Here is a 144179-nt window from a genome sequence, read left to right on the forward strand (position 1 = left end):
TGTTCCTCTACACTTCTCAATGTCCTACCACTTATTGTGTATTCCCTTGCCTTGTTAGCCCTCTCCAAATGCATTACCTCATACTTCTCCAGATTGAATTCCATTTGCCACTGTTCTGCCCACCTGACCAGTCCATTGATATCTTCCTGCAGTCTACAGCTTTCTTCTTCATTATCAACCACATGGCCAATTTTTGTATCATCTGCAAACTTCTTAATCATACCCTCTACATTAAAGTCTAAATCATTGATATATACCACAAAAAGCAAGGGATCTAGTACTGAGCCCTGTGGAACCCCACTGGAAACAGCCTTCCACTCACAAAAACACCATTGACCATTACCCTTTGCTTCCTGCCTCTGAACCAATTTTGGATCCAACTTGCCACTTCGCCCTGGATTTCATGGGCTTTTACTTTCGTAACCTGTCTGCCATGTGAGACCTTATCAACAGCCTTACTAAAATCCAAATACACTCCATCAAATGCACTACCCGCATCAACCCTCCTTGATTCTCCTCAAAAGATTCAATGTTGTTAGTCAGACATGACCTTCATTAAAAAATCCATGCTGACTGTCCTGATTAATCTGTGTCTTTCGAAATGAAGATTTATCCTGTCCCTCAGAATTTTTCCCAATAATTTTCCCACCACCGAGGTTAAGCTGACTGGCCTATAATTACTCAGTCTATCCCTTTTTCTCTTTTTAAACAATGGTACAACATTAGTAGTCCTCCATCACCACACCTGTAGCCAGAGAGGATTGGAAAATGATGGTCAGAGCCTCTGCTATTTCTTCTCTCGCTTCTCTTAGCAGCCTGGGATATATTTCATCCGGGCCTGGGGATTTATCCACTTTCAAAGATGCTAAACTCTTTAATACTTCCTCTCTCACTATGGTTATTTCATCTAATATTTCTCACTCCTCCCTGATTGCAATGTCTGCAACGTCCCTCGCTTTTGTGAAAACAGATGCAAAGTATTCATTAACAACCATACCCAGGTCTTCCACCTGCACACATACATTTATGGTCCCTAATAGACCATACTCTTTCTTTAGTTATCCTCTTGCTCTTAATGTATTTATATCTTTGGAGTTTCCTTGATTTTACTTGCCAATATTTTTTCATGCCATCTCTTTGCTTTCCTAATTTCCTTTTTAATTTCACCCTTGCATTCTCTATACTCCTCTAGGGTTTCTGCAGTATTGAGCCCTCGGATTCTATCATGAGCAACCCTTTTTTTGCTTATCCTACCCTGTATGCCTTTTGACATTCAGGGGGCTTTAGATTTGTTAGTCCCACCCATTTTCTTTAAGGGAACATACTTGCTCTGAACGCTCCAGATCTCCTCCTTGATTGCCTCCCACTGTGCTGACACTTCACCTTCCAGTAGCTGTTTCCAGTCCACTTTGGCTAAATCACAACTCAGCTTAGTAAAATTAGGATTTCTCCAAGTGAGAACTTTTATTCCAGGTCTATCTTTGTCCTCTCTCATAACGATCTTAAATCTAACTGAATTATGATCACTATTGCCAAAATGCTCTCCTACTGATATCCCTTCCACCTGCCCAGCTTCATTCCCTAAAACTAAGTCCAGGACCACCCCCTCTCTTGTTAGGCTTGCTACGTACTGGCTTAAAAAGTTCTCCTGAATGAATTTTAAGAATTATGTTCCCTCTATACCTTTCACACTAATTCTGTCCCAGTAATGTTAGGATAGTTGAAATCCCCTACTATTACTGTCCTATTGTTTTTGCACTTCTCAGAAATGTGCCTACATATTTGCTCTTCTATCTCCCTCTGAATGTTTGGGGGTCTATAATATTTTGAATGTTTGGAGGATGCTATGAGGCTGCAGAGTGACTTGGATAGGTTAGTTGAGTGGGCAAATGCATGGCAGATGAAGTATAATGTGGATAAATGAGGTTATCCACTTTGGTGGTAAAAATAGAGAGACAGACTATTATCTGAATGGTGACAGATTAGGAAAAGGGGAGGTGCAACAAGACTTGGGTGTCATGGTACATCAGTCATTGAAGGTTGGCATGCAGGTACAGCAGGCGGTTAAGAAGCAAATGGCATGTTGGCCTTCATAGCGAGGGGATTTGAGTACAGGGGCAGGGAGGTATTGCTACAGTTGTACAGGCCCTTGGCGAGGCCACACCTGGAGTATTGTGTACAGTTTTGGTCTCCTAACTTGAGGAAGGACATTCTTGCTATTGAGGGAGTGCAGCGAAGGTTCACTAGACTGATTCCCGGGAGTGCGGGACTGACATATCAAGAAAGACTGGATCAACTGGGCTTGTATTCACTGGAGTTCAGAAGAATGAGAGGGGATCTCATAGAAACGTATAAAATTCTGACGGGTTTAGACAGGTTAGATGCAGGAAGAATGTTCCCAATGTTGGGGAAGTCTAGAACCAGGGGTCACAGTCTAAGGATAAGGGGTAAGCCATTTAGGACTGAGATGAGGAGAAACTTCTTCACCCAGAGAGTGGTGAACCTGTGGAATTCTCTACCACAGAAAGTTGTTGAGGCCAATTCACTAAATATATTCAAAAAGGAGTTAGATATAGTCCTTACTACTAGGGGGATCAAGAGGTATGGCGAGAAAGCAGGAATGGGGTACTGAGGTTGCATGTTCAGACATGAACTCATTGAATGGCGGTGCAGGCTCGAAGGGCCGAATGGCCTACTCCTGCACCTATTTTCTATGTTTCTATGTTTCTAATACACTCCCAGCAGTGTGATTGCCCCATTTTTTGTTCTACTGTTCAACCCATATGGTCTCATTTGATGATTCTTCTAACATATCATCCCTTCTCACAGCTGTAATTGCTTCTTTAAGGAGGATGGAAGGAGGCTCATGTGGAGCATGGACCTTCTGGGCAGAATGGCCTGTTTCTATGATGTAAATACGATGTAATATTATGTACTATGTAACTAAATGTCAAAATACAGAATATTTGACTAAAAAGTAATTATAACATAGAGCAAAGTAAAAAAACACAAGCTGACAACTTTAATACAAAATAATGGTGGGGCCTCTCGAGGGCCTCACACAAGTAACGTGTGTAAGCTTTCTAACCCACCCACAATCCCTCCACTCTATCCAATGGATGCCCTATTTCCAATCTTCTCTTTCTCTTCAATTTTCTGGAATGTATCATTCCTCACATCTACATCTCCCATTACTCCTTATTTAACCCCCTTTAATCTGGTTTCCCCTCCACCTACAGCACTGCCACAAAGTCACTAGCATCCTGTGTGACTGCAACCATTGTTTCATTTCTCTCCCCATCCTGCTCAACTTCTCTGCTGCCTTTGATACCATTGAACATGCCATCTTTCTTCAATCTCTCTCTTCTACAGTCCACCTGCATGATACTGCTATTTCCTGGTTATGTTCATACCTGTCACAATGCAAGACTATATCACCTTCAATTGCATTATCATCTTCCCACAAGGTCACTTCTGGTGTCCTCCAGCAATCTATCCTTGGCCCTTTCCTCCTCGTTATCTACATGCTACACCTTGGTGACATCATTCAGAAATAGAGAGTCAGTTTCCACACATGTCCTAACAATGCTCAGCTCTACTTCTCTTCCTCATCCATTGCTACACTCTTCAACTGCCTATCTGACATTATTGTTCCTTCATCGTCACTGGGTCAAAATCCTGTCGCTCACTCCCTAACTGCATTGTGGGAGTACTTTCACCTCACAGTGGTTAAAGGCGGTGGATCACCACCACCTTCTCAAGGGCAATAAATGCTGGCCTTGCTAGCAATGCCCACATCCCATGAGCAAATAAAAACAAACATTGATGAGTTCAAATTCCCTCCAGCTTAATATTGAAAAAACTGAAGCCATCCTTTTTGGCTTTCATAGCAGTTCTCTGGCTTCAACTTCATCAACCTTTCTTGCCACCTCAGGCTAAGTCAGGAGGTCAGGAACCTTGGCATGACGTTGAACTCAGCTTTGTTATCCACATCTGCTCCATTACCAAGACTGCTTTCTTCCTCTGCCCCTCCTTCTCCTCTTCTGTTATCAAAATCCTAGTCCAAGCCTTCACTTGATTTCACTAATGTTCTTCTAGCTGGGCTCTGTGCCATAATCCTCCACAAACTTCAACTCCTCCAAATGGTCACAACCTGCCTCCTCACCTTCAATCAATTCTGCACTCGTTCACCTCCCCCCACCCCACCCCCATCTTATCCAAGCTCTACTGGCCCCACGTACCACAGCGAGTTGCCTTCAACATTTTTGACATTGCTTTAAATCACAGCTAGGTGTAAATTTAGCCTACCTTAGTGATTGTGGTAGCATGAAAAAGGAGACAAACATATTGTACTCCTTCAATGTTAAGGCTTCTCCTGTCCTCCAGCCCTTCCATTTCATCACTATTTACCACTTATTCAGCAACAATACTCTTAACCTCTGGAATATCCTCACCAGTTCTCTTTGCTTTGCCATTTCCCTTCCTTTCAAAAACCTCCCAAAACCTCTCGTCAACTCTGCTTATGGTCCTCCATCCTAAATTTTCCCATTTTCCTCTTTGCTTCTCTTGATCTGCTGAATACATGATTCAATGAGTTTTAGAATTGCAGTGTTTTAAAGACCACTGCTAAGATCAGTAAGAAACTGTAGAATCCCTGGAGGCATCTATGGTGCATCTCACAAAGGATAGTTCCAGGAACAAATAGGAACATAGGAACAGGAATAGGCCATTCAGCCTCTCGAGCCTGCTCCGCCTTCAATGAGATCATGGCTGATCTGTATCCTAACTCCATTCATAGGAACATAGAAAATAGGTGCAGCAGTAGGCCATTCGGCCCTTTGCGTCTGCACCACCATTCAAATAAGATCATGGCTGGCTGATCATTTCCTCAGTACCCCTTTCCTGCTTTCTCTCCATACCCCTTGATCTCCTTAGCCGCAAGGGCCATATCTAACTCCCTCTTGAATATATCCAATGAAGTGGCATCAACCACTCTCTGCGGCAGGGAATTCCACAGGTTAGCAACTCTCTGAGTGAAGAAGTTTCTCCTCATCTCAGTCCTAAATGGCCTGCCCCTTATCCTAAGACTGTGTCCCCTGGTTCTGGACTTCCCCAACATCGGGAACAATCTACCCGCATCTAACCTGTCCAGTCCCGTCAGAATCTTATATGTTTCTATGAGATCCCCTCTCATCTTCTAAACTCCAATGTATAAAGGCCCAGTTAATCCAGTCTCTCCTCATATGTCCTGCCATCCCAGGAATCAGTCTGGTGAACCTTTGCTGCACTCCCTCAATAGCAAGAACATCCTTCCTCAGATTAGGAGACCAAAACGGAACACAATATTCCAGGTGAGGCCTCACCAAGGCCCTGTACAACTGCAGTAAGACCTCCCTGCTCCTATACTCAAATCCTCTATGAAGGCCAACATACCATTTGCCTTCTTTACCGCCTGCTGTACCTGTATGCCAACTTTCAATGATTGATGAACCATGCAGGCTCGAAGGGCCAAATGGCCTACTGCTGCACCTATTTTCTATGGCACCCAGGACTCATTGCACCTCCCCTTTTCCTAATCTGCCACCATTCAGATAATATTCTGTCTTTGCGTTTTTGCCCCCAAAGTGGATAACCTCACATTTATCCACATTATACTGCATGTGTCATGCATTTGCCCACTCACCTAAGCTGTCTAAGTCACCCTGCAGCCACTTAGTGTCCCCTAAATGACTTTCGTTACTCACACGTCTTAGCTCCATATCCCTTAATATTCTTGGCTAGCAAAGAATCTATCAATCTCAGATTTAAAATTAGTAATTGAACTAGAATCTACTGCTTTTTGTGGGAGAGTTCCACACTTCTACCGGCCTTCGTATGAAGAAGTGTTTCATAACTTTTCTCCCTTTGTCCTAGACTCTCGCACCAGCAGAAAAAGTTTCTTTCTTTTTCCCCCATCAATTCTTTTCAAAATCCTAAAATCCGCAATCAAACCACCCCTTAATATTCTATATTCCAGGGAATACCAGCTTATGTAATCTCTCCTCATAATCAAACCTTCGGAGCCCTGGCAACATTACGGTGAATCTGCGCTACACTCCTTTCAAGGCCAATATAGCCTTTCAAAGTGTGGTGCCTAGACTGTACACAGTATTCCAGATGTGGTCCAACCAGCAGTTTGCATAGCTGCAGCAAAATTTCTTTCCATTCATATTCTAGCCCTCGAGTTATAAAGGCTAACATTTCATTAGCCTTTTTGATTATTTTTTTGTACCTGACTACAACATTTTAGTGATCTCTGTACATGCACCCCTAAATCTCTTCCATTTTTCACCATTTAAATAATACTTGCATCTATCCTTTCTTGGTTCAAAATGGATGACCTCGCACTTACCTGTGTTGAAATCTATCTGGCACAGTTTTGCCCACTCACTTAATCTATCAATTTCTCTTTGTAATTTTATGCTCCTGTCTACACTACTTACAAAGCAATCTTTGTGTCATCGGCAAACTTGGATATACGGCTCTCTATTGTGTTATCGAAGTCATTAATAAATATAGAAACATAGAAACATAGAAAATAGGTGCAGGAGGCGGCCATTCAGCCCTTTGCGTCTGCACCACCATTCAATAAGATCATGGCTGATCATTCACCTCAGTACTCCTTTCCTGCTTTCGCTCCATACCCCTTGATCCCCTTAGCCGTAAGGGCCATATCTAACTCCCTCTTGAATATATCCAATGAACTGGCATCAACCACTCTCTGCGGTAGGGAATTCCACAGGTTAACAACTCCCTGAGTGAAGAAGTTTCTCCTCATCTCAGTCCTAAATGGTCTACCCCTTATCCTAAGACTATGTCCCCTGGTTCTGGACCTCCCCAACATCAGGAACATTCTTCCCGCCATCTAACCTGTTCAGTCCCGTCAGAATCTTATAGGTTTCTATGAGATCCCTTCTCATCCTTCTAAACTCCAGTGAATCAAGGTCCAGTTGATCCAGTCTCTCCTCATAAGACAGTCCAGCCATCCCTGGAATCAGTCTGGTGAACCTTCGCTGCACTCCCTCAATAGCAAGAACATCCTTCCTCAGATTAGACCACCAAAACTGAACATAATATTCCAGGTGAGGCCTCACCAAGGCCCTGTACAACTGCAGTAAGATCTCCCTGCTCCTATACTCAAATCCCCTAGCTATGAAGGCCAACATACCATTTGCTTCTTCACCATCTGCTGTACCTGCATGCCAACTTTCAATGACTGATGAACCATGACACCCAGGTCTCGTTGCACCTCCCCTTTTCCTAATCTGCTGCCATTCAGATAATATTCTGCCATCGTGTTTTTACCCCCAAAATTATCCACATTATACTGCTTCTGCCATGCATTTGCCCACTCACCTAACCTGTCCAAGACACCCTGCAGCCTCTAAGCGTCTTCCCCACAGCTCACACCGCCACCCAGTTTAGTGTTGTCTGCAAACTTGGAGATATTACACTCAATTCCTTCATCTAAATCATTAATGTATATTGTAAATAGCTGGGGTCCCAGCACTGAGCCCTGCGGCACTCCATTAGTCACTGCCTGCCATTCTGAAACGGACCCGTTTATCCCGACTCTTTGCTTCCTGTCTGCCAACCAGTTCTCTATCTAGTGAATAGTTGAAGCCCCAGCACCAGTCCTTGTGGAAAACCACTAGTCACTTCCTTCTAATTTGAGTACATATCCATTATCCCTATTCTGTCTTCGACCACCTAACTAATCTCCTAACCAGGTCAATAATTTGCCTTCAATTCCATGAGCTTTAATTTTAGCTAACAGTCTCTTATGTGTAACTGAGGTATGGAAAATGGTCCAAGTTGTCCAAGGCCTCGTCATGGATTTTGGTAATCAGGTGAGGGCAGGTTGGTAGAGGACCGGTTGGTAAAGGACCTTTGTCTTATGGATGTTTAATGTAAGGCCCATACTCTCGCATGCTTTGGTGAAGGTGTTGACGATAGTTTGGAGTTTGACCTCCAAGTTTGTGCAAATGCAAGCATCTTCTGCATACCGTAATGCAATGACAGAGGATGGGACGACCTTAGATCGGAACTGGAGGCGACGGAGGTTGAAACCTTTTCAACTGCCTTCTGGAAGTCCATATAAACTACATCCATCGACATTGCCTTGTCTGCTACTTTAGTTATTTCCTCAAAAAATTCAATTAAATCGGTTAGACATGATCTAGCCGTTACAAATCCATGTTGTCTCTCTCTAATCAGCTTAAATTTCTCTAAGTGATCAGTCACTCTGTCCTTGATTATAGATTCCAATAACATTCCCACAACAGATGCTAGACTAAATGGTCTATAATTTCCTGGATTCTCTCTCTCACCTTTTTTAAATACATTTGCAAATAAAATGGAAAGAGAGAACACTTTTGGGTATGAGTCATTTAGAGACCAAGTGTGAAATTATATTCATATTTAAGTGGAACAATTTGCAATAGAAAAAAACATTTACAGTGGAGGAAAAGACTCTTATTGTTCTTCTCCCCTGAATACAAGCAACACAGAGTGAGGCATTTTTAGCGAAGGACACGATCCTGGAAATTTATAAAATTACAGATGCATTCCAATTGGATTCTTTTCACTGTAAGGACTGTAATCTATTGTATACTTTGGTTTGCAGATTGGATTTAAAAAGCACGCTGTGATCCACTGAAAGTGGATAATTATCCACAGACAGGAGCAGGTCCTCGTTTGCTCGCACTTTTGCAGCACCGCAGCGACGGCTATGTTGCTCTACACTTACAGCGGGTTCAGATAAGGAAACTACTGGAATATGCACAGACCCAGCTCTGTGTTCCCAATTCAAGTACATGAAGAAAACTAACATATTGACGACCATTGAATATAAACGGATCCCAGCTAACTTGCGATCGATTCCACAACAAATCATTCTGTAAATATAAAATATCTATTTTAATTTTAAAGGTAATACTTTGATTCCAGTCTTAAATTTGCATTGCATCCAGAGCAGGGTATTTATTGCACTAAAACTTTTGCCTTGAAGATACATAGGTACTGTAATTGAATTATAAAATTCTGTGCTTATGGTTAAAAGTATACATTTTCCATTAACACATTTATTGCATTCTGGATGAAGAACTATATTCATATGCAATTTGATCATTTTACTGCAATATTGTTAACTTTAGCTAGTACATACAGCAGATATGAACTTTGTTTAATAATTCAACTATAATCTAGAAATGCCCTTATAGGGATACAAGCATTACAATCGTTAAACTAGCTCCATCTGGTGGGCATTTGAATACATTATACAAGGTATTTATCTTCTTTCTTTTAACCACACAGATCACACTAATTCTATTTTACACATTAAACTGTTTTTAGTGTTGTACGCTCATATTAGTCATGTTTCTTACCTTTTAAAAATCTATATTGAAGCTGATTTTTAAAAAAATGAAAAGCTCCTCTAATTCTGGCCTCTTGCACATTCCCGATTTTAATCGCTCCACCATTGGCGGTGGTGCCTTCAACTGCCAAGGCCCTAAGCTCCGGAATTTCCTCCCTAAACCTCGCCGCCTCTCTTTCCTCCTTTAAGATGTTCTCTTTGACCAAGCTTTTGTTCATCTGTCCTAATATCTCCTTCTGTGGCATGGTGTCAAATTTTGATCCTGTGAAGTGCTTTGGTATGTTTTACTACGATAAAGGTATTATACAAATACCTTGTTATTGTTGTTGAAATGCTACTTAACCGAGAGCTAGAGAATGACCTGTAGCAAGGGTGTCAGCAAATTGTACAAAATACAGTCACAAAGAACACTGCTGATACCCATCCTTCTTGTTTGTCAAAATCTATTTTCACCTCTGTGAAATTTGTTTATGTATCAAATGCTTGACCTATAAATTTTTTCCCTCCTTCAAGCTTTGTTTGTCATTCCTACAACGGGATTTCTGCAGTCTGGCAGTATCAGATGAAGGATTCCAACTGAAAGGTTAACTTATCTTTAGTCCTTCAGAAGTTAATAGACCGGTCCATTTCCACTATTTTCTGTTTTTGTTTCAGTTTTTCTTTTTATTTCATGTGGTTTAAAGAATATTGCTCTTGGACCAAGTGCAGCATGTCAGCTGGACATGGACTATACTGTCTGAGTATTTGGTGCTACCTCCAATGACAAGAGAGAAAGAAATGTGCTGTCCAGGATAACCTTTTGCTCTAATATGTCAATGGCTTAAACTAGTTATTTTGTCCAATGCTCTCAATCAGTTTTTGTTGTGTTTTCTCATATATCAAGCCACATTTAGTTAATTCTCCTTTGATTCTGCTGTACCCTGAATCAATGCTTCTTTGCCAGTTCTATATTACTAAGATGTCAGCTTTAGCACACTCGCCTGAGGCAGAAGGTTGTGGGTTCGAGCCCCGCTCGAGATTTGAGCGCACAATCTAGGTTGAGACTTCAGCGCAGTACTGCGGGAGTGCTGCACTGTCAGTGGTCTCATCTTTCAGATGAGATGTTAAACCGAGGCCCGTCTGCTCCTTCAGGTGGACGTAAATGATCCCATGGCAATAATCAAAGAGCAGTGGCATTCTCCTGGTATCCTAATCATCATTCATCATTCAACCAAAACCACTACCTTTGTAACAGATTATGCGGTTATTTATCTCATTGTTGTTTGTGGGTCTTTGCTGTGTGCAAATTGGCTGCCGTATTTGCCTATATTACAACAGTAACTACACTTCAAAAGTATTTCATTGGATGTGAAGCGCTCTGGGAGCCCCACAGATATTAAAGACACTATTTAAAGGCAATATCTTTCTTTCTCTGCTGATGCAGTTCTAATTGAAATAGAGAGGAGTACACCTGTCAGGTTGAAGTGTGGAAAATAAAGCCAGAAAGGTGTGCTACATATGTTTATTGTATCAGAGGTGTTAGATTCTATATTTTTCTGTTCGGTTACTCCCAAAGCCTCAGACTGTTCTCCGTTCTGTGCTAATCCACTCAAGCTGAGCACTGGAAGTACATGGCAGGGCTACAGGTTGACTTCACTCTTTGATTTTCTTTCCCAGCCTGTGGGGAAGCATTTGAACCTTCAATTCTGCATCTGGCAGAGATTGGAAACAAACCCTTGTTGTACCAGTCTTAAGCACCCTTGCACCTTCTCCAAATGCCCATCACCACTGTCCTCACCAATTTCTGTTGGCTCCCTGTTGCCACAATGCACCAAATTCTAAGTCCATGGTCTCACCCTCTCTACATCAGCAAGCCGACAGCCCAGTCTGTATCCTTCAGTCCTGTGGCTGTCTCCAGTATTCCCTCCCTCTCCCCGCAATTGGCGGCAGAACCTTCAACTATCTCGTTCCACTTACTGCAACTCCTTCTGTAAATACCTCTATCTCTCTATTTCTCTTTCTGCTTTTAAAGAATTTGCCAGAATCTATCTTTTCAAGTATGGTCACTTCTCCTAGCTCTTCTATCACTGCTCTGAATCTGTTCCTCCTTTGTGAATATTTTAGTGTTGAAGGTGTTATATGAATGCATGTATATTTGATTGGTTTTGTAGTTTAAACTGTATTGCTTCAATACACTACAGTGGAATTCAGTTCTAATGATTGACTTGAGGAGCCCTCAGTTTGATTGTTACTCTGGTTGATCGCTATACGCAGTTCCATGGCTCATTAATCGGACAGTCAAGGAACAAATTTTATCCATTTAATTTACTGAGAGGCAGCAGTGCAGTGATACAAGTCTTGTTACAATCTACTGGTTGTAGTGTGCTGACGTGGATTGAGAACTGGTTGTCAGACAGGAAGCAAAGAGTAGGAGTAAATGGGTACTTTTCGGAATGGCAGGCAGTGACTAGTGGGGTACCGCAGGGTTCTGTGCTGGGGCCCCAGCTGTTTACATTGTACATTAATGATTTAGACGAGGGGATTAAATGTAGTATCTCCAAATTTGCGGATGACACTAAGTTGGGTGGCAGTGTGAGCTGCGAGGAGGATGCTATGAGGCTACAGAGTGACTTGGATAGGTTAGGTGAGTGGGCAAATGCATGGCAGATGAAGTATAATGTGGATAAATGTGAGGTTATCCACTTTGGTGGTAAAAACAGAGAGACAGACTATTATCTGAATGGTGACAGATTAGGAAAAGGGAAGGTGCAACGAGACCTGGGTATCATGGTACATCAGTCATTGAAGGTTGGCATGCAGGTACAGCAGGCGGTTAAGAAAGCAAATGGCATGTTGCCCTTCATAGCGAGGGGATTTGAGTACAGGGGCAGGGAGGTGTTGCTACAGTTGTACAGGGCCTTGGTGAGACCACACCTGGAGTATTGTGTACAGTTTTGGTCTCCTAACTTGAGGAAGGACATTCTTGCTATTGAGAGAGTGCAGCGAAGATTCACCAGACTGATTCCCGGGATGGTGGGACTGACCTATCAAGAAAGACTGGATCAACTGGGCTTGTATTCACTGGAGTTCAGAAGAGTGAGAGGGGACCTCATAGAAACGTTTAAAATTCTGACGGGTTTGGACAGGTTGGATGCAGGAAGAATGTTCCCGATGTTGGGGAAGTCCAGAACCAGGGGTCACAGTCTAAGGATAAGGGGTAAGCCATTTAGGACCGAGATAAGGAGAAACTTCTTCACCCAGAGAGTGGTGAACCTGTGGAATTCTCTGCCACAGGAAGTAGTTGAGGCCAATTCACTAAATATATTCAAAAGGGAGTTAGATGAAGTCCTTACTACTCTGGGGATCAAGGGGTATGGCGTGAAAGCAGGAAGTGGGTACTGAAGTTTCATGTTCAGCCATGAACTCATTGAATGGCGGTGCAGGCTAGAAGGGCTGAATGGCCTGCTCCTGCACCTATTTTCTATGTTTCTATGTTTCTATGTTGTAACTAGCATTGTAACTAGACTTCAGATGAAAACATTCATCTAAAAAGTACTACAGTTTCTCATTGTTATTCCCATTGCTCTATTGTCCTCTGAGTCCACAAACTTGCTGCAGGTTTACCAGCATTCACTGAGTGTCATTTCTGGTGGTGATGGCTGTCATTATCCACTAGAGATATAGAAGCACTGTTTGCATCAAATGCTCAGTCAGTCTTGGCTATAAACAACATTTACAGAAACAGCTTGGAATGTATATATAAGGTATTGTTCGTCCAAACAGTAATGGTCACATACTCTGCAGCCAACTGATTAATGCGAGCTGTTAAATTATTTCTTGCCATTAAAGGACATCACTTCTAATCTGATCCTTACAGCCAAATGCCTGTTAATTGCAAACACGCTAATAATAATAGGAAATGGACTTGGAAAGTAAGATTTGATCTATGCAGTTGAATGAACACTTCAAGTAATGATCAATAAAATTGAATTCCACTGTGTGCCCAAAAAGAGAAGTATTGATTTATTCCTAATCGCCAAGTTTGAAGAATGGTTTGTTTCACTGTTGATAATTATAGGGTCCTTCTATTTATAAACATATCAATACTGTATCTAATCATAAAATCCTGGCCCAGTGTTCATTAAACAACTCACTACACTCAGCCTTATCAGAGAAGTTACAAAATAAACCCTAGCTCAAAGCGTCCAGCTTACTATGAAAGTTCATGGATACTGCAGGTCGTGGCAGCACTCCAAGTGATCATAAACGGAGCTCACCAATCTCATCTCATGATCTTCTTGTATGGGTTCCACGGGGCTCCAATGGCAGAGGAACATGCATATAAAATATCTCTGATACATTCTTATTGAATGAATTTCCATGTCAACAGCTAACACTATAAAACAAACTTCAATTTTAAAAGAGTAAAAGAAAGACTTGCATTTATATAGCGCCTTTAACGACTTCGGGGCATTCCAAAGTGCTTACAGCAAATGAAGTATTTTTGAAGTGTAATCATTGTTGTAATGTAGGAAACATGGCAGCCAAGTTGCACACAACAATCTCTCACAAACAGTGCTGTGATAATGCCCAGATAATGGGCCAAAAATTGCGGTCGGAGACTTTCCGCAGATGCAAGCCTCTAACCACCGAATACGATGTGCACCTGCTTGCAGTCCCTGCGCACATGGAGAATTCAGTTTTGAACTGGCTGAGTCCTGGACAGCGCATGACGTCACGCTGCCCAGAAATGCTGCGTGCGTGCGCGACGCCTGTAGCTTAGTTCGGAAAATAGTACCGCCCACAAGGCCTGTTTTATGGTCTCATCTGATATTGAGTCACTTCATAAATGAAAGCACTAGAGTGTCAACTTAGATAGTACTACTCACTGTACTTGCAACACATAATCCATCACTAAGACAGTTTATAATAGCCACTTGACACTTATCCTACACCAAAGATTAGACAAAATTCAAGCACCGCAAATTTATCTGAAAATGCAAACCTCTGCTCCCTTCAGGCTCTGAATACAAATTTTCACTTTAACAATTCACAGAATACGCAACTTTTTATTTGTATAGTGAATGGAATAAAGTGCATTAAATGGAATTAAAGAAACATCCTGGTTCATGTAACAGTGTAAAATAATTGGGCTGGAACCATTTAATTATAGGACTACTCGAACATACATATGGCATTATATCACATGCTGTATACAGAAATCTATATCCCTGATTATTTAGGCAAGTTGGACTTTGTTTTTGCATCTTTTGTTTCTTATATTTTTCACAGCTGACGCAATTTATTGCCAATTACTTATCTGTATCTAGTCAACGCACCACCACAAAAAAACAATAATGTGAGGGCACTTTTTAAAAAAACTTCAAAGGAACTTCTATACATATTATAAAATACTTGGACAGTGGATGAACAACCAGAGCATATTCAGAGAGGGTGAGGCCCTCGTGAATTTGGTGGTTCGACATTTACTCATGATTTTGTAGGTCACCTACTGACCTCTGGCACAAACTTCAATTTCAGTTCTGCACACACCTTTTTAATGCACCTTCGAACACATTATGCTATATATACACTGTATAAAAGGACTGATCCTCTGTAAGATCCCCTCTTCCTGTTGGATGATCCCATTATTAATCCTACAACATCATTATATAAAATGTCTTCCCATCGTGTCATAGCAGCGCAAACAAACTGAACAACTATAAGGGTGACAGTTTCAGAAAGATACAAACATAGACGGTAAATGTTTACATAAGTAAAGAAAACTATATGCATGCTTCAGGAAAGCAATGCAAGAAAACACCTGCCCTTTTACCTCGTCCTTTCCCACCATCTGGGGCCTCAAACACTCCTTCCAGGTGAAACAGCGATTTACTTGTATTTCTTTCAATTTAGTATACTGTATTCGCTGCTCATAATGCAGTCTTCTGTACATTGGGGAGACCAAACACAGATTGGGTGACCGCTTTGCGGAACACCTTCGCTCAGTCCGCAAGCGTAACCCCGAGCTTCCAGTTGTCTATAATTTTAATTCTCCGCCCCATCATCATCATAGGCAGTCCTTCGAAATCGAGGAAGACTTGCATCCACTTTATAAGTGAGTTCTCAGGTGACTGTACAGTCCAATACAAGAATTACAGTCTCGATCACAGATGGGACAGACAGTGGTTAAAGGAAAGGGTGGGTGGTAGTCTGGTTTTTCCGCATGCTCCTTCCGCAGTCTGCGTTTGGTTTCTGCATTCTCTTGGCGTTGAGACTCAAGGTGCTCGGCCCCCTCCCGGCTGCTCTTCCTCCACTTAGGGTGGTCTTGGGCCAGGGATTCCAGGTGCCGGTGGGGATGTTGCACTTTATCAAGGAGGCTTTGAGGTGCCCTTGAAATGTTTCCTCTGCCCACCTTGGGCTCGCTTGCCATGTAGGATTTCCGAGTAGAGCGCTTGCTTTGGGAGTCTCGTGTTGGGCATGCGGACGATGTGGCCAACCTGACCCCGTCTCACAGCACTGCCCCCTGGTCATTAAAATCCACGGCGTGGCCTTGGACAACGTGGACCATTGTCCATACCTCGGGAGCCTAATATCAGCAAGCGCAGACATTGATAAGGTCCAACACCGCCTCCAGTGCACCAGTGCAGCCTTCAGTCGCCTGAGACAGAGTGTTTGAAGACCAGCACCTCACATCTGGCACCAAGCTTATGGTCTACAGGGCAGTAGTGATACCCGCCCTCCTATATGGCTCAGAGACATGGACCATATACAGTAGATAGCTCTCCACCCCACTCCGACCCCAGCTGTTCTAATGAAACTCAACGCAAGCTCGAGGAACAACACCTCATCTTTCGATTAGGCACTTTACAGCCTACCGGACTCAACGCTGAGTTCCACAGAGTTCAACAATTTCAGATCATAACCTATGCCCCCATTTTTCTAACAGCAGCTGTTGGTAATGTTTTTGCTATTTCCATTTACACCTCCTCTAGAGCAATCTTTTGTTTCTTTACTTGTCCCATTACCATCCCTTTTGTTATTTATTGGCGTGGAAATTCCGATGTCCCGGGAACGTACGAAGTTTCTACGGACCCGGGAAGGCATCGGAAAAGCCGGTTTTCAGCGTGCAATGTGCATGCGCCAATAACCGGCTTTTCCAATCTGTCAAGCTGGAGCTCGACAGATGATCCGCAGATCGGGAGCGAGGACATTTGTACGGGCAAGGTTGCGGGATTTACCCATATCTTGCCCGGCAAATGTCCTTAAAACTCTTGCGCCTGATAAAAGTAGGCTATGCATCTGCTTCTACAGGCGTAAGAGTTTAAAAACATATCAAAAACATGATTAAAATAAAATTTAAAAAAAATATTTGTTAAAACCCTGTCCACTCATGTAATGTTATTTTAAACCTTAACTTATTTTTAAAAAATCGACAATTTTTTTTCTTTAAAAACATTTATAACAACTTTAATTTCTATTAGTGTATTATGTGGTGTTTTTTTAAATGTTTTATTTAGTGTTTGTGCGTTTTGGGGTTTTTCTCATTCATAGTAATAGGAGATTCGTAACTTACGAATGAATCTCCTATTACTATGAATGTGAAAATACTTACCTGTGATGGGGTGTCCAGGCCGACATGACTCCTGCGGACATCCCAAAGTGAAGGTGCAGCGATGCACAGTCACGAGAGGCCTCCGGATCGGGTTCTCAAGCGGGCGCAGCAGCTTAAGGTATATGCGCATATTATTTTTATTCTACGGTGCTTTGCCCGAGGGAAGTCCTCGAGAGGAATTTCTGGGCCAATGTCTCCTGCCTTCCATAGAAACATAGAAAATAGGCGCAGGACTAGGCCATTTGGCCCTTCGAGCCTGCACCACCATTCGATAAGTTCATGGCTGATCATTCCCTCACAGTACCCCTTTCCTGCTTTCTCTCCATACCCCTTGATCCCTTTAGCCGTAAGGGCCATATCTAACTCCCTCTTGAATATATCCAATGAACTGACATCAACAACTCTCTGCAGCAGAGAATTCCACAGGTTAACCGCTCTCTGAGTGAAGAAGTTTCTCCTCATCTCAGTCCTAAATGGCCTACCCCTTATCCTAAGACTGTGTCCCCTGGTTCTGGACTTCCCCAACATCGGGAACAATTTACCCGCATCTAACCTGTCCAGTCCCGTCAGAATCTTGAATGTTTCTATGAGATCCCCGCTCATCCTTCTAAACTCCAATGTATAAAGGCCCAGTTGATCCAGTCTCTCCTCATATGTCAGTCCGGCCATCCCAGGAATCAGTCTGGTGAACCTTCGCTGCACTCCCTCAATAGCAAGAACGTCCTGCCTCAGATTAGGAGACCAAAATTGAACACAATATTCCAGGTGAGGTCGCACCAAGGCCCTGTACAACTGCAGTAAGACCGCCCTGCTCCTATACTCAAATTCCCTAGCTATGAAGGTCAACATACCATTTGCCTTCTTTACTGCCTGCTGTACCTGTATGCCAACTTTCAATGACTGATGAACCATGACAGCCAGGTCTCATTGCACCTCCCCTTTTCCTAATCTGCCACCATTCAGATAATATTTTGTCTTCGTGTTTTTGCTCCCAAATTGGATAACCTCACATTTATCCACATTATACTGCATCTGCCATCTCACCTAACCTGTCCAAGTCACCCTGCAGCCTCTTTTTAGTGTCCCCCTCACAGCTCACATCGCCACCCAGTTTAGTGTCATCTGCAACCATCACAATCACAAACCTTCCCTGTTGTTCTTTCCTTCCCTCCCCTCCTCCCTTTCCCTGTACTTGCTTAAAATCTGTTACATCTCTAACCTTTTCCAGTCCTGATGAAAGGTCATTGATCTGCAATGTTAATTCTGTTTCTCTCCCCACAGATGCTGCCTGACCCGCTGAATATTTTTTGTATTGTTTTTATTGCAGTAATGTACAGTTCCTTGATGCCTGCAGTTCAGTCCAGTACATTTTGCACCAATATAAGGTATCTTTAATTTAGTTCAACTGTCCTTGCATTATAAATCAAGAACGGTTTCAAACCAGTCAGCTCTTAGCATTTAATTTTGGATTTGTAGAGCACACTTAACATCCGTACTGTGCCATCATGTATGCCACAATCAGTAATGCTGCTGATTTTGCAGCCATTGACAAGCTCCAGGAAGGGAGAGCTTCAAACTAATGCCAACAGTGTAACTAGTCAGCAGAAAACCATCCTACATTACACTACACACCAATGTTAATAGAACCAAAGGATTAATTTTGCAATGGAGACAGCAGCATACTAGGTGGATCACATTCTGACAAAGGGAGAAAGAGCGATTTTACTATTTTTTGTTCATGAGGAACAATCAACAATTTAGCTGGCCCTATTCTGTGGTCTGGCAACTTTATTGCTAATAATTCATTAACTGATGTGACAGAAGAACTGATGTTTTGTCCACTTGTTCAACCATCTTAATTACTCATTTTAGTAATCTGACTATGAGGAACATGAGATCTAGTACAGGGTAGAGTCCCCAATCTTTCTGTAAGTACAAAGTACCTGACATCAAAACCAGTTTTCTCTCAATTGGAATAAAGCACCTCTGCATCATCATTGATACCAGTAATTTGTCCATCTTGGCTAATAATGTTGCAACAATAAGATCAATAGATAGTTTGATCTGACCACCCCACCAATTTAGCTATGCATTCCAGAAGACAGCCCCCTTCTGTGACTCATATGTGAGGGGAATATCCAATGAGTCAGTGACTTGGAGCCCAAGGCAATCTGGATCCACAGCTGGATCCCTCCTTAAAAGAACGCACTTGTTTGTACTGTGAAAATGGCTGCCCTGGTCCGCCCTTTGTCAATGATTTGTCCCCTTGGAGGCTAAGTTACACCCTGAAGTTTCTCTGGAATGTGTAACTGGAACTGCCCATCCCAAGGTCTCACTGACTTTGCAAATTGCAACTCGATCCATTTTGACTTCCAGAAGCCAGAGAATAGATCTTCCCAGAAGACACCAAGGGCCAGCCAAAGTGCCTTACCCCAGTCTAAGTGTATGCCTCCCCCAGCCGAAGTGCTTTACCTCAGTCCAAGTGCATGCCTCCCCTAGCTGAAGTGTCTTACCTCAGCACAAGTTCATCCTTCCCCCAGCCAAAGTGCTTTACCCCAGCGCAAGTACATGCCTCCCCTGGTTGAAGTGCCTCCCCCAGCCGAAGTGCCTTACCTCAGTGCAAGTGCATCCCTCCCCCACCCAACTCCCCCACCATAGATGAGGCATTGTGTATGGATTATTAACAGATTTATTGGGTATGAAGTGATTAGTGACAGTGTCGTGACTTCAACAATATCCCTTGTAGGGGGTTGGAAAAACATGATCTATCTTCCGAGTTCCCTCTCTCCCCTCACATTCCCCCCACCTGTATGTCTCTCTCTCTCTCCCTCTCTCCCCTCCCCCCCCACCCGTGTCTCTATCTCTCTCCCACCCCCCCCCCCCCCCCAAGCCTCTCTCTCCCTTCCACCCCCTCCCTTGGCCTCCTGCCACTGCTCTCGGCCATCCGTGGGCCCTCTCGGCGCCCCCCCCCCCCCCCACCGCCACTCTCGGCTGTGTGGAATGAGAGCAGGGCCACACTTCCGGTTCGAGCGGGAGGCATCGGGGGCAGAGCTTGACAGACGCATGCGCAGAAAAAAACGCAGTACAAAGTGTTACTCACATGTTAAAAAATGGAGGTACTCCAGGATATGACAACTCTGGAGAGTGCCATAAAAAGACAATGCCTGGGGTGGGTTTTTAAAGAGCAAAGGACTCTTAAAAGGGCATCTGCTTTTCTTAACCATCCTGATTATTACATACATGTTCTGCCGGTTTTCCTTGAAAGATTCCCAGTCTTCCAAGTACTCCTATTCCCCATTAGTAATAACTGCTGTAGTAGATTCTAAGAGAGTGATTCTAAATGCAGCGATACCAGTTTGCATTGCAGTGCACCAAAAGCCTCAGTTCTGGTCGCCAAGTTTAGGCATGGACACTGGTTCCTGGTGCCGTGCAAGAGTCATCATCTGGTCCTAATCAGGGATGGCATTTAACTTTGAAAAATACACATTGGAGTTCTTTGGTGAACAACTCTGCCCAATGGACTTACTGGCACATCATCCTAACCTGACTAGACAGGTGCTGGTTCAGTATGTTCAACAACTGTTCAACATTTAGCTGTGTGTTGGTTGAAGCTTGAGGTTCCTATCCTGTGCGGTGGATTTGAGATACCCAGAAGAATCTGAAAGCTGTGCTCAGCGTACTACCCAAGAGCTTCGATGACTCTTGGTGAAATTTACATACTTTATCAATGTTTGCATCAGATGGTAACACTCCTGTAATGCAGCCTAGAATCTTATGACTTTGATTGCACCTCTATGGACCAAAAGGAGTTCCGTGTAAATTTCCTGATATGATCTATGTAGGATGCAGTGAAAAGACTCCACTTGAGGATCAGGAACCTCTGGTTTCAGCATATTAAAGCATTGGCTGACTCTCAGGTTGAACGTTTCTCTTGCATTCTTATCCTAATGGACAACTTCATATATATTCCAGAGGTCCACTGTCTAATGTTGACACCTTAAACTACTAGAAAAAGTAAACAAAAAAATCCAGATAGGATAAACCGAATGTTTGGTAGTGTTTTGGCACATGTAACTTCTTGCTGCGACTTTGTTCACATGGTATCTGACATGAACAGCAATACACATTTAGCTGCAGAAAAACAAATTGGTGCAGTAGGACAGGATCTGGGGCTTTATGCAACACAAGAGTGGACCACCACGTAAAGCATCACCTGCTCGCAATGCATGTGCTCAACACATGGTTTCCTGAGACATTATAAGCCTAGGCTTTGTTCTTTTGGCATGTGGCGAATGAAGAATTTATCTTAAGGATAGTACAGTAATACCCCATTAACTTTTCCCAACTCAGGCTGGTTGGAAGCAGAAACTTCCAGGATAATAGATAGAAGTAGGTAGGGAACAGTGTGATAGTGGTTATGTTACTAGACTAACAATCCAGAGGCCTGGACTAATGATCCGGAGACGCGAGTTCAAATCTCACCATGGAGTTGGGGGAATTTAAATTGTTAATGAAATAAATAGTGAATAAAAAGCTAGCATCAGTAGTAGTGACCATGTAATTACTGGATTGTCGTAAAAACCCATCTGATTCACTAATGTCTTTTAGGGAAGGAAATCTGCCGTCCTTACCCAGTCTGGCCTATCATCGTCATAATCTATATGTGACTCCACATCCATAAGAACATAAGAATTAGGAACAGGAGTAGGCCATCTAGCCCCTCGAGCCTGCTTTGCCATTCAATAAGATCATGGCTGATCTGGCCGTGGACTCAGCTCCACTTACCCGCCCTCTCCCCGTAACCCTTAATTCCCTTATTGGTTAAAAATACCCACAGCAATATGGTTGACTCTTAACTGCCCTTAAATGGCCTAGCAAGCCACTCAGTTATACCAAACTGCTACAACAGACTGCAGTGGTTCAAGATGGTGGCTGTTAGTGATGGGCAATAAATGCTGGCCTTTTCAGCAACGCCATGCATGAATTTAAAAAATAACTCAAAATGCATATGAGACTGCCGGTGCTGGAAAAAATAGGAGTGCAGCATCTGTGGAGAGAAACAGTTCACTTTTCAAGTCAACAACCTTTTGTCAGAACTGGCAAAAGTTGGAAATGCAACAGGTTTTTAAGTACAAAGGCAGAGAAAGGAGAGGGAGGAAAGAAAAAAAAGGGAAGGTCTGTGATAGGGTCGAAGTGAAGAGTGATTAAATGGCCAAAAGTGATTATGGTGCGAGCAAAAGGGGGTGGAAATGGGACAAGTAAACAAACAAAGGAGCTGTAAATGGAAACAGTAAAATCATTGCCAGCACCTGCTATTCGAAAAAATGCGAGCAGTGATTATGATCTGAAATTGTTGAACTCAATGTTGAGCCCGGAAGGCTGTAAAAGTGCCCAATCAAAAGGTGAGGTGCTGTTCCTTGAGCATCATTGAAACAGTGCACGAGGCCGAGGACAGAGGTCAGAGTGGGAGTGGGACGGAGAATTAAAATGATAATAACCGGAAGCTCAGGATCATGCTTGCGGACTGAACGGAGGTGTTCAGCAAAGTGATCACCCAATCGGTGTTTCGTCTCCCCAATGTAGAGACCACATTGTGAGCAGTGAATACAGTATACTAAATGGAAAGTAGTACAAGTAAATCGCTGTTTCACCTTGAAATCCACAAAAATCTATCCGAGCAAGGAACCAAAGGTGGAAGAATATTGGAGGGGGGAAAATAATTTAGCACGAACCTCGTGTTACTCAGCAGAGACTACTATACATCCCTTACACTACTGTTTAATTGTATAATCTGTAGTATACTAAACCTGAAGATTGCAAATCAATGAATTTTTAAAATGCAGTTTGGACAGAATTTACTGATCTCGGACTCACTGTAACTCAAGGATCAAAGTAAAAGTAACCTCTAACACAACATGAATGTTTTATAGCGACCACCTAAATCAATGTCTCAAGTTCAATTTTCAGACTATTCAAACAGATCATTAACAATGTATGTTGCAAACATATCCTTCTCACATTCCAGGGAATTCAAATTACTTAGCTTTCCACAAGGGCTCATACAGTGCTAAATCATACAATAAATTTTAAAAATATGTATTTCCAGAATTTCTGACTTACTAGAATTATACAAATGCCTTTCACAAAACAGCTTACAAATTATTTATCACAAATCATTCAGTTAAAATTAATGATATTTATATTATTGAAAGACAGATGTAAATGTAGATACTGCAGATTTATAAAAAAGGTAATGGTGGCATTGAGACAGAATGGTTAAATGCGCATTGCGGGGCAGGACAATATAATTAGTCCAAAATCCTTAACCATGGTTAAAACCACTTAAAAAAAAATAAAAATTGATTGTGCAAGTGCACAAAACGTTAGAGAAAAAACTTTCTCTTTTAAAAAAAAAAAAAATACAATTAGGATACCTTCCTTTTACTACCAAGCAGGATTGGGAACAAAATGTGAGTGCATGATCAGGTTTATACCATTCCGACTTAGTTGTTTTAGGTTGTCTTGCAAGCTGGTATACTTGCTTTTTGAAGTTAAACATTAAAAAAAATACAATGAATGTGCATGTGTGACAAGAAAAAAAATAAGAAGGTATTCAGATAAAACATAAGATGTCAGTTGTGGTTCAGTGGGTAGCACTCTCACCTCAGTCAGAAGGTTGTGGGTTCAAGTCCCACTCCAGAGACTTGAGCACAAAATTCTAGGCTGACACTCCAGTGCAGTACTGAGGGAATACCGCACTATTGGAGGTGCCGTCTTTCAGATGTAATGCTGAACCGAGGCTCTGTCTGCCCTCTCAGTTGGATGTAAAAGATCCCACGGCACTATTTCGAAGAGCAGGGGAGTTCTCCCGGGTGTCCTAGCCAATATTTATTCCTCAATTAACATCTCTACAACAGATTATCTGGTCATTATCACATTGCTGGTCGTAGGAGCTTGTTGTCTGTAAATTGACTTCCACGTTTTGTACATTACAATAGTGAATACATTTCAAAAGGTACTTCATTGTCTATAAAAGACTTTGGGATATAGCAAGGTCATGAAAGATGCTGTATAAATGCAAGTTTCTTCTTTCTTTCTACAAGTCAATGCAGTTTATTGCCATATGAACAAGGAGATTTCTCTTCTAACCACTCAAACCAACAGTTTAATTTAATGCATGAAAATAACATTGTAATATATAAAGTTAATTCGGACCAGTTAACAGGTAAGCAATTTTTGTTTTTGCAAGTATTACGGCTCACATCAACAACCACGATCCACTGTTCAGATGATCGGTGAAATTCTCAATGCACAATTATTGCAATTTAATTTACAATTAATCACTGGGATGCAAATTCAATATATTGTATTTTGTTGCAAGAGGAACTTATTTAAAAAAATACAAATTCATAAAATTGTACTTTTTATCCAGATGTAACAACATTGAACTTAAATAAAACCTACACTAGAATCAGCTCTAAGAATTAAACCAGAGGGATGGGAGACTGTTTACAATTGTAGTATTTCTTTCAACCTTGAATTGAGCTTCCAACCCCATATCCTCTCTATCACAAAGATCCCCTACTTCCACCTCTAACATTGCTCACCTTCACTTCTACTTTAGCCCATCTGTTGCTGAAACCCTTATCCACACTCTGGTCACCACTAGACTTCACTATTCCAATGCTCTAATGGCTGGCCTCTCATCCTCTAAACTGCAGCTCATCCAAAGCTTTGCTGTGCATATTTTGTCTCACAGCAAGTCCCGATCGCCAGTCACCCATTCTTGCTGACCTACATTTGCTCCCAGGCCAACACCTCAAATTTAAAATTCTCATTATGTACCTTCATGGCCACACCCTTCCCCATATCTGTAACCTTCTCCAGCCCTACAACCACACATTACCCTCACCACCCACCCACCCCCGCCATCTCAAACTCTTCATTCACAACTTTGGCCTCGTGCATTCCTCCCTTCGTCCCACCATTGGTGGCTATGCTTTCAGTTGCTCAGACCATTCACTTGAAATTCCTTTCCTAAACTCCTCTTTCACCTACTTCTCCTCTAAAGATACTTTGCAAAACCCACCACTGACCAATCTTTTGCTCACCCCTCTTAATATCTCCTTTGGTTCGGCATCCTTTTTTTCCTTTTATGCCTCCATGAAGTTATACAAAATTGTTATTGTTGAAGGAGAAGGCTTAAACCAGAAAAAAACTCTGGGGTGGGTGAAATAAAAGAATTACCAAAAAATGGTTTTCTTCATATAAGGCGATCTACCCAAACCAACTGGGAAATTATGCTCTTGAAAACTCTCATTGGATAACAAGGGAAGGATCATTGTTTAACAATGACGTCCAACTTCAATTCTATTAACAACAAAGGGACACTTTGCATAAGGTTTAGCCAAAATAAAGCTAATAATAATGGAGGATATATTGAGAAGGTCCAAAAGCAGCTCCAGGATTGAGGATAGGAACTACAGTCTACTCAATTCAAATGATCTGATATGTTCATATTTGTAAGCACTGAATTACCACTTTGCTGGATTATTCAAGTTACTTAATTCAAATTACTGATAATTCAAATTTTTACATACAAAAACAACTTTGAATTATCAGGAGTGGACTGCATTCTACACACAGTGCATCATTTTTGAATTACTACTGTACCTAAAAAGGTAGATCCAATTTTGTTCTTCATTTGTTATACTGGACATACCATAGAGAAACTGTCAAAATAGTGTGCAACTATGAGAGGACCAGTATGATAAGCATATGAGAAATATCAGCAATGATCCGTCAAACTACAAATAAGCAGTTTCAGACAGCTGTGCCTGATTGGCAGAGATTCTGCAAAGTCCAAGTTGTGATCATTGTTCTAACAGGATGTCTCCAATTTTGAGGGGAAAAAATGATTCCGTTCTACTTGGCAGTAAATATGCATTCCCAAAATAGGAAATCTAAAATCAATCTTGTGGGTATAAAAATAACTTGAGGGGATTTTTCAGAATCCTCAGCTGGTCAACATACAAGCAGGATTCTTTTTACATCCACAGTGAAACATTTTCTCTCAGATTTGAGGGTCTGTTAACCAAATGTGAGAGCTAGATGGTTTTTCAAAATCACCTGGCTCAGGGATTTGGGTTTGATCAAAGGATGGCCTATTGCATGTTAAATAAGGAATTCAGATGCTAAGGTGTGAAGCTTTGGGTAGAATAATCTGGCATAATTATAATTGTAATCTGTTGTTGTAATAAGAAGCCCACTTTGGCCAAGGATGTACTATCTTTAAATCTTTTTCAAGCAATAGCTTGATGGGAGAATTGATGGACCAAGCTCCTTCTCTGATGAGTAACAGTTGTACGAGAGTTTAACCACTGCCCTTTGACATTCAGCCTGGGGGGGTCACCATTGACTAGAAACTTAACTGGCCAGCCATATAAATACTGTGGCTACAAGAGCAGGTCAGAGGCTGGGTATTCTGCGGTGAGTGTCTCACCTCCTGACTCCCCAAAGTCTTTCCACCATCTATAAAGACACAAGTCAGGAGTGTGATGGAATACTCTCCACTTGCCTGGATGAGTGCAGCTCCAACAACACAAGAAGCTTGACACCATCTAGGACAAAGCAGCGCGCTTGATTGGCACCCTATCCACCACCTTAAACATTCACTTCCTTCACCACTAGCGGACCATGGCTGCAGTGTGTACCAGTTACAAGGTGCATTGCAGCAACTTGCCAAGGCTTCTTCAGCAGCACCCCTCAAACTCTACCACCTTGAAAGGCAACGGCAGCAGGTGCATGGCAACACCATCACTTGCAAGTTCCCCTCCAAGTTCCACCATCCTGACTTGGAAATATATCGACGTCCATTCATTGTCACTGGATCAAAATCGTCGAACTCTCTCCCTAACAGCACTGTGGGAGTACTTTCATCACAAAGACTGCAGTAGTTCAAGAAGGCGGCTCATTATCCCCTTAAGAGCAATTGGGCATGGGCAATAAATGCTGGCCATATCAGCAACGCCCACATCCCAGGAATGAATTAAAAAAACTCCTACCGCTCAGCTTATGGGTTAGCAAATGCGGTCCTTATGCCCACAATGCAAAAAATATTTTACACAACTAAAGCAGAACATTCACCCTCTTTGGGTCTATTGCAAGACTTGCAAGATAAAAAACTGAAACCAATTCAATCTGGGTGTATATAAACCTCGTTCAGATTAATTAAAAAAAGATCCACACAGAATACCAGCAGCAAAGCTACAAGCATTGCTTCAGGCTGCAGAACTTTCAAGGAAACATTGTTGCTTGAAATTCTGCTTCTTCAGTGTAGAAGTTTAAATAGAGATATAAATGGGTATTTGCTTTCTCAAGCACATTAATGGCATTTAAATACATGGCTCTCCATGCACAATTAAAAGGCTATTAACTATAATTTGTCAGTAGACCGTTTTCACTGCTTCCATTAAGATAGAAAATGGAATAGGAAGCAGGTACACATGGTAAAGCAGGTACAAGAATGCAGCAACTGGAAATCCTACAGGCACTCTAAAAGACACCCAGTTCTTAAAAACCATCACAAGTTTTCAAAAAAGTTTTGAATTACCATTTCCAAAAATTTAAATCCACAACTCCAGTAAATGCAGTACAAATATTTCTCTCAACAGCCAACATCTAATCATAAATCTCGAGGAAAATTATACGACTACTACGTGGATCAATAATCATTTATACGAAATACACTATATCTAAATGCACAAAGCATTCACAACAAAATAGATGAATTAATAGCAGATAAAAATGGGTTTGATCAAATAGCCATTACGGAGACGAGGTTGCAGAGTGACCAAGGTTGAAAACTCAATATTCCAGGATATGACTTTTAGAAGAGATAGAAAAAAATGGGGTGGGGCGTGGCGGATAGCCATGGTAATAAAGGATGCGATGAAGACAGGAGAGGAAAAGGATCTTTGCTCCAACCCAACTGATTCTACATCTTGATTTTCTGAACTAAGAAACAAAAGGCAGAAAACACTGGTGGAAGTAGTTTATAGGCCTCCTAACAGTAGTTGTAGTGTCGGGCATAGTATAAGAAATTAGAGATACTTCTAACTAGGGTAATACAGTGATCATGTGGGACTTTAGTCTTCATATAGATTGGAATAACCAAATTTGCAGTAATAGTATGAAGGATGAGTTCATGGAACGTATTCAAGATAGTTTTCTCGATCAGTATGTCGAGGAACCAACTATTGAACAGGCTATTTTAGATCTAGTATTGTGCAATGAGAAATGGTTAATTAATAGCCTTGTAGCAAAGGAGTCTCTGGGGAAAAGTGATCATAATATGATAGAATTTTATATCGCGTTTGAGCGTGATTTAATTAAGTTTGAAACTTGGGGCTTAACTGTGAACCAAGCAAACTACATAGTTATGAGGGGCGAGTTAGCTCATATAGATTGGGAAACTAGATTAAAGGTTAAGACAGTAGATAAGCAATGGCAAACATTTAAAGAATTAATCCATAATTCATAACAAATATACATTCCCCTAAGGAATAAAAACCCCACAGAAAAAGTGGTCCAACTGTGGCTAACAGCTGAAGTTAAAGCTAGTATTAGATTAAAGGCTTATAATATTGTCAACATAGTAAGCCTGAGCATTGCAAGGATTTTAGAATTCAGCAAAGGATGACCAATAAATTGAGAATGAGCAAACTAGCAAGAGACAAAAATAGATTGTAAAAGCTTCTATAGATATATAAAAAGGAAGAGATTAACAAAAGTAAACGTGGGTCTCTTAGAGGCTGAGACAGGATCAGTTATAATGGGGAATGAGGAAATGGCAGACATTATACAAATACTTTGCATCTGTTTTCATGGTAGAAGACACAAATAACATTCCAGAAATTGTTGGTAACCAGGGGTCTAGCGAGAATGAAGAACTTAAAAGAAATTAGTATTAAAGAATTAGTACTAGTGAAAATAACGTGACTAAAAGTCGACAAATTCCCTGGACCTGAAGGTCTATATTCTAGGCTTTTAAAAGAGGTGGCTAGAGATAGTGACTGCATTGGTTTTGATCTTCCAGAATTTCCTAGATTCTAGAATGGAATGGTAGATTGGAAGGTAGCAAGTGTAACCTCACTATTCATGAAAGGAGGGATGGGGAAGAGAGAAAACAGGGAACTATAGGCCAGTTAGCCTGATATTAGCAGTAGGGAAAATGCTAGCATCTATTATCAGGGATGTTGCAAGCAGGGCATTTAGAAAATCATAATATATGATTGGTCAGAGTCAACATGGATTTATAAAAGGGAAATCGTGTTTTAAGAATCTTTTAAGAGCTGTTTGTGGTTGTAACTAGCAGGGCAGACAAGAGTGGATGTACTGTATTTGGATTTTCAAAAAGCATTTGATAAGTTGCCACCCAAGAGGTTATTACACAAAATTAGGGCTCATGGGATTATGGATAATATTATCAGCATGCACTGAAGACTGGTTAACGGACAGAAAACAGATAGTAGGAATTAACGGGTCATTTTTAAGTTGGCAGGCTGTAACTAGTAGCTTACCACAAGGATCAATGTTTGGATGGCAGCTATTTACGATCTATATTAATGTATTACAGGAGTGGACCAAGTGTAATGTATCGAAGTTTGCTGATTATACAAAGTTAGATGGGAAACTAAACTGTGAGGACACAAAGAGGCTGCAATGCGATATAGACAGGTTAAGTGAGTGGACAAGAACAAGGCATATGGGATATAATGTGGAGAAGTTATCCACTTTGGTAGTGAAAATGGAAAAGCAAATATTTTAAAAATGAGAGACTGGGAAATGTTGGTATTCAGATGGACCTGGATACCCTTGTACACAAATCACCAAAGTTTAACATGCAGATACAGCAAGCAATGAGGAAAGCAAATCATACGTTAGCCTTTATAACTATAATTATGTAGATTTGGTCTGGTTATCTAATGATGGATATACTTGCCTTAGAGGGAGTGCAACAAAGGTTGACTAGACTGATTCTTGGGATGAGGGTGTTGTCCTATTAGGAGAGATTAGTAGACTAGGTCTATATTCCCTAGAGTTTAGATGAATGAGAGGTGATCTCATTGAAACATAAAATTCTCAAGGGGCTTCACAGGGGAGATGCTGAGAGGATGTTTCACCAGGCTAGGGTGTCTAGAACTAGTGGTCACAATCTCAAAATAAAGGGGTCGGCCATTTAGGACTGAGAAGGAGGAGAAATTTCTTCACTCAAAGGGACGTGAATCATTGGAATTCTCTATCCCAGAGAGCTGTGGTGCTCAGTCGTTGAGTATATTCAAGACAGAGATTGGATACCAAGACCCTCAAGGTTGATAATGCAGGAAGCTAGAGGCGAAGATGATGATCAGCTGTGATCTTATTGAATGGCAGAGCAGCCTTGAAGGGCCAAATGACCTACTCCCGCTCCTATTTCTTATGTACTTATGTAGAGAATTAATATATGGCACTATAGACAAACCACATATTAATTAAAGGCTTCTTTAAATGTTAAAGCTACTTTATTGAAGATTTACTTCATTGATTCTAAATAAGTAAAATTCAGAATAAAAAATTAAGTATTTGCATTTAAAATGGAAATCCTAACATGCTCAGTTGTCACCAATTTTGTTTTTGTTCAGAGTAAGACTTTCTCAAAGATATTTTCTGATTCAATCCTTTTTAAGTCTCTTCATATCAACTTCAACAATTGAATTGGAATGATGATAATTGGCTGCAGGTTACCACGTAGCGAAAAAATTATGAACGGCTGGCAGCGGAGTAATGCTGCTTAGAAGTTGGTGAGCCATTTCATTATGCAGCTTGCTAAAGCTCAAATGCAACCCACCCTTTGATAATTGATGACCAAAATGGTCCATCCACAATAGGAGGCTGTATCTTGGTGCTGCTGGAGCACTCATATGCATGGTGTCGTAGAACCCAGAATGTTCATGGTGTTTCTCCATATCTTCAGAGAACAAAACCTGATATGCAACACAATTGAATGTTTTTCTTGCCATTGGGATATGAACCCCGGGCCCACTGTATCTGTCCAATATCTGGCTATGTAAAATAGAATGTGATGGATAGCAGTACTGGTAAAGCATGTCCACCCAAACTTCACACAGCAGTTGAAGATTTGAGGCATTGGTTGGAGACTTATGATTTATTAAAAAAATGTAATTTCTACTTATAATTTGCAAAATGATTAGGCTGCAAACAAACATAGGAGATGGTTAAATAGAAAAAGACTACTTAACATTAGTCTGTAGAATTTACCAATATCTCGCAAAGATTCCAGGTACCTTTCCTCTACAGAGGAGAATAATCCCTTTCTGGGCTTTTTAATGAGTTTAAAGGGGCAGACGAAGCCTGCGGGGGATAAAAGGGGATGCATTCATAGAGACCCCCCCCCCCCCCCCCCCCCCCCACAGTGTTTGGACTTATAGGAAAGGGAATTCAAAATGGACCTAAATTACAGAAGCTTGAGATCCCCTAAACATCTATGGGAAGGAGCATATCAATTTTAAGATTCTACAACATTTTGGCTGCGAAAAAGAGTTACCAAATTCAGGAGGTGGGGCCAACCTCAAACAAATTCGTGTATTAAGGACCCCAGGCTATTCACCCCCTAAGAGATAATCGAATTACCCAATCAAGCACAATGGTAATCATGGTCAGAAACACTGGACAATCCTAAAACAATGCAAAACCAGTGATAGCACATTCTCACACCCTAATCGAGTTACTGCTGACAAAGGAGACATTTGAAAATCAATGGACAGAACAGTTTAAACAGAGCCCAAGAGATTTGATGGGAGATAAAGGAGCCTTTTTTGGGGGGATATATCTATCACCCAGTTTTACAAGGAAAAACTAGCAGAACACAGACTGTAACTCGCACAGACTCTAGCAGAACACAGGAGGAAGCAGAACACAGACTTGAACAAGGAACAGACTGGAACACAGACACAGACAGCCGGAGCTGGGGTGTGAAGAAATGGAGTAGTGAAGGAAACTACAAGAAATCGTCAAGGACCGACCGAGCACGAGGCCCACGAAACGGAAGGTTGTCAGCAACCAAACTGATAAACCCGGGCCACCACAACCAGCAAAACGACCAACCAAAACCAACTCAGCAAAAACCAAAGAATCGACCTTTAGTTCCACTCTACAATCTACTTCTGAATGACCCAACGGATGAGAAATGACCAAAAGGGACTAGCTAAAACTATTCCTAACCAAAGAAAGTGGGTACTTACCCCAAACATCCAAAACGCAACTTAGCGCATCAACGGACGCACCCCAACCGAAGACTACGCAGTCCGAAGTCCTCTCCTCCGTCCGGGATGCGGCTCGCCTAGAAGGCCAAGTGCAGCAAACCCCGAAACCACGATTCACCGGCAACTGTCTAAAGGGATTGGTGAGCATAGCCCCTGAACCCTCAGAGCTATAACTTAGTTAGTTAGGGGAATTGGGAGGGGGGAGGCTGGGATAACTTGTGTAAATGTATCTGCATTCTCCTCTTTACCCCATTTAGAGTTTAAGCTGTATTCTTTTCCCCACAGGCTGTAATTTGACATTTTATTCAATGTGTTGTATCCTTCAGTGTGTATTGGTCTGTGTGTGTTATTAAAGGTGTACCTTTTACTTCTTTTTTTTTAAAAACACAATAAAGCCATACCTGCTTCCTACCTTGAAACCGATTGTCTGTCCAAGTCTGTCACAGTCCCTTCATAATTCCAGTGTCGAGAACCAAGGGTGTGGGAGCGATTCGGAACCGCTCATATAAGGTCAGAAGGGAAAGCTGACCCCCTGAAAACCACACCTTACAGTCTCTTTATTAATTTAATGATTTAGACTTGCATTTATTTGATCATTACTTGCCTGCGAGGAACTGGAGGACAAGTAGTCAGAATCGGCTGCTTTTGCCACAATATTTTTTTGGTTCATATTCTCACCTTCACGCATTTTTCTGATGACATGCCTTTTTTTCAGCAGAACAAATGTAACATTGATACGCTCAAAAATAAACAAACACAGTCTTGATGAAACTTTTCAGTAGCAGATACTAAAATTCATCTTGTACCGTCTGTTTATGGAAGTCATGAATAGATTAAAAAGCTCCCTCCTTTGTACAGATGCAAACACCCCCATCCACACCAATTTTTTGGCAATGACTGTAAACAGCAACAGAAATTTCTTAAAATTGACCATCATAATATCTAATCGTGTTAAAATGTGGAAGTAAGGGATTTATTGCCCTTCAATAGCAAAAGATTTGCTATTGAAAAATGGCAAGATACTTTATAGTACATTAACATACTGCACAGTACAACAGTAAAAACAGTAGAGAGGCAAACTCTGAAACAGTAAGACCTCCATTTTGCTGTCTTGGAAACTTTAGAATTTAAGTTGTAATTAGGTACAATATAATTAAGGACATTTAGATATGGTTGATTGTAGTAGTTCTATATGGGGGGGGGGGGGGATTTTTATATGGCTTTCAATAAACCATAAACAGATATGGTACGAACTATTGTACCTTATAACTTTATAGTAAGAGGCTACTATATTCTGAACTACACTCAAATACCTCTGCTGTATTAAAAGCAACCTGATAATATTCCACATAAAAATTTACTCTCTGGGCACATTTGGAAAATGTCACATTCCCAAAAGATGTCATTTTATTACAATAAAACCTAAATTGTATTTGTAAAATATAATTCAGTCTGGGATTTTGCACTCATTTTAAGTTCTCCTCTGAAAATGCTGATGGAATAAAACAGGAAATCTCCTGAGATGGTGCATTCTAACTTGTGAAATAACACTGCATGACTTGACAAACTATCAAAAATGTTAAAACTTTTTTTTTTTAAAACCACAAAATTTCAGACTCTTAAAACCACTTTTCACTTTATTTTACTGCATCTTACAGAGTTATCTTACAAACATTGCAATTTCCATTTAACCCTTTCCTGTAGTTTTTATCCTGCTCATTTGGAGAGAAGTAGCAGGGACACCAGTGAAATTCAGTAACATTGACTGACTAAACAGAAGTCCAATCATTCAACAAAGAATTAAATCATTGATATTGAACAGTTGCCCAATCTCATTTACTACCCTCAACTCCAGTAAAACTGCATGGCAAAGAAATCAAGTTGGTTTACATAAACCTAAGGATTCATTCCATAAAGTGTGCTCTGCTCCCAATCTCCATCTGATGTTTTGTACTTGTAAACTGATGAAAGTGTCAAATCCAATGTTCAGTGGCCATCTACCCTTCCAGAAAATAAGGCAGATTAAGGGACTTTTGAACCATGTAAAGCAGTATAGTTCCAAGTAGCTCATGAACTCGAGGGTGAAAACAATCATTAGCTCCAAAGAAAAGAAGAGCTCAGCTGCAGAAGGCATACAGATATTGAACTGAAATTGGGTAATATGCACTTTGAATTTATTAATGTCCTTTAGAAATGGCTAATTTATGCACCTGGTGGGCGAGGATCCTGCAGCTAATCTGCTTGCATACTTAAATGGACAATAAAATGTGTCCCAATCACTTTAAAAATTCTACCTTTCACAGCTTCCAAGAATCTGAATAGATTCTTGGTTAAAATCATATATAAACGTACAATCTGTTATTTAAAAATTTCTTCTATTTAAACCAAGAAAGGTGCATTATATAGAACCAGCAAAATGTAGCTGTATACAAGGGGGTTTAGGAACAGCAGCTACTGCACATTTTCCAAAATTAAAAAAAAAGGATCCCCTTTCTCTTAAAACAACAATTGCCAGATATCTCCCAAAACAATAACAGCTATGCTTTTGTTTTTGAGGGAGAAAATAAATCCTAATCATAAAAAAATGGGAGTCACTCACCACCAAAACCATTGTTCAAATAAAAGCAAAAGCTTTGTTGCAAGATTGTCTGAAAAAAAGCATGCACTCAAACTAGAAATGAGACATATATGCATATCTATACAGGCACTGGCAGACGCAATGTTATTTTGTTGTTACGCTCACACACATACACACAACTCCTAACACGTGCTTTCTTCATTCACTGATCACTGAGGTACCAAGAATTAGTAAATGGAAAATTTAATATGAAAAATAAAATCTGAAACACAGAATCAACACCCTTTGAGGAGTTCAGTATTTAATCTGGCAAATTTCTGTATGAAATGTTGGTGCAGTCCATGGAGAAATCTCAACATACAAGCTTTCTGGAAGCCACAAAACATTTTCCACCAACAGGTCATTTGAGATGCCGTCTACTGCAAATGACAGGCAACTTTGTTTCTTTTCTCAGACTTCACTGAAATGACGCATCTCAGAACAACTGCTCCATCTTTCTGGTACCACAATTCATCCATGAATATTTTGACAATTTTTAAAGAAAAAAATTTCCTTTTTTATTTAGCACAATTGCGCCATGCCATAGTGCAACAAATGTATGTGACACTCAATGAGACACAGACAGATAAGAGCTGCATGGAAATCAAGAATCCTGTTGCAAAGCAATTCTTAAAAATTGCAGTGCATGCAAAAAAGGACTCATTTTGAACTTGTTCTTTCTAGTTCTCTAACGTAGCCACAGTTTAAGACGCAGTGCATCAACTCCATTTAAGTAATATCTGAACAGCCTTTTGTCTCTCACAAATCCAAGATTTTCATAGAGTTTCAGGGCAGATTTGTTTGTAATCTCAGTTTCCAGGACAACCTATATGTAAAAAAAAAAGAAAAAAAATCAATTAGCATACTTAGTGTTAATTTTTAATTACTTATATTTTATAAAATTTACAAACATCAAACAATAAAAATGTGCAAGAAAGCATTTTATTAATTGCTGGATATTGTATTTTATCCTATACAAATGCCAATTAAACGAAAGACTTCTTAAAGTGACACGGTTTAGACATTGTGCAATTATTCAGATTTCCTCTTGCATTAAAAGACTTATGAACTCAAAAAAAAAAATCATTTGAATATATAAACAGAGGTGGGCCATTCAGTCCTCAAGCCTATCACACATTCTAATAGATCATGGCTGGCCTGTACCTTATCTCCATTTGCCCGCCTTTGCTCCATATCCCTTGATACATTTACCTAACAAAAATCTATTAATCTTCGTCTTGAAAGTTTCAATTGACCCAGGATTCACAGTCTTTTTCAGTGGGGGGCGGGGGGGGGGGGGGGGGGAAAGAGAAAGAGAGAGAAGAGAGTTCCAGATTTCTACAACCTTTTGTGCGAAGAAACACTTCCTGATTGGTCCCACTCTAATTTTAAGATTATGCCCCTTTGTTGTGGAATCCAACCCCGAAGAAATAGTTTCTCTCTTTCTACCCTGCTGATTCATTTTATCACTTTAAACACCTCAATTACATCATCCAATCTTCTATACTCAAAGGAATACAAATAAATGTTATGCAGACATCCTCATAATGGGCCCAAGTTTCCACATGATTTGCGCCTGATTTTTAGGAGCAACTGGTGGAGAACGGACTATCTTAGAAATCGCAATTCTCCACAGTTTTTTTTCTGCAGTTCTAGTCAGGTAGAACAGTTCTACTTTGGAACAGAATTTTTTCTTCAAAAGGGGGCGTGTCCGGCCACTGACGCCTGATTTCAAAGTTTCCACAGTGAAAACGTACTCCAAACTAACTTAGAATGGAGCAAGTGAAGATTTTTGTAGAACTGAAAAAACCTGTTCTACACATTAAAAAAATCAGGCGCAGGTTACAAATTAGGCGTCCAGAACGAGGTGGGGGGGGGGGGGGGGGGGAAGGGAAGTCATTAAATTGTAAAATAAATCCTTATTTATACTTCTACAAATATTATACAAATAAATCCAACCTGAATAAACATTTATAAGCAAAGAAAAGATTAAATAAACCATCTTCCTACCTGTGTGAAAGTGCTTCAGGCATGGAGAATGCTGCAGTCAGCCTGAGGTGCCCGTTCTTCCCACTGGGGGGGGGGGGGAAGAAAGGAGGCGCCCGTTCTTTCCCGCGGGGGGGGGGGGGGGGGGGAGGAGGAGGCGCCCGTTCTTCCCGCGGGGGGTGGGGGGGAGGAGGCACCCGTTCTTCCCGCGGGGGGTGGGGGGGAGGTGCCCGTTTTTCCCGCGGGGGGGGGGGGGGAGGAGGCGCCCGTTCTTCCCGCAGGGGGGGGGGGGGGGGGGAGGAGGCAGTGAGAAGGCTGCAAGTGCTGATGTGCTGATGGCAATGTGCTTTTATTAAAAAATGTTCAAAAATTAAACAGCTACAAAGAACTACAAAAATGGCTGAGTGCCAATGTTTCCTTCACACTGCGCGTGCGCGAACGCTCCAACGCGCACGCGCAGCGTTGCCGGCAGGAAAAAAACTAATTTAAATAGTACCCACCCCCTCCCACTTACAAAATCGGCGCGAGTGTAGGCTCCGCCCCCCGGGCGCCGCGCCAAACAGACAAGGAGCTGCAGAACGCTCCAGAATTGCGAGTTTTTTTTCCAGGCCGTTTTAGGCGCGAAAAATGGGCGCCCAGCTCAGAGGGGCGCCCGTTTTTTATTGTGTGGAAACTTGGGCCCAATATAACTCTACTAGCCTCGGTATCATTCTGGTGAACCTGCGCTGCATCCCATCAAATCTCATGTATCCTTCCTGAGATGCAGTGTTCAGAATTGATTGTAGTATTCCAGATGGGGTCTGACCAAGACTCTCTACAACTGAAGCATAACTTCCTCCCATTTGTATTCCAGTCTCCTTGAGATAACGGCCAACATTCCATTAGCCTATTTGATTGCTTTTTGTACCTGTCCCCCAGCTTTGAGTGACCTGTGTACATGGACACCCAAATTTATTTGCTCTTCCACAGTTCCTAGTTTCTGACCATTTAGAAAATACTCTGATTTGTCTTTCTTGGATCCAAAGTGGATGACCTCACATTTCCCCCACATTGAGCTCCATTTGCCACAGTTTTGACCAGTCACTTAATCTATCTATGTCCTTGTATAACTTCTGGCTCACATCTGTACTGCTACTGTGCCTCCCAACTTTGATTATACAACTCTCTATTCCTTCATCCAGGTCATTGCTAAATATATTGAAGAGCTGAAGCCCCAGTACAGATCCCTGGGGAAGACCACTTGTCTCAGTATGTACCCTTTATCCCTTTGTCTCCTACCTCTCAATCAATTTCAAACCTGTGTCGCAAGATTACCTCAAATTTTGTTTGTTTTAATTTTTGCTAATAATCTATTGTGCAAACCTTATCAAATGCTTTCTGGAAGTCTATATAATCCCTTATCTACCATGTTAATGACCTCCTAAAAAAATTCAACTAAATTAGTCAGACATGACATCACAGGAAAGATGTGATTGCACTAGAGAAGGTACAGAGGAAATTTACGAGGATGTTGCCTGGACCGGAGAACTTTAGCTATGAGGAAAGATAGGTTGGGGTTGTTTTCTTTGGAACAGAAGAGGTTGAGGGGAGACCTTATGAGGGGCCTAGATAGAGTGGATAGGAAGGAACTATTTCCCTTAGCAGAGGGGTCAACAACCAGTGGGCATAGATTTTAAAGTAATTGGTAGGACGTTTAGAGGGGATTTGAGGGGAAATGTTTTCACCCAGAGTGGTGGGGGTCTGGAACTAACTGCCTGAAAGGGTGGCAGAGGCAGAAACCCTCACCACATTTAAAAAGTATGTGGATGTGCACCTGAAGTGCCGTAACCTACAGGGCTATGGACCAAGAGCTGGAAAGTGGGATTAGACTGGATAGCTCTTTGTCGGCTGGCGCGGATACGATGGGCCGAAACGGTCTCCTTCCATGCTGTAAATTTCTATGATTCTATTCTCTGAATTTCCTCTCACAAATCCATGATAACTCTCTGATCAACTCAAATTTGTCCAACTGCTCAGTCACTTTGTCTCTAATGACAAATTCTCTTAACTTCCCTACAACTGACAGGTCTGTAGTTACCTGGTTTCTCTCCCCCATTCTTCTTAAATAATGGGGAGCCAATTTGCAATTTTCCAATCCAGTGACATAATTCCCGAACCAAAGCTTTGGAAGATTATTAATGCATCTGCAATTTCCTCACCTACTTCTTAATATCCTGGGTGGAAACAATTTGGCCCTGGAGATTTTATTCACTTTAAGTCTCATTATTTTCTCCACTATCATTTTTCTATGATTAAAGCCAATAGGTTTTTCCTCATGGTTTATTTTTAGTTTTACTTGTGCTTCTGGTATTAATTCTCTTACTTGACTGTGAAGAAATTTAATCATGAGGAATACAAATGGTTGAGGGCTTCGGCAGCGGATGAGCTGAAGCAAGGGCGGAGACGGGTGATGCTATGGCGATGGAAATAGGCGGTCTTAAGTTGTGCTGCAGATATGTGGTCGAAAGCTCATTTCAGGGTCAAATATGACACCAAGGTTGCGAACAAACCAACTTAATGCGATCTGTCCTTATAATTTTGCTCCTTTTTGATTATCTTTTAAGATAGCATTAACAAGTTTGCCATTTTCTTCTTGTTGATTACAGTATCACCAGCATCGCTCTTTAATTGGCCCATATTTTTCTCAGCCCCTTTTTCTTAATATACTTATAAAAACCTTTACATTTAGCTTTGCTTTCCCTTGCAGGATGATTGTGGCTAACAAGGTAATTCTATTTCTTATTTTAAAAGCTTATTTTTTAATCATTTAAACCCATTTTAAAGGATATAGGTAGATTACAATTTTGTAGTACTTCTGTGATAGACTGGCACTTTATGCATAAATACTTCAATGGAGCCAGCATACACAATACATTCCTGATTGGACAGGCAGTAGAAGGGATACAGGCTTGACACTAAAGCAGAGCAACTTAAATGTACTGAATGGCTTTTTCCTGTTTTCCCATCTTGTGTTCAAAAGTATTAAAAAGGAACATTGTTACTCATGTAAATTGAATAGGAAATCATTCAATACTGATGCAGTCTGATATAATTTGCAATCCTTATATTTGAAACTGCCATACATGGCTCTTCCTGGACTTGCCTCACACTCTGATAGGTGACTATTTCACTTCAATAGAAAGTCATGAAGAAATTGCTCGTACAATGCAAACGGTTGAAGTACCCCCTCCCAAAGAACAATTAATGCATGATTATGGATATGTAGATGTAGATTTTGTTGTTCCTGGGTGCAGTGAATACAGGAAAATTAGACAGAGGAATGCACACCCCCAACGAAGGCCACTCCCAATTTTAATGAACAGAAGAATTGGGTGGGCTCCCTATCAATGTTTTTATGTATTCACTGCACTCAGGTGATCCAATAGATCCAGGAGAATCTTCCCCAAGATATTTTGGTATCTCAAATGGTTTTCAGTGACAAAAATATAAGGGGAAATGCATTTAATGAACAGTCAGATGATCCTAAAAGTTACAAAGGGCTACTTTATGGCCCTAGTTAACTTTTTTATGTCTTGAAACTGGTTAGAGTCAGAATTTTTTTTTGGAGCACTACGTTTTACATAACTTCAAGTCTTATTCCAGTGACACTCAATGTGAAGCATCAACAGGCCACAACCAGTTATAAGATTAGAGTGGAATTTCATGTTACATCATCAAAGGTCTATTCAAGATGTTGTCATAGGCTACCACCAATTAGCAGCTTTAAAGCATAAAATATAGAAACAAAAGCTGAATCAGGCAAACTAGGAAGTGTACCAATACTACCTTAATAACATTCACTTTTTACTGGTATTTGACCAAAGAAAGGTATATTCCACTGAAGAACCAATATATCAATAATGGACTTCCAGACACCTATTTTCAAACTTAATTCTATAAGGTAACTTACTACTGCAACATGTACATCGATAATACCAAATGTACATCTATAATACCGATGATACCAAACTTGGAGGTGTGGCAAACAGTGAGGATGATACCAATCGACTACAACAGGACATAGATAGGCCAGCAGAATGGGCGGACAAGTGGCAGATGCAATTTAATACAAAGAAGTGTGAAATGATGCACTTTGGCAGAGGGAATACAGAGGGGCAATATAGACTTAATGGCACAGTTCTAAAGACTGTGCAGGGACAGAGGGACCTGGGGGTTCATGTGCATAGAACTTTGAAGGTGGCAGGACATATTGAGAGAATAGTTTGCAATGCATATGGGATCTTAGGCTTCATAAATAGAAGTATAAAGTACAAAAGCAGGGAAGTTATGCTGAACCTTTATAAAGCTCTGGCTAGGCCACAACTAGAGTATTGCGTCCAGTTCTGGCCACCACACTTCAGGAAGGATGTGAAGTCCTCGCGAGGGTGCAGAGGAGTTTTACCAGAATGTTTCCAGGATGAGGAATTTTAGCTACAAGGTTAGGTTGGAGAAGCTGGGGTTGTTCTCCTTGGAGCAAAGGAGTTTGAGGGGAGATTTGATAGAGGTGTATAAGATTATGCCGGCTTTGGATAAGGTAGACAGATTCGGGCTGGATAGATCGGGGGGGGGGGGGGGGGGTGGTGGGAAGAGAGAGATGGAGGGGTGAAGATCGCGGAGGGCTCATAAAGGTCGTGGGGTGGGGTCCTATTGCTGGGGAGGTTTACAGGTTAGCTTGGGGGGGGGGGGGTGGCACTCCTGTTCTTCATGCCACAGTAGCAGCGCTGGAAAAGCACTTAACTCTTCCATGCAGCAGTCGTTTCCCTTTAGCTGCCTGGTTTTCCGAGGTCTGGGAAACCAGCCAACGTTAAAGCTAGAAGAGAGAAACATTCTGAGGCATGCAACCTCATTAAAATATTTAAATGGGGGACCTGCCTCCTTGGAGTGGGTTGGTAGCATACCCCCCCCTCCCCTGACCCTCCCCAACCCCCTTCCCCATCTCCTGCCTCCACTAAAACCGGAAATGGGCTGGTTAAGTTGAGATTTTTTACATTTTTACTTCCCACACGACCCAAACTCCCCTATTTTACGAGGTTAAAATTACCCCCAATGCCTCTGGAGAATTTTGGTTATGCTAATAAGTTGTTAACACTTTGTGCCAAAAGTAGGAATAATCTTATAAAATTGCAGAGTCACTAAGTATGAGGTTTAATACACTAGATATATTTAATTTATTTTTTAAGTATTGAGATTAGTTGAAGATCTGTCAGATATGCTATTTTTTTATTTAACTTGCTTTTCTTTCTAGTAGATTTGTAAAGGAATTTTTCTTCAAATCAATGCAAAAGTCAAAAGTGAAACAGTACATTCGTGCATTCACCCAAGTTACATTTCCCAATTCTGCAATCATATTTTGAATGCTTCTTGCACATTTCTTTAAAATTGCATTGAGTTTGTAAGGCATACAATACAGCAACTTTTGTTAAATGACTGACTAGTGTCAATAGTTAGCTCAGTGAGCACATCCTTCAGAATGTTTGGACTGCACACATTCAATGCCCCCTTAACTTCAATGGCCTTCCATTTGATGTTTTGATTTGAATGCTCTACTGTAATTTAACTTGACTCACCTTCAATTAAAGTGATAATTACCACACTAAACTAATTGGGCACGTGATTTATTCTGATTTAATTTTATTAGCTCTTGGCTAACAGAGCAACTCATAATAGTGAGCCACTTCTACCTCAGGAAAAAAGAAGCAAAATCCCAATGATGCAAGTCCACCCCCTGCTGAGGGGGGGGGGGGGGGGGGGAGTGGAGATTTTGAGTTAGGTACCCTCAGCTGAAGAAGGGAGCAGGGGAGCAGTGAATATCCATGGAGAGGGGAACATCAATGCAACGCAAGACTAATATAATAAAAGTATGGTGAAACTGAACAAAGAAATCCAAATATAGCTAAGCGGATGATGCAACATTCTGTACCTCATCACAGTCGCCTTCTACCATGGCATAAATTGCTTTCTTCACCAGATTTGTACCTGGAAAACAAGGTAGCATAAAGGGTACAGTCACTTCATAGGTACACATGAAGCGCAACTCAGATTATTAACCAACCTAAATTTCCAAAATGAAATATTAACTGCAAAGTCAGAATGCACAAGATACAGAACCAATAAATGATGCTGTAAAGACACCATTCATGCAAGTAATTTTACACAGTTCTTAATGGCTGTCATGTAGCTATAGAGAAACACCAAGAGGAGGCCATACACTTTTCCTCAGGGAGGGAGTGTGACGTAGAGGGTGTTTCAACACTTCTTAGCAGCTGGTTTCAGAGTGGATTAGCAGAAGCCAAGAAACATGTCGTCCACCTATCTAGCTGCAGATGTGGCTGGTGTGGACAAAAATACTAAATTGCAATGCACCACATTATTAATTAATGGCAAGCTAATAGAGCCAAGGATCTAAAAAGTAGATCAATGGTTAGATTAATAGCAAGTAAAAATTTACAGTATCAAATTCAATAAATAGGCTGAGCACTGATAACACTGTTAAGGATAGCATTAGTAATATTAGTAATAGCAAAGTGCACTGAAGGACATGCACTCAGCAAATCAAATTCTGCTGCAAGAAAAACAAATCACAATTCACAAATGGCAGTATTTTGGGGACAGGAATGACTTGTTTAATCAACTGGAAATTATTTAATTACCAAATATTATGTAGACAAGAGAACAGAAAGGACATATGGAAGAGGCCTAGAAAATAAGAGAAAATACAAAAGCAGCCTTGGGCATTTGTCTGACAGGCAAGCTCCTCAGAGACTGCTCCTTTTGTAGATTGCTCCCTTCTGGTCAAACAGCCAGATTCAGTGAAAACGACCTACACCAATCCTCTGGTATAAAATTATTTAATCTACTCTCGACTGTACAGACCACAGTAAACAGAGGCAGAATGTCGCTAAGAGAGGTGGAGGGTGAAACTCAATATTAACCTTGTTCAGTATTACTCCACTTTAACAGAATTATACGGCATTAATCTCAAACTGTATCTGTCCTCATAATTATCAACAGTGATAGTTGTTACCCAGTTAAACCAGGGTAACTCTGGAGCCAATGGTGGGTAAATATAAATCCTTGTGTTCTAAGCAAGGAGCTTCAGCAGCAGCTCTGCATCTCTACAACCCAATCAAGATAGGCACCAGACCCTGGATATAGTGTGTATGTTCACATACTCAAGTATACAGGCAACACCTTCCAACAGTGCTGCCCCAGGCCTCAGAGTTTCCTCGCCAGCTATATGACCATCAGTTTCCTGCATATGAACACACAGGAGGGAAACGGACCAGATAGGTCTTAAAATTTGCAAAATCTAGGTAGCATTTTACTAAGATTACTGCTAGTTAATCATTAAAGTCCCAGTTTTGAGACCGATATACACCCATATACACATATTTTCAGACCTATTACTATGACAGATTTGTCATCAATTTACACTGCCAAGCTATCATTTTTCAACCTCTTAGTGGTAACAAATCCACAAAGCACTCACTTTCCACGATTATTTTCCTGCTCCACATTTACCACTCAGATTCTCCAATTAGGTGCGCCCAATTTACAGATGTAAACCTGGCAAACTGGATGGAGATCCACTACGCTGAATCACTGCCAACTGTGCAGTGCATTTATTTCCACGAGTGTGGAAAAAGAGGAACAGGATGTGCCCACCTGGAACAGATGACTATTTAATTTAAATATTAATTTTAAAACGTCACCTTGGGTCAGTTGGTAACATGCTTGCCTGAGTCAGAGTTGTGGTACAAGCCCCACTAAAAATTTCAGCACATAATCTCAGCTGACACTTCAGTACAGTACTGTGCGAGGACTGTATTGTAAGAGGTGCTGTGTTTCAGAGGAGACACTAAACTGTGATCCCACATATCTGCTAAGGTAGATGCAAAAAAATCTCTTGCCACGATTTGAAAAACAGTAGGGACTTCCACTCGGTATCCTGGCCAACATTCCTCCCTCAAGCAAAGCAACCGAAAATAAACTATACTATCATTCATTTGCTATTTGTGAACCTTACTGTGCATAAATTCACTGCCATGCTTGCCCACATAACAATTACATTTCAAAAGGTAATCCATGTATGTAAAGCACTTTGGAACTTCCTAAAGACACAAAAAGTGCAATTTATATCCAAGTTCTTTCTTTAATTTGGAAGTGACAATGTCTTTCACGCCATGTAACAATGTTCTTCCATGAAAGACATCCACTCTTAATTACATTTACGTGAACAGAATGGCCTGGGTTGCTGGCAGTAGTATTTGGAAGTTCATTTAAAGGACATCGTAATGTTAAGATAATTTTATTTTAGCTGTTTCTGCAGTTATTCACTTTTCATTTATTTTCCTGCCAGCGTTCAGGTTTTCACAAGCCTTGTGTGTCAATTGTGTTTTTTTTTTAATTTGTTTCCAGCACCATTACTTCCATGAAAGGTGGATTTCCATTAGGAAAATTGGACATATTTGGAAGTGTGGTCCAATGGATGGCTTATAAGGCATGTCAGACTGCAGGAGAGATGCTCTCTGCCCATCTACCAGTACTGACATACCTGTGCACATATTCCACGGGCAGATTATTGGCATACTCCACTTCAAAACACAACTAGTGCAAGCAGAGGCTTCAACTACAATGGAAGCTGGGAAATCAACACTAAACTGTAAATACCATGGTTCAGTGGTAGCACCCTCGCTCGAGTCAGAAGGTCGTGGGTTAAAGTCCCTCACCAGAGACTTGAGCACATAATCTCGGCTGATACTTTATTGTGGTACTGTGGAAGTGTTGCATTGTTGGAGGTATAGTCTTTCAGATGACACCTTAAAGTAAGGCTCCATCTGCAGTCTCACGTGAACATGAAAGATCCCATGACACTATTCAAGGAAGAGCAGTGGCGTTCTCCTGGTGTCCTGGCCAACATTTATTCCTCAACGACCACCAAAACAGATTTTGTGGTCATTTACCTCATCGCTGTTTGTTGGGTCTTGGTGTGAGCCATATAAGAACATAAGAAATAGGAGCAGGCCATTTGGCCGCTCGAGCCTGCTCCGCCATTCATTAAGATCATGGCTGATCTGATCATGGACTCAGCTCCACTTCCCTGCCCCCTCCCCATAACCCTTTACTCCCTTAATCGCTCAAAAATCTGTCTATCTCCACCTTAAATATATTCAATGACCCAGCCTCCACAGCACAGAATTCCATAGATTTACAATGCTCTCAGAAGAAATTCCTCTTCATCTCCATTTTAAATGGGCAGCCCCTTATTCTAAGGCTATGTCTCCCAGTATTAGTTTCCCCTGAGTGGAAATATGCTCTCTGCATCCACCTCATCGAGTCCTCTCATTATCTTATAAGTTTCGATAAGATCACCTCTCATTCTTCTGAACTCCAATGATATAGGCCCAACCTACCCTCATAAGTCAACCGCCTCATCTCCGGAATCAACCTAGTGAACCTTCTCTGAACTGTACGCAGTTTCTCCAGGTGTGGCCTCACCAATACCCTGTACAGTTGTAGCAGGACTTCCCTGCTTTTATACTCTATCCCCCTTGCAATAAAGGCCAACATTCCATTTGCCTTCCTGATTACTTGCTGTACCTGCATGCTAACTTTTTGTGTTTCATGCTCAAGGACCTCCAGGTTTCTCTGTACTGCAGCACTTTGCTTTTCTATTATTTCTGCCAAAGTGGATTTTCCCACATTATACTCCATCTGACAAATTTTTGCCCACTCACTTAGCCTGTCTATATCCTTTTGCAGATTTTGTGTGTCCTCCTCAAAATTTACTTTCCCACCCATCTTTGTATCATCAGCAAACTTGGCTACATTACACTCGGTCCCATCATCCAAGTCATTAATATAGATTGTAAATAGTTGAGGCCCCAGCACCGATCCCTGCGGCATCCCACTAGTCACTGTTTGCCAACCAGAAAATAACCCATTTATCCCGCCTCTCTGTTTTCTGTTAGTTAGCCAATCCTCTATCCATGTTAATATATTACCCCAACCCCATGAGCTTTTATCCTGTGCAGTAACTTTTTACGTGGCACCTTATCGAATGCCTTCTGGAAATCCAAATACACCAGATCCACTGGTTCCCCCTTATCCACCCTGCTCGTTGCATCCTCAAAGAACTCCAGCAAATTTGTCAAACATGATTTCCCTTTCATAAAACCATGTTGACTCTGCTTGATTTTTCCAAATGTCCTGCTGCTGCTTCCTTAATAATGGACTCCAGCATTTTCCCAATGACAGATGTTAGGCTAACTAGTCTGTAGTTTCCTGGTTTTTGTCTGCCTCCTTTTTAAATAGGGGCGTTAAATTTGCGGTTTTCCAATCCGCACACATTACAGCAGTGACCTACTACAACACTTCAGAAGTACTTCATGAGCTGCAAAGTGCTTTGGGATGTCACAAGGTTGTGAAAGGCACAGCACAAATGCAAGTTCTTTCTTTCTTAACCAACTACAATGTTTAGGTTTCCTTGGAAGTACTCTGACCACAAGTGGTCATTCTTTCAATCGCACTATGCAAAAGGCATGCTATTGTGAACAGTCAGTTATTCTGGCTGCACACAAGATATTACCAAGCATATTTGCAGGCCCCAGCAATGATTGTGGGAACTATATTTATAGTGTGTGGATCATTAGTTAAGCCAGTTGCAAAGTTGTGACATCTGCTGCGAAGACATTTGCAAGCATCATGTAGCATAAAGCCAATACAGCCAGTGAAAGCAACAGCTAGCTGCGGCCTGAAATTTGGCTTCACCTTCCACGCATCATGAAACACTAACTTATGGGGATGGTGCTATGGAATGGCACACAGACCATTCTCCTTAAATGCCCTCATGTAGCTATCGAGCTGAGGGTTGGGTGCTGAGCTGCTCAGTCAGTTGATTGCAGACACATGCTTGCACCTCAAGTTTCCTTCTGCTTCATTTTTTTTGCTGGTCATAAGAACATAAGAAATAGGAGGAGGAGGCCATTTGGCCCCTTGAACCTACACCGCCATTCAATAAGATCATAGCTGATCTGATCTTGGCCTCAACTCCACTTCCTTGCCCATTCCCCATAACCCTTCACTCCCCTATCATTCAAAAATCTGTTTATCTCCACCTTAACTGTATTCAATGACCCAGCCGCCACAGCTCTCTGGGGTAGAGAATTCCAAAGATTTCCAACCCTCAGAAGAAATTCCTCCTCATTTTCATTTTAAATGGGCGATCCCTTATTCTGAATATATGCCCCCTAGTTCTGGACTCCCACATGAGGGGAAACATCAGCTCAGCATCTACCCTGTCAAGCCCCCTCAGAATCTTATATGTTTCAATAAGATTACCTCTCATTCTTCTGAACTTAAGTGAGTATAGTCCCAACCTGCCCAACCTTCCTTCATAAGACAACCCCTTCATCTCAGGAATCAACCCCGTGAATCTTCTTTGAACTGCCTCCAATGCAAGTATATCCCTCCTTCAATAAGGAGACCAAAACTGCACGTAGTACTCCAGGTGTGGTCTCACCTTTGTCACAGTTGTAGCAGGACTTCCCTACTTTTATACTCCATCCCCCTTGCAATAAAGGCCAACATTCCATTTGCTTTTCATGTACAAGGACCCCCAGATCCCTCTGTACCTCAGCATTTTGAAATCTCTCCCCATTTAAATAATAATTTGCTTTTTTATTTTTCCTATCAAAGTGGATAATCTCACATTATACTCCATCTGCTAAATTTTTGCCCACTCACTTTGCCTATCTATATCCCTTTGCAGATTCATTGCGTCCTCCACACAACTTGCTTTCCCAACTATCTTTCTATCATCAGCAAATCTGGCTACATTATACTCGGTCCCATCATCCAAGTCATTAATATAGATTGTAAATAGTTGAGGCCCCAGCACTGATCCCTGTGGCACCCCATTAGTTACAGTTGGCCAACTTGAAAATGACCCACTTATCCCAACTCTCTGTTTTCTGTTAGTTAGCCAATCCTCGATCCATGCCAATACATTACCCCAAACCCTGTGTGCTCTTATCTTGTGCAGTAACATTTTATGTGGCATCTTATCCATTGCCTCTGGAAATCCAAATACATGACATCTACTGGTTCCCCTTTACCCACCCTGTTCGTTACATCCTCAAAGAACTCCAGCAAATTTGTCAAACATGATTTCCCTTTCATAAAACCATGCTGACTCGACTTGACTGTTATGATTTCCTAAATGTCCTGCTACTACTTCCTTAATAATTCCTAGGTTGATTCCAGAGATGAAGGGATTGACTTACGAGGAAAGGTTGAGGAGGTTGGGCCTCTACTCATTGGAATTCAGAAGAATGAGAGGTGATCTTATCAAAATGTTTAAGATTATGAGGGGGCTTGACAAGGTGGATGCAGAGAGGATGTTTCCATTGATAGGGGAGACTAGAAATAGGGGGGCATAATCTTAGAATAAGGGGCCACCCACTTAAAACTGAGATGAGGAGGAATTTCTTTTCTCAGAGGGTTGTAAATCTGTGAGATTTGGTGCCTCAGAGAGCTGTGGAAGCCAGGACATTGAAAAAATTTAAGACAGAGATAGACAGTTTGTTAACCGATAAGGGATTAAGGGGTTATGGGGAGCGGGCAGGGAAGTGGACCCGAGTCCATGATCGGATCAGCTATGATCGTATTAAATGGCGGAGCAGGCTCGAGGGGTCGTATGGCCTACTCCTGCTCCTCTTTCTTATGTTCTTATTATTGGACTCCAGCATTTTCCCTTTGACAGATGTTAGGCTAACTGGTTTATAGTTTCCTGCTTTCTGTCTCCCTCTTCTTAAATAGGGGCGTTACATTTGCGGTTTTCCAATCTGCTGGGACCTCTCCAGAATTCAGGGAATTTTGGTAGATTACAACCAATGCATCCACTATCTCTGCAGCCACTTCTTTTAAGACCCTAGGATGCAGGCCATCAAGTCCAGGGGACTTGTCTGCCTTGAATCCCATTAGTTTGCCTAGTAGTTTTTCTCTAGTGATAGGTTTTAAGTTCCCCCTTCCAATAAGTCCACTGATTATTAACTATTGGGATGCTTTTAGTGTCTTCTCCATGAAGACCGATACAAAAACTTTGGTCATCTTGGTCCTCTCTCGTTTTTCTTTTATTCGTTCATGGGATGTGGGCATCGTTGGCAAGTCCAGCATTTATTGCCCATTCCCAATTGCCCTCGAGGAGGTAGTGGTGAGCCTCCTTTTTAAAACGCTGCAGTCCTTGTGGTGGAGGTACTCCCACAGTGCTGTTAGGGAGGGAGTTCCAAGATTTTGACTCAGCGACGATGAAGGAATGCAATATATTTCCAAGTCAGGACGGTGTGTAACTTGGAGGGGAACTTGCAGGGGTGAATTTTTCTTGCACCTGCTACCCATGTTCTTCTAGGTGGTGAGCTCACGGGTTTGAGATGTGCTGCCGAAGAACCCTTGGCGAGTTGCTGCAGTACATCTTGTAGATGGTACACACTGCAGCCACGGTGTGCCGATGGTGCAAGAAGTGAATGTTTTTGGTGTTTACAGCCTTAAAAAGGCTACTGATAAGAGTTTTTGTCCCCCTATTCAACACTTGAATTGTCTCAACCCTTTAAAATTCACTTCTAAGGAATTTTGCATTCTCACTACTGGTGTGTTTCTGCACCTCACAATAACAGGGTGCCAATGGCGCACTTCCATTCCTGAAAATGCAAAATTAGTTTCTAACCATTTGCTATAAACTGCATAGATACCAGAAAATCTAGGCTAGTGTATTTGATATATTTTAGCTATTAAAAATGCTCTTCACCTTCCATTTATCTATAATTGAATAATCACCTATGCAGAAATTAAATCTTCAAATCCTTCTGGATAATATTCATATCAGTAATTTTTTTTACAATGCCAAACAATTGCACACTAGTGAATTTGAAAAATCCTATTCTTAATCCCTATCATTACTTATTATAAGCAGCAGATGTCTAAGCACTGTTGGATCCAATCACTGTTCAATTAAAAAATCAGCTTTGAAAGCCCGTCATCTAACTCATTATCTACTTCTCTTCCACCTCATTTTCTCTCCACCTTTTCTAATCTTACTAAAATGGTTGACTTTTCGTTTTCAAATCGGATGATGGGTACATCTCGGCAACATTAAGCTGTGTTTTCTCTTGACAGATGTTGGCTGATCAGACATGCATTTCCAACATTTTCTGCTTTTATTTCAGGAATGTAATTTTTTTCCCGTTTAAGGAGTTTATTTCTACCTGTGGCCTAGTTGAGCTTAAAAGTCTGAACTCTAACTGACCATCTATGTCCCACTTTCCTTTTTATTAAACTAATTTAATAGTATTAGATTAAGGGAAGAAGTTTTATGGGCCCAAGTTTCCACACGATAGAAAATGGGCGCCCCTCCGAGCTGGGCGCCCGTTTTTCGCGCCTAAAAAAAAATCGTGATTCTGGAGCGTTCTGCAGCTCCTTGTCTGCCTGGCGCGGCGCCCAGGGGAGTGGAGCCTACACTCGCGCCGATTTTGTAAGTGGGAGGGGGCGGGTACTATTTAAATTAGTTTTTTTCCTGCCGGCAACGCTGCGCGTGCGCGTTGGAGCGTTCGCGCATGCTCAGTGTGAAAAAAATATTGGCACTCGGTAGTTCTTTGTAGCTGTTTAATTTTTGAACATTTTTTTTAATAAAAGCACATTGCCATCAGCACTTGCAGCCTTCTCACTGTCTCCTCCTCCTCCCTCCCCCCCCCCCCCCCCCCCGCAGGAAGAACGGGCGCCTCCTCTCCCCCCCAGCGGGAAGAACGGGCGCCTTCTCTCCCCTCTCACCACCCCCCCGCGGAAAGAACGGGCGCCTCCTACCCCCCCGCAGGAAGAACTGCCGCCTCCTCTCCCCCCCCCCCCCCACCCCCGCGGGAAGAACGGGCGACTCCTCTCCCCTCCCCCCGCGGGAAGAACGGCGCCTGCCCCCACCCTCACGGGAAAGAACGGGCGCCTCCTCTCCCTTCCCGTCCCCCCGCGGGCAGAACGGGTGCCTCCCCCCCCCCCCCGCGGGAAAGAACGGGCGCCTCAGGCTGACTGCAGAATTCTCCGTGCCTGAAGCACTTTCACACAGGTAGGAAGATGGTTTATTTAATCTTTTCTTTGCTTATAAATGTTTATTCAGGTTGGATTTATTTGTATAATATTTGTAGAAGTATAAATAAGGATTTATTGTACAATTTAATGACTTCCCTTCCCACCCCCCACCTCGTTCTGGACGCCTAATTTGTAACCTGCGCCTGATTTTTTAATGTGTAGAACAGGTTTTTTCAGTTCTACAAAAATCTTCACTTGCTCCATTCTACTTTAGTTTGGAGTACGTTTTCACTGTGGAAACTTTGAAATCAGGCGTCAGTGGCCGGACACGCCCCCTTTTGAAGAAAAAATTCTGTTCCAAAGTAGAACTGTTCTACCTGACTAGAACTGCAGAAAAAAAAATGTGGAGAATTGCGATTTCTAAGATAGTCCGTTCTCCACCAGTTGCTCCTAAAAATCAGGCGCAAATCATGTGGAAACTTGGGCCCATAATGTTACCAAAAATAGTAAGGCTGAGAATTGGGAAGATTACAGAATTCAGCAAAGGATGATCAAGAAATTGATAAAGAAAAAAAAAGAGAATACGAGAGTAAACGAGAGAGACATATAAACAGATTGCAAAAGCTTCTATAGGTATGTAAAAAGGATGAGATTAGCAAAAGTAATTATGGCTCCCTTAGAGGCAAAGTCAGGAGAAATTATAATGGGGAATAAGGAAATGGCTGAAACATTAAACGAATGCTTTGTATCTGTCTTCGTAGAAGACGACACAAATAACATTCCGGAAATAGTTGTTAATTAAGGGTCTAATGAGAATGAGGAACTTAAAGAAATTAGTAGTAGTAAGGAAATAGTACTTGAGAAATTAAATGGGGCTAAAAGTTGACAAATCCCCTGGATCTGATAGCCTACATCCTCGGGCTTTAAAAGAGGTGGCTACAGAGATAATGGATGTTTTGGCTTGATCTTCCAGGATTCCCATGATCCTAGAACAGCCCGGTGGATTGGAAGGTAACAAACGTAAGAAAGTGCGAGAGAGAAAACAAGGAACTGTAGACATAGAAACATAGAAAATAGGTGCAGGAGTAGGCCATTCGGACCTTCGTGCCTGCATCACCATTCAATATGATCATGGCTGATCATGCAACTTTAGTACCCCACTCCTGCTTTCTCTCCATACCCTTTGATCCCTTTAGCCGTAAGGGCCACATCTAACTCCCTTTTGAATATTTTTAATGAACTGGCCTCAACAACTTTCTGTGGTAGAGAATTCCACAGGTTCACAATTCACTGAGTGAAGAAGTTTCTCTTCATCTCGGTCTTAAATGGCTTACCGCTTCTCCTTAGACTGTGACCCTTGGTTCTGGACTTCCCAAACATCAGGAACATTCTTCCTGCATCTAACCTGTCCAATCCCATCAGGATTTTAGATGTTTCTATGAGATCCCTTCTCATTCTTCTAAATTCCAGTGAATGCAAGCCAAGTCAATTCAGTTTTTCTCCATATGTCAGTCCTGCCATCCCAGGAATCAGTCTGGTGAACCTTTGCTGCACTCCCTCAATAGCAAGAATGTCCTGACAAGTTAGCCTGACATAAGTAGTAGGGAAAATGCTCAAATCTATTATTAGGGACGTGGTAACAGGGTACTTAGAAAACACTAATTTATGAAAGGGGAATCGTGTTTGCAGAATCTGCTCAGAATGTTTTGATGTTATGTTGTAACTAGCAGGGTAGATAATGGGGAACCAATGGATGTAGTGTATTTGGATTTTCAAAAAGCATTCAATAAGGTGCCACACAAGAGGTTATTATACAAAATTAGGCTTAATGGGATTGGGGGTAATATATTAGCATGGATTGAGGATTGGTTAATAGTCAGAAAACAGTTGGAATTATTCGAGTCATTTTCGGGTTAGCAGGCTGTAACCAGTGGGGTACTGCAAGGATCAGTGCTTGAGCCTAAGCTATAACTATCTATTTCAATTACTTAGATGAGGACGCAGAGTGTAATCTATTCAAGTTTGCTGCTGATACAAAGTTAGGTGGGAAAGTAAGCTGTGAGGAGAACGCAAAGAGGCTACAAAGGGATATAGACAGGTTAAGTGAGCGGGAAAGAACATGGCAGATGGAATATAATGTGGAGAAGTGTGAAGTTAACCACTTTGGTAGGAAAAATAGAAAAGCATAACATTTTTTAAATGTTGAGAGACTTGGAAATGTTGTTACTCAGAGGGACCTGGGTGTCCTTGTAAACAAATCGCAGGTCAGAGAGACTGAGTAGATTGGTCTATATTCACTAGAGTTTAGAAGAATGAAAGATGATCTGATTGAAACATATAACATTCTTAAGGGGCTTGACAGGGTCGCTGCTGAGATGATGTTTCCCCTGGTTGGGTAGTCTAGAACTTGGGGTCAGTCTCAGAAGAAGAGATCAGCCATTTAGAACTGAGATCAGGAGAAATTTCTTCACTCAAAGGGTGGTGAATCTTTGTAATTCTCTACCCCAGAGAGTTGTGGATGCTTAGTCGTTGAGTATATTCAAGACAGGATACTAAGGGAATTGGGTGGGAAGGTGGAGTTGAGGTAAAAGTTCAGCAATGATCTTATTAAATGGCGGAGTAAGCTCGAAGGGCCAAATGGTCTACTCTTGCTGCTATTTCTTATGTTCTTAATACATATTAACCCCCAGATAAAATCTGCTCCTTTTTGGAAAATTCAAAATTTGGCACAATTATTCTTTATAATTTGTTCCATTTATAGCACAACTCCAATAAATCAAGAATTTCTTGGAATAATTTGGCATTAGATATCCCATGATCATAAAAATGATCACTATGACTCACAGTCGCAGCCCAAACTTCTATTGATAATTTAACACTCAAATAACGAACAGTGGGAATAGAAATCCCAATATTTAATTAAAATATAATTTTTCAGTGTTTTACAAATTTGAGCAAACTGAAGAAGTTGTGAAAAGTGCCAATCAAGCTAATTGCTTTGAAATGCATTTTTTCCCCACATGTGAATTTTCTTTAATTGATGTTTTTTTAGCGAATTGTAAGTTTCTTTTTAAAATAATGCACAACCTGCTGCTAACCAATCGGGACTGGCTAAATTAATTCAAATAAATTAAAGCAGATGTGAAAATAGCTTGGACTGCTATTTGTATTCAAACTAAGCACCATAACTGGCTACTGATTTAAGAAAAAGTGTATTTCTAGCAAGCTGTGAGTTAAAGGAGGTTTAAGACGATCTAAAGATATTCAGCTACCTCATTAAATACAAACTGCTGAGAGGTGGGAGAGGGAGAAGGAGAAGGCAAGCAACAGAAATTTGCATTATGTAGCACTTTCAGCACAGAAAAACATCCCAAGGCACTTCATAGAAGTGCTAGGAAAAATGGACACCGAGCCGAAGGAGGATAGAGTAGGAAGGGTACCCAAGAGCTCGGTCAAAGAGGTGTGTTATATTGAGGATCTGAAAAAAAAAAGGACATGGAGAAGGAAAGGGGTTTAGGGTGGGAAATCCAAAACATCGAACCTAGATAGCTGAAGATACGGTTGTTAACAGTGGGACCTAGAAATAGGGGTTGCAAGGAAGGAAAATAGGGGGTCAGAAGAACAGCCTGTTTGAGGAATGGCTATAAGATTGGTAGAGGTTACAGAAAGAGAGGAGGAAAAAGTCATGGAGGGATTTAAACATAAGGATAAACATTTTAAATTTCAGGCACCAGGAGCCAATGTAGGTCAGTGAGAACAGGGGTGATACGTGAGTGGGATAAGATACAGGCAGAGTTTTGAATGAGCTAATGTTTATAAAAAAGGTTGGAGACTTACAAGGTGAAGTGTAGATAGGAAGAGAAGCCACAGCTAGAGATGCTAAAGATGTGAAAAATACTCCATTTCAATCTTGAACCAAACACCATCCCTTAACTACATTAACGTCATATTAAAGACTCCCATCATGGGCATTCACAGGAATTAAGAATGTTACATATATATTTTTAATAAAATTTATAGCCAATTTGAAAATATAAATCTCACCAATGCATTTTCTTCTGTATTTGGAATCCACTGCTAACATAGCTATGTACCCTCTCCTGAACATCTTCTTGTGCATGTCCAACTTGCAGACAATGGCACCCACACACTCATCTCCAACCACAGCCTAAAGAAAAATCACAAGATTGTTTAACTATATACAGAATATAGTATATATATCTAATATATAAATATATTACATACACATAATATATGCTAGCTAAGTAGATATTCAATTTATTCCTGTAGAGACAACTAAAAGGATTAAAAATTAATTGATGCATTGTGATATAAACACTAACTTGAACCTTTAAATTCAATAGTTCTCAGTACCAGATAAGATTAGTCACATCAATAAATAATGCAGAATAGAACTTAGAGAGTGGAAAAATGAAATTTGTGCATAACTGGAAGACAACTGCAACACGCCAGTATAAAGTCTCACCGCTGCTATTTGACACGCAGACACTTTCTCCATCACAAGTTAATCAATCTTTATTGGTACTTTCTTTCTTTCTAGTGGTTTTATAAAACATACCAATTGCAGATACTTGTACCAGCAACTACTTGTACAGTTCCTTTTAAAAGCAAGTTTGCATTCGAAAGACATAAACAAACATTAAGTGAGCTTTAAAATCTGTATTCCCACAGAGAAGAAAGCTTTAACAATGGATTGCACAGCACAAAGGGTGGGGGGAATGTTTTAGACCAAACTTTCTGCAGCATTGAATCACTTCGACAAGAAGATGAGAAAGGGAATAGTTGGGAGAATGAGACTGGGAGCGTGTGAAGAGAGCCAGAAGGTGCAGTCAGGAGATACACAATCAAGGTGGGAGCTCACCAGGACTGAAATTAGCCAACGCCGCCTTCTAACTCCAGTGTGAGGAGTTGGTTCAGGATCAATAGCTAGAGGCTGTTTCTGAGAAATAGGAGAGTTCATGGATACTATTCACGGTCTGTGAACAAAGTACTACCAGGGGAGAGGGCTAGTTGAGGGAGACATGACAATTGGGCTGGTGGGAGGGGGGGAAAAGAGAGAGGAGAGAGATAGACAGACAAGTATGTACATGGGCATCCCAGAACCTCCCTAATACCAGGATAAAGGACAAGGAGTGCGCGGACTTTTGGAAAAATTGGGCTGGCAGGCAGAAGTCATAATCCATGTGGGCTTGAAAAGAACTGAAGGAGGTGTCTTGTACAGTGAATGTGAGCTGGGAAGAAAGCTAAAAATCAAGACCTTACCCTGTGCCACTCACTAAACCAGATAGCCAAAGAAAGATTAGGCAGTTGAAAGTGTGGTTGGAAGAATGGTAAAGGAAGGAAGCTTTCAAGATTATGTGGCATTGGGCCCAGCTTTTGAAAAGAAAGTGATTGTAAATGAGGGATTGAAGCAGCTGACATGAACTAGCATCAAAAATAAACTAGTGAGTTCAAAGGGCTTGGGTGGAGAAGTTTACCTCACAGCATATGGGAGGGCTTTAAAAGTAAGTATAGTGAAGGGGCAAACCAATCAAAATAGTAAGCTCAAAGGGGGTATAGACACAAACCTTAGGTAGACAGGAAAAAGGTTGAAAAGGCTAGTGAAAGAACAAAAAATGGCCAGGGTACCAAGAAGTATGAAGTGTCAGGGTTGCAATTTTCATTTGCAAAGCATTAAAATAAAAAGTCAAGCAATTGAAGGCATTATAAAGAATCTAGGAACACGATCCTATTGCCTCAACTTGGCTTCAAGTGGAGAAGTCGGAGAAGCCAATATTTCTGGCTATTAAAATTTTCAAGAGTTATCAAGAACAAAAATGGGAGCAGGGCATTATTAATTAGTATTGTGCTCAAATGAAGTATATTTGAGTTGAACTAAAATAAGGTATCCGTTACCATACTTGGGGGTACATTACATACCATTAAACAGTGGGAAAGAAAATTGAACAGGAGATGCGTGTGCAGGCAGTTTAGAAGAATTTGCAACAATAACAATTGTAACAATTGAGACTTGGATAAGACATCATTGTGGTCAAAATGGGGAAGGGTGTATCCAGCACAGCTCAGTATGTTTCTTGACCAACAAAAGGATACAATGCTCGAGCTAGGACAAGCAACTTTATTGTATAGCACTAGGGAAATAGTGACCATATTATAACCAGGTTCACATTAAAAACAGAAGAAGAAAATTAGAACTTGAAGATAAAAAGGTGTTGGGACTGCAAATCAGCTAAATTAAATGAAATTAAAAAAGCCCAGATTAATTGGTTGGAAAATGACAGATCAATATAGCAAATCATCAATGGGACATATTTAAACAAGTCTCAGACAGGCATCATACTGTTAGGGTGGAATGTCTAAGGGGAGTATAAGACTAGAGGGCATAGTCTAAAAATTAGAGTCAGGCCTTTCAGGAGTGAAGTTAGGAAATACTTCTACACGCAAAGGGTGGTAGAAATTTGGAGCTCTCTTCCACAAATGGCAATTGATGCTAGGTCAATTGTTAATTTTAAGTCTGAGATCAATAGATTTTTGTTAACCAAAGATATTAAGGCATATGGGACAATGGCGGGTATATGGAGTTAGGTCACAGAGCAGCCATGATCTCATCACATGGCAGAACAGGCTCAAGGGGCTGAATGGCCTACTCCTTTCCTATGTTCTGTGCAATGTACCCTTAATTTTTTGGGGCGTGTGCAGTCCCTTTAAGACCTATTTAAAATCTGGTGAGCCGGCTGCGCAGGAGCTGCAGAGCGCTGCATGACTGCACAGCTTAAAGGGAACATTGGTTCTGTGCTGTAATTTATATGATTCCATTAACTGAATGGGGTACTGAAGTTGCATGTTCAGCCATGAACTCATTGAATGGCGGTGCAGGCTAGAAGGGCCGAATGGCCTACTCCGGCACCTATTTTCTATGTTTCTATGTTTCTATGAATAGGCCAGGCAAGGATATCCTACCTACACAGAACCTTCTACTTCCTCACAACAGCAGAAACATGAAGACTCGGAAGAATCTGAACAATTAAGGTGGTAGTCTATTTTTTTTAAAAAGAGCTGCTTTACAACTGTTACTTTTTAAATCAAGAATTAACTGGGGCTTCCTTCCAATTGTAGCTAGTTAACAGTTTGGGATGATCTACCTCCGGAATTAAACACACAAGCTTCAATGTCATAAAATTCTTTCTCACACTGCTGTTTCTCCCCCCCGCCGTCATCAACTGTATAATTTATCCATGATGTTTTAAGGTTAAAATTGTAGAACACAGCTTTATTTAATGTACAGAACTTATCTTTCTGGTTTTCTCAATTTTATGGCTGACAAATTATTTCATCAGCTAAACCAAAGAAGTGTGGTGATGGTCAAAGTCATTTATTTCTCCGAAAGGTCAGTATCAGTCAGATCAGGAAGCAATAAAAGTGCTTAGAGCAGGACCATTCATTATACTTTTAATTTATGTTGGAGAAATGCATTCTAAGCTTTCAAAAAAAACTGAATTTTCACATTAGCAATACTATTATCACAACATGATCACTGGCTGAAGTGGAGTTGTAGTGAGGAATCGTTTAATGAGGTTATCAGAATAGAAAATCTCACTATACTAGAACTCTGTAATCATACCAATTTCAGCGCTAAAGCTACCTTTGTGCCTGGGCTAGTACTAACTCCACATTAGAGTGTTGACTCTAATCCCAATTCATAGAATCTTACAGCACAGGAGGCCGCCATTCGGCCCATCATGCCTGTGCCGGCTCTTTGAAAGAGATTTCCCATTTGTTACACTCCTCAGCTCTTTCCACATAGCCCTGCAATGTTTTCCTATTCAAGTATTGATCCAACTCCCCTTTTAACATTATTACTGAATTTTGTTCCAGATTGTAACATCTCGCTGCGTTAAAAAAACTCTCATCTCCCCTCTGGTTCATTTGCCAATTACCTTAAATCTGTGTCCTCTGATTACCGATCTTCCCATCAGTAGAAACAGTTTCTCCCTATTTATTGTAGCAAAATTCCTCATAATTTTGAACACTTCTATTAAATCTCCCCTTAACCTTCTCTGCTGTAAGGAGAACAATCCCAGCTTTTCTACTTTCCCCACATAACTGAAGTCCCTCATCCCTGGTACCATTCTAGTAAATCTCTGTACCCTTTCCAAGGCCTTGACATGGTGCCCAGAATGGGACACAATACTCCAGGTGAGACCAGTGATTTATAATTCTCTGCACTTTTACATACCATTTCAAAAATGTTTCCTCTTCAAGTGTTTATCCAATTCCTTCTTACATGATGGATTGAATTAGCTTTAGTAGCAACTTGGTGTTTGTTCCATGCACTAATAACCTTTTGCATGAACTAACCTTCTCTATGTTTTTATTACTAATCCTAAATTTATGCCTTCTCATTACAAAACCAACAAGTAGAAATAACTTACTTACCTTCACAACTTGTGCAAAGTTTTGAATATTTCTGTTATATTCACCTTGAATGTTCTCTGTTCTGATAAATTGCGGTCGGAGGCGTACCTATGGACCAGGTAATTATGAACCTACCTGTTGGCGGCGAGGCTGCGAAAACTTGTGGTCTCAGGTCTCGAAGCGGAGGGCAGTGTAATGGCCCATGGATCCCAGGCGGTGCGGAACCATACCTGGGATCACGTGGGTCTGGTCCTCCAATCGCAAAGCAGAATTCCACTTTAATCATTTACGACGGGAATCTCATAATAAGATGTAATGGAATGCCAAAATCTAATAATTATACAATTTACACAATTGGAATTTTATTCATAATTACCTTCATCCACCAACCACACTAAAAATTAAATTTATTGATAATTTTATACATCATTAAAATTGCAATCCGGGCCAATATTTCAATATACTAATTTCACAGTGCATATGCATAATTCACGATATGAAAATGTTTAATGGCTTAGATATCCCATATGCTGATGCAAACAAGCCCTGCGCCTGCTTGCAGCAACCCTAAGACTTCCGTGTGCAATTGCTGGCCAGTCGGTGGGCAAATAGCCCAAATCTGCGCCTGCGATTGTTTTCTTGTGGCCCACAAGGATGGCCTGTCACCGTGTACGTTGACAGGATGCAAGTTACGGATTTCGCCCATGCGCAAGTGCGTGCAGAAATCCCAAACTTGCAGTAGATTTCAAAGGGAATACGATGGTACACACCCCAACTTCAGTGCCATTATTTATTAGTCACACATGATCCTGACCTGGATATATTTCACGATTCCTTCATGGACACTGGGTCAAAAATCATGCAATTTCCTACCTAACAGCATTGTGGGAGTACCTTCACCACACTGACTGCAGCAATTCAAGTAGGATCATCACCACCTTCTCAAGTGCAACTAGGGATTGGCAATAGATACTGGCCTTGCCAGCGATGCCCACATTCTGGGAATGAAGAAAGAAAATATAGTCTGAGTTTTTCCAAGTCTTATTTTCCTTTCATTCGCCAGGTCTGGCTGGACCACAAAGAATTATCGGGTCCTACTCTTGACTGCTAAAATTGTTCACTACTTCAAGATCACTCTGGAATGCAAAGATAACCCCCAGCTACAATTCTCTGCTGCTGTCTTTTTAAACCCCTCTCGCCTATCTCCACCACACATCTCCAACATGTGCGAGGAGCTGCCTCTGCCATTTCCCTTTCTTCCCCTAGCCCACTGAGCCAAACTTCCTCCGACGATCCCCCTGCCCTGAACTTGCATCTTTCTTCAGTTTCTCTCTGATCTCCCCTCTTGACCACTCCACGCTCCCATGATCCTATTTCCATCATCATCATAGGCAATCCCTCGGAGTCAAGGATAACTTGCTTCCACACTAAAAATGAGTTCTCAGGTGACTGTCCAATGCGGGACTTACAGTCTGTCACAGGTGGGGCAGACGGTGGTTGAAGGAACGGGTGGGTGGGGTGTGCCTGGGTTAGAAACATAGAAAATAGGTGGAGTGGGCCATTCGGCCCTTCGAGACTGCACCGCCATTCAACAAGATCATGGCTGATCACTCACCCCAGCATCCCTCCCACTCCCTCCCAACCGACCCCCTCCCAGCCGCAAGGACACATCCAACTCCCTCCAGAACACTTCCAATGAACTGGCATCAACAACTCTCCACGGCAGGGAACCCAACAACTCCCTGAGTGAAGAAGTCTCTTCCCATCCCAGCCCCAAACAGCCCACCCACCATCCCAAGATCATGCCCACCGCCCCCCCACCACCCCCAGACCCACCCAACACCGGGAACACTCCCCCCGCACCCAACCCGCCTCGTCCCGTCAGAATCCTTCCCAAATGCCGAACACCCCCGGATGTCGAGCCCCCAGCCCGGCCACCCCGGAGCCACACCCCCGCGACGCTAACCACATCACATCCACCAACCGCCATCTGCGCAGTCAACCCATCCACCCCACTCCGAACACTCCCCACACTGAGGGACAGAGCCCCCAGGCCCGCCCCTCCAACACACTTCGCCCCCCCCCCCCCCAGACCTCCGCTGCAATGTGGCCCCTCCCGTCCCCCGCCCTGCGGTTCTCCGCCCCCCCACCTCCACCACTCTACCCTCCATCCCCCGCCCCCGTCTCCCCTCCACTTCCCTCTGCCTCCCCGCACAGGCTCCCAGCTTGGGGGCGGTAACCTTCCGGGGCCAGTAATTTTAGCCCCCAGCGTGGAAGTCCTGCTCCCGCCGCAGAATTGGCTTATCACCCCTCAATGGAAGTGGAGTGCAATTTCCCACACTCCACTTCCTTTGGGGGCAGTTACCGGGGTATGACTGGATGCTCCTGTGACAGTTGGAACTGGTGCTCTCCACTCTCCCGTCCTGTGACAGTTGGAACTGGTGCTCTCCACTCTCCCGTCCTCTTTACGCTATTGATGCTTGGCTTCAGCTCGCTCTCGGCGAAGAGACTAGAGGTGTTCAGCGCCTTACCGGATGCTTTTCCTCCACTTTGGGTGGTCAGGGGCCAGGATTCCCAGGTGTCGGTGGGGATGTTACATTATTTCAAGGAGGTTTTTGAGGGTGTCCTTGAAGCGTTTCCTCTGTCCCCCCTGGGGCTCGCTTGCCGTGTCGGAGTTCCGAGTAGAGCGCTTTTTTTGGGAGCCTCGTATTAGGCATGCGGACGATGTGGCCCATCCAGCAGAGCTGATTGAGTGTGGTCAGTGCTTCGATGCTGGGGATGTTGGCCTGAGCGAGGACAGTGATGCTGGTGCGCCTATCCTGCCAATGTTTTGAGGTGCCTGCTATACATAGTCTATGTCTCAGCCATATAGAAGGGCGGGTATCACCACTGCTCTGTAGACCATGAGCTTGGTGCCGGGTTTGAGGTCCTGGTCTTCAAACACTCTCTTCCTCAAGCAACCGAAGGCTGTACTGACACACTGAAGGTGGTGTTCGACCTCACTATCGATGTTTGCCTCTGTTTACAATAGGCTCTTGAGGTAAGGAAAATGGTCCACGTTGTCCAAGGCCTCGTCGTGGATTTTGATAACCGGGGGGCAGTGCTGTATGGTGGGGGCAGGTTGATAGAGGACCTTTGTCTTACAGATGTTTAATGTAAGGCCCATGCTCTCGTACGCCTCAGTGAAGGTGTTGACGATGGCTTGGCGTTCGGCCGCCGTGTGCGCGCCGACGAAGGCGTCATCTGCGTACTGCAATTCGATGACGGAGGATGGGATGACATTGGATCTGGACTGGAGGTGGCGGAGGTTGAACAGATTCCTGTCTGTCCTGTAATTTAGCTCCACTCCAGCGGGGAGCTTGCTGAGGGGGAGATGGGAGCATTGCAGCAAGGACGATTGAGAAGAGCGTTGGTGCGATGACACAGCCTTGCTTAACCCCGGTCCGAACGTGGAATGGGTCTGTGGTGGATCCGCTGGTCAGGATCACAGCTTGCATGTCATCATGGCACAGGCGGAGGATGGCGACAAACTTTTGAGGGCAGCCGAATCGGAGGAGGACGCGCCATAATCCCTCACAGTTGACAGCGTCGAAGGCTATTGTGAGGTCAAAGGCAGCCATGGACAAGGATTGGTCCAATTCCCTGCATTTCTCTTGTATCTGCCACATGGTGAAGACCAGATTCCCACTAAACTGCTGACCATCCAACTTCCTTTTCTGGCCCCCATGTTAGCTGACATTGCTAATGGTTCCCTCTCCTCAGGTACTGTCCCCCTCTCCTTCAAATTTGCCGTCATCACCCCTCTCAAAAAACCAACCATTGGCCCCACTGTGCTTGCAAGCTACCGTCCTATCTCCAACTTCCCTTTCCTCTCCAACGTCCTTGAACATGTTGTCGTCTCCCAAATCTGTGCCCATCTTTCCAGAACTCCATGTTTGAATCCCTTCAATCTGGTTTCTGGTCCTGGCACAGTACCAAGACTGCTCTCATCAAAGTCATAAATGACATCCTTTGTGACTGTGACAAAGGTAAACTATCCCTCCTCATCCTTCTCGACCTTTCTGCAACCTTTGACACGGTTGACCACTCCAACGTCTCTCCATCATCGTCTAGCTGGGTGAGACTGCACTCGCCTGGTTCCATTTTATCTATCTAATCATAGCCAAAGAATCACCTACAATGTCTTCTCTTCCCAGTCCCGCATTGTTACCTCTGGAGTCCCCCAAGGATCTATCCTTGGCCCCCTCCTATTGCTCATCTATAATTGCTGCCCCTGGGCGACATCATCTGAAAACATGGCGTCAGTTTCCACATGTACGCTGACGACACCAAACTCTACCTCACCATCACTTCTCTCGACCCCTCCATGGTCTCCAAATTGTCGGACTGCTTGAATGACATCCAGTACTGAATGAGCAGAAATTTTCTCCAATATTGGGAAGACCAAAGTCATTGTCTTTGGTCCCTGCCACAAACTGCGTTCCCTAACTACTGACTCCATCCCTCTCCCTAGCATTTGTCTGAGGGTGACCCCGACTCTTCACAACGTAGGTGTCATATTTGACCTTGAAATGAGCTTGTGGTCACATATCCATGGCATAACTAAAACCGCATATTACCACCACCGTAACATCGCCGGTCTCCGCCCCTGCCTCAGCTCATCTGCTGCTGAAACCCTCATCCATGCCTTTGTTACCTCGAGACTTGACTACTCCAATGCACTCCTGGCTGGCCTCCCACATTCTACCCTATGCATACCTGAGGTCATCCAAAACTCAGCAGCCCGTGTCTTAACCCGCACCAAGTTCACCCATCACCTTTGTGCTCGCTGACTTACATTGGCTCCCGGTTAAGCAAAGCCTCGATTTCAAAATTCTCATCCTGGTTTACAAATCCTTCTTTACAAATCCTTCTATGGCCTCAGCCCTCCCTAGCTCAAATCTCCTTCAGCCTTACAACCTCTTCTCTTTCCTCTCTCTTCCCCACCCCCCACAGAGATATTTACACTCAAATTCTGCCCTCTTGAGCATCCCTGATAATAACTGCTCAACCATTGGTGTCCATGCCTTCAGCTGCCTGGGCCCTTAGCTCTGGAACACCCTCCCTAAACCTCTCTGCCTCTCTACCTGTCTTTCCTCCTTTAAGACGCTCCTTAAAACCTACCTTTTTGACCAAGCTTTCGTGCATCTGCCATAATTTCTTATGTGGCTCGCTTTTTTTTTGTCTTGTAAATCTCCCGTGAGCGACTTGGGACGTTTCACTACGCTAAAGGCGCTATTATAAATACAAGTTGTTGTTTATATTATCCTTGTAAATCTACACTGCTTCTTTCCCATGACTCCCAGAAACATGTCATAATCATGTAGCCAAAATCATTCTAACCTGTCTACATTCTCCCGTATTCTCTCATTTTGCATGTTCCCTAAGTTGGTGTTATCAGCAAAATTTGATATTGGTTCTTCTATGACTATGCCCAAATCATTTACGTATACAAGTTGATCTCCTGTGACATTGCATGCAGGGAGTCAATAACAAGAGTAGGATCTAAGTGAAGTGGGGACAATTAAATCAGATGTAATTCAGCCCCCATTTTAAAGTCATACCTTGTCCTTATATTTGTATACTTCGATTTGATGTTATCTATAGTTAAGTAGAAAAATGTATGGCAATTTGGGAAACAGAGAAATAAAACTGGTTGTAGAATAGGAGTTTCTCTGTAGTACAAGCCGAGGAGCTGGAGGTCATGTAACTGAGACACTATAGTGCTACTAATGTAGTGAGGGGTTAGAAATTACAACATGACAAGTGTTAGCTTCTATTATAAATCTGAATATAGGAATTTATAAATAGAAGATGACATAAGAACATAAGAAATAGGAGCAGGAGTAGGCCGCCCGGCCCCTCGAGTCTGCTTCGCCATTTAAAGATCATGACTGATCTGATCATGGACTCAGCTCCACTTCCCTGCCCACTCCCCAAAATCCTTTATTCCCCTATTGCTCAAAAGTCTATCTCTGCCTTAAATATATTCAATGACACAGCCTCCACAGCTCTCTGAGGCAGAGAATTCCATAGATTTACAACCCTCTGACAACAAGATATGCATACAGGTGCAAGATCAATATATTTAATAGATGGAGAACAAGTGCGGTCCCAATTCAGATCGCTGGGGCATTCCACAGGCTACATTTTGCCAATCCAAAAACATCCATTTATCCTCACTCTCTATTTGTCAGCCATGCCTCTATCCATAGCACCACTTTACTTTCAATACTAAGGGCCGGATTTTTGGCTTTTGGGTTTTTTCAGCAAAAACGGTAGCGATACATGAAACTTACCGTTTTTGCTGCGCTACCGTTTTTAGCCCGAACTTTCGGCCTTTACATCATTGGTAAGGGAGGCATTGCACAAGCATTCGCGGCGCAAACCGCGAGTTTCACCTTAGTCTGGGACCGGAAGGGCTGCGAAAGAGGCCTTGGCAGGGGGGGGGGGGGGGGGGGGTGGAAAAAAGAAAAAAAAAATTCCAAAAAACATTTCAAAAACCTTTACAAGATCCTTAATTATCTAATCGCTGCAATAAAATTCATAAGAACTTTAACTCACCATTCATACTTACTGTTGCTGTCAGGGCTACACCGACAGGTTTGATCTGTCGCTATTCTGGGCACGACGTATGGGCTGGGAGGGTGCCAAAACTCAGACGCAAACGTAATTGGAGTTGTTGCACATTGGCGCAGCGGTACTTGAAAGCGCCACCGCAAACAGGTACCTGAAAATCCCGCCCAGGCTTAACAAACAGGTTTTCGCCGCGGAGGGTCAAATCGCGCCAAAAACCCAGTTACAAACCTGTCGAAAAAAACAGCCCATGCATGGGTCTCAATCTTTGTCACACAAGAGACTTGTTGTGATCAAATGAGTTTTGAATGTTGAAATATACCACACCCATTCCATTCTGCTTGTCTATAGAGTCAGTAATTGCCGCTAAAAATTTGATAAAGTTGACCTGCCTGTTACAACTTAATTAGTGATAACTAACCCCGATTAGCCCACACTTTTCTAAGTGTTCTTTTCTTACCTTTATTATGATCTATAACAATCCCCCCTATCAACTTGAGGCTAACTGGTGCATAATTATCTAGCTTATCTATTCCTGAACTGTGATACAACATCCTCCATTCCTTTGGTACAATTCCCATTTCCCCCGGTACAATTCCCATTTCCCCCAAAAAGCCACAAGATTATGGTTAGTGCCTCTGTTATTTAATCACTAAACCCCTTCAGTATTCTAGAGTATAGACCATCTTGGACTGTATATATAAGATTCCTTTTTCTCTACTGTAAGATTGCATTTTTTCACCATCATATTGCATTTGATATGTAATAAATGATTTGCTACTACCTTTATGTTGACTAGCAGTCTTTATATCCCTTAAACCCTTTAGTTTCTCTTCTATGATTTTAATAACAATGAAGTTGTCATGTTTACATTCTATTTATCCTACAAAGCTTACTAGACAAAGGGGAATAAATTTATCAAGCAATTTTTAGAAGGCTTGTGTAGCACATTGAACTTGAAACAATTTCTATTCCACCTCAGTAATTTGGGTTTCAATCCAAGCCAGATACATGGGCCCCCAAGTTTCGGCCCGCGGCAAAAACGGCACACCTCCGAGCTGGGCGCCTGTTTTTCGCACTGAAAACTGCGCTTAAAAAAAACTCCGATATTCTCGAGCTTGGAGCTTGATGTCTGCTTGGCGTGGTGCGCTCTTCGTAGCAGGGGGCGGAGCCTAACACTCGCGCCGATTTTCTAAGTAGCAGGGGGCGGGTACAATTTTAATTAGCCTTCGTGGTGCCGGCAACCCTGCGCATGCGCGTTGGAGCGTGCGCGCATGCGCAGTCTCAAACAAACATTGGCACTTGGCCATTTTTAAAAGGACTGCAGAAAAAGTGAAGATTTGTTTCTTGGACCCCTGCAAAGGCTTGTAATTTAATTTTTTTGATATTTGTGTGTGTGAGGGAGTGCTTTTAGCAGCACTGCTGAATAAATCATCTGCTGAAATCAGTGAGTTCAGCTTTTCACTGCTAAACTTGCAGAACCTGTGCTGCATTGGTGCATGCAAATTAAGGACTGTGTGTTTGGAGAAATAAGAGCGCCTGGTTCGATATTGTCGACGTGGGTAAGGTCTCCTGCCCATCAACCTACGGGCTACAATGTTCCTGGTGCGGTGAGCTCTAATGAATTCTCTCCTATGCAGTGAATGATGGCAAACCATTGCATAATACGTGGTGTTGACAATGCAGCACCCATTCTGCAAATTTAAATATAAAACTGTCGATGTGGCTGCCTCTCCCTGTCCAAATGGCCTCAGTCCCCCTCACAGCTCGAAGGCTGTTGCTGTATCTTTGGCTGCCGTCGAGCCACTGATGCCGCCCCTAAAGCGTGGCCGAATGGCCTCAAGCACCATAAAGAGCTGTGTGTGTCATGTGTTGATTCTTCGGCTGCCGGCCAGCCACTGACGCCGCTGATATCCTATGGCCGAATGGCCTCACGTCCGTCCGTTGCTGATTCTTCGGCTGGCTGCCGGCCAGCCACTGACGCCGCTGCTATCCCATGGCCGAATGGCCTCAAGTCCGTCCGGGTGTTGCTACTTCGCAGCCAGCCACGAAGGGAATGAAGGCCTGCCTCAAGCACCGCAGCTCAGCTCGCAGCTTGCTGCCGCTGCCGTCGAGACACTGACGCCACACCCCTGCCTGTCTCCAACATGAAAGGCCTGCCTGAAGCACAGCAGCTCAAAGGCTGCTGCTATTTCACACAGGTAGGAACATGGTTTATTTAATCTTTTCTTTGCTTATAAATTTTTATTCAGGTTGGATTTATTTGTATAATATTTGTATAAGTATAACTAAGGATTGATTGTAGAATTTAATGACTTCTCTTCCCCCCCCGCCCTCGTTCCCTACGCCTAATTTGTAACCTACGCCTGATTTTCTGAAGTGTAGACAAGGTTTTTTCGAGCGTACAAAAATTTTCACTTACTCCATTCTAAATTAGTTTGGAGTAAGTTTTCACTGACGAAACTTTGAAAACAGGCGTAAGTGGCTGGACATGCCCCCTTTTGAAAAAAAAATTCTGTTCCAAAGTGAAACTGTTCTAACTGACTAGAACTGGAGCAAACTAAATGGCGAGAATTCCGATTTCTAAGATACTCCGTTCTACACCAGTTGCTCCTAAAAATCAGGAGCCAATCATGGCGAAACTTGGGGCCATGGGATCAAAGTCTCCTCTAAAACACCAACAACCCTCCTATTAAGCACAATTACACAACTTGGCATAAGGAAGACATCAGAAGCCTATACTATCCACCAAATCTAGCTCGGGTGGGTGGAGGACTGTGGAAGGCATACGGAAGGCATCAGAAGGAGAGTTCATTACTCTTATAGGGCTCAATTTTCCTCAGTGATTTGCAACGTTTTTTTGGTGCATGCTGCTTTTTTCAGCGTAAGTTTAAAAAATTTAAAGTTTCCCCAAGGAATGAGCACCATCGTAACTGAGTTAGTTACGATTTTTTTTAGGTTCGTTCTTGTGTGTCATGGGGGCGTAACCTGATGTCTGCAGCAGTTTTTGTCAATTATGTAAGTTTCCCCCCACAAAAATTCTCCTTGGTCAGTAATGTGACCACTCCCGAAAAACCTTCTGGCGAGTTAAGAAAAAGCAGCACACATTGAAAAGTTGGCACGGAAAGACGACATTGTTTTTCAATGAAATTTTGAACGGAGTCAAGTACACTTAAATATGCATAATAAAGGTTAATTTTTTTAAATCTTATAACGCAGCAAATGGCAGTTTGATGGAATTCTGTTCGTTTTCATTTTATTTCAACCAACATGCCACACCGAACGTCTGCAAACAGGGCTCGAGGGTTGGAGAATCGGCTGGCAAAAATCGGTCCTGCGCCCGGACACGGGCTCGGCTGCAAACGAAGCCCGGGGAGGGGGAGGGGAGAAAGAGGGGTGGTGAGCTGTGGAATGCATACGGAAGGCATCAGAAGCCTGCACGATACATCAAATCAAGCCCGGGTGGGGGCTGAGAAATGCACACGGAAGGCGTCAGAAGTCAACACTACCCATCAAATCAAGCCTGGGTGGATGGAGTGCTGTGGAAGGCATACGGAAGGCCTCAGAAGCCTGCACTACGCATCAAATGTAGCCCGGGCGGGGGGGGGGGGGGTTCCCGATCACTGCGCCTGCTCAGACCTGGGTGAGGTCCATACAGACCTTGTGGGGAGAGAGAACAAAGAACCTTGTCCTGCCTGTCTGCCATTTTGAGCTTCTTGCAAAGGTAAAATTTAAGCATGGGGGTAATACTGACAATGCCATACCTTGTGCAAGCCTTTTGCATGATGGTGCTATGGAAGAGACAATTAATTAGACGTCATCGCACTCAGAGCCTGTAGGGTGATGGGCAGGAGGCCTTACACACGTCAGATATATCTAGACAGACGTTCGTACCTGCACCCGAGTGATGCAGACTGTGAGAAGGCTGCATTTCTGCAAAGAATTTGTAACTGAGATCTGAGAGTTAGTAAAAGCTGACCTGCAACCTAGAAGCATCAGGAGGACTGCTTTGTCAGTTGAAGTGAAGGTTATAGCTGCACTTTCATTCTATGCATCTTGATCGTTCCAAGCTACAACTGGGGATGTGTGCACCATTTCTCAACATGCAACACATGTTCTGCATTTGGCAGATGACTGCTGCAATATTTGCCCGGAGGAATGACAACATAAAGTTCCCCATGACCGCCCAGGCAATGCGTGACAGGGCTGTGGGCTTCTCCAGGATTGCTGGATTCCCAAAGGTACAGGGCTGCATTAATTGTACTCACATCGCCTTGCGAGCAGCTTTGGAGGATTTCAAGACATACAGGAACAGAAAAGGCTTCCACTTCATTAATGTGCAGCTCGTATGTGACGACATGCATCGCATCATGTCAGTTGATGCAAGATACCCTGGGTTCATCCTATGCGAGAGCGTTATATCTGCCATGTTTCAGCAGCAGCCAGAAGGGCAGAGCTGGCTACTGGGAGACAAAGGGTACAATGGGTACGGCCCCACCACCCGGCTCATGACGCCCCTACGCGTAATCCGGACGGAAGCGGACCGGGAATACAACATGTCGCACATTGGCATCTTGAAACAGCGTTTCCGATGCTTTGCAATACGCCCGAGATTGTCGGTCAGTTCATTGTTGTGTGCTGCATAGTGCATAACTTAGCCATCATGAGGCAGCAGCAGCTGGTAGTAGAAGACCCACCTGAGGTGAGAGTGGCTGATGATAATGATGAGAAAGATGCAGATGACGAGGAGGACGAGGACGAGGTCGAGGAAGACATGCAACTACCTGAACCTGGAGCATGACGGCGGAAGAGGGAGGCGGGCCATCATGCCCCTTTAACGATTGCTTGAGTCTTGCGCCAGCAGCTCATCCGTGAACGCTTTGCTGCCTGAAGGCTCAGTGGCAACTATTCCACATGGACCATGTTTATTGTTTGGACTTGTTCCGTAATGTTGTGTTGTGTATGGAACAACTGATGGAAATGATTCTCATTTACTTCAAAAAGTTGTGTCAATAATCGAACAAATAATGTAAATGATTCAGTTATAATTTAAGACATATTTTATTCAAAGCTTAACAAACATTTGTTTGTGCTTTACTTTAACATATTCTTGTATCAAACTTTAAAGGTTACACTTACAAACTTTAAGATCACTTAAACTTTTAAACTTGTAAATTTACATAACTTACAAAAAAACTATTAATTTGAGAACAGTTACAACAGTGACAACAATAATAACAGCAGCAAAGAAAGGCTGCACCTAGCTCTCCTCCACCTAGCTCTCCTCCACCTAATTCCAAGACCACCTGTTGCGCTTAGTCTTGGTAACTCCACCACTTCCCACAGGCAGTGGCGCAGCATTTCTCGGGTTGGTACAAGCTTATTCTTTTGAACATCTCGGGTAATGCGCACTTCTTGATGGGGGGGGGGGGGGCAGCCGATAATGTGGAAGGCTCGGCTTGGGCCTCTTCAGAGGCTAGTCTGTGGATTGGAGTGGGAGTGGCAGCTGATTCGGTCAATGGGAGAGGGGTCTGGGCGTGTTCCCTTATTGCAGCAGCTAACTCCAAATTGCCGTCCCTCATGCACCCTGACAGTGTCTCAATGACCTGCAACATTACCTCCCTAATGTTTGCCGACAGTGTCTCACCTACCTGTGACATGCCCTCCCTCACGTTGAGCAAAAGTGTGTCAACTCTCTGCAACATTACCTCCCTCATGTTCACTGACAGCGCATCAGCGACCTGCGACATTCCCTCCCTCATGCGCACCGACATTGTTTCTGCTGACTGAGATATTCCCCCTCATGTTCCCGGACAGCGTGGGCCCAGCTTGTGCAATACTGATTGTTTTTCCCCAGGCAGGACCCATCAAAGCGGCGACCTGCTCTTCCAAGGGTGTCAGTGGGTGTAGATTTGCTGGGCTTCCTCCTGTTCAGAGTCTTTCTCGTTTATTGTGTGTCATTTTCCTCTGCAAAGATAAAATTATAACTTTTTAGAGAGGGTGTCTTTCTGCTGGGTGGGACATATACAGATGGGTCACATTTACAATTGCATTGAATAAATGAAAATATTACTTACACTAACTACTTGACAAAGGTCCTGCCACTTGTTTGTCTCCAGACCTCAGGGTGGTCACCACTGCACAGTAGACTTGTGCAAGTTGGTTCCAGCATTTTTTCATTTCTTTGGGTGGAGCTTTTGTGTTACCTCTGCTGGTGTTCAGCTCCTGCCATCTGCCCTCAAATCACAGTAACTAGTGGCTCCACTTCATCCTGTAAGAAATTCTTTGTCCTTGCGCTGGGTTGCATCTTGTGTTGCAGCTCCTATTTTTCCAATGATAATTAAAGTTCTCACACACACAACTGGTTCTTTAAACCCGGAGCTGTACTGCGCATGCACGCCCACAGGAATCAAGTCAAAAACGTCCTTTTTTTTGCGCGTGTGCAGAAGGGGCAGCATGGTTTTTTTCGGTGCAGACATTACCCCCCCACCCCACCCCCTGAGCTACAGGACAGGCTGTGGGGCGCCAATTTTAAAAAATAGAGCGGGGAAACTTGCTACATTTATTTTTGGAGCAGTTGTGGCATAGAAAAACAGGCATAACTCTGGCAATACAAAAAACTGCTTTGGGCAAAATTGAATCCGTTATGCTAGGTTCAAAGCATGTTAGAGAAGAAAAGAGTGATTCTTTTAATCCTTCACCTCAACAAAAAGAAAGCCACAAAAGCCCATTACTATTGTCAGAATGGTAAATAATGCTCGTTCTCTACCTACTGGCTTTATAATTCTGGGAGCAATGAAACACGGCCCCAGGGTGAAGTAGTAGTCTGCTTTTGATCAATCTTTCTAGTGTCCAAACAAAAGGTGGTAAAAGCATGCCAACTAGTGTACCAAGTGAAGTTTAAGATCCATCAAAATCATGCCAACTTCAAACCAGTACTTAGTCAGCCTCATCATCATCATAGGCGGTCCCTCGTAGCGAGGGTGACTTGCTTCCACGCCAAAAAGGGATGAGTTCACAGGTGTTTCAATTAAGGACTCAAAGAACACCTCTCAAATGATTTGCCCACTGAGTAAGGAATCAGCAAACACTATATGAAAGGTCACATCCAGATCATAGCCATGTTGCATCTCCACATTCCCTCTACCTGCCAATGTGTAAAGGATGTACACAACTAACAATCATCTCCTTTTCTTAAATTAAAAACTGCCACTATATAAATACAATCTAAATTGAGAGTCTGGGTCTCAGCAAAAACATTCTATGAATCAGTATCCTACCATCAATGATCCTATTTACTCCAAGTTTTATTTCTTTGTCCCTTTTTACATAGTATCTGGTGTTCATACTACACACAAGCCTCCACACTCTAATTACCTCTTCCCACCCTGTATCCCTCTGTTCCTTCCACCCTCAAGCAGGGATCAAGCCCCTTAAATTAATCAATGTTATCGGTTTCAGCCAATCCATGTGGCAGTGCGTTCCATATTCGCACCACTCGATGTAAAGAAATTTCTCCTAAATTTTTTATTTGATCGGTTAGTGGCCATCTTATTTTTATGCCCCCTTGTTCTGGGCTTATCCACAAGAGGAAACAGTTGCTCCACATCTACCCTATCGAATCCCTTCATAATTTTAAATGTCTCTATCTGGTGGTCTCTTCGTCTTCCCTTTTCCAAAGCAGAGTTCCAAGCCTACTCAATCTTTCCCGATAGTTGCATCCTCTTAATTCTGTTAACAATCTTGTAAATGTCTTCTGCATTTTCTCCAGTGCTTCCATATCCTTTTTGTTGGATGGAGACCAGAACTGTACACATACTGCAAGTGTGATCTAATCAAGATTTTATATAAATTTAATGTGTGCAGGAAACACACATTAACACAAAATTTTAAATACAGGATGCGCTTATTTGTACTGCAAAAATGGCTGCATAGTCTCTGATTGGTTCTCCATTATCACATGACCTATTGCTGATTAGTCTCCTGAAGTTTCTCTGGAATGTGTAACTAGAACTGCCTAGCCCAAGTTCTGACTGACTTTGCAAAAAGTGTAATTCGATCCATTCTAACTTCAGAAGCCAGAGAGGATAGATCTCCACCAATCCAGCAAAAGCCTCCCAAGTTCCAGCCGAAGTCCCTTACAAATGCAAACCTCCGCCAGCTGAAGTCCCTTACCCCTGCGCAAGTGCTGCCTCCCCCAGCCGAACACCCTTACACCATCGCATAGATGGGGTATTGTGTGGGTGTCATGGATTGTTAACAGGTTTATTGGGTATGAAGTGAATAGCGACACTGTTGTGACTTCTGGATTTCATCCATTCCTTGTAACACATACACCGAGCTTTCCAAGAAATCGGGCGTGTGTGTAAAGGGGGTTGGAAGAATGTGACAGTCTTCCCTCTCTCCCCTCAACCCCCCTCCCCCACCGGTTTCTTCTCTCTCCCTGGCTCTCTTTCTTTCCCTCCCCTGGGCTCTCTCTTCTCTCTCTTCCCTCCCACCTCCCCGGGGCACACTCTCTCTCCACTACCTCCGACGCTTTCTCTCCCACAGAAGGCTGTGGCAAAAAATGTTTCAGTAGCGATGAGCTCCACGTGGGCTCGTGGGCTCCATTTCCGACTTCCTCGAATGTCGCACTGCGCAACTGAATCAAAGGGCCCATGCTCAAAAAGGGGGCGGGGTCTAATGCATATATGCGCAGAAGGACACAGAACAGTACAAATAATAACCGTTCAATATATTGCATTATAGATAGATGGTAGATTATACTTTGCCGCTCACTGCAAGTTGGAGTACACACTGTTTTGCAAGAACTGGGATGTTATGCTTTGTAACCACATAACTGAGTCACTGATTTTCAGTGGCTGAACAAGTCATATTCTTTTTTTATTACTTCATCTGGGATTTTTACTAATGCTTTGGAGATCCAATTCTGCAGCTGTCCATTTCTGCAGGAAAATTGTAAATGAATGTTATTCCTTTATCTATATATTTAATTTGCAGCAGATTGTTGGTAGGTACATAAAGTTTAGCCATACTGGGGATGGGCTCTGGAACACTTGGGGTGGTCCTGCAGTATGATAGTGCTGTGGAGGGCAAGCCTGTAGTTAGCAATACTTAAGGGATGTATGAAATGTGAATTGTGGCCGTAATGAGAAAGTACTAGAGAGGGTGGCATCCTGGAGTCTGGGAGCATTGGAGGAAATACTGGGGCACTGGCAACCTGGAGTGGGAAAAGGAAGGGAGGGGGAGAGGAAGAGGAGAAAAGAGATAATGGTACTATAAAAGGATACCAAGTCTGGTGGAACTGTGAGTCACATCGATATGGATGCACTGGAACAAGTTAAGTTGAAGTTTGTGAATGTGAAGTTGAATGCATGATGGAGAGGGGAAAGGTTGGGAAATGGTTTGAATAATGGGAAAGAATAACATGTTAGATGGAGGAAGGCCACAGAGTGGGAAAGTGACTGATAGTGGTGAGTGGACGGTAAAGTGGGAACTTGTGTTGAGTGAAGGTGTGTTATAAAAGACTAGGGGATGAAAGAGAGAAATTAATGGTTGTAGAGGTTGGTGGAAGTGAGAGTGAAGGAGAGTGGTGGGATAAGGTATTAGTAGGAGGGAAAGCATTATCATTTTGAAAGAAAAAGGAGGAGATCGAAAAAATGGAGGAATTTTTTATTTTTTTTTTTACACACACACACACACATGCACTGAGATGGGGAGTATTAAGAAGAAGGAATTTCAGGCTGGACAAGAACTCGAGAGGATGGTTTATAATTGTGGGAGAAGTGGGGAAGGTGATTCTTAGCTATGGGAGAGTTGCATGGGGGTTTGTGGGATAGGAAAGTGATGGTTTGGGTGATGAAACAGGATTTTGGTAGTTGGCAGGGCAATAGGGAAAAGTTATGGTGTGGCTGAGGGAGGAAGGTGGTGTAGAGATGTAGAAGAAGTGATAGTGACATTTTGGGGATAGTGGAGGTGGTTTCATCACGAGTACAGTACTGGGTAGTTAAATGTGGCTGTATCGAGAGGGGGGGGGGGAAGGGAAGAGAAAGAAGGAGGCAAGTACTGGGGATGATAGTGTAATGGGAGAAATGTATGGGGCTGTCCTAAGGTATAGGAGATATGAAGGACTGTGTCAGTATTAAGGAGGAACTGTCTGGTTGTATTGGGGTAGATGTGGGTCAAGGAGAATGTAGGCTGAACTTCAGTGCTAAAAACTGTGCTGATACAACAAGGTTTGCTGCCAACAGGTTCAACAGTCTACCAAACTCCATTTTCCCAATTATGAGCAAGGAACTGTAAGTCATTAAAATCTATCTTCGGCCATTAGACAAACCTGTCCCCAGGTTGCCAGCCATAAGCTTGGACAGTGCAAAGTTTTAAAATCCAGTCTTCAGCCATCAACTGGACCTTCACTGATGAAACGCTTAAGACAGGGAACCTGATAGGAGATGGATGACAGCTGAAGAATAGATTATAACATTTACACTGTTCCCGGTTGGCTGGGAAGTTGGGCCTAGGCCTGCTGATAGCCAAAAGTACAACTTAAAAACTTCCAAGGCTTGATACTCAAGCCTCATGCTCTTGACAACTGGGATACAAAATTCTGCAGTTGGGAGAACCAAAGATCAGGGTTAAGTCGTGTGTGAAGAATTGAGCCAGAAGTAAAAGAAATAGGATTAAAAATAGCAAATGTCAGCATGATGACAGACAGGCAGTACAGGCATGGATGACAAACAGTAACAGGGAAGCATTAAAAGGAATAACACAGGAAACATGTGCTATAGACAAAACATAGAAAATATGCAACATTGGACCTTATTCCTCTTCACCTGTTGGTACCATAGCATTGGAACAAATTACTGCTACGTCAAAATCCAAATTGTCCAACCAACCCGACACACATGGTGAGTACATCTCCCATGGCATTGCTCACAGTCAATTACCTAAGGTGCTGATATTTGTGTTTCCTCGTAACAGAATCCTCTTGACGTTGGGGATGAGATTTATAGCTGCTCTCTACACTGCATTCTTGTCTTTTTTATCCCTACCCTGCCCCTCAATGCTCTTGCGTTGTCTTTTTTGCTTGGTGAACGAACTATACACAATGCTGAAAGGTGGATCTGAGCAGAGAACTTGATGCAGGTTATTTTAAGAATGACACATACTCGTGAATCATCTGTAACACTGCTCATGGCAAGTCAGAAGACAGATGCATCCCTAACTGTGTGTGCTTGAGTTCTATCTTCCCTTGTTTCTTTTAACTTATTTTTGTTCTTGCCTTTCGGGAGAGGGGTGGTTTTCATTGCAGTGTCTGGTCAGCCATTGTGCTATTTTTAGTTTGCTGCAGGATGTTGCTGTGAACTTTTGTTTCTCTGATCCTGTCTTTGTTGAGGTGTTGTTATTTGTCTATGTCTGAGATTGCTGTTATTCTCTCTCCTTGTCATTTTCTTTGCCCTATCTTTGTCTGCCTCCCAAATCCATGTCCATCTTTCCCAGAACTTCTTGTTTGAATCCCACCAATCAGGCTTCCGCCCCTGCCACAGTACTGAAACGGCTCCTACCAAGGTCACAAATGACATCCTAATTAACTGACAAAGGTAAACTATCCCTTCTCATCCTTCTGGACCTATATGTAGCCTTTTACATAGTTGACCACAAAATTCTGCTCCGAAGCCTCTCCGCCGTCATCCAGCTGGATGGGACTGTACTCGCCTGGTTTCATTCCCATCTTTCCAGCCACAATGGCTTCTCTTCCCTATCCCACACCGTCACCTCTGGTGTCCTCACACGGATCTATCCTTGGACCATTCCCATTTCTCATCTACATGCTAGACATCATCCAGCAACACGACGTGAGTTTTCACATGTATGCTAATGATACCCAGTTCTACCTCTCCTCTACCTCTCTCAAACTCTCCACCGTCTCTATACTATCAGACTGCTTGTCCGACATCCAGCACTGGAGGAGTAGAAATTTCCTCCAATTAAGTATCGGGAAGATCACTAACTCCGTTAGGTTCACGCCACGAACTCCGTTCCCTTTCCACTGATTCAATCTCTCTCCAGGCAACTGGCTAAGGCTGACCAAGTTTGTTCACAACCTTGGTGTCATATTTGATTACAAACTGAGCTTCCTAACTCATTCATTCCATCACTAAGATCGCCCATTTCCACCTTCATAATATCGCACATTTCCACCCTTACCTCAACTTATTTGCTGCTGAAATCCTCATCCATGCCTTTATCATCTTTAGACTTGACTATTCCACGCACTCCTGGCCAGACTTCCTAGTTCTGCCCTCCATGAACTTGAGGCGGTCCAAAACTGTGGCGTCCGTGTCCTAACTCGCACCAAGTCCCACTCACCCATCTTCCCGATGCTTGCTGACCTTCACTGGCTCCCAGTTAAGCAACTCCTCATTATTAAAATTCTTATGCCTATTCTGGCCTTTTGAACATCCCCAATTTTAACGGCTCCACCATTGGCGGTCTTGCCTTCAGCTGCCTAGTTCCTAAGCTCTGGAATTCCTTCCCTAAATCTCCCTTCCTCTCCACCTCTCTTTCTTCTTTTAAGGCGCTCCTTAAAACCTCTCTCTTCAACCAAGCTTACGGTCATTTGCCCCAACATCTTATATAGCCCGGTCGCAATAATGCTCCTGTGAAGCGCCTTGGGACATTTTATTACGTTAACCATCATCATAATAGGCAGCCCCTCAGAATCGAGGAAGACTTGCGTCCACTCATGAAGTGAGTTCTTTGGTGGCTGAACAGTCCAATACAAGAGCCACAGACTCTGTCACAGGTGGGACAGATAGTCGTTGAGGGAAGGGGTGGGTGGGACTGGTTTGCCGTACACTCTTTCCGCTGCCTGCACTTGATTTCTGCATGCTCTTGGTGATGAGACTCGAGGTGCTCAGCGCCCTCTCGGATGCACTTCCTCCGCTTAGGCCAGGGATTCCCAGGTGTCAGTGGGGATGTCGCACTTTATCAGGGAGGCTTTGAGGGTGTCCTTGTAGCATTACCACTGCCCACCTTTGGCTCGTTTGCCGTGAAAGAGCTCAGAGTAGAGCAATTGCTTTGGGAGTCTCGTGTCTGGCATGCGAACTATGTGGCCTGCCAGCGGAGCTGATCGAGTGCGGTCAGTGCTTCAATGCCAGGGATGTTAGCTTGGACGAGGACGCTGATGTTGATGCGCCTGTCCTCCCAGGGGATTTGTAGGATCTTGCGGAGACATCGTTGGTGATATTTCTCCAGCAACTTGAGTGTCTTGATGTACATGGTCCATGTCTCTGAGCCATGCAGGAGGGCAGGTATTACTACAGTCTTGTAGACCATGAACTTGATGGCAGTTTTGAGGGCCTGGTCTTCAAACACACTTTTCCTCAGGCGCCCGAAGGCTGCAACAGCGCACTGGAGACGGTGTTGGATCTCGTCGTCGTTAAAAGCACTTTATAAATACAAGTTGTTGTTGTTGCCCACTTCTCCCTTCTTCCCCCCTCTGTGTCTTAGCCTCATGTGTTAATTCCATATCTACTAGTCTGTTTAGGTTGCCAAATCTGTATTGCACGATTGATGTCTCTTGCTTCCTGCATCTGTATTTAAGAAAATGAATACATGGGAGTGGATCTGGAGAAGGCACAACAGTAGTGGAGACATTTCAATTCCATTTCTGCCTCCAATTTCTCTGTTATCGGTGTCTGACTTTTTCTATATTGGTGTGCTTTTGGTTAGAAAAGGTTAGAACAGTTTGCGAGTGGTTTTAGGGAGGGGCGAGTAGCAAGAGGTTTGTGAGAAGGTGGCAGCTGAAACATCACTGAGAACTGTGAAACTAGGGAAAGCACCACAGAAGAAACTCTGAGAATTACGTAGTATTTACCATCAGAAACTGGTAATTTGGCCGAACAGCTCCATGCCAGTGTTTATGCTCCACACGAGCCCCATCCCACCCTTCTTCATCTAACCCCATCAACATATCCTTCTATTCCTTTCTCCCTCGTGTTTATCTAGCTTCCCCTTAAATGAATCTATGCTAGTCGCCTATTCCTTGTGGTAGCGAGTTCCACATTCTAATTACTCTCTGGGTAAAGAAGTTTCTTCTGAATTCCCTATTGGATTTATTAGTGCTATCTTATATTTAGTGCCCCAAATTCTGGTCTCACCCGCAAGTGGAAACATCTGCTCTATGTCTACCCTAGCAAACCCTTTCATAATCTTAAATACATCTCATCAGGTCACCCCTCAGTCTTTTCTTTTCTCAAGAACAGAGCCCAAGCTTGTTCAATCTTTCCTCATTAGGTATAACCGCTCAGTTCTGGTATCACTAATAATTCTTTTTTGCATCTGCTCCAGTGCCTTTCTGTCCTTTTTATAATAGAGACTAGAACTGTTCACATTACTCAAGTGTGGTCTAACAGGATTCTATACAAGTTGAACATAACTTCTCTGCTTTTCAATACTATGCACCAATAAATGAACCTCAGTGCTTTGTTTCTTTTTTTATGGTCTTAGTAACCTGTGCCACTAATTTTAGTGATTTGTGTATCTGTACCCCCGATCCCTCTGCTCCTCTATCCCATTTAGACACTTATTTTCCAAAGAGTATGTGGCCTCTTTATTCTTCGTACCAAAATGTAACACCTCACACCTACCTATATTGAAGTTAATTTGTCAATTGCACTCCCATTCTGCAAGTTTATTAATGTCTTTATATATAAATATATATATGTATATATTTTACAGTCTGTATTAACTACTTCCCCCCCCACCCATTTCTGCAAATTTTGAAATTGTATTTCTGATTCCTGAGTCCAAATCGTTTATGTAAATGGTGAACAGTGGTCCCAGTACCAACCCGAGAAAAAACACTTTCCACCTTTTGCCTACCCCTATTCTGTTTTGTAGCCAGTTTTCTACCAATTCTGTTACTTGTCCCCCAAGTCCACATTAGTCATGAGTCTTAGTCATGAGTCTACTATGCGGTACTTTATCGAAGGCCTTTTTGATAGCCAAATATATTATGTCTACTACATTACCCTTATCTATCCTTTGTTACTTCTTCAAAATAATTCAATAAGGTTGGTCAAGCATGATGTTAGTGGCCCTAACCTATCCTGATTTTTTCTTTTGTTTTTTTATGTGTCTGTAGAATACTTCATTATTTCTTTTTATATTTCTTGATAATTTAATTTCATAGTTTCGCTTTGCCTTCCCAATTTTTTTTTGGACTTTTTCCCGAATCTTTTCGTATTCCTTTTGTCATCCTCTCCTTTGTTGTCTATGTACTTACTGTATGCCTTTTCCTTTCGTTTCAATTTTGCCCTTATTTCTTTATTCAACTGTGGTCTCTCATTACTGGTTAGACGGTTCTTGCATTTTAATGGAATATAATTCTCCTGGACTCTTGATCACCATTTTAAATGTTTCTCACTGCTATTCGATTTCTTTCTTTCTTTGTCAGTAAATTTTTCCTGTTTACTTTCCCTAGTTTCATTCTCATCCACTTAAAATCAGCTTTTTTCCATTTTATTACTTTGTCCTTTGACTTACTTATGTCTTTCTCAATTTTTATCTTCAACCTTATTATGTTGTGATCAACAGGGAAGTCTGCATAAGGAGGAGATATGCTAAAACTGATGAGGGGGGGGGGGGAGGAATTCAGCAAAGAGTAAATTTAAAAGCAGCAAGAGAAATGTCAAGGCTCCAGAGCAGAGTTTTGGGTAAAAATAAGCAGAGTGGGTCAGGAAGGGACAGAGAGTAACAAAGATAATAGAGCATCACTAATTATGGTATCAGGTAAAAATAGAAAAAAGTCAATGCTAAAGGCACTATATCTGAATGCACGAAGCATTCGCAACAAAATGGATGAATTAATAGCGCAGATAGAAATTAATAGGTTTAATCTAATAGCCATTACGGAAACGTGATTGCAAAGTGACCAAGGTTGGGAACTAAAGATTCCAGGAGATTTAACTTTTCGAAGAGATAGGCAAAATGGAAAAGGAGGAGAGGTAGCTCTGATAATAAAGGATGGAATAAAGACAGTAGAGAGAAAGGATCTTAGCTCTGAAAACCATGAAGTATAATCAGTTTGGGTGGAGCTAAGAAATAGCATGGGGCAGAAAACATTGGTGGGAGTTGTTTATAGCCCCCCAAACAGCAGTGGTAATGTAGAGCACAGTATAAATCAGGAAATTAGTGGTGCATGTAACAAGGGTAATAATGTATACAAGATGTTTTTTTTTTAGATCAGTATGTTGAGGAACCAACTAGGGAACAGGCTATTTTAGATCTGATATTGTGCAAGGGTTAATTAATATCCTTGCAGTAAAGGGGCCTTTAGGGAAGAGTGACCATAATGATAGAATTTTATATTGAGTTTGAAAGTGACTTATTTAAATCCAAAACTAGGGTCTTCAATCTAAACAAAGCAAACTACATGGGTATAAGGGGCAAATTGGCCAAGGTAGATTGGGAAACAACATTAAAAGGCATGACGATAGACAAGCAATGGCTAGCATTTAAAGAATGAATACATAATTTACAACAAACAAACAAAAACCCCACAGGAAAAGTGGTCCAACCATGGCTAACAAGAGGAGTTAAAAATAGCATTAGATCAAAGGAAGAGGCTTATAATGTTGCCAAAAAGAGCAGTAAGCCAGAGGATTGGGAGGATTTTAGAATTCAGCAAAGGAGGACCGAGAAATTAAGGAAGGGAAAATAGAATACGAGAGAAAACTAGTGAGAGAAATAAAACAGACTGTAAAAGCTTCTATAGGTATGTAAAAAGGAAAAGATTAGCGAAAGTAAATGTGGGCTGAGATTACAGGCCGAGATAGGAGAAATTATAATGGGGAATAAGGAAATGGCAGACAAATTAAACAAATACTGTGTGTCTGTCTTCACGGTAGACATAAAAAATCTCCCGGAAATAGTGGAGAACCAAGGGTCTAGCGAGAATGAGGAACTGAAATAAATTATTAGCAATAAAATAGTACTGGAGAAATCAATGGGACTGAAAGCCGATAAATCCCCTCCATCTGATGGCCTTCATCCTAGGGTTTTGAACGAGGTGGCTAGAGATATTGGATGCACTGGCTGTCACCTTCCAAAATTCCATAAGATTCTCGAACGGTTCCCGCAGATTGGAAGGTAGCTAATGTAACCCCGCTACTTAAGAAAGGAGGGAGAGAGGAAATGGAGAACAAAGCAGCTAGCCTGACATTAGTAGCAGGGAAGCTGTTAGAATCTATTATTAAGGACAGGGTAACAGGGCACAGAAAATAATACGATTAGGCAGAGTCAACACGGATTTATGAAAGGGAAATCATGTTTGACAAATCTGTCATGAGTTTTTTTTGAGGTTGCAACTCGTTGGATAGATAAGGGGGAGCCAATGGATGTGGTGTATTTCAATTTTCAGAAGGAATTCGATAAGGTGCCACACAAGAAACATAGAAACAAAGAAATTTGCAGCACAGAAAGAAGCCATTTTGGCCCATCATGTCCGCACCAGCCGACAAAGCCACACGGCCCTCGGCCAGCAGCCCTGAAGGTTACAAATAAATGTATGAACAATGAGCAATGACAGACAGGTAAAGAGCATCCGGCCCAACCAGTCTGCCCCACACAACTGCGATACCCCATGTATCGCAACATTTTACACTCTACCCCACCCGGAGCCATGCGATCTCCTGGGAGAGGTTAAAAAAAGATAAAAACCCAGGCCAATTGGGGGGAAAAAAAATCTGGGAAAATTCCTCTGACTCATCCAGGCGATCACTCTGGCCATATTAGATTACCAGCTCTAGGTCCATAACCCTGCAGGGTACGGCACTTTTAAGTGCACATCCAAGTACCTTTTAAATGTGGTGAGGGTTTCTGCGTCCACCACCATTCCAGGCAGCGAGATCCAGACCCCTACAACCCTCTGCATGAAGAAGCCTCCCCTCAAATCCCCTCTAAACCTTCCACTAACCACCTTAAAACTATGCCCCCTCGTAATTGACCCTCCACCAAGGGAAACAGGCTCTTGCTATCCACTATATCCAGGCCCCTCAAAATTTTACACACTTCAATGAGGTCTTCTCTCAGCCTCCGCAGTTCCAAGGAGAACAAACCCAGCCGATCCAATCTGTCCTCATAGATAAGATTCTCCATTCCAGGCAGCATCCTCATAAATCTCCTCTGCACCCTGTGCAGTGCAATCACATCCTTCCGATAATACGGCGACCAGAACTGCACGCTGTACTCCAGCTGTGGCCTAACCAGTGTAGTATAAAATCACGGATGTTTTGCTACAGCTATACAGGGTATTGGCGAGGACACACCTGGAATACTGCGTGCAGTTTTGGTTTCCATATTTACGAAAGGATATACTTGCTTTGGAGGCAGTTCAGAGAAGGTTCACTTGGTTGATTCCGGAGATGAGGGGGTCGACTTATGAGGAAAGGTTGAGTAGTTTGGGCCTCTACTCATTGGAATTCAGAAGAATGAGGTGTGACCTTATCGAAACATTGTAAGATTGAAGGGTCTTGACAAGGTGGATGCAGAGAGGGTGTTTCCACTGATGGGGGAGACGAGAACTAGAGGGCATGATCTTAGAATAAGGGGCCGCCCATTTAAAACTGAGATGAGGAGAAATTTCTTCTGAGGGATGTAAATCTGGAATTCGCTGTCTCAGAAAGCTGTGGAAGCTGGGACACTGAATAAATTTAAGACGGAAATAGACAGTTTCGTTAACGATAACGAGATAAGGGGTTATGGGGAGCAGGCAGGGAAGTGGAGCTGAGTCTATGATCAGATCAGCCATGATCTTATTGAATGGCAGAGCAGGCTCAAGGGGCCATATGGCCTACTCCTGTTCCTATTTCTTATGTTATTATACAATTTAAGCATAACTTCCCTGCTCTTGTATTCTATGCCTCGGCCAATAAAGGCAAGCATTCTGTATGCTTTCTTAACCACCTTGCCTGTTACTTTCAGGGATCTGTGGACAAGCACTCCAAGGTTCCTTTGTTCATCTACACTTCTAAGTGGCCTACCATTTAGTGTATACCCTTTCCTTATTAGCCCTCCCCAAGTGCATTACCTCACACTTCTCCAAATTAAATTCCATTTGCCACTGTTCTGCCCACCTAACCAGTACATTGGTATCCTCCTGCAGTCCATGATGTTCCTCTTTATTATTAACCACACAGCCAATTTTAGCGTCATCTGCAAACGTTTTAATCATACCTCCTATATTCAAATCTAGATCATTGAAGTATACCACAAAAAGTATGGGACCCAGTACCGAGCCCTGTGGAATCCCACTGGAAACATCCTTCCAGTCACAAAAACATCCATCAACCATTACCCTTTGCTTCCTACCTCTGAGCCAATTTTGGATCCAACTTGCCACTTTGCCCTGGATCCCATGGGCTTTAACCTTCATGACCAGTCTGCCATGTGGGACCTTATCAAGAGCTTTGCTAAAGTCCATAAACACTGTCGTACGAACTAGCCTCATCGATCCTCCTGGTTACCTCCTCGAAAAATGGAATCAGATTAGTCAAACACGATCTCTCCTTAACAAATCCGTGCTGACTGTCCCTGATTAATCCTTGCCTTTCTAAATGTAGGTTTATCCTGTCTTTTAGGATTTTTTCCAATAATTTACCCACCACTGAGGTTAGGCTGACAGACCTGTAATTACTTAGCCTATCCCTTTCTCCCTTCTTAAACAAGGGTACGACATTAGCAGTACGACATTCGGCACCATGCTTGAATCCAAACAGGACTGGAAAATGATAGTCAAAGCCTCTGCTATTTCCTCTCTTGCTTCGCTCAACAGCCTGGGATGCATTTCATCCAGGCCTGGGGACTTATCCACTTTCAAAGCTGCCAAACCCCCAATACCTCCTCTCTCACTATGTCTATTTCGTCCAGAATTTCACTCTCCTCCTTGATAGCAGTATCTACATTGCCCCTTTCCTTTGTGAAAGCAGACGCAAAGTATTCATTAACATACGGACATCTTCCACGTTCACAAACAGATTACTTCCATGTCTCTAATAGGCTCTCCCCTTTCTTTAGTTATCCGCTTGTTCGTAATGTATTTATAAGGGTTTCCTTGATTTTACTTGCCAAGAATTTTTCATGTTTTCTCTTAACATTCCTAATATCCTTTTTAATTTCATCTCTGAACTTCGTTTATTCCTCAAGAGATTCCACAGTATTTAGCTGTCGGTATATGACATAAGTTTCCTTTTTTTTTAATCCTCCCCTGTAAGTCCCTACACATCCAGGGGGCTCGAGAATTGTTGTTCCCACCCTTTTCTTTAAGGGCACGTTTGACCTGAGCCCTCCGGATTTTCTCCTTGAATGCCTCCCACTGTTTTGGCACTGATTTACCTTCAAGTAGCTGTTTCTAGTCCACTGTGGCCAAATCACTTCTCAACTTAGCTTTTCCCCAATTTGGGACTTTTATTCCTGGTCTATCCTTGTCCTTATCCAAAACTACCTTGAATCTGACTGAATTATGGTCACTGGCACCCAAGTGCTCTCCCACTGATACCCCTTCCACCTGCCCAGCTTCATTCCCCAAAACTAAATCCAGAACCGCCCCCTCCCATGTTGTGCTTGTTATACACTGACTAAAAAAGTTCTCTTGAATGCATTTTAGGAATTCCGCACCCTCTATTTGTCCCAATCAATATTAGGATAGTTGAAATCCCCTACTATTCCTGCCCTATGGTTTTTGGACTTCACAGAAATGTGCTTACATATTTGCTCTTCTATCTCCCTCCCACTTTTTGGGGGTCTATAATACATGCCCAGCAGTGTGATCGCCCCTTTTTTATTTTTCAGTTCGACCCATATGGCCTCATTTGATGATCTCTCTAACATATCATCCCTCCTCACCGCTGTAATAGTTTCCTTTAATCAATACCGTGACCAACCCCCCCCACCCCCCCCCCGCCTCCCTTTTTACCCCCTCTGTGTCCGGTCTAAAAATCCTGTAACCAGGAACATTGAGCTTTCAAACCTGCCCCTCTTTCAGCCATGTCTCTGTAACGGCTATAATGTCATACTCCCAAGTATCTACCTGTGCTCTCAGCTCATCTGCCTTATTCGCTATACTCCTTAAATAGCTTTTCCCCAATTTGGGACTTTTATTCCTGGTCTATCCTTGTCCTTATCCAAAACTACCTTGAATCTGACTGAATTATGGTCACTGGCACCCAAGTGCTCCCACTGATACCCCTTCCACCTGCCCAGCTTCATTCCCCAAAACTAAATCCAGAACCGCCCCCTCCAGCGTTGTGCTTGTTATACACTGACTAAAAAAGTTCTCTTGAATGCATTTTAGGAATTACGCACCCTCTATTTGTCTATTTACTTGCCTATTTTGTCTATTTACTTAACTATTTAAGCACAGGAAGACCTCCTTGATTACTACTTACTAACCAGTGTTTCCTCGGTCTTACAAATTCACTTTTGACATTCTTGCTTTGCAATTTCAGCTTTACTTCCTTCCCAAGCTAGTTTAAACTCTCCCCAACAGCACTAACAAAACTGAACTTGTTCTCAGGTTCCCAACCCCCTGCCAAGCTAGTTTAAATTCTCCCCAACAGCACTAGCAAAACTCCCCGCGAGGATATTGGTTCCGGCGCTGTTGAGCTGCAACCCGTCTGGTTTGTACAGGTCCCATCTCCCCCAGAAGCAGTCCCAATGCCTCATGAATTTAAAGCCCTCCCTCCTGCACCAACTCTCCAGCCACGCGTTCATCCTCTCTATCCTTCTAGTCTTGTACTCATTAGCACGTGGCACCGGTAGCAACCCAGAGATTACTACCTTTGAGGTCCAATCCTTTTAATTTTTCTTCTAGCTCCCTAAATTCTGCCTGCAGGACCTCATCCCTCTTTTTACCTATGTCATTGGTCCAGATATGGACCACGACCTCTAACTGTTCACCCTCTTCCCCCCACCCCCCAGAATGCCCTGCATCCGCTCTGACATCCTTGACACTGGCACCAGGGAGGCACCATACCATCCTGGAATCAATTCAACAGCCGCAGAAACACCTATATTCCCCTAACTATTGAATCCCCTACCACTATAGCTCTTATTCCTTGTCCCTCCCCGCTGTGCAGCTGAAGTGCCTTGGACTTGGCTATGGCTGCACTCCCCAGAGGCACCATCGCCCTCACCGGTGCACAAAAGAGAATATCGGTTAGAAAGTGAGATGGACTCAGGGGGATCTCCTGCACTACCTGCCTAGCGTTCTTCCTCCGTCTGGTGTTCACCCACTTCCCCTCTGCCTGCATGCTTTTAAGCTGCGGGGTGGCCACCTCCTGAAACATGCTTTCCACGTAGCTCTCAGCCTCGCAGATGCACCGTAGTGACACCAGCCTCTGCTCAAGCTCCGAAATGCGGAGTTCGAGTAGTTGAAGCTGGAGACATCTCCTGCACACATGGTTGTCTAGGCTGCGCGAAGCATCCAGGGCTTCCCACATGCCGCAGGACATGCACTCCGCAGGACTGAGCTGCCCTGCCATCCCTCGAATTAAACTATCTGATCATGAGAGCGCGAGATACTTACCAACCAAACAGCCAATCACTTACCTGCCCGGACGAGGGCTGTGAGTGGGCAGAGGTCAGAAACGCAGTTTGGAGCTGAATCCGAAATCAGCGGGGCACAAGGGAGCAACGCATTCGGCAGCGGAAGGTCTGGGGGCCGGCAAGGAGCAGGAGGCCCGGCAAGGAGCGGAGGCCGGCAAGGAGCGGAGGCCGGCAAGGAGCGGAGGCCGGCAAGGAGCGGGAGGTTTCTGCAGGGACGAACTTCCACCTGTCCTGGACCCAACAGGAAACACCTTCACAGGAGGTTATTGAATAAAATTAGGGCTTATAGGATTGGGGGTAATATACTAGCATAGATTGAGGATTGGTTAACAGACAGAAAACAGGGGATAGGAATAAACGTGTCATTTTCAGATTGGCAAGCTATAACTAGTGAGGTGGCAAAGGATCGTTGCTTGGGCCCCAGCTATTCACAATCTAGATCAATGATTTGGATTAATGGACCAAATGTAATATATCCAAGTTTGCTGATGATACAAAGCTCGGTGGGAATGTAAGTTGTGACGAGGATGCAAAGAGGCTTCAAGGGGATATAGACAGGCTAAATGAATGGGCAAGAACATGGCGGAATATGTGGAGAAATGTGAAGTTATCCACTTTGTTAGGAAAAATAGAAAAGCAGAGTATTTTTTAAATGGTGAAGGATTGGGAAATGTTGGTGGTCAGAGGGATCTGGGTGTCCTTATACACAAAACACTGAAAGTTGATACCAGGAGTACTATGTGTAGTTTTGGTCTCCTTATCCAAGGAAGGATATACTTGCGATAGAGGGAGTGCAATGAAGGTTCAACAGACTGATTCCTGGGATGGGGGAGGGATTGTGCCATGAGGAGAGATTGAGTAGACTAGGCCTATATTCTCTAGTTTAGAAGAATGAGGTGTGATCTATTTGAAACATACAAAATTCGTACAGGGCTAGACAGGGTAGATTCAGGGAGGATGTTTCCTCTGGCTGTGGAGTATAGAACCAGGGGTCACAGTCTCAGAATAAGGGGTCAGCCATTTAGGACTGAGATGAGAGAAACTTCTTCACTCAAAGGGTGGTGAATGTTTGGAATTCTCTAACCCAGAGGGCTGTGGAGACAGTCTTTGAGTATATTCAAGACAGAAATCGATAGATTTTTGAATATTAAGGGAATCAAGGGATATGGGAACAGTGCAGGAAAGTGGAGTTGAGGTAGATGATCAGCCATGATCTTACTGAATGACGTTGCAGGCTCGAGGGGCTGAATGGCCTACTTCTGCTTCTAATTCTTATGTTCTTATGCTCTTAAAGCAACATAGAAGGAGCCTCAAAAAGTAAGTGGTGCAAAGGAACAGACAGACAATTACCCGAGATGCTTTTTCGTTGACAGTCAAGCGCAGCTGGGGGTCATAGCAGAAAGCAAGCAGCACAGGGGGTCTTAATTTAAAATGTATTATTTATGCCATAAATAGAATAAATTAATTACACAAGCCAATAGTTAGAGAAATTTAATTCTACATGCACTAGTTAACTCCAGAGAAAGTCCATTCTAAAACTATATCCCAATTTTCTTCAAAATGTATTCTATTTTCTCCACTGACTAGTCCAGCTGTAGCTACACAAGTAGACATGAATGATATGCAGGTGCTGACTATTATAATAAGTTAATCCCGGAGGTGAAAGGCTCCCAAAGGACTGTGTTATTTAATCCTAATGAAGTCATTGCTTTAAATGGCAATAATAATTGAGCAAGTGTACAATGACAAAAACTGACTTGGTTCAATAGGAGACCCTTGTGTCACGGGACACAAGGACTAATGACTGATTAAAAAAAAAAAACTTTATCTGCCAACATAACAGAAACTAAAAACAAACTAACTGGAGTACAGATGTGTTACAATTTATAAAAAGCATAGTGTGAGAAGCTTCTTTCATATGAAATTAAAATAGTGAATATATTTTGCCACAACGACCACTATCTCAACCAACTGTAGGTTCTATGGTGCATTCACATAGGTTCAGCATCAAACTGTGGAGCGTAGTTCAGGAATCAAGGCCTAAACTGACTACAAAGCAGTGGAGTATGGTTTCCTTCAGTGGTAGGTCGGGCCCTTGACCATAGATTGAGGCTACATTTATGCTGTAGCTACAGTGCCAGGTGAAATGAAACCAATTTATACTGTAACAGTACAAATCTATTGTTGTTACTCAAGCTGCCTGTAAGAACTCTAGTTTCCTCTCCTTAGCAAGAGTCAATCAGACCTAAATCCTCCAAGACTAAGGGATCAATTTTCCCCAGTATTTGTGCCGTTTTTTTGGGAGCAGGCTGCTTTTTCTGGCCTAACTTAAAAATCCCCAGTTTCCCCAATCAGCTTGCACCAGTGCAACTCACTTAATGTTTTTTTAAAGGTTAATTTTTTTTCTCAAAAGGGGGCGTTACCAGCCACCCATGCCAGTTTTGGCCATTAAGGCAACTTTGGCCAGCCAATAGTTACTCCATTTCTACTTAGGCCAGCGTATGTGGTCACTTGAGAAAACCCTTGCAGAGAGTTAAAGAAATCGGCACAGGTAAGTACACCGGAGGCCATTCGGCCTGGGATAGGTGCGGGAAGCGGAGAGGACCTGGACCTGAACCAACCAAGCCTTAGGGAACAGACTTGCAAAATCATCCTTCCTTCGCACAATTAAAATAAGAAATAAAAAATTAAAGTCCTACCTTCAGCACTCAGTCCAGGACTCTCAGAATGCACACAGGAGAACTCACAAATCGCACCGGCAGGCAGGAGAACTCACATAACTCACTGGGAGTTTATATGTTAAGGTGCAGCATCAATACAGAAATACAGGTGTCTGCTGTGATAAAACTTCAGTCTTGAAACAACTGACAAAGATGCTTACTACAGCCAAGGTAGGAAAGTTTGTGTTGCATGGTATGAAAAGACCAGATTAACTATTCACAATACTTGGTCAGTGTGACAGGTGGCGCAGGGGGGGGGGGGGGGCGGCGGGGGAAGGGGAGAGGAACTGTGTATAAATTTATCTGTGCAATGCCGTTCAACGATGATGTCAGATTTCATTTGTTTCCCATTCTATTCTACCTTGCTGGATTGGAGTTTGTATTTAGTTATCTTTACCCTCCTTCCACATAACCTTCATCAGAAAAGTTAATCCAGTACACATATCTCCACACACACTGCTAATATTTTTCAGTAACCTGGCACATAATAGGCTCAATTTTCCCCAGTAATCTGTACCATTTTTTTGGCACGCGACGCTTTTTTTGGACTAAATTAAAATATCCACGTTTCCCCAAAGATAGTGCACCAGCGTAACTCAGTTACGATTTTAGATTCATAATAAGAACCCTTACACTGTGCAGCAGCATTAAAAGAAGTCCAGGGGGGGTGGGTGGGTGGGAGGGTGTGGAAAACGAGCTGAAGGGAGGAGAGCCCTTACACTATGCAGCAGCATCAAAAGCAGCCCGGAGGTGGGGCGGGGTGGTTGGGTGTTTGCCAAGCCCCTGTATCTGGGCGAGGGAGCGATTCTGCCGGCCAATCCTCGAGCCCGGTGAGGAGGCGTTCGGTCGGTGGTGGGGTGGTACTTTGAAAAAAAATCTTAAAATTAAAGAATTGCATTCGACTTCGTTGCTCCAAATGTCCTCATTGAATGCCTAGCTTCCAGTTCTAAGCAAGCCTATTGCGCATGCGCAGACCTGGCTGTGGTCCATACCAGGGCGCCGACCTCGGCGAGAGAGAACAAAGAAGCTTGTCCTGCTGTTTTGAGCTTCTTCCAAAAGGTACAATTTAATCACGGGGGCAATACTGACAATGCCATACCTCGTGCAAGCCTTTTGCATGATGGTGCTGCGGAGGAGACAATTAATTCGACATCATCGCATGAGGAACCTCAGAGCACATAGGGTGATGGGCAAGAGGCCTTGCCCACGTTAGGTATATCAAAACAGGCGTTCATACCTGCATCTGAGAGATGCAGACTGTGTCAGAAGGCTGCGTTTCCGCAAAGTTGTAACCGAGATCTGAGAGTTAGTAAAAGCAGACCTGCACCCTAGAAGCGTCAGGAGGACTGCTTTGTCAGTTGAAGTGAAGGTTACAGCTGCACTTTCATTCTATGCATTTGGATCATTCCAGGCCACAACTGGGGAAGTGTGCGCCATTTCTCAACATGCAACACATATCTGCATTCGGCAGTTCATTGCTGCACCATATGCCCAGAGGAATGACTACATAAAGTTCCCCATGACCACCCAGGCAATGCGTGAAAGCGCTGTGGGCTTTTCCAAGATTGCTGGCTTCCCAAAGGTACAGGGCTGCATTAATGTACAGACATCGCCTTGCAAGCACCGTTGGAGGATTCCGAGATGTACAGGAACAGAAAAGGCTTCCATTCCGTTAATGTGCAGCTCATGTGTTCATACTATGCAAGAGCGCTATATCTGCCATGTTTCAGCAGCAGCCAGAAGGGCAGAGCTGGCTCTGGGAGACAAAGGGTACGGCCTCGCCACCTGGCTCATGACGCCCCTACACGTAACCGAGATGGAAGCTGACCGGGAATACAACATGTCGCACACTGCAACGTGCAGCATAATAGAGAGGACTATTGGCATCTTGAAACAGCGTTTCCAATGCCTGGACCATTCCGGAGGCTACTTGCAATACTCCCCTGAGATTGTCGGTCAGTACACGGTTGCATGCTGCATGCTGCATAACTTCGTCATCATGAGGCAGCAGCAGCAGCTGGTAGTATAAGATCCACCTGAGGGGATAGTGGCTGATGATGAGGAGGACAAGGAAGCCATGCAACTACCTGAACCCGGAGCATGATGGCAGAGGACAGCGGGGTTGGTCTTGGTGACTCCACCACCCCTGCCCGCAGGCCGTGGCGCAGTGTTTCTTGGGTTGGTACCAAGCTTATTCTTTCAAGCATCTCGGGTAATGCGCACTTCTTGATGGGGCTGGGGGGGGGGGTGCAGCCGGTAATGTGCAAGGTTCAGCTTGGGCCTCTTTAGAGATTGGAGTGGAAGTGGCAGTTGATTCTGTCAATGGGCGCAGGGTCTCAGTATGTTCCCTTATTGCAGCAACTAACTCCAACATTCCCTCTCTCATGTTAGCCAACAGTGTATCGGTTTCATTCCCTCCCTCATGTTCACCAACAGCGTGTCAACTACCTGCGACATTCCCTCCCTCATGTTCCCGGACAGTATTCACAATTCTTGAAAGAGTGTTGTTATTTCTCCCGACAGTCCAGATACCTCATCACCCACCCCACTGATGGTGTCCAGGAATGATCATGTAAGGTCAGTGCTCTCTGCACTCATTGCCATCATCTGAACCACATCTGTTCGATCCTGCACCTCAGGAGAGCGCAGTAGAGCTCTCCTTCCCCTCCTCACCCTGGGTGTGGCTCGCTGCATCCCACTGGGACCCGCAGCCTCTGACTGTGAGAAGCCATGGAATGTCCCAACACTTGTACCACTCAGGAAAGGGCCTAGCACCACATGGGCGGCACCTGCACCTCCTCCCGAGTGAGTACAACAATGTGGGCTTCATCCATCACTTCCCCCTCCTCCCCACCATGCTCTTGGTCTGGAAGGTAGGATTGAAAGATGTTCTCCTCTTCAGGCTCGTCCGCGTCTGAATCTTCTCCTGCATCGGCTTCAGCCTCGTCAGGGTTGTCCTCAAGTTTTGCAAAATATAACAGAACAGACAAATGGTTAGCAGCAGAGGAGGGGACAAGGTGGAATGAGTCGGCTCACACTGCGCAGACAGCAGGCTCATTTGAAGGACCACGATGAATGATAGTACATTGCATCAACCGAAGCGTAGCTGATGGAGACATCCCCATGAACTGAAGCATGGCTAGCCCGCGCAATACTTAACATTTAGCAAAGCTAGACTGTGGAATTTGCAGGACTTACCCTCTCTCTCGAGTGTGGGCCCAACTTGTGCAGTGGTGGTTGCTTTTATCCAGGCAGCACCCATCAAAGCTGCGACCCTCTCTTCCAAGGGTGTCAGTGGGTGCAGATTTGCCGGGCCTCCTCCTGTTCGAGTTCTTTCCCTTTTGTTGTGTGCCACCTTCCTCTGCAAAGATGAAATTATAACTTTTTAAGGAGAGGGTGTCTTTCTGTTGGGTGGGACATATACAGATGGTCACATTTACAATTCCATTGAATAAATGAAAATATTACTTACACTAACTACTTGACCAAGGTCCTGCCATTTTTGCACTGGCCTCCAATGCACAATAATCTTCTGCAAGTTGGTTCCAGCGTTTCTTCATTTCTTTTTGGTGAAACTTTGTGACCTCTACTAGTGTCCGGCTCGTGCCATCTGGCCTCCATTACAGTAACGAGTGCCTCCACTTCATCCTGTAAGAATTTCTTGGTCCTTGAGCCGAGTTGCATTTTGTATTGCAGCTCCGGTTTTTCCAATGAGAATTAAAGTTCTCAGACACAACTTGCTCTTTAAAAATGGCCGAATGCAGACCGGGAACTGTAGTGGGCATGCGCGCCCATAGCAATCACGTCAGAAATGTCCTTTTTTTCTGCGCGTGCACAGAAGGGGCAGCATCAGTTTTTTTCGGCGCAAACCTTAGGCTCCACCCCCCAAAGCTAAAGGACAGGCTGCGCAGCGCCAAATTCAAAAAATAGAATGGTGAAACTTGCTAGTTATTTTTTTGGAATAGTCGGGGCCAAAAAAAAAAACAGGCGTAACTCTTGCAGTACGCCAAAAAACGGCATTGGGTAAAATTGAGCGCAATGATTTGAATATCAAGAGCAAACAAGCTAAAATTGTAGACCTCAGAACAGAGGCCAACGACAATACTACTGGAAATAATGAATACTGGAGAAGGATTTAACCTAAGCCACACTCATACACCCCATAGCAGCTGGCTCAACATTAACAGTCAAAAGACTAGAAACTAACTTCATGATTTGCTGGTCAGTCAGAGAATGATGCAAAGCACATGAGAACCTTGTGGAGATTAAAAAGGCAGAGATGGAGGCAGCCCTTGCAGGCTGCTCATCACTATAGGAGTATTATTTCCACAACTATCAATACTAGTGAGCAGCCTGTACAATGTTTAATTTTAAACTGTATTATCTGAGCAAAGAGTTGGAATAAAACTGGAATCGAAACTTCAAACTAGAACAGGCTACTTCATTTACTGGTCTGAATGAAAAAAAATATTGGAAAGTACATTTCTTAACTATATATTAATCTTGGGGCTCAAACTTGATTAGCTTTAGAAATAGAGAGCTCAATTGCCAGTGCTACTGGGTCACTGCTCTCTGTAGGAAATACTATCTTCACAAGTCAATGAATCATTGTGGTCACTTTATGGTGCAGCATTTAGTGGTTTTAAATTTTGGACTCTTATTTTAAAATGGAATGTCACTGAGAATAGCACCCTCAAATGCAACACTTGACAAAACATCAATTGTTGATATTGCTCCTGTCACTAAAAAACACTCCTAAAAGATGTGATTTACAATTTGATTTTAAAACAATGACTAAAACACAAACAGAAAATTTAATATACAGCTTTGCTGAGTGCATTCACAAAAGATAAACCAGGTACTCCCAAAAGGATGAAACCGTACTGAATTTTAATTTGTAGCACACAAATTCTAATTGCTATCAGTTTCCAATGTTTCACTATAAATGCACGACTCACTTATCAATGATATTACATGAGTGCATGGTCACTGAATGTCGGTAGCGTCTCTGTAGGCAATAGGCACCTGCCCAATACCTTTGAATCCACTTAGGTTTACACAAAGATGAATCTGCTCATTCTCCAACAGTGAAGGTTTATTTTTGGTCAGAATCTTTTGAGAGCTTGTACATTTGCAAATAGCTTTGCTTTGAACTGATGGGACAAAATTAAATCAGATAATTTATTTTGCACAAATACAATCTTTCCACAGCATCCTTCTTCCAGATTTAAATTTGAGTGATGGTTCTGACAAAAGGTCATCAACTTGAAAAGTTAACCCTACCTCCATCTCTCCACAGATACAGCCAGATCTGAGTGTTGTCAGCATTTTCTGTTATTTGACATTTTTAAGGGGCCCAGTATACTTCTAAAGAAAACTTGCTCCAATATTTGCTCCTCCTCCGGTGAAGACACCAATTCCCACACAGTACAGTTTCACAACTGAAGCTACCCTCTGGTACCTCTCCCAACTACTGATTATTGATGCGTGAGCTTTGCTGGGGCACCCAATGGTGAGGGACATCCAATGTCCACACACATTCAATTCCAGTATCTGCTGTTTTATAGCGATCAAGAGTAGAAAGTGAGGCCAACTTTACCTTCCCTATTCCAGGGCCACTTATAACATCCCTACTATCAGCAAACTCAGCACAGAACAGTGTGTGAACTGGGATTATTAGGAGACAGAAATAGGATATTTCATCCATTAGATCGGTGTTGTTTTTCTCCATGAGCCACCTAATCCAATCCCACTCTCCTGCTCACTACTCATAATCTATAATATTCGTCTTTCAAGCAACTATATAACTCAATTTTAAAAGAACGTGTGAACTATGATTCAACAACACTTTGTGGCAGAGAATTCCACATTCTCACCACCCTCTGTTCAAGACTTTTTCTGACCTTTAATTCTGTTGCGATTATCTTCAATTTGTGCCCTATTGTTATTATCTTGCCAGCCAGTGGAAACAATTTAACACCCCTTGACCTTCGCAGCTTGTGAAAACAGCTTTGGATTCTCGCGAACAATAACATAATTCCTCATTCCTAGCAATATCCTGGTGAAACACCGTTACCTCCGTTTTTGTTTTCCGTGCCTTGTAATATAAAATCTAGAATTACATTGCCTTATTATAGCTTTATGTACTTGTGCTGCCGCCTTTCTCTTCTCAGGATGTGGGTGCTGCTGCCAAGGCTGTGTTCATTGCCCATCCCTAGTTGCTCCAAGAAGGTGTTCGTGGGTCATCCTCTTGAACCACTTCAGTTCTGGTGATGGTGCAGCCAGGGCTTTAAAACTAATGTAGGCGGTGGTGGGGGGGGGGCGGGCAGGCGTTGCACATTGCGCATGCGCTGTACAATGTATAAAAACAGCACATGGGGACTGTGTGAATCACCATTGGAAATCCATAGGTGGCAGTGTTAGATTTGCAGGTCGGAAATATAGCTTCGATCACGAGAAAGCTGCAATTGAAGGACACGGAGAAGGTGAAAGGGACAGAGATGGAGCCGGAGAAGGGGAAGCAGTAAGGGCGAAGAGATTTCTCGCAGAAGAAATTGAGCCCCTGGTAGATTTAACTGTGAGTAGATGGGAAGTTATTGAAAATAAGGGGAGCTTCGGTGTAAAGAAACTTAAACCCTCTGTACTCACAAATGTTTGGGACCAGGTCGCAGTCGAGTTTAATGGAATGACCCTCACCCCGAGAATTGGTGCGCAGCTGAAAATGAAATGGCAGGACCTCGGACAAGAAGTGACTGTAAGTAATAAGTTATGTTTACATTTATGTGGGTTTTTAAGCATATGTATATTTATGCACTGCAATATCATTTGTAAATGTGATCACGTACGTGTGTGCACGTGTTCAGAAGGACCCTCTCTTTAAAATTCCATTTTCATCTTTGCAGAAGATGATGTCACAGATCAACTGAGAAAGGTCACAAACTGGAGGAGGTCCACCAAGTAGGCTGCAACTTACAGCCATGAAGCAGAGGATTGCGTCCATGATTAAATGTCACAGAAGACCAACCATCAACACGGAAGCTGGTCCCAGTTTCCCAATTGAAGGTAAGCCCTGCAAATGGCACAGTCTGGGTTGGCTAAATGTTACGTGTGCTGTCTACGCTTCTCCTTCCTCAATGCTGCCTACCTGCCATCTATCTTTTGTTTTGCAGAGGCTGCGCACCAGGAGGAGACAGACGGTGCACCTGAAGTTCAAAGAAAGAATATTCAGGAAACCGCCACTTCCAAATCAGGAGAATGATGGGACGCTAGAAGACGTCGACAACAATGACATGGGTCACCTTGGATTTGGAGATGATGAACCTCTTGGGCATTCCAAGCCCTCTGATGATTGAGTCAAGTGACAGGACTTTTCTAGGTGTGATGTCTGGGGCTGTGGGTCCAGGTGTGTCACAGCAAGCCACATCTGCGAGACATCAAAGGAGGGTGCACTGTAGACGTGATGCAGAAAGAATGGATTCGGAGAATATAGGATATCTTGTGGGGATGAGCGGGAAGAACATCCAACTATCGCGTTTGCCCCTGAAAGCCGTTGGTGGGGTGAGGGTAGTGTTAGGGGGACTATCACCACATGTGGAAAGACTTGAGACACATTTGAGCGAGGTCGTAGCGGCAAATGGGGGGGGGGGGGGGGGGGGCGCTAATCCAGGTCATCATTGATGCAAGGAACACTGTCTGCTCTGCACCAAAATCAAGGGTTGTTCCCGAGGATGATAACAAAGAGCAACCAGATCCTTCCACAATGACATATTTGGGCGCTCTCCCTGTTGTAAACCAGCAGCAAGAAACTCCGCAAAAAATCCTGATTAAACTTGGGGTTAAGGGGGCCAAGGAAGCAGAAGTCTACAGGCACGCGCAGGAGTAGCAGCATCGACTGGGGCAGGATTGGCGCACAACGCTAAGGAGGAGGATTGATGTCTTGCTGGTTTGTTTCTTGGTTGGTCTGGTTGATTGCTTTTTATAACATTTGCCACTCTAATCATTAAAGTTTCTAAAGGTATGAAGGTTTCAATACAAGTCATGTTAAGTTAATTACCAAGTACTGTACAAATGTCTAATAAACATATTTATTTTGGACTTTAAACTGGACTCCTGCACTTCATTTCTTAATGCTGCACTCAAACATATTATAGAATAAAGGGACGGACACAACATGTAAAATGGTCTCAACCCTTGGAACATATTACTTTAAATTATACAGGGGCAGGTTCCACTACTTAGCTGCTCATGGATCCTAACTTTTTCTGGGTCACTGATGCATGCAACGTAGGATCATGGTGCATGTATCAGTGACCCAGACCTATAAGATCCATGAACAACTTTGTACAGGAACATGCAAATTAATATCCCCACAAATATATTGCTGTACATTATTGTCCACCTAAGCACTCCAACACTTAATTTAAGCATTAAAAGATTTGTGGTGGGATTATTTAATAATGTAATTTATTAGAAATCACTGCTGCTCCCCCCCTCCCCCCGAGCCTGGATTGCCTTGCACTGCCTTCTGTGTGTAGACCTTCGGCCTGGGATAGCACAGGGCCGTGAGGGTGGAGGACCTGCAGCCGGGGGCTAGCAGCAGCTGACGTCAAGGAGGAGAAACAGCAGAAGGCTGCTCTTGCTGCTCAAGGAACAAATCTTCATTTCGCGAGCTTCTTTGCAAAACTTGGTGGATGTCTCGGAAGATGGATTAACTTGGAAGAATTTTTGAAGATTTTGGTTGATTTGGGACCCACAAACATCGATGGAAAAAGGTGAAAATTATATTTTTTTTATGGCCTGAATGCAGTTTAACATCGCAGGAGCAGCATTCTTGGTAAGTTTTCATTTAACATTTTTATTTTTATACTTAGGTACCGGTGATGTAGTACTTTATATTGTGCTGATAGTTAAAAGTTTTAGCGAGGGAGTCCATTCGGCCGGGGATAGGAGTATAGGAGCGGACCAGCGCAGGTTTCTCCAACTGAAGGTAGGGTTTTTTCCTACGATGATTATAGGCTGTGCCCAAGTTTTAAAATTTCCATATGGTGGAAACGGCCTTAAGCCCAGAAATGACACGGGAACCTTCTTCACAGGTACACCAGCGGCAGAATGTTTGGCGGAAAACATTCTGCTGCTCGTAGTACACGTCGGTGCCCCAACTCTGGGGAATCTTTGAATTGGCCTTTGGTGCCAAAAAACTCACTGGGCACCATGCTGGGGAAAATTTGGGCCAAAGACAGTAGAGTGAAAGGATCTTGGCTCCGAAAATCAAGAAGTAGAATCAGTTTGGATGGAGCTAAGAAACAGCAAGGGGCAGAAAACATTGGTGGGAGTTCTTTATAGGACTCCCAAACAGTAGTTGTAATGCAGGACTAAGTATAAATCAGGAAATTAGAGGTGCATGTATTAAGGGTAATACAGTAATCATGGGTGACTTTAATCTACATATAGACTGGGCAAACCAAATTTGCAGTAATAGTGTGGAGGACGAATTCATGAAATGTATATACAAGATGGTTTTCTCGATCAGTATGTTGAGGAACTAACTAGGCAACAGGCTATTTTAAATCTAGTATTGTGCAATGAGAAAAGGTTCATTAATAAGCTTGTAGTAAAGGGGTCTTTAGAGAAGAGTCAGCATAGGCAGTCCCTCAGAATCGAGGAAGACATGCTTCCACTCCCAAAGTGAGTTCTTTGATAGCTGAACAGTCCGATACGAGAACCACAGACCCTGTCACAGGTGGGACAGACATTCGTGAGGGAAGGGGTCGGTGGGACTGGTTTGCTGCGCGTTCCTTCCGCTGCCTGCGCTTGGCCTCTTCATGTTCTTTGCGTTGGGACTCGAAGAGCTTAACGCCCTCCCGGATGCACTTTCTCCACCTTGGGCGGTCTTCGGCCAGGATCTCCCAGGTGTCAGTGGTGATGTCGCACTTTACTAGGGAGGCTTTGAGGGTGTCCTTTTAACGTTTCTGCTGCCCTCCTTTGGCTCGTTTACCATGAAGGAGCTCCGCATAAAGCATTTGCTTCGGGAGTCTCATATCTGGCATGCGAACTATGTGGCTTGTCCAGCGAAGCTGATTCGAGTGTGGTCAGTGCTTCAATACTGGGGATGATAGCCTGGTCAAGGACACTGATGTTGGTGCGCCTGTCCTCCCAGGGGATTTGCAGGATCTTGCGGAGACATCGTTGGTGATATATCTCCAGCAACTTGAGGTGCCTTCTATACATTGTCCATGCCTCGGATTCATACAGGAGGGCGGGTATTACTACAGCCCTGTAGAACATGAGCTTGGTGGTAGATTTGAGGGCCTGGTCTTCAAATACTCTTTTCTGCACTGGCACACTGGAGGCAATGTTGAATCTCTGCATCAATGTCTGTCTTTGTTGATAAGAGGATCCCGAGATATGGGAAGTGGTCCACATTGTCGAGGGCCGCGCCATGAATCTTGATATGAAAGAGTGACCATAATATGATAGAATTTTATATTGAGTTTGAAAGTGATTTAAATCCGAAACTAGGGTCTTAAATCTAAACAAAGCAAACTACGTAGGTACGGGGGGGGGGCGGCGAATTGGCCAAGGTAGATTGAGAAACTACATTAAAAGGTATGACGATAGACAAGCATTTAAAGAATTAATACATAATTTACAACAAATATGCATTGCTTTAAGTCACAAAAAACTCACAGGAAAAGTGGTCCAACCATGGCTAACAAGAGAAGTTAAAAATAGTATTAGATCAAGGGAAGTGCATTATAATGTGCCAAAAAGAGTAGTAAGGCTGAGGATTGGGAAGATTTTAAAATTCTGCAAAGAAGGACCAAGAAATTGATAAAGAAAGGGAAAACAGAATACAAGAGTAAATTAGCGAGAGACATAAAAACAGACTGTAAAGCTTCTATTGGCACATAAAAAGGAAAAGATTAGCAAAATCAAATTTGGGTCCCTTACAGGCTGAGCCAGGAGAAATTATAATGGGGAACAAATGGCAGAGAAATTAAACAAATACTATGTGTCTGTCTTCACTGAAGATACAAAAATCCTGCCGGAAATAGTGGAGAACCAAGAGTCTAGTGAGAATGAGGAACTGAAATAAATTAGTATTAGTAAAAAAATGGTACTGGAGAAATTAATGGGACCGAAAGCCGATAAATCCCCTGCATCTGATGGCCTACATCCTAGTGTTTTGAAAGAGGTGGCTATAGAGATAGTGGATGCATTGGTTGTCATCTTCCAAAATTCCAGAATGGTTCTTGCGGATTAGAAGGTAGCAAACATAATCCCACTATTTAAGAGAGGGAGAGAGAAAACAGGGAACTACAGATCAGTTAGCCTGACATCAGTAGTAGGGAAAATGCTAGAATCTATTATTAAGGACGTGGTAACTGGGCACTTAGAAAATAATAAGACGACTGGGCAGAGTCAACATGGATTTGTGAAAGGGAAATCATGTTTGACAAATCTGTTAACATAGAAACATAGAAAATAGGTGCAGGAGCAGGCCATTCAGCCCTTCTAGCCTGCACTGCCATTCAATGAGTTCATGGCTGAACATGAAACTTCAGTACCCCCTTCCTGCTTTCTCGCCATAACACTTGATCCCCCGAGTAGTAAGGACTTCATCTAACTCCCTTTTGAATATATTTAGTGAATTGGCCTCAACTACTTTCTGTGGTAGAGAATTCCACAGGTTCACCACTCTCTGGGTGAAGAAGTTTCTCCTCATCTCGGTCCTAAATGGCTTACCCCTTATCCTCAGACTGTGACCCCTGGTTCTGGACTTCCCCAACATTGGGAACATTCTTCCTGCATCTAACCTGTCTAAACCCGTCAGAATTTTAAACGTTTCTATGAGGTCCCCTCTCATTCTTCTGAACTCCAGTGAATACAAGCCCAGTTGATCCAGTCTTTCTTGATAGGTCAGTCCCGCCATCCCGGGAATCAGTCTGGTGAATCTTCGCTGCACTCCCTCAATAGCAAGAATGTCCTTCCTCAAGTTAGGAGACCAAACCGTACACAATACTCCAGGTGTGGCCTCACCAAGGCCCTGTACAACTGTAGCAACACCTCCCTGCCCCTGTATTCAAATCCTCTCGCTATGAAGGCCAACATGCCATTTGCTTTCTTAACCGCCTGCTGTACCTGCATGCTAACCTTCAATGACTGATGTACCATGACACCCAGGTCTCGTCGCACCTTCCCTTTTCCTAATCTGTCACCATTCAGATAATAGTCTGTCTCTCTGTTTTTACCACCAAAGTGGATAACCTCACATTTATCCACATTATACTTCATCTGCCATGCATTTGCCCACTCACCTAACCTATCCAAGTCACTCTGCAGCCCAATAGCATCCTCCTCGCAGCTCACACTGCCACCCAACTTAGTGTCATCCGCAAATTTGGAGATACTGCATTTAATCCCCTCGTCTAAATCATTAATGTACAATGTAAACAGCTGGGGCCCCAGCACAGAACCTTGCGGCACCCCACTAGTCACTGCCTGCCATTCTGAAAAGTACCCGTTTACTCCTACTCTTTGCTTCCTGTCTGACAACCGTTGAGTTTTTTGATGTTGTAACTAACAGGATAAGGGGGGGGGGGAAACCAGTGGATGCGATGTATTTGGATTTTCAGAAGGCATCGATAAGGTGCCATGCAAAAGGTTATTAAACAAAATTAGGGCTCATGGGATTGGAGGTAATATACTAGCATGGACGGAGGATTGGTTAACATACAGAAAACAGAGTAGGAATAAACGGATCATTTTCTGGTTGGCAGACTGTAACTAATGGGATACCGCATGGATCAATGCTTGGGCCCCAGCTAGTCACAATCTATGTCAATGATTTGGATGAGGGGACCAAATGTAATATATCCAAGTTTGCATATGATACAAAGTTACGTGAAAATATAAGTTTTGAGGAGGATGCAAAGAGGATTCAAAGGGATATAGACAGGCTAAGTTAATGGGCAAGAACATGGCAAATGGAATATAATGTGAAGAAATGTGAAGTTATCCACTTTTGTAGGCAAAATAGAAAAGCAGAGTATTTTTTAAATGGCGAGAGATTGGAAAATGTTGGTGTTCAGAGGGACCTTGTACACGAATCACTGAAAGTTAACAAGCAGGTACAGCAAGCAATTAAGAGAGCAAATGGTATGTTGGCCTTTATTACAAGAGGATTTGAATATATGAGTAAAGACGTCTTATTGCAATTAAATAGGGCCCTGGTGAGATCACACCTGGAGTATTGTGTACAGTTTTGGTCTCTCGACCGAAGGATATACTTGCCATTGAGGGAGTGCAACGAAGGTTCACCAGACTGATTCCTGGGATGGGGGATTGTCCTATGAGGAGAGATTGAGTAAACTAGGCCTATATTTTCTAGAGTTTAGAAGATTGAGTGGTACAAAATTGAAACATACAAAATTCTTACAGGGCTCGTCAGGGTGGATGAAAGAAGGATGTTTCCTCTGGCTGGGGAGTCTACAACCAGGCGTCAGTCTCAGAATAAGGGGTCGGCCATTTAGGACTGAGATGAGGAGAAACTTCTTCACTCAGAGGGGCTTGTGAATCTTTGGAATTCTCTATATTCTGCTAGTAGAAGCTCAGTCATTGAGCATTTTCAAGACAGAGAGCAAGAGATTTTTGGATATTAAGGGAATCAAGGGATATGTGGATCGTGCAGGCAAGTGGAGCTGAGGTGGAAAATCAGCCCTAATCTAATTGAATGGCGGAGCAGGCTCAAGGGGCCAGATGGCCTACTCCTGCTCCTATTTCTCATGTTCTTATAATGGGGTTATGTAGGGAATTCCAGAATTCTGACAAAGACGAAAAAAGGAATGGTGATGTATGTGTAAGCCAGAATGGTGTGCATCTTGGAGGGGAACCTGGATGGTGTTGTTCCCACAATCTTGCTGCTCGTATCTTTCTTAGTGGTAAATCAAGGAGAAGGAGGTATTGTCAAAGTAACCTAGGTGAATTGCCATAGTGCATCCTGTAAATCATAAATACTTGCAGCCATAATGCACCAGTGGTTGAGTAATGGATATTGAATCCTGTGTATCTGCAGATCGAAATCCCGCTGTTCCATAAAGATCTCAGCATTTAAGATACATTTTATTTCCCCATGCTTATTTCCAAAATGTATTACCTTCCTCGGATCTGAGGTCATATGGGTTGAACTGAAGAACAAAAAAGGGGCAATCACACTGCTGGGAGTGTACTATAGACCCCCAAAGTCAGAGGGAGAGAGAAGAACAAATATGTAGGCAAATTTCGGAGATGGGCAAAAACAATAAGGCAGTAATAGTAGGCGATTTCAACTACCCTAATATTCACTGGGATTGAATTAGTGCGAAAGATATAGAGTGAGCAGAATTTTAAAAATGCATTCAGGAGAACGTTTTTAGCCAGTATGTAGCAAGGTGGAAGGGGTATCAGTGGGAGAGTATTTTGGTGGTTGTGATTCAGTTAGATTTAGGGTAGTTGTGGAAAAGGACAACGATAGACCAGGAATAAAAGTTCTCAACTGGGGAAAAAGCTAATTTTATTAAGCAGAAATGTGATTTAGCCAAAGTGGACTTGAAGGTAAATCAGTGTCAGAGCAGTGGGAGGCATTCAAGGAGAAGATAGTGAGGGTTCAGAGCAAGTATGTTCACTTAAAGAAAAAAGGGTGGGATTAACAAATCCAGAGCCCCCTGGATGTCAAGGGGTATACAGATTAGGATAAAGAAAAAAAGGGAAGCTTATGACAAATACCGAGGGCTCAATACTACAAAAACCCTAGAGGAGTATGGAAAGTACAGGGGTGAAATCAAAGAGGGCATGAAAAAATATTGGCAAGTAAAATCAAGGAAAACCCAAAGATGTTTTATAAATACATTAAGAGCAAGGGGATAACTAAAGAAAGAGTAGGGTCTATTCAGGACCATAAATGTAACCTGTGTGTAGAGGCGGAAGACATGAGTCTGGTTCTTAATGAATACAAAAGAGAGGGACGATGCAGACATTGCAACCAGGGAGTGTGAAATATTAGATGAAATAAACAGAGAGGAAGTATTAAGCGGCTTAGCTTCTTTGAAAGGGGATAAATTCCCCAGGCCCAGACCATCATTTTCCAATCCTGGCTACAGGTGTGGTGCCAAAGGACTGGAGAACTGCTAATGTTGTACAGTTGTTTAAAAAAGGGATAGACCAAGTAATTACAGGCCAGTCAGCCTAATTTCAGTGGTGGCAAAATTACTGGAAAAAAATTCTGGGCGACAGGATAAATCTTAATTTGGAAAGACACGGATTAATCAAGGACAGTCAGCATAGATTTGTTAAGGGAAGGTCTTGTCTGACGAACTTGATTGAATTTTTTGAGGTGGTAACAAGGAGGGTCGATGAGGGTAGTGCATTCGATGTAGTCCCACATGGCAGACTGGTCACGAAAGTAAAAGCCCATGGCAAAGTGCAATAACCAGGGGGTATACATTTAAAGTAATGGGTAGAAGGATTAGAGGGGAGTTGAGGAGAACTTTTTTCCACCCAGAGGGTGGTGGGGGTTTGGAACTCACTGTCTGAAAGGGTGGTAGAGGCAGAAACCCTCAGCATTTAAAAAATACTTGGATACGCCCTTGAAGTGCCGTAACCTACAGGGCTACGGACCAAGAGCTGGAAAGTGGGATTCAGCTAGATAGCTCTGTGTCGGCCGACATGGATACAATAGGCCAAATGGCCTCCTTCTGTGCTACAAATTTCTATGATTCTATGATTCCTGATCTGGATGGCTCAGAATAGCATTTCTGCATAGTGTAAGATGGCACAATGGTACATTTGACCTTAATTTCAAAATGTGTTGTGTTTTCCAGATGTCAACAGTATGAGTTGAAGACCCTTAATCAGCTTAAGATGCAATTGCCTGTGCTTTCGACAGCAAAGACCTTTTATTACATATCATAAGAATACGCAACAAATTAGCTTGGCTCAATGCTAGCAGTCTCGCCTAGAGTGAGAAGACTGCAAGTTCAAGTTCCACTCCAGCATATTGATGAAGTACTGCACTCTCAAAGGTGTAGTCTTTCACGCTAGACATTAAACTGATGTTGTAGCCAGTCCAGATGGATGCAAAGGACCCCATGATGCTTTCTCAAAGATGAGCAAAGAGTTCCCCTGGCCAACATTCATCCTTCAAAGAACACCATCTGAACAGATTAACTGGCTATTTATCCCACTTGCTGTTTGTGGGATCTTGCTGTGCACAACTGGCTGTCATATTTGTCTGCAAAACAATGACTACATTTTAAAAAGCAATTCATTGGCTATAAAGCACTTCAGGGAATCCTGAGGGCAATACAAGCTTTTTCTTATGACAATGTACTTTGACAACTTTTTAAGGTGATACACACATCTGGGCTGCAATAATAAATATCACGTTTCAAAATTAGTTTTAAGATTTGTTACAGTTGTTAAGTCACAAGGACATGGGAGCGTTGGAAGAAACGTCGTAAAAATGTTTTCGAAACATAAATCCAGGGTGAAATTAGTAATTTGTTGTTACGATCTAGAACATACTACCTGAAAGGATGGTGGAAGCAGATACAATAGTAGCTTTCAAAGGGAATTAGATATATACTTGAAAGGAGAAATTTGTAGGGTTATGGGGAAAGAGCAGGGGAGTGGGACTAATTGGAAAGCTCTTTCAAAGAACCGGTACAGGCACGATAGGCTGAACGGCCTCCTTCTGTGCTGAGTGTACAATAGAAAATATTACATTTCTGCCAACATCAACTGGAAGTTGTCAACACGTACCAGCAAATTAATTTGGTACATTTAAAAAAGAAGGTATTTCCATCCTGGTAGAACCCAAAATGAATTAAACTCTGGATGTAAATACCATACAACAGTTGGAATTTCTATTATAAAGTTGACAGCATTGTGTCCTTTCACAATACCAAAATAATACTAACATGGAATTCAGGGATGGCAGGGTGAAGTGTTGAGGTAAAAGCCACAGCAAATATGATCAGTTGGACAGCATGCAGTACAAAGCATTAAGAGTATTGAAGCATTTCTGTCTTTTTATAGGAACACAAAAGGCACTGTTGACAGCATATACATAAAGATTTCACAATCCAATCAGTGCTCAATTATGATGCATAATTTTGTTAAAAAGATCATTGAAATAAAGCTACATCAGTTTTTAACGTCAAGTTCACAGCTCCAGATATTTGAGTATTTTTTAAGTGGCGATAGACTTTAATATTTAAATATAATAACTTTTGGCGAAATGTTCTTTCTAGCCCGCTATTCAAATAGAGAACTTTTCTATATTTAAAAAAAATGATTGAAAATTTTTCGTAGCAAAATGTTTAAAGATATGCTCTCCATAAAAAACAATACCACGGTATTACTGAGACATTGGCCTGAAACTTAGGGTCAGCGGCAAAGCGACAGCAATCGCCGTTGACTTCGATGAAAGCTGCCCACAAAGATCTTGCGATCTCTGTGGTGAAAACTGATGCTTTTGTGACATTAAATTGATTGTAGCGCTATCAAAAGGGTACCCCAGCGTAAAGCAGCAATGCTTTAGTCAAGCTGTCTAACCAGCCAAACACATTGAAGAATTCTCATACAGCAAACTAGGAAATAAAAAGCAATGATTCAATTCACTTTTTAAAAACTTGAGAGAAAGAAGACTTGCATTTATATAGCGCCGTTCACGACCACTGAATAAAGCACTTTACAGCCAATGAAGTACTTTTGGAGTGTAGTCATTGATGTAATGTGGGAAACATTGATATATAAAGATTGGGACATACATGAGTTAAGGTAGAACTTAAATACCACATAATTTTTTTTAAAAAATCTAGTAATCTATCATAGTGGATAAATTTGACATTCCACAAATATAACATTTGTTTTTCAGGGCCAGAACGGTTGTTCAGCAGTCAATACGCCGTTAAAATCCCAGTCACACCTATTCTAACGAGGCTTAACTTTTAAAAGGGTGTTTGACAGCGTAATTAGATCGGAAAAGTTTAAGTTTTCATCAGTTTCACTGATTGATGGCGAGAGGTGCGCGTGTGTGTGGCGGGGGGGGGGGGGGGGGGGTGGAGAAAGGGAGGAGTTCCACAGTTTAGCCTATGGCAGAACAGTGAATGACCAACCGCAACATCAGGATTTCAGTGTTTATCTGAACATGCGCTAAATCCTGAAGTGACGACCCATTTCAGTAAATGCCAACAGTTCACTATCATACCCTGGTCACCGTTGTTGGAGCGTGGGCAGGAACATTGGCAGGGCCCAGGTACAGAGGAATGGGAAGATCGGGGCAGATGAGCAGCGAGTGTTTGTGGCGAGATGCGGTGAATGTTTATGACGAAGGAGCGGCGAGAGATGCGACAGATGAGGGTACGAGGCCCAGAAGAGCCGAGGGCCCAGGGACAGCACGGGCCAGCCCACACTGCGATATGTGTGTGCGCTAGGTCCGTGCAGCAGAGCAGGTCTCCAGTCGTCCTGGTTAATCCTTGCCACTGGACCAAGACCTAGCTCGGTCAAGCCCATGTGGTGGCTGTTGTGCAACGGTCACCACACATTAAAAAAATTCACCACACGTTAAAAAAATTCCACACCCTCAATTGGAGTTCAGAACTGGAACATCGGGTTCTTCATCGAAACACCTGTGAACGCGTGGAAGCAAGTCATCCTCATTCGAGGGACCGCCTATGATGATGATGATGATGACCACTGCAAATTCCGGCCCATTGACTCAAGTGCCATTAATTTTTACCAGCAGAGACCCGTGAAATATTGGCAGTCAAATTAGTATATTTATTGCAATACTTGTTTAGACTGTTACCATCTTTATCTATAACATCACCGCTGAAGCCTTCCCTTCCCTCCCTCCCACCCCCAGGAGGCCCCGCCCCCCCCATGCATATGCCCACTGGCCCCACCACATCCACTGCCACCTCCTCATTGGAGCAGACCCGTCCTGATTGGTTGCGAGGCCGAGTGGGCCCTGATCGCCCTTTGGTCGGTGCAACTGTCACTCAGTCCGGACCACTGCTCCAGCCCCACCCCCACCCTAGGACAGATAAAAACTGACTTATTATAAATTATTCCATTTATAGACATGTGTATCGCAATTTACAATCCACCATTTGTTTTTTGATGCACCAAGCTAGTACAGCCATAGCATAGATTTGTTGAAGACCAAGTTAATTTATAAAAGCATTAAATCAGTTTGTTCACAAGTCCATGAGTAGTTGCATCTGCCCCAAGATGGCACAATGATTTGGAAAGAGGCAAATTAGGTTTCTTATCTTTCTTTAAGCAGACAAATAAGGATTCACTGTTAACGAGGCAGTCCTAATGACTGCTAAACTTAATGGATTTAGAGTACTATTGGAGTTGATAATCACTAACCAATGTGACTACTCTTTTGTTAGCTATTCCCTTCCCCAAAGTTCTTCTCCGTCTCCCAGGAATCGCTGCATGCTGGTGTAAAGTAAGAATCTGCTTTCAACAGAGGGGAGCAAAAAGAAAATTGGGGAAACTTGCCTCACAGGCCACATTCTGGTGTCTCACCAAAGTAACTACTCTTGATGTGCAAGCAGGCTTTTTGACGATGATGCAGTTGTGGGAGTGGGTAGGAGAAGGAACACGGAGGTTGAACCTGGCACGGTGTTCAACCAATCTCAAGTACCCTTTCCAAAAGGCTTAAATGGATATCAATCCGTCAATGGGAATGGCTGATTTTCCTCCATCCCTTTGCCAGAACAATCCTGAGATCTATCAGACCACAGGTCAAACTTTATGGGTACAAGTGTGTAGTGATTAACAATGGACTAACAATCCAGCGCCAGACAAGTGCCAAGCAATGGCCATCTCCAACAAACGAGAGTCAAACCACCTCCCCTTGATATTCAATGGCATTACCATCGTCGGATCCACCACCATCAACATCCTGGGGACACCAGTGACCAGAAACTTAACTGGACCAGCCACATAAATACTGTGGCAACAAGAGCGGGTCAGAGGCTGGGTATTCTGCAGCGAGTGTCTCACCTCCTGACTCCCTAAAGCCAATCCACCAGCTACAAGGTGCAAGTCAGGAGTGTGATGGAATGCCCTCCACTTGCCTGGATGAGTGCAGATCCAACAACACAAGATCGCCACCAGCAAGAACAAAGCAGCCCGCTTGATTGGCACCCCATCCACCATCTTCAACATTCACTCCCTGCATCACCGAGGCACTGTGGCTGCAGTGTGTACCGTCTAGTAGATGCACTGCAGCAAACTTGCCACGACTTCTTCGGCAGCACCTCCCAAACCCTCAACCTCTACCACCTAGAAGGATAAGGGCAGCAGGCGCATGGGTGCACCATTACCTGCAAATTCTCTTCCAGGTTACACACCACCCTGACTTGGAAATAGATTGCCTTCATCGTTGCTAGGTCAAAGTCCTGGAACTCCCTCCCTAACAGCACTGTGGGAGTATCTTCACCACAAAGCCTGCAGCACTTCAAGAAGGCAGCTCACCACCACCTTCTCAAGGGTAATTAAGGATGGGCAATAAATGCTGCCCATGCCAGCGACGCCAACATCCCGGAACAATTTTTTTTAAATCCAGATGCCAAAAATTCAAGTCCTACCAGTAGCAACTTGTGAAACTGAATTCACTGGATCTTAATTTGTGGGTGGACACTAAAAATGGCCACGAAAGCTGCTGAACTGTCATTAAAAACTCAACTGGCTCACTAAACTTGCCATCTCTACCTGGTCTGGCCTACATGTGATTCCAGTCCCACACCACCTAGTTGACTCCACGCCCTCTAAAGCGGCCTAGCATGTTACTCCAGTTGTGAAGACTATTGTTATTGGGTCAAAATCATTGCACTCTACCCAACACCACTATGGGAGCACCATCACAGCCTAACATCTGTGGTTGGGAAAATGTTGGAGTCCATTATTAAGGAAGCAGTAGCAGAACATTTGGAAAAGCATAATTCAGTCAGGCAGAGTCAGCATGGATTTATGAAGGGGAAAATGTTTGACAAATTTGCTGGAATTCTTTGAGGATGTAACAAACAGGGTGGATAAAGGGGAACCAGTGGATGTGGTGTATTTGGACTTCCAGAAGGCATTTGACAAGGTGCCACATAAAAGGTTACTGCACAAAATAAAAGTTCACAGGGTTGGGGGTAATATATTGGCATGAATATAGGATTGACTAACTAACAGAAAACAGAGAGTTGGGATAAATAGTTCATTCTTGGGTTGGCAATCAGTAACTAGTGGGGTGCCGCAGGGATCAATGCTGGAACCCCAACTATTTACAATCTATATTAACGACTTGGATGAAGGGACAGAGTATAAAGTAGCCAAGTTTTCTGATGATACAAAGATGGGAGGAAAAGCAATGTGTGCGGAGGACACAAAAAACCTGCAAAAGGACAGAGACAGGCTAAGTGAGTGGGCAAACATTTGGCAGATGGAGTATAATGTTGGAAAGTGTGAGGTTATCCACTTTGGCAGAAAAAAAAAATCGAAGAGCAAATTATTATTTAAATGGAGAAAAATTGCAAAGTGCTGCAGTACAGCAGGACCTGGGGATCCTGGTGCATGAAACACAAAAGGTTAGTATGCAGGGACAGCAAGTGATCAGGAAGGCCAATGGAATCTTGGCCTTTATTGCAAAGGGGATGGAATATAAAAGCAGGTAAGTCTTGCTACAGTTATACAGGGTATTGGTGAGGCCACACCTGGAATACTGCGTACAGTTTTGGTTTCCATATTTAAGGAAGGATATACTTGCTTTGGAGGCAATTCAGAGAAGGTTCACTAGGTTGATTCCGAAGATGAGGGGGTTGACTTATGAGGAAAGGTTGAGCAGGTTGGGCCTCTACTCATTGGAATTCAGAAGAATGAGAGGTGATCTTATTGAGACGTATAAGATTATGAGGGGGCTTGACAAGGTGGACGCAGAGAGGATGCTTCCACTGATAGGGGAGACGAGAACTAGGGGGCATAATCTTAGAATAAGGGGCCGCCATTTAAAACTGAGATGAGTAGGAATTTTTTCTCAGAGGGTTGTAGATCTGTGGAATTCGCTGCGTCAGAGAGCTGTGGAAGCTGGGTATTGAATAAAGTTAAGACAGAGAGAGATAGACAGTTTCTTAACCAATAACAGGATAGGGGGTTACAGGGAGCAGGCAGGGAAGTGGAACTGAGTCCATGATTGGATCAGCCATGATTGCATTAAATGGCGGAGCAGGCTCAAGGGGCTGTATGGCCTACTCCTGTTCCTATTTCTTATGTTCTTATGTTATGAGGAAGAACTTCTTCTCAGAGGATTGTGAATCTATAGAATTCTCTGCCCCAGAGAGCTGTGGAGGCTGGGTTATTGAATATATTTAAGGCGGAGATAGACAGATTTTTAAGTGATGAGAATAAAGGGTTATAGGGAACGGGCAGGGAAGTGGAGCCGAGTCCATGATCAGATCAGCCATGATCTTATTGAATTGCAGAGCAGGCCTAAGGGGCCAGGTGGCCTACTCCTGCTGCTATTTATTATTATGTTTATCACAAAGACTGCAACGGTTCAAGGGGGCCCACCATTTTCTTATTCGGATAGAGATGTCACCATACCATTCAGAGAATATTCTTTTTAAAATTGGAATCTTTCATAGTATATCACGTGATGTGTTTACTCACTGAGCAATTAGTAGTTTCTGACTTTATTTTAAAAAAAAAGGTATATAAATGTGCAGTATCACTTCTATTGACTATGGGGATCGCCAAGCTGTCTAAGCAACAAATCACACTGAAGAATTCTCAGATCACAAACCAGGAAATAAAAAACAGCTTTTATCAATCACTTAAAAAATTGAACAGAGAGCGAAATAAAGAGTGGGACATACACATTTAAGGTAAAAACTGAAATATCCAACGGTTTAAAAATTTTTTTGTTATTTTAAAAATCCAGCAATTTATAATGAGAAATTTGACATGCCACAAATATAAAATGAGTTTTTGAGGGCCAGAACGGTTGTTCGGCAGTCAATACGCCATTAAAACTCCAGTTACAGCTTTTTCAATAGGGCTTAACTTTTTAATGGAGCATTTAACAGCGATATTAGGGCAGAAAAGGGTAAGCGTTTGTCATTTCAAATGATTTCACAGATCTTCAGCTATGAGGATTTCCACAGTGCAGCCTGTGGTGGAGCAAGGAATGACTGACCGCAACTTCAGGATTTAGATGTGTATCTGCGCACTCGTTAAATCCTGAAGTTACGGTCAGTTTCAGAGGGTTAATGACGGCAAATGCCAACAGTTCCACTGTCCTTACCACCACAAAATCCAGGCCATTAAATTACCAGGTGCAACAAACAGTTTCAGCTCAGAGAGAGTGAATGAAAAAGAGGTAGTTATGGAAAAGGACAAAGGGAGACCTGGAATAAAAGTTCTCAATTGGGGTAAAGCCAATTTTGCTGAGCTAAGATGGGATTTGGTCAAAGTGGACTGGAAACAGCTCCTTGATGGTAAATCAGTGTCAGAGAAGTGGAAGGCATTCAAGGAGGAGATCCTGAGAGTAGAGAGCAAGCATGTTCCTTTAAAAAATAGGATGTTGGCTAACAAGTTTAGAGCCCCCTGGATGTCAAAGGACATACAGGGCAAGATAAAGAAAAACAGGAAGCTTATGACAGATACCGAGAATTCAACACTGCAGAAACTCTAGAGGAGTGAAGGAAGTCCAGGAGTGCAATTAAAAAAGATATCAGGAAAGCAACGAGAGAGCATGAAAGAATGTTGGCAAGTAAAATCAGGGAAAACCCAAAGATGTTTTATAAATACATTAAAAGAGGATAACTAGAGAAAGAGTGGGGCCAATTAGAGACCATAAAGGAAATGTGTGTGTGGAGGCAGAAGACATGGATAGGATTCTTAATGAATACTTTACATCCTTTTCCACAAAAGAGAGGGGCGATGCAGATTTTGCAATGAGACGAGATAAACAGTGACATAGGAAGTATTAAGGGGCTTAGCAGTTTTGAAAATGGATAAATCCCCAGGCCCGGATGAAATGTGTCCCAGACTGTTAAGAGAAGTAAAAGAGGAAATAGCAGAGGCTCTGACCATCATTTTCCAATCCTCTCTGGCTACAGGTGTGATGCCAGAGGACTGGAAGATTGATAATGTTGTACATTTGTTTAAAAAGTGAGTAATTACAGGCCAGTCAGCCTAAATTCAGTGGTGGCAAAATTGGAAAAAATCCAGAGGGACAGGATAAATCTTCATTTGGAAAGACTTGGATTAATCAAGGACAGCCAGCATGGATTTTTTACGGGAAGGTCATGTCTGACTAATTTGATTGAATTTTGAGGGGAGGTAACCAGGAGGGTCGATGAGGGCAGTGATGTAGTGTATATGGATTTTAGCAAAGCTTTTGCTAAGGTCCCACATGGCAGACTGATCACAAAAGTAAAAGCCCATGGGATTCAGGGTAAGATGGCAAGTTGGATCCAAAATTGGCTCAGAGGCAGGAAGCAAAGGGTAATGGTTGATGGATGTTTTTGCAAGGCTGTATCCAGTGGGGTTCTGCAGGGCTCAGTGCCTTGGTGAGGCCACACCTTGAATATTGTGTACAGTTTTGGTCTCCTAATCTGAGGAAGGACATTCTTGCTATTGAGGGAGTGCAGCGAAGGTTCACCAGACTGATTCCTGGGTTGGCAGGACTGACATATGAAGAAAGACTGGATCAACTAGGCTTATATTCACAGGAATTTAGAAGAATGAGAGGGGATTTCATAGAAACATAAAAATTCTGATGGGATTGGACAGGTTAGATGCAGGAAGAATGTTCCCGATGTTGGGGAAGTCCAGAACCAGGGGTCACAGTCTATGGATAAGGGGTAAGCCATTTAGGACCGAGATGAAGTTGTTCACTCAGAGTTGTTAACCTGTGGAATTCTCGACCACAAAAAGTTGTTGAGGCCAGTTCGTTAGATATATTCAAAAGGGAGTTAGATGTGGCCCTTACGGCCAAAGAGATCAAGGGGTATGGAGAGAAAGCAGGAGTGGGGTACTAAAGTTGTATGATCAGCCATGATCATATTGAATGGTGATGCAGGCTCGTAGGGTCGAATGGCCTACTCCTGCACCTATTTTCTATGTTTCCATGTCCTTTGATTTTTGTGGTATACATCAATGATTTGGACTTAAATGTTGAGGGTATGATGAATAAGTTTGCAGATGACACTAAAATAGGCTGCGTGGTTGAGAATGAAGAAGAAAGCTGCGGACTGCAGGAAGATATCAATGTACTGGTCAGGTGGGCAGAACAGTGGCAAATGGAATTCAATCCGGATAAGTGTGAGGTAATGCATTTGGGGAGGTCAAACAAGGCAAGGGAATACACATTAAATGGTACGACACTGAAAAGTGTAGAGGAACAAAGGGACCTTGGAGTGCAGGAACACAGATCCCTGAAGATAACAGATGAGGTAGATAAGGTGGCTAAGAAGGCATATGGAATACTTACCTTTATTAGTCGAGACATGAGCAAGGGGATTATGCTTGAACTGTATAAAACACCGGTTAGGCCACAGCTGGAGTACTGTGTGCAGTTCTAGTCACCATATTACAGGAAAGATGTGACTGCACTGGAAAGGGTGCAGAGGAGATTTACAAGAATGTTGACTGGACTGGAGAATTTTGGCTATGAGGAAAGATCGGAGATGCTGGGTCTATTTTCTTTGGAACAGAGGAGGCGGCTAAGGGGAGACCTGATTGAGGTGTATAAAATTATGAGGGGCCTGGATAGGAAGGACCGGTTTCCCTTGGCAGAGGGGTCAACAACCAGGGGTCATAGATTTAAAGTAATTGGGGGGAGGTTTAAAGGAAATATGAGGGAAAATGTCTTCACCCAGATGGTGGTGAGATCTGGAACTCACTGCCTGAAAGGGTGGTAGAGGCAGAAACCCTCACCACATTTAAAAGATACTTGGATGTGCGGTCAAAGTGCCATAATCTACAGGGCTACGGACCAAGAGCTGGAAAGTGGGATTAGGTTGGCTAGCCTCTTGGTTGGCCAGCGCGGACATGACGGACCGCAATGGCCTCCTTCCGTGCTGTAAATTTCTATGATTCTATTTAAGAAAACACAATGGATTCCCAAACGCATTAAAAAAAAATTTTTTAAAACAGCACTGCACAGCAAAAAGGAATGAGAGAATATAAATAGAAGGCACGCAGCTTTTAGCTACACAAGTATAACATTTACATTCTAGTCAAATAGATGAAAGTATTTTGATATTCTCCATACAATACAACCATTAAAATGTTTGAATATTACTGTACTAATATTCTCTGCCACTACTTTTGAAAAACAGCCATTTTCAGGCAATGTGGCAGCAGTACCACATTTATGTTTTGCTATATAGGTGACTGGTAAGATTTTCAATATGTATTTACACTGAATCAAACATTTAAACTATCTCTATTGTTCACTGCTGTGTTTCAAGTAAAGCAGAATTGCTGAAGACTGAAATTATTTTTCGCATTATCAGTTATATCTGTAGTAGTTGGAGCAATTCAAAACATGCAGAAGGATGCATAAAACATGTGGTATTAAAACAATGCTTAAAATTAGTGTTACCATTAAATAACATCTGCCAGTGTACCAAAGGTAAGTCTAGTGATACACAACTTTTTGTCCATTCCATAGAACAGGATTTCAATGGATTTAGCACAAGCCTCTGAACTTTTCATTTAGTCTTTCAGTTTAAACAGAACTACAAAGTCAAGGTTATTCATCACTCTGAACACTATAAATAGCAAGACAAATTCTATATTATTTTGCAATGGAAGTTCTCAAAGCCCAGACACTTGCATAAAATAAAACTGCACTCATTAACATGGCAATTATTGACAGCAACTGAAAGTATGGGTATTACCATGCAGTACGTTATAGCAAAGTGACATTTTTGCAATTGATATTTAGTCCTTGCAAAAGAAGTGCTGCATTCAAGGCATTACATAGGATTTTATATTAATAGCATTAAACCTATAAATAAAAAGTTTTAATTTTTTTAAACAAAGCACTAAAGCTTGACTAAAATAGTCTTGGTGTATAGAGATGTCATTCATTGTTCCTTGGCCTGACTATAAGGAACGAGATTAGAAACGATGTAGTGACAAATAATACATGCATTTAACACACACACATATACATATATATATATATATATATATATATATATAACTCCTTCCCCCAACCACACTTACCAGAAAACAAAGCTGCGGCCAGTTGTGAATAAAATATCTATAGGTATATATGGAATAAGGTTCAGACAAATCTTTCGTGATCAACCTCATTATATCTGGCATTTGCAACTCCGACTCATAGCCAACATATCGTATCCTGTCGTTCATGTCGGGCTCTTGGGACGAGTGCAAACTACAAGCGGCTACCGAGGCGGCCAGGCGGGACTCGTCTTCATCATCTGGGCTGACACCAATCCGATCGAGTCCATCTCTGGGGTTGTGAGTGTCGGCCTCGGCAGTCCTTTGGTTGGCATGGTTCACGCTGGGACTCTCACAGTAATTGGCGTCGGGTTTCCTCCTGCCGCCTTCGGGCAGTGACAGTTCCACGTTAAAGTTGGCGTCGCCCTCGGGGCAAGACAGCCGGCCTTTGCGATCCGCCTTGTAGTGGAGCTCGGGGTTTAGGATCACGCAGCCGTTCAGTACCCGCTGTTGCTGCTGCTGGTGGTGGAGGTGCAGGACGCCCTTCTTGGCTCGGCTGGTCTCCGGGTAAGTTAACACATTATTGGCCGGCTTTGGCCCGACTTCCTCGGCGCATTCCTTCCCCGTCCCGTGCAAAGCAGCGTCTTCCTCCCCCGCCTCCTCCCCGCCGCCGGGATGTGGCTCGGGCAGTTGGCCGTAGCCTCCGGAGTGGTTGAGAGCAGCGGGGAAGGGCGAGATTTCAGCGGGGGGCGGGGAGAGCACGCTAGGCCCGGGCGGTAGCTCCGACATTCTACAGGACGGAGGAAGGCAGCGACAGCATGAGGGCAAATCAGCGAGAGAGAGAAAATGATCCAACCGGGGGAGAGGAGAAGGGGGTGGGGTGGTGAGGGGGGGAACTCGCCGCCCTCAGCACTCGCACATCCCACGGACCGGACCAGACTAGGCCGGGCCGGTCAGGCGGAGTCCGACACCCTCACCGATGCAGGAGGTAGGGAAGAGGGAGAGAAGAAGTAAAAGTTGAGAGAAAGCCGGGCCCAGGCGGCAGCGACGTTCAGCCCATCACTCGAGGCTGTTTCCACTCTCAACCCAGGCACTGCCGTAAAACACACACCGCGCGTGTCCGGCCGCCCCCGGGATACGTCACGGCCGTCGTAAACAGCGCCAGCCGCTTCGCCTTTATTAACATTTTGCGACGTTGACTGAGCGCGCGAGGGAGGATGAAGCGTCCGGGGGTTCTGGCAGCGCTTGTGCTGCAGACCGGGGGAATACATCGATTTAAAAATTAACGGCCGCCCTCCCTTCCGTGAGGCAAAAGCAGGCGTCCGTGTGCTTCCGAGGAAAGGTCATCGATTCAAAACGTTCATTCCCCCCCCCCAAAGAGGCTGCTGCCCTGACTTGCCGAGTGTTTCTGTCCTTATTTCAGGTTTCTGTGTGGGTCTGGCCTGCGGAGGCTGTTGCTGCTGACATGCTTATCATTCTAGGTAGTCCCTCGAATTCGAGGAAGACTTGCTTCCATCCTAAAAGTGAGTTCTCAAGTGACTGTACAATCCAATACGGGAATTACGGTCTCTGTCACAGGTGGGACAGACAGTGGTTGAGGGAAAGGGAGGGTGGGTGGGGAGCCTGGTTTTCCGCACGCTACTTTCGCTGTCTACGTTTGTTTTCTACATGCTCTCGGCGACGAGATTCGAGGTGCTGAGCGCCCATCTCTTCCACTGGACCAGAGATTCCGAGGTGCCGTTGGGGATGTTGCACCTTATCAAGGAGGCTTAAAACCTTCCCTTGCTGCAAGTGTCTTATAAGCAATCGCCCCTGGTTTCTTTCTTGGTCATGTAGTCGTTCTGTTGTATCTATTAATATCTCAAGTAGGACATTCTGAAGTTAGGATTTCGTGCTTTGTTTCTTTGATTTCAGAGGAACATGATTTTTAAAATTATTTTTATTAATTTTATTTTATTTTCAAGGTATCTTCCCTTTTTCAGATCTTCCAGATATTGCAGGCGATAATTGTTGCTACTCCAGGGCTGGATGACTGTCAAGTGTAAAGGGATGTTTTGTCTTTAGTTGTCAAGTTCATTTCAGAAATACCCAGTTATAATTTGCAGACCAAAAAAAAATGCCTTTTAAAGACATTATCTGAAGTTGAGAGATACACATATGGTTGAGGAGAGGATATTGGTCCCAGTCATCTGCCAGTGTTCTATAATTTGTTTTTAGAGGATCTATAAAGGTACTTTTTTATTTTACGAATGCAGGTGGCAGGAAATGCTCCTATTGGCTGCATTCCATGTGTATAAACAACCCCAACCTTGGGGAATTGATGGCATGGTAAAAATGTAGGGCAACAAATATACCATTAGACTAAGTAAGGGAGCTTTTTTTTTCACAAAAGAAAGCACAGTCCACATATTTACACTTATAGAATCATAGAAATTTATGGCACAGAAGAAAGCCATTCGACCCATCATGTCTTTGCCAGCCGAAAAAGAGCTATCCAGCCTAATCCTACTTTCCAGTTGGTGGGAAGCCTGAGATAGGCCTGAACTTGTGGGATTGGATTGGATTGGGTTAGGTTTAAGCTAAGGACTAAGTGAATGCACCCCCTATTAGAGTCTATTAGGATTGGGGGAGTTTAGACAGTGGGAGGGAGGAGGTTGAGGGTGGAAAGTTGCCAGATGGCAGAAGATTTTGTGTTTGGCAGGGAAGCCGGGAGGACAGGTGCACCAACGATAGCGTCCTCGACCAGGCCAACATCCCCAGCATTGAAGCACTGACCACACTTGATCAACTCCGCTGGGCAGGCCACATTGTTCGCATGCCAGACACGAGGCTCCCAAAGCAAGCGCTCTACTTGGAACTCCTTCACGACACGCGAGCCAAAGATGGGCAGAGGAAACGTCACCAGGACACCCTCAAAGCCTCCCTAATAAAGTGCAACATCCCCACTGACACCTGGGAGACCCTGGCCAAAGACCGCCCTATGTGGAGGAAGTGCATCCGGGAGGCCGCTGAGCACCTTGAGTCTCTTCGCAGAGAGCATGCAGAAACCAAGCGCAGGCAGCGGAAAGAGCGTGCGGCAAACCAGTCCCAACCACCCCTTCCCTCAACGACTATCTGTCCCACCTGTGACAGGGACTGTGGTTCTCATATTGGACTGTTCAGCCACCTAAGGACTGATTTTTAGAGTGGAAGCAAGTCTTCGATTCTGAGGGACTACCTATGATGATGATAACTTTCCAGTTCTTGGTTTCTAGCCTTGTAGGTTACGGCACTTCAAGTGCACATCCAAGTACTTTTTAAATGTGATGAGTGTTTCTGCCTCTACCATCCTTTCAGGCAGTGAGTTCCAGACCCTCACCACCCTCTAGGTGAAAAATGTTCTCCTCAACTCCCCTCTAATCCTTCTACCCATTACTTTAAATAATGGTTCTCGACATTCCATAGTAAAGCCCAGCACCACTGGGAAACAGCACACATGAATCACTCCCTAGACAGAAACACCAACAATATAGGCAGAATAACAGGACCTTGAGTGGTTTGGGATGACCCTTTTTATGTGCCCCTGTCTCTTGTCCTGTTCCTATTTCCCCCACCATTTCCCCCAATTCCATCATCCTGTTCCCATTCCTCTTTGCCCTTCCTCATCCCTCTTCCCATTCTCTTCCTTCTCTCGCTCTTCTTCCATTTCCCTTGTTTTCATTCAGCAACTCAAAGTAGTGTGACTAAGATGAGCTCATTGAATGGGGCATCGCAGGTATGTTAGAGTAATGTATGAGCCAGCCTTGAGTAAGACACAGCTTAGAATTATGTAGTTCAGCGATTTAGTTCGAATATTTGGTACAAATGGCTGATGTAAGGAAGATTGTAGTTAGTTTATCATATGCTAATGATTCCTAAAAGGAGATTTTATTTTCTGAATGAGTGTACAATATCACTCTGTAAATTAGTGCCATTTCCAGTAAAAACAAAAGAAACTCACATCATTTCTAAAAACAGCATGCTGACCATTTGTTAATATACTAGACTCCAATGGCTCATTGTAAAGCCATTGGAGAGAGCAGCATGCGGCGGCCCGGCCCGGAAATCGGCACAGTCCCAGCTTGCAAGACCATCAGCAGGCCGGGGCCATTGGAGGAAGCAGCTTGCGGCAGCATGCCACTTCAGGGAGCAGCGCGTGCTGCTGCAGGAGGGCGATGGCTGCGAAGCTAGGTTGCTGATTGCAGTGTGGGCAGGCACAGCAGGAGGGGCAAAGGAGCGGTGTGAGATTGCAGAGGGAAGTGACCGGGCTCAGGAGAGGCGAGTTTGGGGCTCAGAAGAGGCGAGGGCTCAGGGACAGCACGGGCTAGCCCACACTGCGATATGTGTGCGTGCTAGGTCCGTGCAGCAGAGCTGGTCTCCAGTCGTCTTGGGTAATCTTTGCCACTGGACCAAGATCGAGCTCTGTCAAGCCCGTGTGGTGGCTATGTGTGCAACGGCCACCACACGTTAAAAAAAATCCACGCACAGGCATCTTCCACCCTTCAAGATGTAGTTCAGGATCTGGAATATTAGGTCCTTCATTGAAACACCTGTGAACTCATCCCTTTTTGGCGTGGAAACAAGTCATCCTCGCTTCGAGGGACTGCCTATGATGGATAGTAATAATGGATAGACTAGGAATTACCTCCCATGAAAAGCAGGTTTCATTCCCACTTGAATACAAGTCTTCCATAAATTACATCATTATAGAGTTGGCCTCACAGATGGAAGTAAAATATACCATGAAGAGACAGAATCTCCTTTGGAATTGGATTTGATGTGCAACATAAGGAAAGAACAGACTTTAATTTATTTAGTGGCTTTCACATCCTCTAGACATTACAAAACACTTCACAGCCAGTTAATTACTTTTGAAGTATAGTCATTGTTTGTGGGCAAACAAAGCAACCAGTTTGCCCACAGCAAGGTCCCACAGATGGCAAGTTAGATAAATGACCAATCTGAGGGTTAAAATGTTGCCCAGGACACTCACCTGCTCTTCGACTCGTGACATGGAATATTTTGTATCCACCTGAATTAGCAGACAGGACTTTGGTTTAACAGCACATATGAAACGAGTTTTCCCCTGGCCTTATAGCATAGTTTTGTTAGTCTCTTTCAGCAGTGAGTTCTGGAAAGCACAGCTCCAGCACCACTGCCAAATTTAATAACAAACTCCCAATATGTTTCCTTTTGTCGTAACAAAGATGTATTTTATAGCGATGAAGAATTGCAACTGCAAAATATTCAGTTATCAAAAATACAAAAGTGATTGGGCACTCAACTCCTCCACTGCCTCTCTGTTGAAAGACTGCTTGTCCGACACCCAGTCTTGAATGAGCTGTAATTTCCTCCAGTTAAACATTGGGAAGACTGAAACTATCACCTTCGGCTCCCATCACAATCTCACCACCGATTCTCTGCCCCCTTCCCCGGCCATTGTCTCAGGTTCATCCAGACTGTTTGCAACCTCTGCGTCACATTTGACCCCGAGCTGAGCTTCTGACCCCATATTGTCTCCATCACAAAGACGGACTAATTTCAGCTCTGCCCTGCCTCGGCCCAGCTGTTGTTGAATTCCTCATCTGTGCTTTTGTCACCTCAATACTCAACTATTTCAATAATCTCCTGGCCTGCCTGCCATCCTCCATGTTCTATAAACTTCAGTTCATCCAAAACTGAACTGCCCATATCCTACCAATACCAAGTCCTGTTCACCCATCACTCCTGTGATTGTTGACCTACATTGACTTCTTGTCTCCCAGTGCCTCAGATTTAAAATTCTCATCCTTATTTTTGTAGCCCTTTGTAGCCTTGCCCCTCCATAGCACTACACAGTACACTGTAGTGTCAGCTGTGGCTCAGTTGATAGCAGTCTCACCTCTGTGTCAGAAGGTTGTGGGTTCAAGTCCCACTCCAAAGACTTGAACCCACAACTGCGTCCTGGCCAATATTTATCCCTCAATCAACATTACTAAACACATTGTCACATTGCTGTTTGCTGTGTACCAATTGGCTGCTATGTTTCCTACATTCCAACAGTGACTACACTTCAAAAGTATTTCATTGGCTGTAAAGTGCTTTGGGACATCCTGTGGTCATGAAAGGCACTATATAAATGCAAATCTTTTTTTGAACACTGGCCTGTTGTGCATCTCCTCTCCTGCCCCCCCCCCCCCCCCCCCGCTGTTTTTGTTCCATTATATAATAAATGGGACATCATTAAAACAGAAAGAAATTAGGATGTTAAAGTTGGCAATATATTGAAATCTGCTGTACGTTAGTAATTGTTGAAGCAAATATGTTATGGCTCCAAAAGGTCAGAAGTCCAATTAGATAATAATGACTAGCTTGGTAAAGCAACACTTTTAGGGCTCAAATTTCCCTAGGAGTTGCCCTGCTTTTTTTGCAGCAAGTAGCTTTTTTTGGAATAACTTAAAAATCATCGCAAATTTCCCCATTTAACTTGCTCCAGTGTAAGTCAGTTAGTTAGGTTTTTTTTAAATTTTAGTTTTTTTTCTTCAAAAGAGGGTGTGACCAGCCACTTATGCCTCTTTTGGTCATGGAAGCAAATTTGTCCAGCTAAAAGTTACCCCAAACTAACTTAGGCCAGTGTATGTAGCCACTTTTGTAGGCACAGAAAAACCTTGCCTACATTTAAGAAATCAGCGTAGGTATCCATAGATAGGGGCGGGCGGGGGGAAGATGAGTTATAGAATTCTAAAGCACTAAACATCTCCACAGCATCAGCACAACATCAAAACAACTTCAGCACAACATCCTCAAAAATAAATGAAAGATAAATCAGCTACTGAAAATAGAGCAGTCCTGCCTTGCCAACTGCAGAACGCTCCGGCTAGCCCTCCCACCAGGGCTAGGGGCAGCAGGCACACATGACTGTAGGGGTGAGGGTTTTTTTTTTACAGTTGTTCCTAAATGTTGTGTGGTGATAATGGAACATGATTCAGTTTTCATGAAAAAAATCTTTTATTGGAAAGTTTACAATGCACTTTAACAACAACAACAGCAAAGAAAGGCTGCATCCATCTCTCACCCACATATCGGGGAATGTGCACTTCCTCATAGGGGCGGTGATGGTGGTAGGGAAGGAGGGGGGGAGCTGGGGGCCCGGCTTGGGGCTCAACAGAGGCTGGTGTGGGGATTGCAGTGGGAGTGGCATTTGATTGTTAGGCCTGAGTGCCCTTATTGCAACAGCTAGCTCCCTCATGGCCTCTGCCATCATTTGCACTCCCTCTGACATGCCCGTCCTCAGTTCCCATCTCAGTGCTGATATTTCTCCCGACAGTGTCGCAACCTCATCACGCACCCCACTGACGGCGGCCACTAGTGATCGGTTACGAGCATTGGTCTCCTCAACCAATGACATAACCTGATGTACATCTGATGAAGGCTACATCTCAGGAGAGATTGGCTGACTTCTCCTTCCCCTCGTCATGGGTCTGCATAGCGGCACCCCTCCAGTGCGAGGCGCAGGTTTGGACGGTGGGGCCCTGGGTGTTCCAACATGCATTTCACCACCGCCACTGGGACCCGCAGCCTCGGAAGGTGTGAAACCAAGGAATGTCATGGCAGAGCTCATGGAGGTGTCTGGCAAAGTGATGCCCTGTACCATGGACTGATCCATATCACGATCAGCATTCTTCTGTGAACACAGATCCATGGACCCCTCCTCCCCCCACCCACCTTGGTCTGGAGCGGACGCATCTGGATCTTCTTGTTGATCTTCAGGATGTTCAGGATTATCTTCTTCTGCAAAATGCAACAGATCAGTCAAATGGTTAGCAGGAAAGGAGGGGGCAGAATGGATGGAAAGAGTAGTCTCACGCGTAGCAGGCCAGTCAGCAGGTTGATTTGAAGGACGACGATGCATTTTCATGATTGACCCTCACCCTTGCATGGGCCCAGCTTATGCAGAGCTGATTCTCTTTCTGCAGGTGCAACTCAGCAAGGCAGCGACCCTCTGTTCCAGTGGTGATAGTTGGTGCAGATTTGGCGGCCCTTCTCCTGTTCTAGTTCTCTCCCTTTTGTTGTGGGCCAATTTCTTCTGCAAAGATGAAAATATAATTTTTGCCACATGGTGAGCTTCTGATGGATGGGACATATACAGATGATCACAGTAACAATTGCAATTCCATTTGAAACTCCAGATAATATTTACACTCACTACTTAACCAACGTCCTGCCATTTCTTTTGACACTGACTTCCAGTTCTTGCGGTATTCACCCCTACGGAGAATTTTTCTGCAACTAGGTTCCAGCATCTCCTCATTTCTTTGGATGTAACTTTTGTGGGACCATTCTTACTGATATCCAGCTCCTGCCATCTGTCCTCAATGACAGTGACTAGTTTTTCCACCTCCTCATGCAAGAAGTTCATCGTCCTTGTTGCACGCTCTTGCGTCATTGGTGTATTGGATTTACACTCGGGTGATCTTGAAAACACACAGTTCTCATCTTTCATGCATCTATGCAGCACTTCGTTCCACTCCCTCAGCCACCCAAAAATCACAATTCACACTTTACCTTCTAATATGGCCCACTGCCAATGCTGCTGAGGCACTGAGGACGCTCTCCCTTTAAATGGCCGATTGCCAAGGTTCCTGACCCATTGCGCATGCGCACACGCACAAACGGTCATGCATCCCCTTGCCAGCACACAAGGACACGCCGGGCCCAAGCCCTGCCCCCCTGCCGGCCGCGCTGAACAAGCGCGGCCCAAGCTCCGCCCCCCGCAGGTTTCTCAGCACCATGCCACGGGCCCCAGGGATCCAGGAACGGCCAAATTATCCCGGTAAGTTTTTGGCACGTTTTTTCCCCCATGAATTCGGCGCACCACATCTAACTACGCCATTCTAAGCGGCTGGGGAAATTTGGGACCTTAGTTTTCCACTGCACTTACAAAAATACTGACATTCAAAGAAGCACAATAAGAATGGCTAATGATTTCAAGTTAGGTGTATTGAAAAGCAGCTCAAGTAACTAAACTTATTATCATTAGGAACAAAAGTGACATGGGAAATCAGTCAAGAATTTAAAATTATGAATAATGATTTTTGCCAATAAAATTTCAGTTAATCATGTTTCAAAAATGTATATTATATACAGTACATATGTAAGATGCAATGTTCCATTTATTTTTACTTTGGCCCATTCACTGACTGCTCAACGCCATGCCTTTTTGTGGTCCCCAACGCTTCCTGCTCAGTTTATCTCAATGACCAATTCCCAGACCTCATTCTCATTCCAGTGCCCACCTCGTTCTTTGCCAACAGACCAAAAGTTTGCTTTTAAGAAGCACTTTTAGTGCAATATAGCCCTGGGCTTCTGACCATCCAATCACACCCATATACCATCCTGCCATCTACTGTTTTGCTGGCACTTGAACTGTCTCCTTTCTCCCCTAATCCACGGCTTCCTCTTCCAGCAGTTTGATTTGTCAATTAGTCCTGTTTCTTCTCCCTGGCTTTCCCTCTATCCTTATGCCCTGCTTTCTGTCTACTTCAGCTCTTTCCTCTCTTCATTCCTCCATTGCTGCCTGTGTCTGTTTTAGCCCCAATCTCTTTCTAGTATAGACCTTCTCTCTCCCTGCTGTCTGTAACCTTCTTTCTGCTTTAGCTCTTAGAAACATAGAAACATAGAAAATAGGTGCAGGAGTAGGCCATTCGGCCCTTCGAGCCTGCACCATCATTCAATAAGATCATGGCTGATCATTCACCTCAGTACCCCTTTCTTGCTTTCTCTCCATACCTCTTGATCCCTTTAGCCATCAGGGCCATATCTAACGCCCTCTTGAATATATCTAACGAACTGGCATCAACAACTCCCTGCGGTAGAGAATTCCAGAGGTTAACAACTCTCTGAGTGAAGAAGTTTCTCCTCATCTCGGTCCTAAATGGCTTACCCCTTATCCTTAGACTGTGACCCCTGGTTCCGGACTTCCCCAACATTGGGAACATTCTTCCTGCATCTAACCTGTCCAGTCCCGTCAGAATTTTATGTTTCTATGAGATCCCCTCTCATTCTTCTAAACTCCAGTGAATACAGGCCCAGTCGATCCAGTCTCTCCTCACACGTCAGTCCCGCCATCCCGGGAATCAGTCTGGTGAACCTTCGCTGCACTTCCTCAATAGCAAAAATGTCCTTCCTCACATTAGGAGACCAAAACTGAACACACTGTTCCAGGTGAGGGATCACCAAGGCCCTGTACAACGGCATTAAGACCTCCCTGCTCCTATACTCAAATTCCCTAGCTATGAAGGCCAACATGCCATTTGCCTTCTTCACCGCCTGCCGTACCTGTATGCCAACTTTCAATGACTGATGTACCATGACACCCAGGTCTCGATGCACCTCCCCTTTCCCTAATCTGCCGCCATTCAGATAATATTCTGCCTTCATGTTTTTGCCACCAAAGTGGATAACCTCACATTTATCCACATTATATTGCAACTGCCATGCATTTGCTCACTCACCTAACCTGTCCAAATCACCCTGCAGCCTCTTAGCAATCTCCTCACAGCTCACACCGCCACCCAGCTTAGTGTCATCTGCAAACTTGGAGCTATTACAATAAATTCCTTCATCTAAATCATTGATGTATATTGTAAATAGCTGGGGTCCCAGCACTGTGCCCTGCGGCACCCCACTAATCACTGCCTGCCATTCTGAGAAGGCCTGTCATTCTTTCTATACTCCAGGAATCTTCCCTCTCTTTCTCCTTAAGCCCTGATATCTCTCTGCTACTTTATAACTATTCCTCATCTAAGTTTGCTCCTCTCCATTTATATTTATTTTCAAGCTGTAACATTCCATGCCAAATGACAATCTACTTCTATGCACTCCCCCACTCCACAATATCCACCACTATCCTAGATACCCACTACCCATCTCCAAGCTCACATATATATCCACTTTTTTTGCCTTCCTGCATAGCTTTTCCCTCATTGTTCTCCTTCACCACCCTTACTCTCCTGCTCACTACTTAACCACCAATCTCTCCAGAACCCCTAACTTTACACAAGAACATAAGAACATAAGAATTAGGAACAGGAGTAGGCCATCTAGCCCCTCGAGCCTGCTCCACCATTCACAAGATCATGGCTGATCTGGCCGTGGACTCAGCTCCACTTACCCGCCCGCTCCCCGTAACCCTTAATTCCCTTATTGGTTAAAAATCTATCTATCTGTGACTTGAATACATTCAATGAGCTAGCCTCAACTGCTTCCTTGGGCAGAGAATTCCACAGATTCACAACCCTCTGGCAGAAGAAATTCCTTCTCAACTCAGTTTTAAATTGGCTCCCCCATATTTTGAGGCTGTGCCCCTTAGTTCTAGTCTCCCCGACCAGTGGAAACAACCTCTCTGCCTCTATCTTGTCTATCCCTTTCATTATTTTAAATGTTTCCAAAAGATCACCCCTCATCCTTCTGAACTCCAACGAGTAAAGACCCAGTCTACTCAATCTATCATCATAAGGTAACCCCCTCATCTCCGGAATCAGCTTCGTGAATCGTCTCTGTACCCCCTCCAAAGCTACTATATCCTTCCTTAAGTAAGGTGACCAAAACTGCACGCAGTACTCCAGGTGCGGCCTCACCAATACCCTATACAGGTGCAGAAGGACCTCCCTGCTTTTGTACACAATCCCTCTCGCAATGAAGGCCAACATTCCATTCGCCTTCCTGATTACCTGCTGCACCTGCAAACTAACTTTTTGAGATTCATGCACAAGGACCCCCAGGTCCCTCTGCACCACAGCATGTTGTAATTTCTCCCCATTCAAATAATATTCCCTTTTACTGTTTTTTTTCCCAAGGTGGATGACCTTACACTTTCCGACATTGTATTCCATCTGCCAAACCTTAGCCCATTCGCTTAACCTATCTAAATCTCTTTGCAGCCTTTCTGTGTCCTCTACACAACCCGCTTTCCCACTAATCTTTGTGTCATCTGCAAATTTTGTTACACTACACTCTGTCCCCTCTTCCAGGTCATCTATGTATATTGTAAACAGTTGTGGTCCCAGCACCGATCCTTGTGGCACACCACTAACCACCGATTTCCAACCCAAAAAGGACCCATTTATCCCGACTCTCTGCTTTCTGTTCGCCAGCCAATTCTCTATCCATGCTAATACATTTCCTCTGACTCCGCGTACCTTTATCTTCTGCAGTAACCTTTTGTGTGGCACCTTATCGAATGCCTTTTGAAAATCTAAATACACCACATCCATTGGTACACCTCTATCCACCATGCTCGTTATATCCTCAAAGAATTTCAGTAAATTAGTTAAATATGATTTCCCCTTCATGAATCCATGCTGTGTCTGCTTGATTGCACTATTCCTATCTAGATGTCCCGCTATTTTTTCCTTAATGATAGTTTCAAGCATTTTCCCCACTACAGATGTTAAACTAACCGACCTATAGTTACCTGCCTTTTCCTTCATGCTCCCTGTTCAACACCCATTCAACTTCACACTCAGATAATAAACTCCAACATAACCTTTGAAAACAAATCGAACACTTAAACATTGTAGGGCCCAAATTTCCCCCTGAGTTGCACCATTTTTTTGGGTGTAACTTGATTTTTCTGGTGTATCTTTTTAGTTGCAAATATGGCCATTTAATTTGCTCCAGTGTAATTGAGTTAGTTAGGTTTTTTGTTCGGTCAGTTTTTTTTTCAAAAGGGGGCGTTTCCAGCCACTTACACCATTTATGCCAATTTGGCCAGAAAAAAGTTGTACTAAACTAACTTAGGGCAGCGTATGTGTCCACTTTTGTCCGCACAGAAAGACCTTACTTACAGTTAAGGAATCGGCGCAAGTAACTACATTTCAAGCACCAAACAACGCACAAAAAGTAATAAGCAATTAATTAACAAATAAAATAGAAGGAACCCTGCCCCTAAAGCACCAAGACCAAAGTAATAAGCAATTAATAAATAACACATAAAAAAATAGAAGGAATCCTGCACCTAAAGCACCAAAATTAATCAGTAAATAACAAATAAAAAATAGAACTCCTACCTTAGGGAATGCAGTAGGCCGCCGATGAGGGAGCCCATTTGGCCAGGGATAGGAACGGCGTGCTTCGGCCCCTCCCACACAGCCTGCAGCGCACGTTTGCAGAAATGACCTGCCAGGAGCTACTGCACATGCGTGCAGACTCTTGCGTGCATGTGCAGAGGTCCCGGCACTGTTTTCAGCGCTGGGACTTGGCTCCACCCCCAATCCATTGCGCCATGACGGAGGAGAGGCTGGGGAGCGGCCAAAGTATGGAGGTCATTTTTCGGCACGCTTGGAGATGAGAAAAAGCGGTGCAACTCAAGTAAGGGCGCCAAAAAAAGAGGTTAGGGAAATTTGGGTCCCTTGTCCCTCCTTCCTGCCTCATGATGCATCCAGTATCAGGCACTGTCTAACATAAAGACAACCTTCTCCCCAGCACACAAAATGACACAAAAATAGATCTCAGAGTTTGGGAACATTAGGAGTAGTCCTGTGATCTGGGAGTCCTGGGGTCTGAGGACATAAGGAATGGTACATGCTTCTGGGATCACTGGTAATGTGGACACAGCGTTTGCGAGCTGGGATCTGGAAAAAAGAGAAGAGTCCTGAGGTGGAAGAGGACTGGAGATCGGTGTTCGATGCATCGAGGGGTCAGAATCTGGCAGTATTCCAGGGTGGGCTGTGCACAGAGTTCAGCAGCCATGTGCAGGAAGGTTTGGGGAGGGGGTCGGCGGGGGGCCAACATAATGGGACCAAAATTGCCTTTGGTTATTTTTGGACCACTGCGTTTTCACTTGTTAACCTCCTCCCAACCCATCCGTGCTCTTTTCATGCTTTCAGGCACACCCTCCATTACTTTCTCGAATCAGAAATTTGTTGTCAAATTATACACTGAAAAGAATGGATTGAATTTAATATAATAAAAATGATATTTAAAATTGCAGCACTATGGAAGATATATGCCTGTAAAGCAGACTAAGGCCGTAAGTTTCAGGGGTGGTAGTGGACGCGATCGGTGGCGGGTCGCGTGGGAAAGTTGTTATTTTTGACAGCGGGTCAGGAACCCACTTCATCTTGTTCCCACGCGCCTTTTCCCCAGGCGCATCTCAACGTGGAGCCGACCCAACCGGCTGTGACAGGGGACCCAATTCAATTGATTTTCAGGTATTATACAGGCACTTAAGAGTCTTTTTTCAATTACTTTTTAAATTTCCCGACATGGTCACGGGATTCACGCAGCTTGGGAAGCACGTCTGTCGACCAGAGCTGATTTCTTGACAGCATGAAATGTACAGTAAAAGCTCCCACCTGACAGATCATCACTTTCCTCAGGCAGAAGCTATTGCTCAGTCCATTTCCAGCACAGATTCTGCAGGCTGCAAGTCTTTCCAGCAAAGTCTCCATCCAGTGTTGCCTCATTGGAAGAACTCTCTCACCAATGCTTCTGTCATTTCTACTTCACCTACTATCTATTCCATCAACAGTTATACTGTCTCACCTTGATCCTCAGAATTGGACCACATTGAGCCCCAACACCAGCAGCACCAGGCACATCAGCAGTACCAACATAAGAACATAAGAATTAAGAACAGGAGTAGGCCATCTAGCCCCTCGAGCCTGCTCCGCCATTCAAAAAGATCATGGCTGATCTGGCCGTGGACTCAGCTCCACTTACCCGCCCTCTCCCCGTAACCCTTAAATCTATCTATCTGTGATTTGAATACATTCAATGAGCTAGCCTCAACTGCTTCCTTGGGCAGAGAATTCCACAGATTCACAACCCTCTGGAAGAAGAAATTCCTTCTCAACTCGGTTTTAAATTGGCTCCCCCATATTTTGAGGCTGTGCCCCCTAGTTCTAGTCTCCCCGACCAGTGGAAACAACCTCTCTGCCCCCATCTTGTCTATCCCCCTCACCATTCTAAATGTTTCCATAAGATCACCCCTCATCTCTCTGAACTCCAACGAGTAAAGACCCAGTCTACTCAATCCACCATCACAAGGTAGCCCCCTCATCTCCGGAATTAGCTCAGTGAACCATCTCTGCACCCCCTCCAAGGCTAGCATATCCTTCCCCAAGTAAGGCGACCAAAACTGCACGCAGTACTCCAGGTGCGGCCTCATCAATACCCCGTACAGTTGCAGCAGGACCTCCCTGCTCCCGTACTCCATCCCTCTCGCAATGAAGGCCAACATTCCATTCGCCTTCCTGATCACCCGCTGTACCTGCAAACCAACTCCTTGGGACCCATGCACAAGGACCCCCAGGTCCCTCTGCACCGCAGCATGTTGTAATTTCTCCCCATTCAAATAATATTCCCTTTTACTGTTTTTTTTCCCAAGGCGGATGACCTCACATCCTCCGACATTTTACTCCATCTGCCAAACCTTAGCCCATTCGCTTAACCTATCTAAATCTCCCTGCAGCCTCTCTGCGTCCTCCACACAACCCGCTTTCCCACTAATCCCCGTGCCATCTGCAAATTTTGTTACACTACACTCTGTCCCCTCTTTCAGGTCATCTATGTATATTGTAAACAGTTGTGGTCCCAGCACCGATCCCTGTGGCACACCACTAACCACCGATTTCCAACCCGAAAAGGACCCATTTATCCCGACTCTCTGCTCTCTGCCTGCCAGCCAATTCTCGATCCATGCTAATACATTTCCTCTGACTCCGCGTACCTTTTTCTTCTGCAGTAACCTTTTGTGTGGCACCTTATCGAATGCCTTTTGGAAATCTAAATACACCACATCCATCGGTACACCTCTATCCACCATGCTCGTTATATCCTCAAAGAATTCCAGCAAATTAGTCAAACATGATTTCCCCTTCATGAATCCACGTTGCGTCTGTTTGATTGCACTATTCCCATCAAGATGTCCCGCTATTTCTTCCTTAATGATAGCTTCAAGCATTTTCCCCACTACAGATGTTAAACTAACCGGCCTATAGTTACCTGTCTTTTGTCTGCCCCTTTTTTAAACAGAAGCGTAACATTAGCTGCTTTCCAATCCGCTGGTACCTCCCCAGAGTCCAGAGAATTTTGGTAGATTATAACGAATGCATCTGCTATAACTTCCGCCATCTCTTTTAATACCCTGGGATGCATTTCATCAGGACCAGGGGACTTGTCTACCTTGAGTCCCATTAGCCTGTCCAGCACTACCTCCCTAGTGATAGTGATTGTCTCAAGGTCCTCCCTTCCCACATTCCCGTGACCAGCAATTTTTGGCATGGTTTTTGTGTCTTCCACTGTGAAGACTGAAGCAAAATAATTGTTTAAGGTCTCAGCCATTTCCACATTTCCCATTAATAAATCCCCCTTCTCATCTTCTAAGGGACCAACATTTACTTTAGTTACTCTCTTCCGTTTTATATATCGGTAAAAGCTTTTACTATCTGTTTTTATGTTTTGCGCAAGTTTACTTTCGTAATCTATCTTTCCTTTCTTTATTGCTTTCTTAGTCATCCTTTGCTGTCGTTTAAAATGTTCCCAATCTTCTAGTTTCCCACTAACCCTGGCCACCTTATATGCATTGGTTTTTAATTTGATACTCTCCTTTATTTCCTTGGTTATCCATGGCTGGTTATCCATTCTCTTACCGCCCTTTTTCACTGGAATATATTTTTGTTGAGCATTATGAAAGAGCTCCTTAAAAGTCCTCCACTGTTCCTCAATTGTGCCACCGTTTAGTCTGTGTTTCCAGTCTACTTTAGCTAACTCTGCCCTCATCCCATTGTAGTCCCCTTTGTTTAAGCACAGTACGCTTGTTTGAGACACTACTTCCTCACCCTCAATCTGTATTACAAATTCAACCATACTGTGATCACTCATTCCGAGAGGATCTTTTACTGGGAGATCGTTTATTATTCCTGTCTCATTACACAGGACCAGATCTAAGATAGCTTGTTCCCTTGTAGGTTCTGTAACATACTGTTCTAAGAAACAATCCTGTATGCATTCTATGAATTCCTCCTCAAGGCTACCCCGTGCGATTTGATTTGACCAATCGATATGTAGGTTAAAATCCCCCATGATTACTGCCGTTCCTTTTTCACATGCCTCTATTATTCCCTTGATTATTGTCCGCCCCACCGTGAAGTTATTATATAACCTTCTCCTCATTCACCTGGTGCTGCACAGGACACAGGACATCAGCACCCGACCACATTGCTGCCTGGGAAACCAGAAATGCACTCATCATGACTAGATTTAGTTAACTTTATACTATACACCCATATGGCTGCCGCATGATGTGCCAGATTGGCACCACCCCACATCAACACCATAAAGCTTCCCTATAATGACCAAGGCATTCCTTTCACACTCATCACCATTGCGGGGGGCGGGTACCGTTATGTCTCACCATTCACTGCAACTCACGAAGCCACTTCCATAGGTGCACACGAATCTGTCCCAGACCGGAAAGTCTTGAAAATAAAGATTTTAATGTTTGACACCACATTAACAGAAACTTTATATAAACATTGGAGAAAACACCCAAAGTGGCTACCCTTGTGTGTTATTAGTTGGTATGATTGCACTAGGATGAGGGTGAATGTGAGGGATGGCTAGTGAGATGGGGATGTGATAATGTAGGTAGAGAGAGGGATGTGTGGAGATGCAAGGTATGTTGTTGTGAGTAAGGATGTGCAGGAGTAGGGTAGGGAAGGCAGAGTGATGGGGATGTGATGAGAGGCACAGCAGAATGCAGTTGAGTGTGGCTTTGTACCAATGTTTCCTGATCTAATGAGATAATTGAAACGTTTGTGGCACTGCACCCAGGTCCTCCTGACCACATCCCGGCTTGTGACCTCCTCTGCAATCTGCAACCAGGCTGTCTTGATTTCTTGGGGTGGTCTCTTCCACCCATTGAAAGGGAAGAGGACCTCCCTGCATGCCCTGTCTCCCTCCACAAGTATATGGAGGGAATCATCGTAGAACCTGGGTGCAGCCCTCTGCCTCTGTGCAGTTATTGTCAGTATTTGCAGCCCTGCAATGCTGTAGTGCACTGACAGCACTATGTTAGAGGAAACTTCAAATATAATGCGGCCATAGTCCCTTTAAAGATCCCAACTGAAAACACGTCATGAAGGATGTCACCAGACCTGCTCCATCTCATTGGGCTGAGTAATGCACTGGGTGGGCTTAATAGGCCCCATTAAGGTAAGTTCATTTTCAACAGGAGGATGGAGGTAGCAATGGATTCGGGACACGACATGGCCACTGCCCGCACTAGACATGGCAAGGTAAAGAAAATTCCGGCCTAAGTGTATTCTATTTCAACTATAGGGAAGAAATTTGTTTTTGAACAAATGTTCCCTTAGATAGATGATTACATAACCTGATGGATGTTGTATATTAATTGGAGATTATGGTAATGAGAAAATAAAGTGTCACCATTAAATGGCAATGTGATCACTATCATTTTGTGAGTACTAAATTTTTTTTTTTTTTTAATTTTTCGTTGCCAATCTTTCCAATTCTTTGTCAAATCACAAACGCCAGAGGTCACCTTGCACACATCAAGGATCACTCTGCGCCAATGCTCTTAGCCAAAAGGCCTAGAGCCACTGCACCGTTCCTGGAAGTACTGCAATACCAGGTTCGTGCCATGGAGGTGGATGGGTCAGGCCCCCCACACACCTCCGTGGAGTTGGATGGGTCAAGCCACCCCACCCACCTCCTATTTGTGAGTACTAAATAAAGCATTTTCAATGCTTGTAAAATAGACACTGAAAAGACTATGGGGCCGAAATTTTCCCTTTCCTTAAGGCCTGTTACCATCGCAAATCGGCGGCCGGGGAGTGGAGTGGCCGGCGACTTTTAGTGGAATAGCCGCTACTAGCCCAATTGCCCTCCCAAGTTTTCCCGGCGGTGCCCCGATCCCCCCCCCTTACCGCTCTGCTGCTGCCGATCAGTGTTAAGCACGTCATCACTGTGCGCACTGTCGATCTAACTCCCTGACGTAAAATCTTCGGCCCATCTGGCAGTGTCAGAACAAGCTCTTCCCTGGTGGTCCAGTGAGGCTGTGGCATTCTGCAGCGGCGGTGCATCTTCCCTTAAAGGGGAGGGCTCACTGCCACTGCCGCCATGTTTTTTTTTGTCAGCCAACTGCCATGTCGGCCCGACAATTATGCTCACAGGTTTGGCCCAGCTGCCAAGAGGCAGTCTGGCACCCCCGCTTGGGTACTAGGCTGTTGGCCCAGCCGAAACCCTCCCTGTTGGCCCAGTTGACCGAAGTTTAAAAATTGCAAAGCCTCTCCCCTTTAAGTGAAGGGGCGAGCCGTGGTGACGCAGCGCTGTGATGACGTCATCGCGGCGGTGACACGCACCGCCCCTAACTTCCACCCCTCAGTTGCTGTCACCGCCGCATCTTTGCCCCTCAGGTGTAGTCACCGCCCCCATTTACACCAACTTCCACATCAAAGCAAAAAAAACCCAAAGAGCAGAATTTCGCGAAAGAGTCGATCTGAACTACAGCTGCGGCAAAAACCACCAAAGCGAGGTGGGAGCACCCCGTTTCGGTTGGGGGGGAGGGCAATTTGTACCCCTATGTTTTGTTAATGGGCTGAGGGTAAATGAAAACTGGGAGGTTATTGTCATTCTATTGTATGACCCTTGACCAATGCATGAGTCTGTAATTGACCCAATTTACATTTATTGGTTGTTTGGCTCAGATATCATGAATGAGTATTGACTAACTATAGTTCTGCATTTTCCAACAATACATTTTGCTTACAAGGATAGATTTTGCTTTAAGACAAGATGCATTAAAATTTTTTGATGCAAACAGCAGAAAAGTATTGATTTGAGTGTGTGGACACTTACCACTAGGACCATATTGGATTTTGGAACAAATCAAGCAGCATTTCACTTTTACATGGGAACACTCAAATATTTGGTGGAGAAATGCATAGAGAGCCTTGTAAAAAGAAAACATTTTATTTTTAATTCTGCTGTTAGGCAAGAATTCACAAAAGACATCACTGAAAAGGATGATTTCTTCTGCTTTTGTGACACTAGTTTCATTTTTATTAACTTGTTCTTTCCTAAGACCTCAACTGTCATGTTTGTAACTTTCACATAACCTTTATGTAACAACACTGTACACTGTATACACCTGAGAAATGCACACCTTGACCACAGGGGGCGAACTTGTGGGAGACACTCCTCATCTGGTCATCCAGGTATATAAGGGGAGGTCCCACACAGGGTCATCACTTCTTGGTCCTGTGAGTTAACATGGTAAACGCGACTCAGAACCCCGCAGGCAGGCAATTCGACACCAACCAGGCAGTAACAGACTATAGGGTGGGTCCTCAACAGAGACAATGACAGGTTGAATGAACAGTTCCACCATCACAAGGGACAATACGTCCCGGGATGGGACCATTGACACTCACAAACAGAGTGTTCAAGAGTAATCAAAGAGACAATCAGAGAGGAATGCCTGGTAACAGCTCTTTTGTTCACAACAATCTCAGCTCATGCTGAAGGTGCGGTGGCAGACATGCTGCAAAGACCTGCCGGTTTCAACAATTCATCTGCAGAAATTGTAACTTGAGTGGACATTTCGCCCGGATGTGCAGGAAGCCCTCAGCGAGGCTGGTTTACGAAGTGGATGAACCACAAGAGGGGTCTGAAAGGCAGGGGTATGCTTGGGACACAGCGATGGATGCTGAAGTTCAGCGGGTCCAGGTGGCAAACATCCACAGCTCATACACAAAAACGCCAGCTATGATGATGAGAGTACTGTTAAACGGCATCCCGGTACGCATGGAACTGGACACTGAAGCCAGCCAGTCACTTATGAGTGTCCAACAATTCGAGAAACTGGCCATTCAGAGCTAGCAGACCCAAACTAGAATGCATTGACACGCAACTACGGACATACACCAAAGAGATCATCCCAGTGCTAGGCAGTGCAATGTTGGTGGTCACACATAATGGATCTCAGAACCGGCTGCCACTCTGGATTGTCCCAGGAACTGGTCCCGCGCTTTTGGGGAGGAGCTGGCTAGCCGAGATGAACTGGAAATGGGGGGATGTGCACGCCATTTCATCTGTGGAGTGAAGTTCATGCTCACAGGTCCTACAAAAGTTCGAGTCATTATTTCAACCTGGCGTTGGGACTTTCAAAGGCACTAAGTAAGGATACGCATCATGTGACTGGGCTGGGAATTGATGCAGACCTGGAACACTGTGTTTGCAGGTGCACGATGTGTGCCCAGCTGGGCAATGCCCCCAGGGAGGCCCCACTCAGCCCGTAGCCCTGGCCCACCAAGCCATGGTCACGTATTCACATAGACTACGCAGGGCCTGTTTATGGGAAAAACTTTCCTCATTGTTGTTGTTGCGTACTCGAACTGGATCGAGTGCATCATATTGAATTCGTGCACAACATCCACCACAGTGGAGAGTCTGTGTGCGGTCCTTGCGACCCACGGCTTGCCGGACATCCTACTTAGCGACAACGGCCCATGTTTCACTAGCTATGAATTCCGTGAGTTCATGTCGGGTAATGGCATCAAACATGTCAGGACAACGCCGTTCAAGCCGGCTTCCAATGGTCAGACAGAACGTGCGGTCCAAATCATAAAGTAAGCCATGCTCCGGATTCAAGGACCCTCAATACCGTCTATCGCACCTCCTGCTGGCTGACAGGTCCCGACCGCACTCGCTCACGGGGGTCCCAACAGCGGAACTACTCATGAAACGTACACTAAAAACTCGGCCGTCCCTCATTCATCCAATCTTGTCAGACATTGTTGAGGGCAAGCGCCAGTCCCAAAATGAGTGCCACGACCGTAACTCAAAGGGGAGATGGATAGAAATCAATGACCCTGTATTTGTTCTTAATCACGCTCTGGGGCCCAAGTGACTCGCGTGTGTTGTAATTGGTAACGAGGGGAATAGGGTCATAGTGGTCAGACTCAACAATGGGCAGATATGCCGCAAGCATCTGGACCAAGTAAAAAAAAGGTTCAGCATGGACACTGAGGAACCTGAGGAACATCATGAGATGCTGCCCACCCCACTGCCAAGTGGGAATGTGCAAATATTTTGTTACAGATCTAGAGGCGTTTTAATTTAAAACAGTCATATTCCTTCTACTGTGTGCTATGCTCAGATTTCTTTTCCCTCTGGAAAAATTATAGATTTACATATAATTGTCTTTAAAATAAAAAAAATATTATAAAACACTAATAAGGAAAGAATAATTACAATGTGAAAGTGCATAAAGTTGATGAGATTCTAGTCTGAGATGGTGACTTTTAAAATACCTAAAGCCCATGATTTACTTATAGAAACATAGAAACATAGAAATTTACAGAGCAGAAGGAGGCCATTTCGGCCCATTGTGTCCACGCCAGCCAACACAGAGCCGCACAGCCCTTAGTCAGCAGCCCTGAAGGTTACATATAAACCTATATACAATGACGGAAAGGCAAAGAGCACCCAGCCCAACCAGTCCGCCTCACACAACTGCGACACTCCTAATATTGAAACATTCTACACTCCACCCCAACCGGAGCCATGTGATCTCCTGGGAGAGGCAAAAATCAGATTAAAAACCCAGGCCAATTTAGGGGGAAAAAAATCTGGGAAAATTCCTCTCCAACCCATCCAGGTGATCGAAACTACTCCAGGAGATCACCCTGGCCGTATTCTATTCCCTGCAGTACTTACCATTATATCTGCGCCATCCAACAAAAGATCATCCAGTCTAATCCCAATTACCAGATTGAGGTCCGTAACCCTGCAGGTTACGGCACTTTAAGTGCCCATCCAATCATCTCTTAAAAGGGGTAAGGTTTTCTGCTTCCACCACTCTTCCAGGCAGCGAGTTCAAGATTCCCACAACCCTCTGTGTAAAGAAGCCCCCCCCCCCCCCAAATCCCCTCTTCCCCCCTAAACCTTCCACCAACCACCTTAAAACTATGCACCCCTCATAATAGACCCCTCCACCAATGGAAATAGGCCCTTACTATCCACTATGTCCAGGCTCCTCAATATTCTGTACACCTCAATGAGGTCTCCTCTCAACCTCCTTTGTTCCAATGAAAACAAATCCAGCCTATCCAATCTGTCCTCATAACTAAGATTTTCCATTCCAGGCAGTATCCTAGAAAATCTCCTCTGCACCCTCTCTAGTGCAATCACGTCCTTCCTATAATACGCCGACCAGAACTGCATGCAGTATTCCAGCTGTGGCCTAACCAAAGTATTATACAATTTAAGCATAACCTCCCTGGTCTTATATTCTATACCTCAGCCAATAAAGGCAAGCATTCCGTATGCCTTCTTAACCACCTTATCCACCTGGCCTGCTACTTTCAGGGATCTGTGGACAAGCATTCCAAGGTCCCTTTGTTCATCTACACTATTAAGTGGCCTACTGCTTAATGTGCATACCCTTTCCTTATTAGCCCTCCCAAAGTGCATTACCTCACACTTCTCTGAATTAAATTCCATTTGCCACTGCTCTGCCCACCTGACCAGTAGATTGATATCCTCCTGCAGCCCATAACTTTCCTCTTTATTATCAACCACACAGCCAATTTTAGTGTTGTCTGCAAACTTCTTAATCATACTCCCTATATTCAAATCTAAATCATTGATATATACCACATAAAGCAAGGAACTCAGTACTGAGCTCTGCAGAACCCCATTGAAAACATATTTCCAGTCACAAAAACATCCATAATCATTACCCTTTGCTTCCTACCTCCAAGCCAATTTTGGATCCAACTTGCCACTTTGCCCTGGATCCCATGGGCTTTAATCTTCATGACCAGTGTACCATGTGGGAGCTTATCAAAAGCCTTGGTAAAATCCATATATACTACATCATATGCACTACCCTCATTGTAACTCTTGGTTACCTCCTCAAAAAATTCAATCAGGTTAGTCAAACACGATCTTCTCTTAACAAATCCATGCTGACTGTCCCTAATTAATCCTTGCCTTTCCAAATGTAGATTTATCTTGTCTATCGCTGTCCTGAGTGGTCACATAAAGATCTTCATCCAAGACTGTAAAATAAGAATGATTTCGGAGTGGTGGTGCAACATTGTAGGACATCAATGTCAATAGTGGCTCAGCTGGTAGCACTCTCGCTTCTGAATCAGAAGGTTGTCAGTTCAATGCTCACTCCAACGACTTGAGTGCATAATCCAGGCTGACAATCCAATGTAGTACCGAGGGAGTGCTGCATTGTTGGAGATGCCATCTTTCAGATGAGACATTAAACCGAGGCCGCATCCATCCTCGCAGGTGGATGTAAAAGATCCCAGCATTATTTCGAAGAAGACCAGCAGAATTCTTCCCAGTGTCCTGGCCAATATTTATCGCTGGACCAACATCACTAAAACTATGTGCAAATTGGTGGCTGCCTTTACAACATTACAATAGTGACTACACTGCAAAAGTACTTAATTAGTTGTAAAACGGTTTGGGACAT

The 144179-nt window shown here is 43.4% G+C and overlaps 1 protein-coding gene across 1 annotated transcript; it reads right to left on the reverse strand.

Annotated features, from left to right (window-relative positions):
• Positions 1 to 33951: 33951 nt before the first annotated feature.
• On the reverse strand, positions 33952 to 120776 carry naa30 (N-alpha-acetyltransferase 30, NatC catalytic subunit). The gene is made up of 4 exons (XM_070877470.1): positions 119705 to 120776; positions 56091 to 56214; positions 42895 to 42950; positions 33952 to 35775 (listed from the first exon to the last, which is right to left on the reverse strand). Exons 1-4 carry the CDS (start codon positions 120449 to 120451, stop codon positions 35638 to 35640), a joined length of 1065 nt encoding a protein of 354 aa, XP_070733571.1. The 5' UTR covers positions 120452 to 120776; the 3' UTR covers positions 33952 to 35637.
• Between the last annotated feature and the right edge of the window lie 23403 nt (positions 120777 to 144179).

Source organism: Pristiophorus japonicus, chromosome 4, assembly GCF_044704955.1.
Source record: "Pristiophorus japonicus isolate sPriJap1 chromosome 4, sPriJap1.hap1, whole genome shotgun sequence".
Lineage (NCBI taxonomy): Eukaryota > Metazoa > Chordata > Chondrichthyes > Pristiophoridae > Pristiophorus > Pristiophorus japonicus.

Coding starts and splice junctions, on each gene's coding strand:
- naa30 (XM_070877470.1), bottom strand. CDS start 120,451: ATGTCGGAGCTACCGCCCGGGCCTAGCGTGCTCTCCCCGCCCCCCGCT. Junction 42,951..56,090: donor ATACAGAAGAAAATGCATTG/GTGAGATTTATA, acceptor CTTGTTTTCCAG/GTACAAATCTGGTGAAGAAA. Junction 35,776..42,894: donor TAGAAGGCGACTGTGATGAG/GTACAGAATGTT, acceptor TTTTACATATAG/GTTGTCCTGGAAACTGAGAT.